The following is a 110,056-nucleotide window of genomic DNA, read 5'->3' as shown; positions in this document are numbered from 1 at the left end:
ATACACATTGAGCATATGTATGTATTTTGGTGGTGGTGGAGAGGGAGAGACAGGGACTAACAACTGTCCCCCCATCCTCACTAGGCAGTGCCTGTGAATGGCCAGCAGGGTTGCTGGCTTCAGAGCTATGATACCAGGGGCCAGTGACCGGCCAGCAGGGGCCAGAGGGCCAAACAGGAGAGGAAATCAAAAGCAAAGAGCCAGGCACCCACAAGAAAGCAGACAGCAGGAACCTGCCCCTGGCAGAAGCCAAGGTTTGTTGGCTCAGCCACTGTAGCTGAGATAAAAAGCCAGGGACCCCTATCCAAGAGTACCCCTTTCCACACAGGGTTCCTGCAGGGAGCCTATGGGGAGACACTTTGCAACTCACTCCAAGAAGTATGGAAATCTGGAGGCAACTGAGCGGAAGTGTGCACATCCTTATACAATTGGAACAGCGGTTGGAGGAACAAGAGCATTCTTGGTTCCTTAAGTAAAACTTGGCAAAGATCAAGCACTCCATAAGTATTGGCTTAGTGAAAACATCTGATGAACCAGTTAGTCCTTACAACTGCCCCTTCAGAGCCCACTAGCCTTCTCTGCCTCTCTACACCTCTCTTTGAGCATGCCACTCCAGTCTCTGAGTGGTGTTCCATCAGCTCTGTACCTCCTGCCCACCTCCCTTGCCACTGCCTTAGTCTAGGTTCTCACCACCTTTCACTCCATTGCAGACTAACTCTGCATTCAGTCTCTCACTGCAGATCCATCATCTGCACTGCTGCTTTGGGAGTTCTCATGTATTTGCTGAACCCGTTTACTAAGCACCTTCTAAGTGCCAGACACCGAGCTACATACTTGTCTCTAATGTTCAAATCTGATCATGTCACTTGCCTACTTAAAAATATAATGGCTCCTCAAATCCTACAGGGTAGACCTCACACATGTGGCACTCAAAAATCACCATATTCCTAGGCCCTGGCTGGTTGGCTCAGTGGTAGAGCGTCGGCCTGGCGTGCAGAAGTCCCGGGTTCGATTCCCGGCCAGGGTACACAGGAGAAGTGCCCATCTGCTTCTCCACCCCTCCCCCTCTCCTTCCTCTCTGTCTCTCTCTTCCCCTCCTGCAGCCAAGGCTCCATTGGAGCAAAGATGGCCCGGGCGCTGGGGATGGCTTTGTGGCCTCTGCCTCAGGCGCTAGAGTGGCTCTGGTCGCAACATAGCGACGCCCCGGATGGGCAGAGCATGGCCCCTGGTGGGTGGCCGGGTGGATCCTGGTCGGGTGCATGCGGGAGTCTGTCTGACTGTCTCTCCCCGTTTCCAGCTTCAGAAAAATACACACACACACACACACACACACACACACACACACACACACAAAATCACCATATTCCTAGATACTGCCCTTTCAAGATCTTCTCCATTACCCAACTCCTTCATGCCATTGCCGCTGCTGTCTATATCTGACCACCAACCTACCTTTTTTCATTAATGTGTGGTGGTTTCCCTACTTTTATGCCTTTGCTCTTGCCATTCCCTCTTCCTGAAATGCCCTCTCTCCTCCATTCTCCAGCTGCTGGATTCCTTTCGTCCTGGCAATCCAGCCTCAGTCACCTGATTAGTGAAGTCTTTTCTGATTCTCCCAGACTGTAGGGCCCTCCCAGACCACTTGGTTTATTCCCCTGCAGCAGGGGTCTCAAACTCACGGCCCGCCAAACAATTTTGTGCGGCCCGCAGACTAATCCACGAAGTTCAAAATAGTTCACAATGGAGAAAAGAAGTTCGTGGATTAGTCTGCGGGCCGCATAAAATTGTTTGGCGGGCCGCGAGTTTGAGACCCCTGCCAGTAAAACTTAGGATGTTTTAACTATTTGCTTACACGGCTATCTTTCCCGTAAGCTGCCAGTTCCCCCTAGATAGCAGGAGCTATATCTTACTCATCTTTGCAGCCCTGGTGCCTGATGTAATGGGTAGCATATAGTTGGCACTCCTTTTATTTTATTTATTTATTTTTTTTAGTGAGAGGAGGGGAGACAGTGAGATCGACTCCTTCATGCCCTTATGCACCCTAACTGGGATCCACCTGGCAACCCCCTCTGGGGCTGACACTGGAACCAATTGAGCCACTGGCTGTGGGAGGGGAAGAGGAAAAGAAGGGGGAGAGTGAGGGGGGAGAGAAGCAGATGGTCGCTTCTCTTGTGTGCCCTGGCCGGGAATCGAACTTGGGACATCCATACATCCAGTGGACACTCTATCCCCTGAGATATTCATTTAATGTTAATGAAGATATGAATTATAGTAGGTAACATTTACAGTGAATTTACTATTGCCAGAGCTGTTCTAAGTGCTTTACTCATTCAATTCTCCTAAAAACCCTATGAATAGCTACTGTTATTACCCTCATTTTACAGAGACTTGGGCACAAAGTGGTTAAGTAACTTGCCCAAAGTTACTTGGCTATTAAATGGAGGATCTAGGATTTATACTCAGGCTGACCATACACCTGTATGCTTCATATACCACATCTCTGCGAAAGACCTGCATCTGAGGATAGCAGAAGACTCCCCCTGTTCACCTCCTCCTCAACATTCTAATTTTACATATATTCTAGTAACAGAATACATATATTCTGTTACATATATGCTAGTAACAGAATCACTTCTAAAATCACTCTGCTGGCCTGACCTCTGGTGGCACAGTGGATAAAGCAACGACCTGGAATGCTGGGGTCACCAATTCAAAACCCTGGGCTTGCCTGGTCAGGGCACATATGGGAGTTGATGCTTTGTGCTCCTCCCCCTTCTCTCTCTTTATCTCTCTCTCTCCCCTCTCTAAAATGAATAAATAAAATCTTTTAAAAAAATTAAGATCACTCCTTAAAAAAATTAGCAATTCACTAAGACCTCTAGATCTTTTTCTATCATTCTGTTTTAAGTTCCTAAATCCCTTAGTCACTGCTATCTATTAATAATTAAACCAGCTGTTCTTTGTATTTGCTCATTTCTATAATTTCTGAAACCTTTGCATTTTCAGGGAAATCAGAAATAAACTCTATTCTTTAGCACTCTGTCTCAATTTCTCTGTCTCCATCCCCTCTTCCTCTCTCTCTCTGTAGGTGAGCACCAAATTCACAAAGGAAGAGACCAATTAAGATCTTCAAATCCCCTGCATCCAGTGAAAGATATTCTATTCGTCAATTAAAGAGAATATTCCCCTGCCTCTAAAAATTTATATTCAAAGGAGAATGTTTCTGCATTTAATACATAGACAAACAGCTTTCCCCTTACATCACTGAGTCTTCGTTCTCTGGTTTTAGTTTGCTTGTGTGGGTGTTCCTAGATTTATTTGTATTTTGAAACACTGGACCTGCCTCCAGTATCTGCAGGGATCCCTCTGCCCTGGAGTCCTCCTTCCCACATTGATCTTCATATATTTTCAAGAGCTCCATTTCACTGAAATATCCTGGAGTTCAATTCTTTGGAGCAAAGATGACTCCAAGATGTCTCTGGGCTCCCACATAGAAACACAGTCTTACCTGAAAAAGTTCAGCCTCGATGTGACCTTACTCCCATCCATAATGGGTAGGATGTAACCAGATTTTAGGGTCACACAGAGAACTCAATACTCTGACAAGTCATAAGAACTTGCTTTTCCTTAACTTCCTTTCTTTTTTTTTTTTAAAGATTTTATTTTATTGATTTTAGAGCACGGAGAGACAGAGAGAAAGGGAGGGGAGCGGGAAGCATATGTGCCTTGACCAGGCAAGCCTGAGGCCTCAAACCAGGGACCTCAGCATTCTAGGTCAATGCTTTATCCACTGCACCACCACAGGCTTTACTTCCTTTCTTGTGTCCCCTTTCTCATTGCTTCCCTTTCATGTCTCACCTTCCATCTTCCCTCCCCATACTGCTGCCTGTTTATGTTCAAAGCCTTACCTCCTAGGTCCTGATTGCATAGCTCATAAATATTCAACATTTCCTAGAAGCAAGAACCTCTGATATTCACCACTCAGTGTTGTTCCCGCACCTAATTAGAAATGGGGCTTCACTTTCCTCAGGGTCACTTGCCTCCACTCCCTGAGCCCTGAACTTATCAGTATGGGGCCTATTTTCCTTCCCATAGCCATAATCATAAAGGGATTGCCCACTGTGGCCTTGGTGCCCATTATGGATTCCAATCTTATAGGTCCTAAAACCCTGTCTCTAAATGTGAGAATTTCCAACTATTCCATGATGAGAAGGTTTACCTATTCTGTGGCAATAACCTGGCACCAGAAGAGAAGAAGAAAAGCTAGAAATGGATCTGGAGTTACAATCCACACAGAGAAATTATAAGCACTGTACCTGGCACATAGATGACACTTAATAAAAACTTTAGTTGCACTGAATGATTTTCTATTTGCATATAAAAACTGGAAAAAATAATCCGAGTATAATCAATGGTTGAATTAGATATGAGTGTATCTGTACAATTTTTCCATCTTTCCTCCATTTTAAAATATTTTGTTAATAATGAGAAATACAAAAGTCTTGCTTTTTAAAATGTTAATTAGAGAAAGCAGAGCAGGCAGATTATGGCTCAGGGGGGTCTCTTAAGTACACAGAGCCCCTGCCTCAGTGGGTACCAGAAGCAATTCAAGCTCAGCCAGGGCCCAGTCTCTCCTTTCCCCCTTTGGTTTGGAAGAAAGATCAGCAAAGCTCATTATATTGAGGGAAGGAAGGAACAGAGAGGTGGAAAAAGGAAGCAAGTGCAGAGAATTAGAGAATGGTAGGTCCCTTTGCAAATATCCTTCCCAAAGCTCTTTTCTATGATATGTTAAACATATCTTATCCAGGCTTGGCTTGACCCCTTCCAGAGAGCGGGAGCTCAAAACCTGATGGGGAAGCCTAATATAAGATGAGGCTCTTGTCTGTAGATACCTATCTCATCTTTTAGGCTAGTTCTAGTTCTGCCTTTAAGTAAAGAATTGGTTGGGAAGTGGGTAGGGATAGAAGTAGAATCAAGAAACAGAAATAGAGTCCAAGAATTAAAGAAAAGAAAATCTCTTGGTAAGATTTCAATATTAGCTGAGACGTTGGAGACTGGGGGCCAAGCAAATCTTTTAACACTGCCTTGAGCCAACCCACAAGCAGACTTAGATTGGCACAGGTTGGGGATGGGGTGGGCAGCAATGACTTGGGCCACTGTCCAAAAAAGCAGCTTCACACCCCCCACTTAAGTTCTATTTTGGCACAGCTTAGGTTGGAGGTGGTAGCGGGGAATATTCCGTGGGCTATTTCCAAAGGCCAGGGCTGCTGTCAGAGGAAGCTGCAAAACTGTGTGTGTGGGGTGGGGGGGGTCAGTGTGGGGATAGGACCCATGTGTTTTTGGCTCTATTAACTAACTCTTTCCCATCCATCACAGCCTCCCCCCTGGGCTACTGCAGCCCTGGCAGCTGGGTCCCCCCGGGGAGGCTGGGCTGGAGGCCCCCGAGGGGAGCCAGGCTTCAGGCAGAGCAGTAGAGACACATGTGTGCCTGGCTGGGTTGCGGCTGGCGCCTCATTGAGAAGGGGGCTCTCCAAGCTGGGCTTCATTAGGGCAGTGGCACTAATAGGGGAAAGGGTGCAGGGGGCTGGGCTGACAGCCAATTACTTGCTCGTCTGCATTATGGATTAACCCATCTGGGCCTGGGAGATTGGCTCTGAAAGGGGCACAAAAGGGGGGGCGTGACCACAATCACACACTGAATTATTGTGTCTGAGCGCAATTGTCCACCAACAAATGGGCCTCAGGATGGGTGACCCCCTTGGGTTCCGTCCTTCCCCCACCCCTCACCCATAGGAAGAGCCAGAGATAATCTGCTGCCTGGTTAAGAGGCCCAGTCTGAGACAAGGAGAACCAGGATGCCATCTCAGAGAGGCAGGGGACTTAGCGGAGGGACTGGGTTTAAGGCTAAGCCAGAGGAGCCAGGAGCCATGGAAAAATTCTTTCAATAGACTTTTATTACCTCAGTCCTCTACCTCATAGGCAAAGCAGTTACAGTCTATGGAACTGACCTATCTGCAGAAACTCAGAGAGCAGAGGCCTCAGCCCAGCCTGAAAGCCACAGCAGGACCCCCAGAGGTGAGGGTCTTGTATCTCACCCATCACCCCTTCTGGGACTGATTCCATTCTTGAATAAGGGGTCTTGGAGGACCCCTGCTTTGCTCTGGCATCTCTGATGCTCCCCTAGTAGGAGTGCCCATACCCTCCCCCACACCTCCTGTTTCAGGAATAAGCCCACTAAAGGGCGATGAAGGGGAGGGGGCACCAGTTGGGGGGGCTCCCTCCTCTGGCTAATCCCCTCATTACCATCTCATAATCAGACTCACGCTTTCAATGTAAATGGGGATGTTAAATATTGGTTTCTCTAGACACAAGCTCCTTTGGAGAAAATTAGTGATGTGCCCTGTTTTGCCAGTGCTGGCCTGCTCCACAGTCAGGGGGTGGGTGGTGTGAGTCACTGGTGAGGCCTGGGGTTAAGAGTTCAGTTGGTGGGGAAGGTGGTGGTGTCTGACAAGAGTGGGCAGACTCATTTGCTTTGAGTTGGCCTAGGCAGCCTCAATTTCCCTGATTCGGCAAGGGAGACTCAGACAGAAGAAACAGGCTCATTTCAAACTCAACAAAACTTTGTTGGAGCTGATTGGCTTCTGGTCTCAAATGACTCTGGCCTAGAGATCAATAAGCTGTTGCAGATCCCAAAGTCGGAGTACTGAGGTGGTAGAGATGTGTTCACTGGGGAGCTCAGGCACCTGCCCTCTTACCTATTGCTGGGAATCTCTGGCACACCCAGGGAAGTGACCTGGCCTGTCCTTCCTACCATTTCTAGATACAAAGCACAGCATAAAGTTACAATAGCTTTTCACATGCAAAGCTTTATGTTTGTCCTTCAACAGCATCCTGTGAAATAGGGATGGCGGGTTATTCTCAACCGCCAGATGAGGCTCAGAGTCATCAAGCAACTCACTCAGATGCACAAAGCTGGTCAATCACAGATTCCTATTGGAACATGATTCTGGGTCCAGACTCAGCCCTATCCCTTGGCACCATGCTCTGTCTTCTAAAATTGAGGCTATGACTCCTATCAGGACATGGGAGACCATTTGGTGTGTCCATGGTCTGACCACAGAGGTGTGTGCACTGAGGGTTGCGTAGAGGAGGTTAGACAGAGGTCGTTTTCTGCTTGGCTCCACCATTAATGTTAAGACACAAGCCACAGTCTGTCAGAGAGGCCACACTGCTTGTTCTTTCTGTGTTCAGGGGCTCAGTCCCTCACTGCCTTGTCTCTAACCTGGGTTCAAGACTCAGGGAAAAATAATAATATTGGCTTCTTCTCACATTTACTTAGCACTTCACAATTTACAAAATCCAAAGTCCTTTTTTTGTGGTTTATATTATTAGATCCTCAAAATCTCCTTGCAAACTAGCACATGGCTTAAGTACACAGATTCTGGGGTCACTTCCCACCTCCACTGCTTAGTAGTTCGGTCACCCCAAGGATATAGCTGGGTGATCTCAAACAGATTATCTCATGTTCCCTGCCTCAATGCCCTTATCTATGGAATAAAGATGATCATAATAAAGCCCACTTCCTAGACTTTTGGAGAACAACAAATGAGATTACACATGCCAAATTTGATGCAGCTTAGAGTAATGTTTGGTACACGCTAAGTTCTCAGTCAATGTTAGTCATTTTGTAGTGGAGTAAGGAGTATGATCCCATCTGACAAGTGCAGAAACTGAGGCTAGAAAGACTAAGTAATGTGTCTAAAGTTACCCAGTAATGACATAGCTGGTTCTTAATTCAGATGGGGAATGAAATCTGCAGGTGGTCTGGGACCCCTGTCCAACATTCCTCCAGGTGAAAAGAAGAGGGTGGTTTCCTGAGGTTCTTTGTCACGTCTTATTGGTGAGGGCATGCTCTTTCTCTGTTTTTCTGGGTTAGGCACTCGCAGAGGAAGAAAAGGTGAGCTCCCACTGTGGCCAATGTGAGGTGGTGCCCCTTCTCTGCTGGGCCAGCGCCACGCAGAGCCAGCACACACCATGTGGCTGCCCTCAGCCTCCCTGATAAGATTGGTCAGAGGAAAGAGAGGGCAGAGATGCCTTCGGAGGCCCCACCACCACCCCAGGGTCTGTGAGAGGTTCCCCTGCTCAGCTCCCTCCGTTTAGCTTTCTCCTCATTAACTCCCTGGCCTCATTAATCAACCCCATGAAACGCACCCAGGGGAACACTGCCTGCCAGCTCTGCAGCTTGGTGCTTTAATTATCCTCCCAGCAGGAGGAGGAGGGTGCCACACACACACACACACACACACACTCACACACACACACATACACACACACACACACCAATCCTGAGATGGCCCAGCCAAGACTGGGCTTGAGTCATGACTCAGCCAGCACAGCAGACACTGGACTCAGTTCCCAGGAAGCTACATCAGCCTCAAACACTCCTAACATCTACTTGGCACCTGTCAAGTAAGTTTACTATGGTGTTGTCATTTGCATCAAGTCCTCTCCCTAGAAGGGAAGGAGAACTTCCTTCTGTCTAAAAAATTTTACACACCTTCAGCTCTTTGGTCTAATTTCATTTACCAGCCAAATCTTCACTGACCACTTCCTGTGCGCTGTGATTCTATATGTTGGAGTTAGATACAGTGCCTATCATGTCTCAGGCAGCTCCCAAAAAAGGTTTTCCTAAAATAAAAGCTTCAAGTGGGACTTAAACTGTAAGTGGGAGTTAGCTGGTGAAGGAGTGGGTGCTAAAAGAAGCAAATAGCAAATACAGAGGACAAAATATAGACAGTACTGTGTGAAGAGCCCCCTAGATAATGCAGTCTGGATGGAGGACAGGGTCTTGACAAGGGGCAGCATGAGGTAAGGAGGCAAACGTGGTAGGCCCAGGGCATGGGGACCTTGAATAACAGGCAGAAGAGCTAACCTAAATGTAATGAGGAGTAGCTGGATTCTAAAGCCAGGGAATGACATGACTTGTTTTGGAAACCTCTTTTTGAGTGAGAAGGCTGAATTGGGGGGCACAGAAATTGAGGCAAAGAGGGTAATTAGGAGGTGAGGTGACTGACTGAATGTGGGAGGCAAGAGAGAGAGAGGAGTTTGAAATATTCCCAAGTCTTCTGTACAAAGGGTATTTTGAGAATTGGGAGGAAGGTTATCTCAAGGAGTTCCAAGGTCTCTACCTCAACCCAACTTGAAAGTAAGGCAGAATCCAGCTGGTTCTCTCCTCTGGGGAGGCAGCCAGGAGACATGTCTTGTCCCAGGTAGTTTAAGTTACTTGATCAGTTCTCTCATCTGTAAGATGAAATACAGATTAAGTCTGCTTTGTAAACTCACCACAGCAGGGTGGCAGGGAGGTAGAAAAGATCTGAGTAGACCAAGGCAAGAATAAATGCGCACTAAAGAGGGCGGTGCCCTTCACCACCGCCTGTTCCAGCTGTGCTGGAAGCGGTTCAGAGTTGCCGGGTCATCTGGAGGAGCAGCCAGAGATCGGCATTTTTAATATTATATCGCCTAGCTTGAAAATATCCATGCAATCAAAACACACTTCGTGTGAAACAGATCAAATATATTTCAATCTACAAGTTCATAATGATGTTTTTCTAAAAAATCATTGCTCACCTGCAGAGGGCGATAGGGTATCAACACATAATTTTGAGAAATAACAAGTAAACGAAAAGAATTAAGAATTTAGGCACCTTAGGTTAAACAGCTGCTGAACAGGTTTTCTTCAGAGAAGTATTCCAGCTAATATATGAAAGTGGAATCACAGAAATAGGATGTCATGATTTGACAATTTCTAATGAAGAAAATGATTGTGGACAATGATCGTTACTGAGTACTGTACTAATACAACAACAAAACAGACAGGCAGACGTTACTATTACTCCTGAGACAATACTGCCTATGAAGTATTCTTGCAAAAAAAGAAAAAAATCAAGTATTAATTGGTCAAGCCTATTACACCTAACGACCAATTTACAGGAAATATAGAGGCAGAAGAACATGTTAAATGACACCATGGGGATACATTTAACAAAATCCAGACTGTGGAAATTCTACAGAATAAATGACCCCGTTTCTTCAACAAATTGCAAGGAAAAAAGAGATTAAGGGAGGAACATCTGGCTATAAGAGGCATAGAGACATTCCACTCTATGGACACATTTGAATCCTAATTTGAACAACAATAACAATGAGGAAAGGTAATTGAGACAATTTGGGAAGTTTGAAAACTGATTATACCTTTTAGGTGCGATAATGGTATTATTATTATTATTATTTAATGACTTCCCACCTTCCAGAGCCCAAACAAAGGCGTGTACTGCCCAGGAAAAAAAGTAATAATTAAGGCGGGAATCTCCCCGAGCAGCTCGGATCAGTGAAGAGGGTCCTCAGTCTGAGCAGACAAGCGTTTGCGGCAGAAAGGGGAGAGACTGGAAGTCTCCTTATCCACAGTCACTCGGAGGCGATATAGGAGCAGCCACAGTGCTGTTTTTGCGCGGTCTCTCCTCGGCGCCCAGCGTAGCGTCAGCCCAGCCCAGCCTAGCCCCCCGCCCGACCTCCCTCCGCAGCCGGCGCCCCTTCCCTGGCACGTGTGTGCTGCGCGGGGGCCGCGGGCACAGGCGGAGCGCAGAGAGCGCGCGCCGGAGAGCGGCGGGGCCCGCATCGCCCCGCGGCCGCGCAGTGTTCCCAGCTCCTCCTGCCGGGCGGTGCGAGCCCAGGTCGGCGCTGGCCTTGGGGGGTCTTGGCCGCGGCCCCGCCTGCTGCCCTGGGTCCTCCCACCCCCACACTCGCTCTCTGCTGGCGCGGTCGGCTTCCCCGCTCCCGCCTCCTCCGTCACCCGCCCGGGGCAGGTCGGGGTAATGATCCGCCCTCGGCCAGACCCCGTGCCATTGTCTGCATGTGGGGGTGAAGCCAGGTCTCCGCGGTGCTCTGGAGGGTGACCGCGCGCGCGGCTGCGAATGCCGCTTCACACCTGCTCCTGCCCTTGCTCCCAGCCCGGGGCGGGCGCTGTGTCCTCTCCCTCCCCGCGGGAGGGGTCTCAGCTGGGGCTGCACTTGGTAAAGAGGCCGTGGAGAGGCCGGCGACGGCCTGAGGAGGAACTATAAATTTGGAGCAGATGCGGCTGACAGTCACCAGGCTTGGGCAAAATGGGGAGGCCCCCAGCCCATGCCCATTTTCTAGTCGGCAGCTGAGTTTAATGGACTCCAGGCCGAGGTGGCCCGGACTTCGGATATACGAAGCCAGTCTCCCCACTCGGGCTGCCGCTTTTTGTGTGGCCAGGTGTGGAGAGGAGGCATGGAGGGCAGCGACTGCGTGAAGCAGCTTAGTACTTCCCTGCTGAAAAGACGGGTTTTTTATTGTTATTTCAGAAGAGATTGACGAAATCTGCACTCCTGGCTCTGGGCTGGCACTTTTTGGCAGCAGCTAGAAAAAAACAACAACATGGAAGATAGCAGAAGTATGCTTCAGTTGTTTATTTCACATTATTTGTTAAGTTTCCATTTGGTGCTAGAAACGCCAGAGAGGGAGGCACAGACAGAAGTGATGTGGGTAGGGTGAGAAGAGGTGGCAGAAAAACACTAAGGAATAATGCCCGCCTTGTGGCATTATATGTACTGCATCACTGTGCCCAAAAGTAGGTTTTTCTTTAGTATGTAGTGCTCTTTCCATCAGCAGAGGAGGGAGCAGGATACAGAGTGCATCCAGGGATTTGATGGAGTTAGTGTTCATTCCAGGTATACCTGCCACTGCAGGGGGTTTTCCATTGCACACACTGCCAAGGAGGTGAGATGAGACTTCCATTGATCTGGAAGAAAGTGGAGAGAGTTGAAGCTGAGCATGGGTGCAGTGGGCATAGCCCTGGTGCATCTTACCTGCTCTGGACACTGTGATAGATATGTGTATTCCAAACTGCCCTCTTCTTGATGTTCTGCTTATCTGTCAGACCTCACCCGTACTGGACTATTGCCCCTGAGACAGAGGAATTCCAAAAAGCTGACAAGCCGCCCCAAGGAGGGGCTCCGGACATACCAGGACTTTTGATTCAACCCCCACATGCTCAAAGCCCCTCAAGGAGGAGCATTCTGGACATACCAGGACTTTTGCCTCAGTATCCCCTCAGGCTCTATATAACTCGTCCCTAGTCTGTAACCCGGTGCACTTCTCCTGGAGGAGTGCCCCAGCAGGTCTTTCTCCTCTTATAAAGCCTGCACATCTGGTGATCCAGTGCCGTCTCATTCTTACACACTGTAGGGCTCCCTCACTAGAGTAGTGTGAATTGAAGGCTGAATCTATGTCTTCAGTCTGAAGATCTCCGTACCATTGACCGAGAGTGAATTTGGGGGTTAGTGTCCAGACACCAGTGTGAACCTTAGTTGACCAAAGCCTCTGCAATGACTGTCGTTTTCCTTTGTAGCTGTTTGTGGGGCAGCTGTGTTAGGCTTGCTCACTGGTGTACCAGCTGCAAGTTTTGCTTGATTAATGCGTAAGCATCTGGCAGAGGCACGTATGCATAGCCTATATAAGGCTATGGGTGCTTGAGAGAGGGAGGGAGAGAGAGGGGGATTGAGGATGAGCAGATTGGCTGCCCACCACTGTGAGGGGCCATTTTGCCATTTGTTTGCCTGAGAGGCAGTTTCCCCTGACTGTGTGCCTGTTCGCCATTGTGAAACTTTATTCAACGGAATGGCCCAAACACTTTCTAGCTCCACATTTTCTCTACCATCTGCCCGAATCCAATGTGGACCTGCCTGGCCTGAGCCATCAGCATTACACTGTTCCTCAGCTTCCTCTTACACGCTGTGGGGCTAACTGGAATGGCTTATAGGGCCCACTTTCTTTACCTGCAACTCACTTCCACCAGTCTTGCTGGTCCGAACTCACATGGCTTCCTAGACTAGTGGTTCTCAAATTTTAGCATGCATCACAATCACCTGGGGGGCTTGTTAAAACACTCCCAGGATTTCTAATTCATTTGGTCTGGGGCTTGACCTGAGAATCTGCATCCTTAAAATATCCCAGGTGATGACATTACTGATGCTAAGGGGCACATTTTGAGAGCCTGGAAAGGAAAAGTTAGCGTTGGTGAAAGAGAAAGGAACCAAAGTTTTTGCAGTGCTAGACAAGGTTATTAGAAATCTATGCTCACCAGGATACTGGGGCATCTGCATTCTCTGTGAGGTATAACAGGCCAAATCCTCAGGAGCTGTGGGCAGAATTAGCCCAGCTTGTGTTTCCTTTCTGGAGACTTAGCACTCCCCTAATGGACTTCTGAATTCTCCTCAGCCTTTTGAAGGAAGCAAGAATTACCTGATTTATCTTCCCAAACTAACTTGGTTATCTACTTGTCACTAAAGGAGGAGGCAAATTAATTAGCATAGGTTTTGGTATTCAACAGTGACCCAGTGAGTGACTGTGTACAAATGAATGAATTCATGCTTTCTTTCTTCTGTAAGAGAACCCTTGCCTAGCAGTTCTTCTTCCTCACCTTTGTTTCTCCCAGATGTTCTAAAACATTTCAAAGGTGACTTAAGGCGACTGATTTCCAGATATTTGTTGAAAAATCCTCTCCAGGGGTTAATATCATTATTGCCATTTAGGAGCCTTTGTCTGGTGGCAAGCAAACAAGCCCCAAGTCAAAGCCTAAGGAAGGGTTTGAAAACAATGGAATAAAAAAAATAGAGAGAGAATAGATGAGAAAAAGCTAGTGACATTTTACTTCTTACCATTAGGTGGCAGAACTTGCTGTATTAATGAGAACTAACCGTACACTTAAAGCTTGACCTAAACTCTACTTTTTCAAATAAGAACTATGACCAGAGTCGTGTTTCTCTACTTAGGTGACTCAGGAGTGGAGGCAGGGAGAGCAATTCCTCGAAAACACCTTTGCAACTTCCGCCAATGTTCTTGAGCAATCCCATACCTTCCTCCTCAGTGACAAAGAGCTCCTGAAATATTCTAGTTTTTCATTCTGAAAAACAGGTATAACCTCTTGCAGAGGTAAATAAATAAATAAATAAATAAATAAATAAATAAATAAATAAATAAATGGGTTACCTAACTAGAAAAATGCAAAGAATGTAACTCCAAACGAAAGGTTTCTGACATCATATAAACAGGTGGCTGCCCCAAGTCACATACCCGCGTATGGCCTGGATTCTTTCTCTGGCTCCTGTCTTCAGGCACCCTTTAGTTTCCTATGATCCAAAAAGTTTTTGTTCTGTTGCTCATATGGAACTTCCTTCAAGGTAAAAACAAAGGTTTTGTTCTAACTCTAAAATCTGCTCAGGGGCTGTCTTACTAACTTACGGTTTACGACCTAATCATGGGCATGTGCATGGTCGTTATTATGCCCCAAATAATCATGACCCTCATTTGATATTTAACCTACCATACCCATAGCAAGAGTTACACACATACAGATGCATATATATTTCCTATAGATAATATATATTCTTTATATATATATATTTCTTATAGGATGGCTCAATGAATGTTTTGGGAGAAGAGCAGGTGAAGATGTCTTACCTTTCTTATCTCAGGTATTAGTACAACAGATACTAACAATATAGTAGTGCCCTGGCTGGTTGGCTCAGTGGTACAGCATCGCCTGGCATGTGGAAGTCCTGAGTTTGATTCCCCAATAAGGCACACAGGAGAGGCAACCATCTGCTTTTCCACCCCTCCCCACCCTTCTTCTTCTCCTGCAGCCATGGCTCAAATAAGAAAGTTGGCCCCAAGCACTGAGGATGGCTCCATGGCCTTGCCTCAGGCACTGAAATGGCTTATTTGCCAAGCAACAGAGCAGCGCCCCAGATGGGCAGAACTTTAGCCCCACAGGGGGATGCTGGTAGATCCCTATAGGTTGCATATGGGAATCTGTCTCTCTGCCTCCCTGCCTCTCACTTGATTAAAAAACAAACAAAGAACAGTATAGTAGTATCCACCACAATGCCATGGTTAGAGCAGATCTATACCTTACATAGAAAACAGGGAATTTTATGTACCAATACTAAGTTCTCTAACATAGGTGGGAAATTACCCTTTTAGCCTTCTCAGTCATTACATTTCTCAGCTGATCAGTGTGAAGCCTCCTCCCTCATTTGGGGGTGGTCGGATCCCAGATATACACAGTCCTAGACCAGGTAAAACTTCCCAGCCCAGAGTACTTCATTGGGCAATTCCCCTCTACTGCAGCAGCCCCCTTATTCAACTTAAGTGTTTATAGATATCTGCATTAAAGACACAGATTATGAAAAAAAAAGAAAGAAAAGCAAGTGAAATAGCACATTTTTTTTCCTATGTGAGTTGTTAGCAGAGTCAGTCGAAACATATTTATGGAATGCTTGTAGGGCACATAGCATGGTACTTCATACTTCATTGAAAATCCATTAAAACAATTACTAGGTCATGCTTGGGATCTTTTTTCACAAAGGAATTTGCTTTAGTTGCTAGATTAGCAGGAACTAATTTGATAAGCAAAACTAACAACTCCATTTGTACTAGGAAGCCCTTATATAAACTATCACACACTGTAAATAATATGTGTGAATTGATTTATATCTATGTTTGGGTATATGAACTTAAAAGTTACAAACCTAATGTACTAGTGTTCATATAAGGGAAGAAAAAATTTAAAAGTTAGTGAGTCATCTTCTACTAATGCTTCAGAGTTAAATGTTTACCTGGAAGGTTGTGCCCTCGTTATAGGCCATTAATGACCATAAATAAATAAAATTTTGTTCACATCTATAACACATCCTCCTGCCTCTCATACCAGGAAACTAGCTTTAAAAAAATCCACTTTTTATTGATCAAGGCTAGAATAATTCAAACCAACATTTGGTCTTTGAAATTCACTCATAAACATATGTTTTATAAGTTTATTTTTTTCACTACTAACTTTAACAACCTTTATTAGCGCATACACACACACACACACACACAGTTGGTCCTGTCTTCTTTCTTTTTTAAATTTATTTTTCTGACTTCTTTCAATTATTTGTTTAAAAAGGAATTTTGATTACCTACTTAGAGCACTGAAATAGAACATCCCCCCATATCTTAAAAATTTCAAGTTATCTAGCAGAGAGATGCAATTTGAGGGAGTTTTGTGGTCTTGTTCATGGTTCTCAGTTGCAGTAGGATCCCCCCATTTCTACTCCTGTCTCATGCTTCTAGACCCAAATCTTCTCTGCAATTACTGTCCAATCCAAAATTCTTTACTGTGTCCCCTACCTTATTAGGGCAGGAGGAGAAAGAGTGGAGCAGAGGATCTTACTCTTTAAAAAATGATATACTTTCTATTAAATAGTTGGGTTAGCAAGAAAGTATTTTCAGCCATTATACATAAAGAGCGTTGTAATTGTTTTGAAGGACTTCTGTCAGTGTTATGGTTTTCTCCTTTTGACATTTGATATCAGTCACATTTAGGTTACTTTAGAAGCAAATCGTGTGTAATTTTGTTTGTAGCTGTTAGTTTAGGGTCAATTTTAACATGGAATGCAGAAACAAACATTTTTGGCATATTTTACTTTTTTATTTCTGTAAAGGAAAGAAAGCTGCTGAGGCTCACAGATATGTGAAGCTTATGGTGTTGATTTCATAACAGAACACACATGTCAGAATTGGTTTTAAAAATTCTGTTCTGGGCCCTGGCCGGTTGGCTCAGCGGTAGAGCGTCGGCCTGGCATGCGGGGGACCTAGGTTCGATTCCCGGCCAGGGCAGATAGGAGAAGTGCCCATTTGCTTCTCCACCCCCACCCTCCACCCCCACCCCCTCCTTCCTCTCTGTCTCTCTCTTCCCCTCCCGCAGCCAAGGCTCCATTGGAGCAAAGATGGCCCGGGCGCTGGGGATGGCTCCTTGGCCTCTGCCGCAGGCGCTAGAGTGGCTCTGGTCGCAACAGAGCGACGCCCCGGAGGGGCAGAGCATCGCCCCCTGGTGGGCAGAGCATCGCCCCCTGGTGGGCGTGCCGGGTGGATCCCGGTCGGGCACATGCGGGAGTCTGTCTGACTGTCTCTCCCCATTTCCAGCTTCAGAAAAATACAAAAAAAAAAAAAATTCTGTTCTGGAGATTTTTCACTCAAAGATGACCAACGTTCTGGTCAACCTACTGATGTTGATGATGATCAAATCAAAGCCATAATTGAAGAGACTTGTCACATAACTGAGAGATTGCAGAGGTTAAATTATCGCACACAACAATTGAAAATCACTTAAAATGTCTTGAACTTGCTAAGAAGCTCGATATTTGGGTTCCACATGAATTGAAAGAGATTCACTTAATACAACGAATCAATATTTGTCATATGCATCTCAAGCACAATGAAACCAACATTTTTTTGAAAAGAATCATCACTGGTGATGAAAAATGGGTCATCAACAGTAACATCATTCGAAAACGATCATGGTCCAAGCATGATGAACCAGTACAAACCACATCTAAAGCTGAATTGCATCAAAAAAAGGCCATGCTGTCAATTTAGTGAGACTACAAAGGTGTTGTGTATTTTGAGCTGCTTCCAATAAACCAGATGATCAATTCAGATGTTTACTGTCAAAAACTAATGAAACTGGATGAAGCAATCAAAGAAAAACGGCCAGAATTGGCAAATCGCCAAGGAATTGTGTTCCACCATGATAATGCAAAGCCTCACACATCTTTAGTAACTCATGGGAAATTATTGGAGCTTGGTTGGGAAGTGATGTCACATCCTCCATACAGCCCTGACCTGGCACCATCTGATTACCATTTATTTCAAAGTTTGCAAAACTCTTTGAGTGGTAAAACTTTCACAAATGATGATGACCTTAAATCGTACTTGGTTCAGTTTTTTGCTGAAAAGCACCAACATTTCTATGAGCACGGAATCATGAAGCTGCAAGAAAGTTGGCAAAAGGTCATTGAACAAAATGGAAAATATATAATTGATTAAAGTTTATTTTTTGTATAAAAAATGAGTTTTATTTCACACTACAAAACCGAAATTACTTTCTTGCCAACCCATAGTAAAACTGTGGTGACTGATGTAAGGAAAGTGGTATTACGTTTAGATCATAAGCTGGGACCAGACAGTCTCAGAATCAAAGTTAAGATCCATCATTTACCAATGATATGATTTGGGGAAAGTAACTTAACTTCTCTGAGCTAAGGCTAACTAAGTGAAGCTTAAATAAGATAATGCATGTAAAGTGCTTAGTATAGTGTCTACTGGAAAGCATCCATGAACAGAAGTTCTTGGTATCCACCAGATCCATAGTTCTGTAAGCATAGAAGCCTACTTCACTTCTGATGCTTTGGCAGGCTTCTGGCAGAACTTTACTGTGATTAAGAAAATATTTTGCACTTGCATTATGGCATAAAACTTATTGAACTGTCAGTAAACCAAAGCACTGCATCATAGGAACTTTCCATTCTGGGGAAAAAAGAAGAAGAAGAAAAAGCTCTGGTTTAGGTATAAGTAGAAGTCAAAGATGAGCTAGACCCTTTTCCTTCTAATCATTGATTAGTTAAGTCCATTCACTTTCCATTCTGGGGAGCAGAAAAGCTCTGTTTGGGGCAGAAGCTTCTAATCATTGGTTGGTTAGGTTAGCTCCTTCCAGAGATAGACACCAAGACAAGGATTAGAGTGTAAGTTTAGTTTGGGGGAAAGGATCACCAGTAGGAAGAGGTGTGGGAGAAAGAGGAAGAAAGCTAATAAAAGGGCAAATTGTGCCCTGGCCGGTTGGCTCAGTGGTAGAGCGTCGGCCTGGCATGCAGGAGTCCTGGGTTCGATTCCCGGCCAGGGCACACGGGAGAAGCGCCCATCTGCTTCTCCACCCCTCCCCCTCTCCTTCCTCTCTGTGTCTCTCTTCCCCTCCCGCAGCCAAGGCTCCATTGGAGCAAAGTTGGCCCAGGCGCTGAGGATGGCTCTATGGCCTCTGCCTCAGGTGCTAGAATGACCCTGGTTGCAACAGAATGACGCCCCAGATGGGCGGAGCATTGCCCCCCTGGTGGGCATGCTGGGTGGATCCTGGTTGGGCGCATGCGGGGGTCTGTCTGACTGCCTCCCCGTTTCCAACTTCAGAAAAATACAAAAAAAAGGGGGGGGCAAGTTGTGAGTAACTGGGGTTTAATTCCATCAAGGAACCCTGGGAGCTGGTGTTGGCCATACCTCAGAATTATCCCATGTGACAAGCAAGGAAGTTGAGATATTTATCTATCAACTCTTACTCAATTGTTGGTTAAGATCCACTTCTCAGCACATTAACTTTTGCAGGCATGGCCATGCAGCAGAACCTTGAGGTGTACATTGCAGCTTTTTAAATAGAGCTTACAAGAGACTCCATGTGGTATACACATCTGCCACAAACATCACTAGCACCATGGAATTTACTGGTCATATGGCCACTTAAACTATAGCCAGAATCTGAAGCATAGTTTAGTCCTTCTTTGATCCTCCCCCCCAAAATTTATAGCTTTCAGAATCTTCCAATATATAGATTAGTGCAGTATTCCCAAATGTCATATATGCTTTCTCCAAAATCCGGAGTCCTCCAGTACTCTGCTTCTGAGTAATAAGAGGAACAAGGTAAAATAATCAAACTCAGAGTGGATGTTTTGGCTGGCATGCTCCAGATGACTGGCCCCTAAAAACTTAGGTGATATAACAGCCCCCTGAATCATTTTACAGTTTATTTTCTTTCCTCCAGTATTCAAGTGACCTGATTAACAATGCCATCAAAATAGGGGAACTTTGTGGTGTTCCATGTTATACGTATGTAGACAATCAAGTTCTTTGAGGCCGCTGTGGGGAAACACCCATGATATTCTCAGAAACCCTAGTTGAGAGAGTCCTTTAGGCATTATTTTAAATCATTAAAGGAGTCTTAGCAGGTCTTAGGTCTTAGCAGGCGTTCTTACAGCCATGCCCTTAATTTGACTTTTGACTTTGAGAAAATTTTACCACTGAAAAAAAGGAGGAAAAGAAACAGTTATATTTGCCAAACCAGCAAATTCTTGGGTTTCCATTTCTCCTCTAGAGTCTAGACCAGCGGTCCCCAAACTACGGCCTGGCCCACGGGCTGCATGCAGCCCCCTGAGGCCATTTATCCGGCCTCCACCGCACTTCTAGAAGGGGCACCTCTTTCATTGGTGGTCAGTGAGAGGAGCATAGTTCCCATTGAAATACTGGTTAGTTTGTTGATTTAAATTTACTCGTTCTTTATTTTTTTTTGTTCTTTATTTTAAATATTGTATTTGTTCCCATTTTGTTTTTTTACTTTAAAATAAGATATGTGCAGTGTGCATAGGGATTTGTTCATAGTTTTTTTTTATAGTCCGGCCCTCCAATGGTCTGAGGGACAGTGAACTGGCCTCCTGTATAAAAAGTTTGGGGATCCCTGGACTAGACGATGCCTATAAGTTGAACAGTTCCTTCTTCTGCTCATCTCTCTCTTCCTGCACATTCAGTTAGAGGAAACCCAACCATACTTTCAACATTCTGTCTGAAGATTTCTTTATCATATATTTTTTCAAGTTTATAAGGTGTATTTTTTTATTTTTAAAGTTTCCATAAAGAACATTTTGCCAATTATTCCATTACCAAATGACACAAATTGTTCTTTCTCCAGCCTTTAATAACCATTTTCTTTCTGCATTCCCAGCCTCCAGTAACTGTCTATTCACCATTTCCCCAGTCTTTGCTAACAGCCTCTGGTGTTTTTCCAGCCTCTAACCACCAGCTGTTCAAGGGGCAGAAAGAATTCCAAGCTACAAGCCTCTGGTGGTTACGCTCTGGAATAACACCATTTCTGCTACATTTCATTGCTCAAAACCCCCACAGGGCCAGTCCAGACAAGTAGAATAAAGAAATAGACTCAATTCCCCCCCCCCCAGCCCCCAGAGAGACAGGAAGAGGGACAGATATGGACAGACAGACAAGAAGGGAGAGAGATGAGAATCATCAATTCTTTGTTACGGCACCTTAGTTGTTCATTGATTGCTTTCTCACTCGTGCAATGACCAGGGGGCTACAGCAGAGCAAGTGACCCCTTGCTCAAGCCAGCAACCTTGGGCTAAGCCAGTGACCTTGGGCTTCAAGCCAGTGACCTCTGGGCTCAAGCCAACAATCTTTGGGCTCAAGCCAGCAACCATGGCGTCATGTCTATGATACCACGTTCAAGACAGCAGGCTGTGCTCAAACCGGGCGACCTCAGGGTTTTGAACCTTGATTTCTGAATCCCAGGCCGATGCTCTATCCACTGCACCACCACCTGGTCAGGCTAGACTCAACTCTTAATAGAAAGAGTTATAAAATATTGTAACAATGTTTTTCAATCTACAGGGAACATCTTTGCACTAACATGTGGGTACATCTTTAGAATAAATTCCCAAAAGTGAACTTTGAGTCAAATGCAAATATGTATTTGTGAAATATTGCTAAATCACCTTAACAGAGATTATACCAATTTTGAATCTCACTAGCAACATATAAAAGTACCAGATGATGTTTCCCCAGATCTCACACTCAGTGTGTTATCCAGTTCTTTTTCCTCTGACAATATGACAGGTAAAACTTAAATCTTTTAGTTTTAATTTGTGTTTTGCATATTATGAGTGAAATTGGGCATATTTTATTTATAGCAAATTGTATGTATTTCTTTCTTGAAACTGTATATTTATTTGTTTGCCATTTTCCATTTGGTTTATAACCTTGGCTCAACATCTTTCAATGCACTCAAGAACTTGTACATGTTAATAATGGGAGACTTGGATACCAATTCTAGGGAAGGTTCTTTTGAGTCTCTAAATTAAAAGTTTCCTTGATTACCCAATTTTGGTCTTGCTGAGGGTAGCACATCCTCTTATCCCGTGGGAAGGGTCATTATTATGAGGAGCTCTAAAGGAATACCTGGTCTCTAACAAGAGAGGACCTGAGTTTCTATTTTTTTTTTCTCCAAATCTCACTGCCCCAAAGACAGAAAAGCACAGGCGAATGTGGAGAATACTGAGTCCTAAGTCTGTAGTTGCTTCAGTTTCCTAAAATGGGCTAAAGGAGAGCTGATCATAAATATCCTCCTGCATATGTATTGTAGTTGACTTCTTCAGTTTGAGGGCCCTGGTGTAAAGAGCTCTGCATTGAAGTAGAGTACCTGTGTTTGAGTCTAGTGACTTTGGACAAGTATATTCCCCTTCACTTCAGTTTATCCACCTGTAACCAAAGGTAATATTACCTGTTTTGAAGCTCAAATGTGAAAACTTGCAAGGTAAGTTGTACAAATATTTGGTGCTATGATGTTCACCTAAATGGACTGAATATCATGCAAGATCTAATACAGTGTATAGAAACTCAGTGGTTCTAAACCATTATTGCCTGCAAGACACCATTATTTCTCTCAACCTGAGATACTAGATATTCTTGCTTAAGCTCTTGTAATGCTACCATGAGTAGTCAAACTTGAGGTTTAAGTGCACAGTCCTCCCGACTGCCATGTGTTTCCAAGTCTTCAGGCATCAGCTGCAATTCAGGGATCCTTTGGTCCACTCTCACTTCAGACTAGTTGGCTAAAAAATAGGGGACTCCCATGACCACCTTCAGTTCAATAATTTGTTAGAATGAGTCATGGAACTCAGGACTTTTGATTATAGTTTTATTATAATGTAAGGATACAAAAAGAATCGGCCAAAAGAAGAGACACATATGGCAGAATCTAGAACCGAGAGGGTTCCAATTGCAAACATTTGTGTTCTCAAGAATGTGGGTCCCTCTTAGCATCAGTGTGTGGTAATATGCAGGGTTTTGCCAACCCAATAAGCTCATCCGTATGCTGTGTATATTCCAGAAAGAGCAAAAAGGCCATCGTGGCTGGAGCTGGGGTCAGCAGCAGGAGATGAGGTCAGACAGGCAGCTGGGTGGAAACAGGAAGACCCCTTAAGCAGTCCTTGAAATAATCTAGGCAAGAGAAAATGGTGCCCTGGAACAGCAATAGAAGTGGTAAAAAGTCAGATTTTGAATACATTTTGAAGATAGACCCAACAGGATTGACTGATAGCTTGGACATAGAGTGAGAAAGAGTCAATGACAATACAGTGGTTTTTGGCCTGAGTAACTGGAATGATGATGAAGAGCGGAAGGAACAGGCTCAGAGGGAAGACCAGGAGCTGCTCTGTCGGTAGAGATTGAGAAGTATATTAAGAAACAATGTGCAGCCCTGGCCGGTTGGCTCAGTGGTAGAGTGTCGGCCTGGCGTGCAGAAGTCCCGGGTTTGATTCCCGGCCAGGGCACACAGGAGAAGGGCCCATCTGCTTCTCCACCCCTCCCCCTCTCCTTCCTCTCTGTCTCTCTCTTCCCCTCCCGCAGCGAGGCTCCATTGGAGCAAAGATGGCCTGGGCGCTGGGGATGGCTCCTTGGCCTCTGCCCCAGGCGCTAGAGTGGCTCTGGTCGCAACAGAGCGACGCCCCGGAGGGTCAGAGCATCGTCCCCTGGTGGGCAGAGCGTCGCCCCTGGTGGGGGTGCCGGGTGGATTCCGGTCGGGCGCATGCGGGAGTCTGTCTGTCTCTCCCCGTTTCCAGCTTCAGAAAAGAAAAAAAAAAAAGAAACAATGTGCAGATGTCACATAGGCAGTGTAATGTATGAGCGTGCAGTGTGGAAGAGACATCTAGTTTGGAGATACACATTTGAAATCCATCAGCATGTGGATGATTATTGAAACCCATGACAGTGGATGAGATCACCAAGGAAGTGAGTGGACTGGTTCTGAGCCACCAGCAAAGGAGACTGGGAAGGACAAATAAATGTGGTTGGAGGAATACTGGGGACCAGGAGAGAGTAGCGTCCTGAAAGCAAAGTCTTGAAAGCATTTGATGGAGGAAGGTGAGATCAGCTGTGTCAAATACTGCTGCCAGGGCAAATAAGAAGAAAATTAGATTTTTGACTCTAGAATTTAGCAACCTGGAAGGCATTGGTGACCTTGACAATGTAAGTTTCATTGGGTTTGTGGGGGAACAAAACCTGATTGGAGTTGGTTCCAGAAAGAATTTGGCGCAGGCTGGAAGGAAGGAGGACAGGAATTGAACATAAAATGCTGACGTTTTAAGAGGTTTTGCTGAAGAGGTAGAAGAAAGAATTATTTCTGGAACGGCAGTATGAGGAGATCTGCAGACTCTCTCCAGTAAAACAGCCCTAACTGATGAAAATTATTTTTAAAAAAACCACAACAACAGAACAACAACAAAAACAACGTTTAAGTTTCTGCCAATTGTCCTAAGGGCATACAGCAAATGAAGAATTATTTATTTAAGAAAAATCTATAAATCTCAGTTTGAACAGAAAGAATCTGTGGCACTTAAGCCACAGCCCACTCCCTTTCAGGCCCACTTCCCCAGCTCAACATGATAGAAGCTCTGCTCAGGTTCGCAATGGTCCTTCCCCCACCTCTCAGTTGAGGACTGTTATCTCCCTATGCAGGGCAGACCACCAGCATTTCTTGTACCTCAAACTCTGTGTCGCAGAGGCTAAATTCCAGGGAAGTGCTGCCCAGAGATTGGGCACTCTCTTTTTTTCACCAAGCCCTTATTTGTAGGTCAGGGGCTCCACCCAGGCATGACAGGTCTAGACTACTGAGCCTGTTTGCTCTCAGCCCAGCTCACTCATTCAGCACAGGTTCCACATGGGGAGAAGCAAGCCAAGAAGACGAGAGGCTTACCACCTCCACCCAGTACCTTCTGAGACACAAGTTACTCTGAGACACGTTGTTCACTGTTCCCGACACCAACTCTGACGCATTAGAGCAGAGATTTTGCAAAGGAGGACGGTAGGCCAGAAGCATAGAGAATGCTGAGGCTTTCCTCAAGGGAACTGCCTTTGTTTGTAACAGAGTGTAGGGAAGTTCAAGCCTATAGAGATGCTCTTGAAAATACTGGAGATTTTTGCGGTGAGCAATTAAAAGGAGGCTGGAAGCTCCACGAGGATAATAAGGGAAAGAGACAGCTAAAAACAGCCATCCTAGTGGAAGGATGAACTTCACAGACTGATCTCAAAAACTATCCTGCAAAGAGGACCAGGTTTAACTGTTTTTGACTGTGGAGTAATTTGTGCCCCTTGTCATTGTAGAAAACAACTAGTGGAACCTAATAGGTGAGTGTGAATATAGATGCAAAAATCCTCAAAATAAAACAACACTAACACACTGAATCCAATAACATATGGAAGGGATTATATCATAAGAAAGTGCAATTTATCTCAAAAATGCAAAATTGTTTAAATCCAAAAGTCAATATAATTCACTATATCAATAGGACAACAATCACATGATCATTTTAAAAGAAGCTGAAATATAAGGTGACCAGTCATCCTCCTCTAGGGAGGACAGTCTTTCTTTTGTAAGTTCCATCCTCCCTCAAAAAGTGTCCTCCTACATGTCCTCCTTTTTGATATTGGAAGACTAATCTGTAAATGTCCATATTCGATCGATGCAGAGTCGATCCATTGCATGTGATGTGACGTATTTGTATTTGACATGACGGTAAGTCAAGGATCAGTACAGTGCGGCAAGACGCAATTATGAGACGCATGCACTCCGCACGGGAGACCCTGAGTGAGCGTGCAATATACCAAGCGTGCAAATGGCTTTGTGTACTTCTTACTGAAACACAACACGGCACATACGACAGTGTAGACTCACGATTATTTCTTTCTCAGTGAATATTAAATCATAGACAGGTAAGCACAATTCGCGCTTTATTAATTCATTATCTATTTAATAATTTCCAAATACGTATAATTTTATTTACAAGTATTTTCCCAATTTTTGAGTTTTAAAATAGAAATCTAGCCTGACCTGTGGTGGCGCAGTGGATAAAGCGTCGACCTGGAAATTCTGAGGTTGCCGGTTCAAAACCCTGGGCTTGCCTGGTCAAGGCATATATGGGAGTTGATGCTTCCTGCTCCTCCCCACTTTCTCTCTCTCTCTCTCTCTCTCTCTTTCTCTGTCCCCTCTAAAATGAATAAATAAATTTCAAAAAAAAAGTCAGTGTTAAAAAAAAAAATAGAAATCTAACCTCAAATTATATCTTATTAATAATGCATTTTGATTAAATAGTTGCATAAAACAGATGTTTTTTAATTAGAAAATGATAAATACACCGAATATCACTCCAAATTAGTGGTTTTGTTTGATATTTAGTTTTACTAAATGAGTACTTTTTTCTTACAATTATTATTTAAAATTAATAGGCATGTAAGCATAATTACAATATAAAATATTACAAAATTTTTATTATGCATTTATCATATTATAGTGTATTATTGTTGCAATTAATAAAATGTTTCTTTTATTTATGATATTGTTTTCTTCAATTTATTTTTGTCCTCCTTTTCATTGTAAAAAAGTTGGTCACCTTATGAAATAGTATTTGACAAAATCCAAACAGTCCAATATCCCTTTAAGAAAAATTTCCTCAACAAACTTGAAATGGTAGAGAATTTCCTCAATCTAATAAAGGACATCTATGAAACACTCACAGCTAACATCATCCTTAATGTGCAAGACTGAATGCTTTACCCCTAAGATAAAGGGTAAAGGATCTGTGTTCTTACCACTTCTAATCAACATTGCATAGGAGGTTCTAGCCAGGGTACCTAGGGAAGGTAATGAAGTGAAAGTCATCCAGGTTGGAAAGGAAGAAGTAAGAATATCTCTACTTCTAGATGGCATGCTCTTGTATACCAAAAACCATAAAGAATTGACTAAAAATTTTTCAGAACTAATAAAAGTGTTCAATAAGTTTGCATGTTACAAGGTCAGTTACACAATCAGTAGTATTTCTAGACACTAGCAATGAATGATCTCAAAATGGAATTAAGAAAACAATTTCATTTAGAGTAGCATCAAAAAGAATAAAATACCTAGAAATATATTTAAGAAAAGAAATGTAAAACTTATACTCTAAAAACTACAAACATTGTTGAAAGTAATTAAAGAAGATTTCAATAAATGGCAAGATAGTCTATGTTTATTGTTTGGAAGATTTAATATTGTTAAAATGGCAACTGTCCCCAAATTGATCTACAGATCTAATGTAATCCCTGTGAAAATTCTAGATGGATTTTTTTTACACAAATTAACAAGCTTATGCTAAAAATCACGTGGAAATACAAGGGACCCAGAATAGCCAAAACAATCTTGTATAAGAATAAACTTGAAGTGAGTCTTCACAATTTCAAAGCTACTATAATGGCACAGTAATGAAGACAGTGTGATAATGGTATAGTGGCAGACATACAGATCAATGGAATAAAGTTGAGAGTCTAGAAATAAACCCTCATATTTACAGTCAATTGATATATGATAATTCAATTGGGAAAGAATAGTCTTTTCTACAAAGAGTGCAGGAGCAACCAGATATCCAGATGTAAAAAGAAAGGGGAAAATTGGACCCCTTTTTCACAATGTAATTTGAGAGGCATATTAAACAAAGGCATAAAATAGTCATTCAGGAGAGTAAAAGAATAAATAAGAGAAATTATTTGACTGCTGAACCATATCAAAGTCCCAGTTGAGGTCAGCGTTTACAATTTAATTGCAAGGCAGACCAGTTGGTCTGATTTTGTGTTCTTTCTCCAACCACCAACAATTGCATGGTGTGGATGTGCAGTAGGCAAGCAGTAGGATTTAAACAGGATTGTGAGAGAAAGGAAGTGAGTTGAGAGAAAATAGCCTTCATTAACAAGGGCTGAAGGGGGAACTTGGGGCAGTCAAGACTGAGTAAGAGCAAGGAAGTAGAGAATGGTCAGACAAGAGACTGAGGACATAGGGAGGTTTCCTGATCACCAATCACAAACACTGGAGGACACAGGAGTTTGGAAGGCTGGGTAATGGAATAAGAAACGAGAATTTACAGAGGTCCATGGGCATTAAATTTCAAGACCTTTAGGATATCCTGGGATCCTGAACTTCTTGTGGTGAAAGGCATAAGCAGGTAAAGGACATGATGAGATTCGTCCTAACAGTCTTAAGTCAGATAGCTGTGGCAGGGTTGCCAAGGTTGGGTCGGGTTAGGGTTTGACAGTGGGAGACCTTTCTGGGCAGCAAGCAGATAAGAGGAATTAGCAACAGCTATCTTTTATTTACACTGCTCACAATCATTAAGGAATATTTTATCACTTGATATTTATTTTGAAATATCCCCTAATTTTTGTGAGCAGTATACTGTCTAGTAGGTACCAGCCTCTATGCAAACTGTACTTTATCATTATCTTATTTATACTTCATACTCTCCTACAGGGTATGCTTTATGTCCGCATTTGGGAACAATTGACACAGTCTACCTTTAGTGTTACAGTGTTGTAGCAGAGGGAGAGAGGAAAGATTATTCATGATTTCTTTTAAAAAATAATGTTTTTTAATTGTTTTAAATATCACAAAACCATCATTTCTTTCTTTGTAAGAAAAGAAAGATAAACAATAAAAATTAAAAGCAGCCTGATCAGTGGTGGTGCAGTGGACTGAGTGTCGACATGGGACACTGAGGACCCAGGTTCGAAATGAAACCCTGAGGTCGCTGGCTTGAGCTCAGGCTCACCAGCTTGAGTGTGGGGCCACCAGCTTGAAGATGGGATCAGAAATATGATCCCATGGTCGCTGGCTTGAGCCCAAAGGTCGCTGGCTTGAAGCCCAAGGTCGCTGGCAAGGGGTCATTGACTCAGCAGGAGCCCTCCAGTCAATGCACATATGAGAAGCAATCAATGAACAACTAAAGTGACACAACGACGAATTGATGCTTCTCATCTCTCTCCCTTCTTGTCTGTCTTTGTTTCTCACTAAAAAAAAAAAAAAAAATTAAAACCAACATCAGATATGACCAGTATTAAAATCTGTTGCATATTATTTCAACCCTTTTAAAAATTAATAAATGTATGTCAGCCTATTTGGAAAAATTTATCAATAAACTTTTTTTCTTTTCTTTTTTTTTTCATGGAAACAGGGTGAGACAGTCAGACTCCCGCATGCGCCCGACTGGGATCCACCCGGCACGCCCACCATGGGGCGAGGCTCTGCCCACCAGGGGGCGATGCTCTGCCCATCCTGGGCGTCGCCATGTTGCGACCAGAGCCACTCTAGCGCCTGGGGCAGAGGCCACAGAGCCATCCCCAGCGCCCGGGCCATCTTTGCTCCAATGGAGACTTGGCTGCGGGAGGGGAAGAGAGAGACAGAGAGGAAAGCGCGGCAGAGGGGTGGAGAAGCAGATGGGTGCTTCTCCTGTGTGCCCTGGCCGGGAATCGAACCCGGGTCCTCCGCACGCTAGGCTGATGCTCTACCGCTGAGCCAACCGGCCAGGGCAACTTTTTTTCTTAAAACAGTTTTCGGTTTCTAGAAAAATTGAATGGAAAATACAGAGTAGTCCACCCTACCTCCCAACCCCCCCTGCCCCCCCCTCACCTAGTTTCTTTCCCTATTATTAACATTTTGCTTTCCTGTAGAACTTTTGCTAGAACTGATGAACTAATATTGATACATTGTTGTTAACTGAAATCCATAGTTTACATCTATGTTAGCTCTTCCTGTTGTAGAGTTGTGTAGGTTTTGACAAGTGGATATCATGTATACATGTGTGTGTCAGTATCATACAGAATAGTTTCACTGCCTAAAAATCTTCTGTGCTCCACCTATCCGTCCCTTCCTTCCTTCCTGCTGAACCTCCAGCAACCACTATTCTTTTTTACTGTCTTTGTAGTTTTGCCTTTTCCAAAACATCACATAGTTGGAATCATACGTTATTTAGCCTTTTCAGACTGGCCTCTTCCACATAGCAATATACATTCCCCTGTGTCTCTTTATGGCTTGATAGCTCATTTCCTTTCATTACTAAATAATATTCCATTGTACCACAGTTTGTTTTTCCATTCACCTATTAAAGAACTTCTTGATTATATCCTGGTTTTTATTGTTTTGTTTTTTTTGTGTGTGTTTTTTTTAAAAACAATTATAAATAAAGCTATTGAAAGCCTTCATGTGCTGGTTTTTGTAAAGACATAAGCATGATTCTGGGTAATATAGTAAGACTATGTTTAGGTTTGTAAGCGGCTATACCATTTTGCATTCCCACCAACAATAAGTGAGAGCTCCAGTTGCTCCACATCTTCATCAGCATTTGGCATTGTTCATGTTTTGGATTTTAGACAATCTAATAGATGTATGGTGGTATTCATTGTTTCAATTTGCAATTCCCCAATGATACATTACTTTGAGCATCTTTTCATATGTATATTTTCATCTGTATATTTTATTTAGCGTATATCTTCTTTCTCATCTGTATATTATCTGTTCAGATTTATGCCCTGTTAAAATATTTTATTTACTGATTTTAGAGAGAGAGAGAGAGAGATGGAGAGGAATAAGAAGTATCAACTCATAGTTTCTTCACTTTGGATGTTCATTGATTGCTTGTTGTATGTGCCTTGACCAGGCAAGCCCAGGGCTTGGAACTGGTGGCATCAGCATTCCAGTTTGCCTCTCTATCCACTGCACCACCACAGGCCAGGCTCTTTTGCCCATTTTAAAATTAGACTGCTTGTTTTTTATTGTTTTAAGTGTTCATTGTATATTTTAGATACAATTCCTTAATCAGATATGTGTTTTGCAAATATTTTCTCCCATCTGTGGACTGTCATTTCAATTCTCTTAACAAGCCCATTACTCTTGATTAATATTATAAACATATAAATTAATTCATTTACTGCATCACTTTTCCTGTCAGAATATTTCATGGAATAATATAGTTGTGTTCATTTAACCACATTCTTACAGCTGGATTTATAGGTCCATTCTAATTGTTGGTATTGTATGCAATGTAGAGGTGAACAATCTTGTAATTAAATCTTTGTGTACTATCTTGTTTTTTTTAAACATACATTTCTAGATGTGAAGTATCTGGATCAAAGGGTTTTTATGTTTTTGAAGCTCATGATATATATTTTTTAATTTAAAAAATTTATTGATTGATTTTTTAGAGAGAAGGAGATAGGGCAAGACAGAGGGTGAGAAGCATTCACTTGTAGTTGCTTCACTTTGATTGTCCATTGACTCTTTCTCACATGTGCCTTGACTGGGCAAGCCCAGGGCCTGGAACCCACCACCTCAGCGTTCCAGGTCAATGCTCTATCCACTGCGCCACCACAGGTCAGGCATTAAAATTTTTTTACAGGCCATGGCCATTTGGCTCAGTAGTAGAGTATCAGCCCTGTGTGTGGAAGTCCCACGTTTGATGCCCAGTCAGGGCACACAGGAGAGGCAACTATCTGTTTCTAACCCCCCCACACACACACACAAACACACACTCTCTCTTCCCCTCTGGCAGCCATGGCTCAAATACTGTAAGCAAGTTGGCCCCGGGCACTGAGGATGGTTCCATGGCCTTGCCTCAGGCATTGGAATGGTTCGGTTGCCAAGCAATGGAATAGCAGCCCCAGGTGGGCAGAACATCAGTCCCAGATGAAGGTTGACAGGTGGATCCTGGTTGGGGCACATGCAGGAGTCTGTCTCTCCACCTCCCTGCCTCTTACTTGATTTTTAAAAATAATTTTTTTTTACAGATTATTTCTTAGTTTACATTCTTATTTGCAGTGTAGAAGAGAGCACCTATCTCCCCAATCTCTTGTTAAGTACATATTATAAAATGCTTTAGAAATGGACATAGCTTTCTTTTTTCTGAATATAAATTAACTCATGCTTATGCTATCATTTAAAGCTACTTAGAAATTGAAAGGTTAAAAAGTTTTTCATTATTTCAGTATGTATTTTTTTCAATTGCTATGAAGTTAAACATTTTGTCAGGGAAAATATGTTACCTCTAGTGTCACTTAAGAGACATTAATCTAATGGATATGTAATAAATGTTTTGTGATAATATTTATAAAATAGCATTTGAATACTTATTCTGACATAGTACATTTCTGGGGATTACATAAACATAAATAGAAAATCAATCCATAACCACCACAAAATTAAGTGTTTGTTTAAATTGAATGCCTACTATTTGCCTGAAACTTTTTTTAAGTGAGAGGATGGGAGATAATGACACAGACTCCCCATGTGCCCTGATGGGGATTCACCCAGCAACCCATCTGGGGCTGATGCTCTGACCTACCAAGCTATCCTCAGCACAAAGAAGGGCGGATGCTTGAACCAATCAAGCCACTGGTTGTAAGACAGGAAGGGGGGAGGGGAAGACGGATGGGGAGAGAAGCAGATGGTTGCTTCTGATGTGTGCTCTGACCAGGAATCAAACCCAGGACGTCCATATACCAGGCCAATGCTCTATCCATTGAGCTAACCAGCCAGGGCTTGAAACTATTTTGATAATGCCCTTATGGAGTTATAATTAACATACAATGAACTGGACATATTTAAAATGTACAATTTGATAATCTGTATCAGATGTGTGCACCTGTGAAACCCTTGTCACATTCACCTTGTTTTCCATCTCTCAGGGTTTACTGTCTTTCATTGTTTGATGTCCTATATCTTGAAAATCATTGTTTTATATATTTTGTTTGGTTTTTTAGTTATTTAATATAAGAGTATATCCAGTCCCTGTTACTTCATCTTGGTCAATGGTGAAAGCCTGTTCATCTCTATTTTAAGTGCTGGATCTATTAGAAGTGGACAATGTGGACAAAATCCTTTGCTTCAAATAGCTTACATTCTAAAGGGGTATTGTACATAATAAACACATGAAAAAATGAACATATATAGATAAATTATTTCAGAAAACGTGTGTCAACAAAACAGCAGTATAATAGAGAGGCAGTAAAGAATTCTCTAAAGGGAGGTGACATTTGAGATGAATTATGAGAAGGGGGGCCACATGAAGAGCTAAGATAGCAGTGTTCTTAGATAAGGATCTACAACATGTCCACAGGCCCCAAACAGAAATAATTTGACTTGCTTGATAGGATAGATACAAAGCCAGTGTGACTAGAGTGTGTTTAAGGTGGGAGTCGAGGTTGGTGTGGTAGGGACAAAAGGATTGTAGATCATTGTTTCATCCCATGTTATATACCCATCACTGTATATAACAAAACACCTTAAAAGTTAGCATCATAGAACAACAATAATTAGTATCTGGGGATGCTCGGCATCAGTGAGGAGCTCTTGCTAAGGGTCTCTCATATGGTTGCAGTCAGATGGTGGCTGGGGCTGGAGTCATCTCAAAGCTTCTTCATTTTGGAGCATGGACTAGAGTGACAACTGGAGGCTAGAAAACATCTGGTTCCTTGGCTATCCTTCTCTCTCTCTGCGATCTCTCCACATGGACTTAGGGTAGCTCAATTTCTTACATGGTTTCTGCAAGTGTTCAGACCAAGTATCTCAAGAGAAACTTGCAGCAGCTTCAGGGTATTTCCAAACCTAGCCTTAAACACTATAGTGTCACTTCTACAACATTGCTTCATCAAGGTAGTCACAAAGATTTATTCAGATCCAAGGAGAGGGAACAGACTTCTTGCTGGTGTCATATCATGTTCAAGCCAACATCCCCAGTGGATGCCTGAAACCTCCTGTAGTACTAAATCCTGTACATACTACTTTTTTCTTATATATACATACGTATGATAAAGTTTAATTTAGAAGTTAGGCACAGTAAGATATTAACAATAACTAATAATAAAATAGAACAATTATAACAATACACTGTGATAAAAATCATGGGCATTTTTCTCTTCCTCTCTTAAAATGCATCATTGTAGACATCCCTTTACTTGTAGTAAACGCTTGGTGTCACTTGTTTCAGGGGATTTCTTGCTGAAGTCTTCTTATTGGCTCATGCTTTCTGGCACAACACATCGCCATCAATCAAAAGACATTCTCTGTTTATGTCTTCCACCCACAAATTTAATACTTTTCCATCTTAACTAAGCAGTTACCATGCATTGTGGCCATAACTTTGGCAGTTTGAGGTGCTACAGGCAAAGTAGCAGAAATTCGGTTTTCCTTCTTCACAATATCATGGGTAGAAGGTTCATTCGTACTGTGGATAATAGCAAACTGAATATACAATTTTTTCCCCTTAAGAATTTTCACTTTTTCTCTTAAAGGAAGTATTTTACGGCCTCTCTTTGGCATATCCAAATTTCCACCCTCACTACTATTAAACTTTGGGGCCATTACTAAGTAAAACAAGGGTGACAGTTGATCTGGTAACCCAGAGGGCTCCTAAGTGACTAACTGGTGGGGATCATCTATAGCATGGAAATGCTGGTTAAAGGGATGAGTCATGTCCCAGTCAGGAAACAGTGGGATGCCATGAAATTTCATCCCAGTACTCAGAACACTGAACAATTTAAAATTTATGCATTATTTATTTCTGAAGTTTTCCATTTAATATTTTCAGACTGCAGTTGACCACGGATAACTGAAACCATGGAGAGTGAAAATGCTGATGAGAGGGAACTACTGTACTAGCAAAAAAACAAATAGAAAGTAACTGTAAAAATGATATCATTTCCAAGTGTTAAAAATGTCAACTACAATACCTAGGAATAAATCCAACAAAAAAGTATGTAAGAACTTCATGCAGAAAACTATAAAACATTATTGAGAGAAACAAACAAAAAAGCTAAATATTATAAATGAAGGGCTATATCATTTTCAAGGGTTATAAAACTTTCCTTGCAAGACATCCAATTACTATAGACATTATATTTCTATAGACACCCAATTACTATAGATATTCAATTACTAAAACATCCAATTACTATAAAGATAACAGTTTTTCTTAAATTGCTCCATAAATTCAATAAATAACAGTCTAAACACCACAGCCTTTTCTGTAGAATCTGACAAGCTAATTCTAAAATGTATATAGCAAGCCACTCTTGAAAAAGGAAAGAAGAGGGAGAAAAGGAAGAGGAGAAAGAAGAGGGACTTTCTCTACTTGACATACGACATCATGAAGCCAGTGTGACACATTATTAGGTCAGTGTGATATTATCACAAGGAACACAAATAGAAAAGTGGATAGGCAAATAGATCAATGTAATATAAGAGCCCAGGAACAAACCCATTGATTTATGCCAAAAATGCACTGCCAAAGAAGGAGGGGAAAAAATGGTCTCTTTAGTAAACAGAGTTGGGATAACTGGGTATCCATGTGGAAAGAAGGAAGAAGAAAGGGGAGGGATGAAGGGAGGGAAAAAGGAAAGTCTGCAGAAATACTTGCACATATGCATTGGGAGACACGTACAAGAATGTTTGTAGCAACATTACTCACAATATCCTAAATTAGAGACAACCCAAAAAGTCAACAGAAAAATGAGATATATTCATAAGAGTATTTTACAGCAACAAAAATGAATAAACCACAGCCTCATACAGAATAAATCTTAAAAACATAATATTGAAAGAGGTAAGCCAGACATAGAATACATATAATTTCATTTACAAAACATTCAAAATCAGATAAAACTTTGAGTGATGCATGAAAAAGTAATAAATTATAAAGAGAGGCAAGTCAGGATAGTGATTATCTGTATCAGGTTAACACTGGGAAGGGGTTGGGGGTAGAGCTTCTAGAGTGCTGGCTTTATTCTATTTCTTGACCTGGATGGTAGTTATGAGGTATTTGTTTTATAATAATTTGTGTAGTAGCTGTTCATGTATGTTTTATGTATTTCTCTCTATGCATGTCATTTTTACAAAAAAGTTTAAAAAAACAAAGCTAAGTTCCAGTTTGGTTAGTGTGTAATTAGACAAGTGTGCAAACAGGAAGTCCACTTGTCCAGTAAAGATATGGTAGAAGCTTGGACTAGGGTTGAAAGCAGTCAGATTTAGGAGATATTTTATAGGTAAAGATAACAGAACTTGATGTGAAGTTAAAAAAAAAAAGGACAAAGCAACAAAACACAGTAAGAATGTATGCAATAGAATTAGCTAAGTTTTTAAAACAAAATATAAATGTGAAGTGCTAGGTTGTGTGAGTGGATATTAGATGGAGGGCTTCTATCCAACTGATTAGGAGAGGTTTTTAAGTTAAAGATCCAAGATAAACAATTAGATTTTTGGCTTTCAAGAATATTGAAAAACCTTACAGCTACATAATGGATTTGTGCCAATGTTCCTTAAATTGTAGCACTTTAAGGAACCTTCTGCAGCGATTAATACACTAATTACCAGAGGTCACTGAGCTGTCATAACTGAAGTCTTCTTTTTAATCTCCTTAAATCAGTGAGGAAAACAGTTCAACTTTTAAATCAGGGAGAATGGAGAATGGTATTGGGAAGTAACTTTTCTGCTGGGCTCCGGTGTTCGAACATATATGTAAGCTATAGATAAACTGTACAAACGCAGTAAGAGGTCTAATTCCTCGGCAAACGGTCCCACCCACCCACCTACACTGACTGGAAAATCTATCATAATTGCTTTCCTTTAAATAATGCACTTGGGTTTCATGAAAAGCTACAGGACTCCTGCTTTTTAAAACCTTCCCAAGAGATGCTCGACCTCCAGCTCTGTCACCTCCCTGGACACACGTCCCGAGCTCCCGGCCTCCACTCGGGTGTCGGCCCTGTGCCCCGGCCCGGCAGGGGGGAGGGACGGCCGAGCCGAGTCGGAGAGGAGCGCGACGGTCCATTCCCCCTTAACCGCGGCCCCGCGCGGCGCCCTCCCTCGCGGGGGCTGAGGCTGGAGAGGAAGTGGGGAGGCTCCGCTCCGTCCGCACAGCGCGCCCTCATGCCCCCTCCCTTCTCCTCCGCGCGGAGCTCCGGCGCGCCCTCTCCGCAGCCCTTGCCCCAGGAAGGGAGAAGCCGGCGCGGGCGGGCGCGCGGAGAGAGACCGCGGCGAGCCGACGGCTTGCACCGGGAAGCCGCGACGCCAAGCCGCGCAACCCTAGCCAAGTCAGGCCCTAGGGCGGCCCGGGAGACCGCGGCGGCCGGAAACGCGGGTGCGTCACTTCCGAGCGCTGCAGTGGCGGCCGCTAGGAAAATGGCTGCGCCCTGTGGTTCCGAGCGGCCCGCCAACTCGCCGCTTAAAATCCCGAAGATGGAGGTGCTCTCCCCTGCCTCTCCTGGTGGCCTGAGCGACGGGAATCCTTCGCTGTCCGACCCGTCTACGCCTCGGGGCGCCTCGCCCCTCGGGCCGGGCAGTGCGGCGGGCTCGGGGACAACGGCGTCCGGGGGTCTCGGGCTGGGGTTGGGGGGCCGCAGTGCCGCCTCGTCTTGGGGAGCCCCCGCTGCCGCGTGTCGCGGCATGTCGTGGACGCCGGCCGAGACCAACGCACTCATCGCAGTGTGGGGCAACGAGCGGCTGGTGGAGGCGCGGTACCAGCAGCTGGAGGGAGCCGGCACGGTATTCGGCAGCAAGGCGCCCGGGCCGGCCATGTACGAGCGCGTGTCCCGGGCCCTGGCCGAGCTGGGCTACGAGCGGACGCCGTCCCAGTGCCGAGAGCGCATCAAGGTAACCGGCCGTCCGGCCCGGGGCAGCGAACCCGAGGCAAAGAGGAGGCGGGGAGCGGACCTCGGGGGCGGGGCCGGTCCGAGCTCGGGGCTCCCACCGGAGCCCTGTGGGCGACTTGCATCTCTTCACCTTTTTCTTCTCTCCCTGGGAAGGGGTTTTTCTCCAGATGGCCGCCAGCCCGTAGGTTTCCCGAGTTTGAAGTTGGGCGTGCCTGCCGCCGCCCCTCTTTCTTGCCAATGGAAGACGTTCCTGTGCTCTGAAGTTGGTTGTTTCTGGTTGTGCGCGGTGGGCGTCCCTGGGCCCGGGCGCTCTCAACCCCACCGCCGGGGTCTCGCTTTGTTCCAGGCAGAGGGGGGCCGGTGGACCCCCAGCTTAGGAATTTTCAAATGAGTGCAGAGGCAGAGCCGTACAAACAGCGCCTTCGGATGACTGGCCTTTGTGTCAGTCGCCTTGCTTCTAACTTGAGCTATGAAGGACGAGGAAGACTGGAGATGCTTTGGAGAATTGGAAAGGCTTGATTGGAGCCAGATAGTGCATTGTTATTGTGAAGTTAGGCTGGCAGAGAGTTGGTCTGGAATTTGGAGTGTCGATGCCTCCAGAGTTATTTTGGCTTGAGGTATCTTACTAAATTCCTTCATGAAAACCAGTTTTTCCCTGATTTAGTTATTGTGCCGGATGTGGTGACAAGTAAAGCTCTCAGTGTGCATCTGGCCATCCTTGTATACGTGGATGTTTAAATACAGAGGCTTAATTTGGGCTAGAAATTATACCACCAGCCGGGTTATCGTTTTGATGTTTTTACTGACTTTTAATCTAGGCGTTCAGATTTGTAGCATAAGCTGATGTGGAGTTGTTTTTTAGGTGAGCTAGTTCCCTCATCACTGTCTGCTGAAAGATTCTGGTAGGATTCTTTCTCCCATTTTTCACTGACCTACTTCTCGTTCATAGTCATAGTGTCTGTGAACTTCTTTTCTGAAAGGGATGACGCTTTTTCCGGAACTCCTGGGTAGTGGGGTGGGGATAAAAACCCAGTGAAGACAGTGATTACCACACTGAAGGAGGAGAGTGCTCCAAGATTTTGGCTCAAGAAGTGTTCGTCTGGGAACACTGTTCCTTCAGAAATTTAGTTCAGAAACTAAGACGTTTCAGACTTATTAACTGTTGTTCAAGGAATTTGACGCCCATTTCTCAATTACAAAATTAAATTGGTTTACTTGATAACATGTCTTATGACTCATCCACCCCCCCCCCCTCTTTTTTTAAACAGCAAACCCGAGAGATGTCATTCATAGTTTACAGACAGGATTTTGAACTGTGTGGGTCCACTTAGTTTTTATTTTTTAACTAGTTTTAATCTTTATTAATTTGAGAGAGAGAGAAACATCCCTGTATGTGCCCTGACCTGGGATCCAACTTGCATCCTCTGAGGTTCAGGAGGAAGCATCAAGCCACGCGGCGAAGGGTACCCGTATTTTTTTTATACGGTGTTTAGCATTCGCGGATTCAACCAACCCTGATCGAAAACGGTATTTTCGCTTTCCCAACCGTGCTTGATTGAATCCTCAGGTGCGAAAGGCCGGCTGTAGTTGAGGTTTTGGGGAGTCAAACGTTATGTTCCGGTTTTCCACTGTGTGGAGGTGAGGGGTGGAGTTGGTGCTCCTAATCTCTGCGTTATTCAGAGGTCAACTGTAGTAGCTAATAGTAACCACTGTTCACTAGATCTCATTCTTTCTTCCATTCAAGGTCATTAAGGTTCATGGAGGGGGGCGGGTTGTTTTTGCAATGTGCTGATTAGCTTCTATCTGTGACTTTTCTTGAGTTTAGAAGTGCACCTTAGGCATTTGTGACTGTTTTAGCTTGATTTTTGTCCATAGTAATTCCCCAATCAAAGGAAAAAAGTGCTTTGCTATCAAAACCTCATTGAATATAAATGTATCTATAAAATTGTTTCTCACATGACCAGGGAATCTCTAGTTGGGTCTCATCTTTGTCCAGTTATGAGAAATATAACCTAAAGCAAGGAAAGGAGATTGAGCTTCTCTGAAGAATATTTTTAAAAGCATCAAGTTTACCTGTCTCCAAAGAGATAAGACCAAATTGACCTCAAGATCTTAGTATATTTTGAGAATATGTTGAAAATAATGATGAGTTCTCTGATCCCCAGTAGCAATTGATAAGGCGGGCACGTATCTTTTTAAGGGCTGTGCTCCTTTAGTGTGATTTAAACCAAGGAACAGATTTCTTTGGTTAATAATGTTGATCTTTCCTGTCAGAATTATAAACTCTGTAAAGACAAGTTCTGGTCTCTTGTTCACTACTGTAGGTCCAGTGCCTAGCACATAGTAGGCTCTGGATCCATATTTATTCACCAAATAAAGTCTAGAAAATAAATTTTGGAAAGTATAAAAAATCTAGAGCAATGTTACTTAAACTTTAACCCAAAGACATAGACTTTGAAACCCAGTTTGAAAAATACTGCATTGGAAAAAAAGAAGAATGCTGCATTGAAAACTAAGCTCTGCCCCTCTAGGAGACGTAGTATGAATGCCATTTTAAGCATACAAGCAAATATGGTGAGTAAAATCATAGCTTTACATTGTTATGAGGTGGATGTCCCAAGTAATCCAGATTATATTTATGAAAATAAAAGTCTTAAAAAAATTCTCAGAGAATCTCAAACCCCTGAAAACAAACCTTTAGATTCCCAGATCCCAAAATGCCAATTAGAACAAGTAATTTAGAAATCTCTTTTGCTGAATTATTTTGATGAGAACTGCAAAAAGAAATTCAATAACTTTTTTTGCTTTACATTTTACAAAATAGAAACAAAGTAGATCAGTAAGATGGGCCATGGGGAATTCTTGTACAGACTAATATAATGTGCTCACTTAAAAAATGTGAATTCATGTTAGAGGCTCATGGAGAAGATACACTGTCTATCAGTTACATTTCTGGTCTAATGTGTGTTAAATATCTGTCAAACTTCAATTATGAAAACTCTAAATAATTTCTTCTAAGTTTGAAAGGAGGGAAGAGATATATAGTAACTTAAAGTTTTTTTTTCCAGGAAACTTTTCTTAATCATAGTTTCAGCATACTGATCTAGGAGCTTTCATCTCATCATATGAAGGCATCAGAAAGCTGAGTCCTATCCCAGCCTCTTCTCTGACTACCTTCCTGAATAACCTTAAAGCACATCATTTCTCTTCTCTGGACTGTGCCTCAGTGCTCTTATCTATACAATGGAAGTATTGAAATTGTAAATATTGAAGTTGAATTAATAGCTTTTGGATTTTGCTACCAAAGTACAATTTTTAAATATTACCCAAGTGATTATATTTCTAAGCACACAGAATTTTAACTTAAAGTCAAATAAACATGTGTATTGCTACAAAGAGTTTCATTTTGAAGTCTGATATGCCTGTTATTAATACTTGTTCAGTCATTTGGATAAAATGAGTATGTTTGAGACTGTGTTGCTGCCTAGACTATTGTTTGGCTCTGATGTTTTGTTACTTTTTGTTTGTTTGCCAGAAGAAAATTTGTCTGCTAACAATTCCTGCCTAATTTTGGAGCCAGGTAAACAAATAGGTGATTTTCTGTCTAATCACTACATGATTTTTATCCTTTTGTATAGGGGTTTTCTTCATATCTCTATTTATCAACTACTCGAGTGCTTGCTATGTATAAGGTTGTCCACTAGATGTTAGGGTGAATAAAAGAACTGTAATACGCAGTCTGAGAGCTTATAGTGCAGTTGAAGTCTGTATACATATATCAGAGAGTTAAATGCTCTTCAAGACAACAGAAGGGATGGTATACATCATACTAAAACAGATAATAAGTGTGATGACTTCAAAAGAGGGAGAGAGCACATCATAGTTCATATTGTAGTAGTTGAAAAATCTTTCTAGAATTGGAATTCATGAAAACAGTCACCTCAAGCCACATGCTGTATTCACACTTCTGTCAGTTAATCTGATGTAAACGCATTCTTAAATTCCATATTTTTGGGTTTTCTCCAAAAATTTGCCTCTTCAGAGTTGGCTTTATGTCTTTGAAACAGATGTGTTCTTTCAGCTCTGCCTGAAGATGAAATGCAAGGTGACTGCATGACCTAAAACATTGGTCTTTGCTGGATCAGTGCTGATGCTATCAGATGTATTTCAAAGTGGTAGGCGGTCTTCCCACCAGCATTATTTTTAGGGATATTGCTTAGATTTATTCATCAATAATTGTCATAATCTTTGGAACAAATTTTGTACTTTAGCAGACAAATCACAATATAGTATATTTGGTATTTATTTATTTATTTAAATTAATTGAGAGGAGGGGAGGCAGAAACAGTCAGGGCACATACAGGGACAGATTGATGTTCCTGTCTCTCTTTCCCTTCCTCTCTCTCAAATAATTTTAAAAAGAAAAGAAAAGAAAACGCCTTACTTGTGGTGGCCCAGTGGATAGAGCATCAACCTGGGATGCTGAGGACCCAGTTTTGAAATCCCAAGATCGCTGGCTTGCGGGCAGGCTCATCAGCTTGAGTGCTTGATGAGCGGGCAGGCTCATCAGCTTGAGGGTCACTGGCTTGAATGTGGGATCATAGACATGATCCCATGATCACTGGCTTAAGCCCAAAGGTCATTGGCTTGAAGCCCACGGTTGCTGGCTTGAGCAGAGTCCCTGGCTCGGCTGGAGCCCCCTCCCCCCCCCATCAAGGCATATATAAGAAGCAATCAGTGAACAACTAAAGTGACGCAACTATGAGTTGATATTACTCATCCGTCTCCCTGTCTGTCTCTCACTCACCCCCCTAACCCCGAAAAAAAGGCCCACCATTCTAGGGGGACCTCAGTTGGCTGGGGCAAACAGTGGCATACTCTTAGTTGTCTAGAACAGTGCTGTCTAATGGAGCTTTCTGTGGTGATATGAATGTTCAATATCTGCACTGTCCAACACCTGCTGTGTAGTAACCACTAGCCAAAGGTGGCTGTTTAACATTTGAAATGTAGTTAGTATGACTGAAACTGAATTTTTAGTTAATTTAAATTTAAATATTTATATGCGGCTAGTAGTTATTATATTAGCCAGAACAACTCTTTTGCTTATATATTCCCAAGAGTTTTGAAATCCATGTACTCTCTCGAACATTTTAAAACTGATATAGGAAATATTAAATCTAGTGTGAGATGAGTAAGATGAGGATTGGCTGTAAAATTTATTGAATAATAATATACTCTGAATCTGAAAAAAATTCACGCAAAGTTTTTATCTGTAGGTTCTATCAAATGTATCTTGAAAATGATGATCAGACAATATTCCACTTACATTTAAATGAAACAATATTAATAACCTATATTGCTTTGGTTGTTCTAAATTAAGAAACCAACCTTCACACCTAAAATGTACTGGGAATGACAGGAATCCCTAAGGTTTTAAGGTTCCTTGATGAGTCAATCAATAAAGTAAGCATTTGACTACCCCAGTTGAAGACCACTACTTTAGAACTAGGAGCATTTTTTCAATATCTTTCTTGACTGATTTGATTAGTGGGCTCTTGAATTCCACTGCACTTAGGAAATGGGAAAGGTGTGGAGCTTAACTCTTGGCAAAAATCTAAGCTCCTGGGGGAGGATTTGGAGATCTTGCTCATTCCCTTTTATCACTCAGTTGACAGATTAATCTCTGGGTTTCTATAAATACTAAGGACTTTGATTTATTATTATTATTATTATTATTAAACAATAAACATTTGAGTGCCTCCTGCATTAGGTCCTAGAAATATAGCAGTGTACCATTTAACTGTCATGGTGTCCACCTTCCAGTGGTGGAGTCACAGTATTTGTGAGCAGGTATTGTGTTGACAAGCTCATGGTGCTACAGGTATACACAGGAAGGGCATGGCTTCGGTTTTTTAGGAGGTAGATCCTGAAGGTGAAGTGAGACTGAATTGGGCAGAAGGGAGTAGAGACAGATGAGCAGTTGGGGTAAAAGCCGGGGACCAGTTCAACTTAAAATGGTGCAAACTATAGACACAGTAAGATATATTTTGTTCGAGAATCCAAAACTGGAAGCATCTATAAATAATGTAGTTGTTCTAAGTAATTTATAAATAATCAGCTGTTTAAAAAGATACCTTTACTAGAGACAGACTCACACACATAGAGAGCAGGCTGAAGCTAGCAGGGAGGGGGGGGGGTGCTGAGTGAGGGAGGTGGAGGGATAAAGCAAAAAAGGACCAAAATAAAAGCGCAAAATAAAACAGACACGGACAACAGTGGGATGATCTGCCAGGAAAGGGGAGGCAGAGGAGGGTATAGGGGCATAAATGGTGATGGATGAAGACTTGATTTGGGAGGTAAACGCACAATATGGTATAGGGAGATGTGTTGTGGAACTGGGCACCTGAAACCTGTATAATTATGTTAACTAGTGTTGCCCTAATAAATCCAATTTCTAAAAAGTCATGCCTTTCAATTGAAGAAAAATTTGCCATAGTATGCCATTTGGTGAAGGTATAACTTAGAAGCTACAGATGAATGGCTGGTGGTGTCGTAAAGAAACATGCAAAAGATTAGGGAAGATAGTTTTAGCTTAACAGTATAGAATACATACCAATTCCAGATAATTTATGTTTTGATGAATAACTTTTATAGTGTTTAATTGAAGTTATAGCAAATATCCATGATATATCTTATTCCTTTATATGCTGAAAGAAGAAGTAAAGCACCTTTTTGAGCATAAAATAAGAATATATTTTACTCTTTGGCCTAGCACTCAATATAATATATATGAGTAGCTGAAACAAATATCACAAAATAATAATGAACATAGCTCACACTTGTATAGAATTTACTGTGTGCACTCTTCTAAGTGCTTTACAAATATTAGCTTATTTAATGACACTATACTTAACTATGTGTGACACATTTTTGTATGTTCTGTTCTATTTGAGCATAGTAATCTAGCTTCTGAACCACTAGGCTATAGGTCCCCTTATACAGCATGTAAAAGCACCCAACACAGCTTGCACCTGGTAGGCCCTCTTTCTCCACCCCCCCCCCCCACACCCCCACCTCCTCCCCAGTACTTCTCAGCTCTGCCTCCCCTTTCACCCCAGTCCCTCTGGTACCTCTCACCTCCCCCCTACCCCAGCCACAGTCCCAGCTGTCTCCCGACGTCCCTCACCTAAGACTGGTGCAAAGAAAACCTGGGAAGATGGGGGTGGTCGCTCCCACTGGTACTGAGCAGCCGGTTTACTCCTCGGGGACCGGCAGCTCAGGGTCACGTTGGTCCCCACACGGGGCACACCCAGGAGATGGCAAGATGGAGGAGCTGGAGGAACTGGGGGAGGGGAGACAGGTTAACAGCTTACACCCAAGAGACCAACAGACATACACACACACCAGCTTCTACACACATACCCTGTGTCACTCCATTGACCCCTCCTCCAATGTTTACACTCAGCCATTTGGGAGCGAGACCTGCCTGACCTTTCATGGTGATGGTGGAGGTATTGGAAAGTGTGTGCTTCTCACTTACCCAGCACATCGAGTTCTAAAGTTTTGCTGCTGTGGCCCATGTTTACACCATGACGATCTTGCACATTCACAGAACAGCGGTAGGACCCGGAGTCTTTCTCCTGGAGGCTCTGCAGCCGCAGGGACACATTCTGGGAGGGCATGGAGTAGACCAGGGATACTCCAGGTAGGCTGGATGTGGCCTCATTGATGTATGCCAACACCTGGTGTGGGCGTAACACCTCCCCATTATTACGTGCCTGCACTGTGCCCACAGGTTCAGCCAGTCTTCCTCCCCCAAGCTGTCAAACCTCAAATGCCCTCACCTGCACCATCTCCTCTAACCTGCACCAGCTCCCCATTCACCGTCTCCCTAGCCACCCTCTTCACCGGAATGCTTCTTGAGCCCCTATATATTGTCTCTTCACCTCCCAGGGTGTTTAGAAAGGTGGTCACAGCCCACTAAAATTGATTTCCTAACCCACTAATGCAGTAGTTCTCAAACTTTTTGAATTCAGGGTGCATTTAAAATCCTACAAATAATTGTAGGAGCACTATATACAAATTTCTGAGAAATATGTTATAATAATTAAGTCAAATATTAAAGCAAAAAAATATAAAGTCCAAGTGTGCTTTTATGGTAAACGAAATAAATACGACAAAACTAAATTTTTTCTGACATTAAAAAACGTTTTTATGTTACATTTTTTGAGTTATAATTTTTAGAATTTATAAAAAGGGGTTAAAAAAACGACAAAAAAGTTATCTTTTTATATAGTTACATTCTTAGTAAGATTTAGTAAATTCGGTGGGTCCCGGTTTTTTCATTCTTGTGTTTATGAGAAACATGAGCCTGATGTGTCCTAGTGATTTCTTCAATGTTTGGGCATGTATTTGAAAGGCAAACTCTCATTTCCTTGTCAATATATTGAAGAATTCCTCTTTTTTTACTCTTTTAATTGTGTTGAGGGTAGAAAATAATAATTCACATAAATAGGATGTTGAAAATTATAGTAAAATGTTCAAAGCTTTTTTAGATATTGCCACACATTTTTCTTTTATAGAAATCCAAAAGGCTTCAAGAGACAATTTCTTATATTTAATCATCAATCCAAAACCCCCACAATACATATCATCTTAACTTTACACCAAACAAAGGATAGAAGAAACTTGCCTCCAGTCTTTCCGGGGAACATGAGGGGTAGTGTAAACAATTCAGCACCACAGCTTAACAGCCTTTTGCAACCTAAGGTGGGGGGTTGGGCAGACTGTCAGCTTACAGCCAATTCCCCAAACCTCTGTCCCCCAAAAATCTAAACTCCAAAAACCCTGTTGGTTTTTTTGGTCCCCAACAGGCACATATTTCTCTGGAATACCATAGGGCACCCTGGCACACACTTTGAGAACCACTGCACTAATGGGTCATAAGCATCAAATAAAAGAGGATTAGAAGATAATGAAATGAGATGAAATCTTAGTGACTCTGGGCCTTTTAGACTTAAGATATCAAAATCCTAGAAACATCATTAATTTGGAACCGGTCATGTCCCAAATATTCTGGTGAAATGAAATGTGTTATATTATAATATGTACTTCTAAACAGCTGGAGTCAGGGTTTGAGGGAGGAGGGTGCAAGGAGGTGCGAAGTTGTAAGAAATGAGATGGGACATAAACAGGAGGTCAGGTGATGTGCCGAGAAGTTTGGACTTTATCCTAATCATCAAAGAATTTTAAGCTGGAGAGTGAAGTGGTTAGTCATAGATTCTAGAACTGGCTATAATGTGGAAAATGAATTGGAAAAGGTAAGACTGGAAGCACAAAGACATGTAGGCTTCTTGCAATAAGTTAGACAAGCAGTCAAATAGAACAAACAGTGGCAATGTAAAGGAGAACTGATTTCAAATATATCATCACTGGATCTGAATATTCTAATTTATAGGATTTATTAGATCTTAACCTGTCACAAAACTCACTCTTTACTGCTGTACCAACTTACACAGGATTCTTTGTGGTATCATCAAAGGTTATCACAGTACTTCATAGCTTAAGTTTTTACAGTTGATCCTAGAACCCAACGAGATCCAACTAAAACCCCATTTTAGGTTAGGACAGTCCTATTACTTCGGGCATTTACTCTATACACAGTCTTTTGGATTCCAATTTATTACTCAGTCTTCAGAAGTGATCCTTTTGCCTTTTTTTTTTCTTTTTCTTTTTTAACATAACTGAGGATAAGCACTAACATTCAGATCTAAAATTTCAAAAGTTAATTGTCATAGGGCACTATGAAATATATGCTCATGTCTAGCTTAAGATAGAAGTCATCTCCCCCCTTCCTCTGCTCCTTTGGAAGGTTAAAATGTGTAATTGTTTAAAAGTGTTTTTAAAAATGAGAGGAAAAAACTTGAGTTTCAAACACAAAGACACTGGAAGAACATGCTGTATAAGACCATACAGAGCTTTGATTTTAAACAATTGATTGTTAGGTACTCTAAATTTATTTCTGTTGTGTAGTTCGTGCAATGTGTTCTGCTTGCTGTTTGCCAAAAACTTCATTCATTGTTCAAAATGAAGTCTTAGTGGATCTGGGCCTCTATGCACACGTTAAAATTATCTGGAGTTTGGAATCAGTGTGGGGTCTTTCCCCTACGGTTCTAAATAATCAAAGAATGTCTTCATATTGGGAAAAGGCACTTATTTAAGTCTTTATAATACTTACCTATTTGTAGTTGAGAGAGTCCTTGAGAGCCAGTGAAATTCTTTTTTCTTGGCACTAATCAAGTGAGTGTTATCTTGTCACTTAGTAGGATGTGTTGTCGTTCCTTAGGAAAATACAAACTGGTGTTTATTCTCAGACATTTTAGGAATAACAGCCATCATTTTATTTTTATAATGCATTTGTTTTTGCCTATAGTCATAAATTACATATTTTGAACTACCAAATAATACTTTATTCAGTATAAATTGATATAATACAATAGAAGTTTATTTATTTAGATGTTTTCTAGTTGCATTTTCTCAGCCTATGTAAGACTACTTTGTTATAATAGCTAGAATTTTTGAAGCTCACAATATTGTTTCTCTACTATTTTCACCTTCATTTATCCAAATAACTCAATTATGTTTGTAATTGATATTAATAAAACCAGAATAAAGTTTGTCTATCTCAAACTGCTTTTATTATTATTATTATCATCATCATAAAGTTGCAAATAGTTTTCTCTAAGTGGAAAGAGCTGGTTTATGATTTAGAGAGAAGAGTATGATAGTTCAAAAAGTACCTACCTCAATCTTATGTTTGATCTCTCAACTGCCACATACAATCGTAAAGAATTTATATTCATTTCATTTATTCATTTATTCATTTATCAAAATCTAGTGGGTCACTTCTGCATGCCAGGCATTGATTTAGGTGCAGGGAATACATCAGTGAACAAAACTGATGGGGGGCGGTGGGGACCCTGCCTTCAAAGAACTTGCATTCTGATAGAAAACAATATGATATTTAAAATACAGTATACAATTCCCAACAATTAACAGACTGAGAAAAACCCTTCAAATATTATATTCCTTGATATCAGCCTTATTGATTTTAGAAAGTTTGCGATTTCTACCTCTCATTATGCACAAGAAAGAAATACATTTGCCTCTGCTTATTAAGAGTATTTTACATGATTTTATTTATATTTTTATAGAGAGAGACGAAGGAGAAAGATGAAAATTATCAATTCATAGTTGGTTCGCTTTAGTTGTTCATTGATTGCTTTTCATACATACATGCCTTGGTGGCGTGGAGGAGGAGGATCAAGCCAAGCCAGTGACCCCTTGCTCAAGCCAGGAACCTCTGGGATTTGAACTGAGGCCCTCAGTGTCCTAGGCTGACACTCAATCCACTGCACTGCCACTGGTCAGGCCACATGTTTTATATTTTGCCTTTCTATTATGATATGTCCACTTGTCCCTGAAGTTTGCCCCACCAAGCAGCCAAGTACAGCATTGTTAGTATCCATTCACTTGTTAGGTAATGAGCCACCCTGTGCTGGGTTCCTAGGTTCAGTCTTCAGCAAAACCGGGTAATATTCCTTCTCTCTCCTGCAATTTAGGAAACATGGTTAATAGTTGGACTTTGATAGGTCAGAGTTGTGCCAATTTTAGAACATTTAGTATAAAGTAATATTTTTCTTATATAAGTAATATAAATCACATTTAAAAATTAAGAGGAGCCTGACCAGGCGGTGGCGCAGTGGATGGAGCGTCGGACTGGGACGTGGAGGACCCAGGTTCGAGGCCCCAAGGTTGCCAGCTTGAGCGCAGGTTTGTCGGGTTTGGGCAAGGCTCACCAACTTGAGCCCAGTGTTGCTGGCTCAAGCAAGGGGTCACTCAGTCTGCTGTAGCCCCCTAGTCAGGGCACATGTGGGGAATCAATCAATGAACAACTAAGGAACCACAACGAGGAGCTGATGTTTCTTGTCTCTCTCCCTTCCTGTCTGTCTGTCCCTATCTGTCCCACTCTCGGACTCTCTCTGCCTCTGCCACTGAAAAAAAGAAAAAAAATTAAGAGGAAAAATCAATGGAAAAATTTAACTTCTGCATAGCCACATATTCATGAAATATTTTTTAAAAAGTGATGGTAAATCTGATTTTAATTCCGGTAAATTTCCATTCACCCAAAAATGAATGAGAGGTCTACATGCTTTTTGTTCTGTTGAACTCCAAGAAAATACATGGGTCATTCGAACTTTTTATTTGATTTGTGCTGAGTGTTGCCTGCCCCCCAGCTTCCAGTGAGCGTGTTGCCTAGCAAGGAAGGCTGAATCCTCACTCCGGATTCCTTTTTTCTCCCTTGTTTTTTTTTTTGTTGTTTGTTTTTGTTTTTTTTAACTTATTCATTGATTTGGGAGAGAAACATTGATTTATTGTTCCACTTATCTTTGCATTAATTGGTTGATTCTTGTATGTGCCCTAAGAATTGAACCTGCAACCCAAGTGTATCAGTATGCTATTCTAACCAAGTGAGCTACCTGGCCAAGGCTCGTTTTGTTTTAAGTCAGTGTTTTAGTCACCATGTTTCTGCCAACACTGTAAACCTTTAGAAATGGTTAAATGATTGTTTTTATCTATAAAAAAAGAAATAAGACCAAAAAGTTGAAGAAGCTATGATGATATAGCCAGGTGTTTCTGAAACTTGAATAATAATGGATGGGCAAAAATGTATATGTAACAATGTTATGTAATAGGTAACAAACCTAAATCTATGTATAAAACCCTTTTATACATACATCACACATGTTATCAAACAAAAAGAACATTATAAAATACCTTTAAATACTAATAAAATAAAAATAAAGTCAAGCTAGTATTTCTTTAATATTGGAGGACATGGATTAGCTGAAACTTACCTGCTTTTCCAAACAAGATTTTGATAGTGCTACAGTTAGGTTGTCTGAGTTTGTTAATCCTGCCATTAGCTTTATAATAAAATTTTGTTGCTAATTTTTTTCTACTTGAACTAACCTTTATTCATAAGGCACTTTGGTCTCCATATTGTGTGACTCTGTAATTTTTGTAATGATAATAATAATGGCTAGCATTTATTGAATGTGAGCTATTGGGCAGACACTGTTTTAAATGCATTACTTATATTTTTTATTTAACACCCACAAGTCTATGAATGAAATGTTGTTATTAGCCTCACCTCACAGATAGAGAAGGTGAGGCACAGAGATATTAATTTGTCTAATGTCACAAAGCTAGTAGGTGGGGAAGCTAAACTAAGCCATCTGACTTCATGCTCTTAACCACTTGGTTACATTGCTCCCTTATTAATCATCAGTCCACCTTTATTAAATTTTGACAATTGAAGTAATATTTTGACAACAGTGTGATCATAAGCAGTCATAATGCAACACCAAAATCACATAGCAACACCCAAGTGGGTATTATGCTCATACGTGTTCCATATCATAGACCTAAAAACACAAAATGTAAAGATTCTTGTAGAGAATTTATGGTGTCATAAATAATAAATACAATGAGAAACATTGATTTGGAAGAATTTAAGAGAGGTGTTGAAACAGAACTTACTGTGTAAGACATTCACATGTCTTAATATAAATGATGATATTTATTGGACTACCAACTCTTCTTAAAGGAAGTAAGTTTGAATTATAGAAGGAAAAACATTTACAAAGTAGAATTACCTTTTGACAATAAAAACAGTTATGGATGTGGCTGACAAAGAAGGCCATAGAGTATCTGACATTGTACATCTAATGTGTAAATGGTTTCGGTACTCTTCTCCTGAGAGATGACATGGGGATGAGATAGATGGACTGCTTTGTAATATATAATATTAACGTACCAATGAAAAGGATATGCAGGTGAAGAAAGCTAAATATAGACAAATTAAAAAATCAGTGGAGGGAGTATAGTTGTAATCCAGGTAAATAAGGTTGTTTCAACTAAATATTAAAATGAGCTATAAACTTCCCAGCAGCTATAGCAGAAAAGTAAGTGTGGTGACTTTTTATACTTTTCAATGTCTGATGAAAAGAAGCATACCAATTCTAGTTTTGAAATCAAAGGTTAATTTACATTAAATGTATTCTGATAGTGACCTTAAATAAGTTGCTGCTTTTCTCTTAGTTTTCTTTTCTGTTAAGTAAGGCTCATCACATATCTTCAGTACATATGTGATAACAGTGCCAGACCCTTCCACCAGTAATGAGACACCAGTCAGTCCCCTTAGGTGCCTGGAGTGCTGATTGATGATGGCTTCTGGTTGGATTCCTCCTGGAAATTTATCTTTGCCCAAGGAAGCTGTCTCCTCCAAGGAGTGGTGGGATTCAAATAATTTTACAACCCATTCTCTTCCCTAATGACTGTTTTAAATATAAAAAGAAATACCGAAAGATAGTTTATTATTTCATGCATTTAATACTTAAATAAGAACAATAAAAGATGTATACAAAACTAGATTATGTTATAAGAGTTTTAAAATATTAATGAAACAATATTAAATAATACCTGACAAAAAACAATAAAACTGTTATGATAATTCCATATTGCTTTTTTGAAATTTATTCATTTAGAGAGAAGGGGGGAGAGGAGCAGGAAGCATCAACTCCCATATGTGCCTTGACCGGGCAAGCCCAGGGTTTTGAATGTTCCGGGTCAACACTATCCACTGTGCCTCCACAGGTCAGGCTCCATATTGCTTCCTGATTGGCATCCTCACTTGCACTTTTTTTCACCTATGAATGGAATGAAATTTACTATAGGCACTTAGAATATGCTGTTGTGCAGATGAACGTTAAATAAGAGTAAGAAATGTAAATTTGTGATTTCCACATTGGGCAGCTGCCCAGGTGCCCACCTTAGAGTGAACTCTGATTAGAAGTGCCGTTTTAACAACCAGTTCACTGAACTCAACAAAAAATTAGGTATTGGTTCTGCCGAACTGGTGTGAACTGGCTGAATCCCACCATTGCCTCCAAGGTTAGGCTCCCTGTCCTATGGCAGCCTGAGTCCACTCACTGGTCAGTGCCTAAATAAAAAAGTAAAGCCTCCTTGCTTCAATTCAGGACAACTCTGAAGAGCCATCCAAGTTCCATACCTCTCACTGGGATTAGCCCAGGCCTCTGTTCCAGCTGTCTTCAGTTCCTTTGCGCAGCCCTGCACCTTTTAGTCTCTCACAAGTAACTTCCTCCAAGTCTGTTATCTAGGACCCTCTCTTTTAGCTTTATTATAAAAACTAGGAATATCGGTTCTGGGCAGTTGGCTCAGTGGTAGAGAGTCAGCCCGGCATGTGGAAGTCCCAGGTTCAATTCTTGATCAAAGCACACAGGATAAGCACCCATCTGCTTCTCTACCCCTCCTCCCTCTCACCTCTCTCTCCTCTTCCTGCAGCCATGGCTCTTTTGGAGCGAGTTGCCCCAGATGCTGAGGATGACTACATAGCCTTGCTTCAGGTGCTAAGACGAGCTGGGTTGCTGAGCAATAGAGCAATGCCCCAGATGGGCAGAGCATCACCCCCTAGTGGGCTTGCCAGGTGGATCCTGGTTGGGGTGCATGAGGGATTCTATCTCTGCCTCCCTTCCTCTCACTGAATTAAAAAAAAAGTAAAAATAATAATTAGGAATAATAAATGTAAACTGCCTAGCCCAAATCTCAGCACACTGTGAGCACTAGGAAAATAGTACTTATGGTTTACCTTCATTACATGGGACATTGAGACACATAGGGAAAAGTTTGATTTTTGTAGAAGGTACAGACATTTTCATATGGCTGTTGCTGTTACCCATCCATGTTATAAAGGTAAGAATAAAGTATAAAAATCCTACCAAATCATTATAAAAAATATAATGATTGCCTAAATTTCTTTCTAACAACTTTCTAAATAAGTTCAGGATAGATGCATAACTTAAAACATGCTTATTTTCAGATTTTTCATAGGAAGGGTGTCAGATGTGTTCTTTTCATGCACTTATGACCTATAGTTTACACCATGTAAATGCAAACAAAAAATTGACTGAATCTTGACTTAATGCTTATACCCAGATATCTTTTTTTTTTTTTTTTTAAATGAGAGGCCAGGAGACAGACTCCCTCATGTGCCCTGACCAGGATCCACCCAGTGACCCTGGTCTGGGGCCAATGCTGCAATCAATATGAATCAGCCGAGCTACCCTCAGTGCCTGAGGCTGACCCTATGACTAACTGAGCTACTGGCTGCCAGAGGGGAATAAAGAGAAGGGAGAGGGGGAGGGGAAGAGAAGCAGATAGTTGCTTCTCATGTGTGCCTTGACTGGGAAATGGAACCGGGACATCTGCACACAGAGCCTACACTCTATCCACTGAGCCAACTGGCGAGGGCCATACCCAGACATCTTGATAGAGGATTTCTTTTTTTTTTTTTTTTTTTTTTTTTTAAGATTTTACTGTTTATTGATTTTAGATGGGAGAGAGAGACAAAGGCAGGGGAGGAGCGGGAAGTATCAACTTGTCGTTGCTTCTTATATGTGTCTTGACCAGACAAGCCCAGGGCTTTGAACTGGTGACCTCAGCATGCCAGGTTGATGCTTTATCCACTGTGCCTCCACAGGTCAAGTGGTAGAGGATTTCCAATAACCTTAATTTTTAGATGATTTTACCTGAGTGTCAAGATTATTTCTTTTTCCCGCAATCAAATACATAAAATTTACTAATGGGAAACTATTATAGATTATCTTTGCATTATAGATGGTAGTTTTTAGTGTCAACTGAAGGTCAGGTGTTGGTGTCATTTCAACACCAACAGGAATTCCCAGTTTGTGGTGCAGTGAAGAAGTAAACGTTTTAGTGCAAAGAGCTCAATTGTGACACACCAGGCTATGAAAACAGTATTGCTGTTAGGAGGCCCCAGGGCAAGGTCCCTCTCCAGCTAGGCAGCTCTGCTCTGTTCCTTGCTGGTCTGCCCTGGTCTGTGCCAGTCTGCTCTAACATGTGCTGGTTTTCTCTGGAGAGAGAGAGCTTTGGGGTTTCAGCTCTAGCTAGGGAAAGGCAGTCTTCACTGGAAAGGGAAAATGTACTTTCAGAGTCAGGGCTGAGTTTGACTTATACAGACAGAAGCCCTCACCCCTGGTCCCTGACTGGTCTGTCCTCATGCAAAGGAAGACGCCAAATCCTCACAGTTTGATTGGTCCATAGAACACTGTCCTGATTGGTCATAATGGAGCCTGCTCTGATTTGTCATTGAAGCAGCTGATGGGGATGTGGCTGCTTATCTCCAATTAGATGTGGAAAGTCTCAGTCTTCTTGGTAGAAACAGGATTCAAGAAACGCATTTATAAGGGCTGGCTTAGATGACAGGAACACAGTGCAAGCAGACAGCTTAGTGCAGGCTTCTCCCTGAAGTGCAGTTTGCAAGAGAGGCCCCTGTATAGACATGGTTGCTAGGCTGTTTTTTAAAATTTGAGCCCTGTTAGCCACCTGGAGCCCTTTTAGTAGGTATCTTCTTTCTCAAGATCCACTTTAATAAGAAAATAACTACAAAACTGAGAATAATGTTGTGAGCATATGAAAGGAATATAGCCTGGAGGGAGGGGAGGACCTGCTCTGCACAGCTTCCTATTTATTTATTTATTTATTGGCGAGAGGAGGGGAGATAGGCAGACTTTTGCCTGTGCCCTGACCAAGATCCCTGTCAACTTCTGTCTGTGGCCAATGCTCAAGTACTGAGCTATTTTTAGCACCTGAGGATGACTCTTGGACCAACTGAGCTATTCACAAGCTATCCTCAACACTGGGGCCATGCTCAAACAAATTGAGCCACTGGCTGAGGGAGGAGAAGTGATAAAGAAGGAGGAGAGGGAGGAGGAAAGAAGCAGATGGTCACTTCTCCTGTGTGCCCTGACCGGAAATAACACCTGGGACATTCGTACACCGTGCCGATGCTCTATCCACTGAGCCACCAGCCAGGGCCTGTTTAAAAGTTTCCCTTTTGCCTGACCTGTGGTGGCACAGTGGGTAAAGCGTCGACCTGGAAATGCTGAGGTCGCCAGTTCAAAACCCTGGGCTTGCCTGGTCAAGGCACATATGGGAGTTGATGCTTCCTGCTCCTCCCCCCCTTCTCTCTCTGTCTCTCTCCTCCCTCTCTCTCTCTCTCTCTCTCTCTCTCTCCCCCTCTCTCTCCTTTCTAAAAATGAATAAATAAATAAATAAAAAATTAAAAAAAAAAGTTTCCCTTTTAAACATTGGTCTCATGAATAGAGGAATGTACCATTGTATTTAGGGAGCAATACAATACAAATATAGCTGTGTGAGGTATTTTTGTAAGTTGTATGTGTACATATGTGCATGTGTAAATCTTAATTTTTAGACATGGTTGATTATGGAACAATTAGTATGTAATGCAGGATGTTTGTATGGGAGGACTTTAAAGATGATTCTCTTGAATCATCATATACTAGTTATCACACAGAAGTAAAAGATAACATTTTAAATATTATCTAAGAACCACTTTGAGATTGTGCCCCAGGGTGTAAGGTCAATCTTTTCCTGAGGAAAAGATTTGACAGATATTCTAATGTAGCAAGTTCAGAGGTGATAGAGGACGTCAGAGGAAAACAACCTCTAATGCAAGTCACTTCTTTACTAAACAGCTGATTTTTTTCCCTTTTATGGGGAAGAAGTTTTAGACAAATAGTGTTATGACTATCTTTGATGACTGTAACTACCTGTTGCCACATCTGTATGAAATAGTTAAGTAGTTCCGTATACTCTAAATTTTTTACCTGTTTTGTTTTAAGTAGAAAAGTGCTTGATTCCATGTTTTGAAGAATTCTTGTATCCCAAAGAAGTCCTTAAACGTGACCACACATATTAGGTATGGCTTTTATAGTGTTGCTGCCAGTATGAGCAATTGTATGAGTACTGTATAATATACCCACAGTAAAAGCTTTATGACCACGTGAATATAATTCCTTGAGCAGTGGAAGATGTTTATTTTTCACAATTAGTATGTCCTCCTTGCGCAAAACCCTCAGCTGCTAGCATGGAAGAACCCAGAAAACTTAAGGCTTGATACTACTCACTGAAAATCAAAATTTCCTAAATTATTTGTTCTATGCAAGAATCTCTCCCTCGTGAAGACAGTACTGACCAGTTATAGACATAAAAATGAGTCGTTGATAGCCAGTTTCGGGAGGAAGGACAAGCTGGTAGAATTCTGTCCTGAACAGTTCCCCACAGAGCGGGGCTCCATAGAGGTAAGATCTCGGTCGGTTTCTGGTGGTCGTTCTTTTGTTTGACTCTATTACAATCCAGGAAACAATTCCAGTCTTTTTTTCCCGCTTTGCTATCTTTAAAGGAACTACTCCATATTTTTAAAAAATATTTAATTTTTAAGGCTTAAGAAATAATAAAGTTTGAACAAGGCTGCAGAGCTTCATTTGGCAGATGGCCCCTCCCTTCCCCAAACAAGAATTTACGTTAATTCATTTACTATATTTCCCCCCCCCCTCCAAGTTAGAAGCAGGGAGGCAGTCAGACAGACTCCCACATGCACCCGACAGGGATCCACCCGGCACGCCCACCAGGGGGCGTTGCTCTGTTGCGGCCAGAGCCACTCTAGTGTCTGAGGTGGAGGCCACAGAGCCATCCTCAGCGCCCGGGCCAACTTTGCTTCAGAGGAGCCTCAGCTGCGGGAGGGGAAGAGAGAGATAGAAAGGAAGGCAAGAGGGAAGGGTGGAGAAGCAGATGGGCACTTCTCCTGTGTTCCCTGACCGGGAATCGAACCTGGGATTTCCACATGCTGGGTGGACGTTGTACCACTGAGCCAACTGGCCAGGGCCTACCTACTTAATGAATATGTTTAATGGTCCTTATGTGATGGGCCCTTTTCTGGGCTCAGAGAAACAGTGAACAGGGCAGACATAATCCCTACCTTATTGAGCTCACAATCTAGCAGCATAGTTTTCTTAAGAAACATTAACATTTTGTGGGCGGCATTTGGTAATTTTTATATGCCAGAACCCTTTTGAGGGAATACTCGTTTATCTTAGGGCCTTGGCTCCTCATTTGTTAAATGAGGAACTTGGACTAGATGATCTCTAAAGTTCTTTTCCATTCATAACTTCCATAATATTTTGCAAGTTGGAACCTGGTTTGTCATTAGAGCCTTAGGCAACTCCGCCCACATCCCTGTCAATCAATATATTACAGAAAGTTTTATAGGAGATATTGGCAAGGATAATGACATAGATAGGTAATAAATAATATCAAATGCTGCAGGAAACTCAAATGACTTAAGGACAGTTTGAGGACCATTTCTCTTTGTAATTAAGAAGACATTGCTGACCATAATATGAACAGTTTCATTGGAATAATAGATTAGACTTTGATCCCTTTGGGTTAAGAACTGAATAAATATAAGTACTGCCTATTCCTTTGAGACCTTTTAGTGTTAAAATGGGAAAATGTTAAAACTTAGCATTATGACTACTAAGGAAAATAGTCAAAACTTACTTTCCTATACATACTTGTTTCTAGATATGTGAATTTCCCTGTTTTAAGTTGTTACCTTGGGAAATTTATCTAGCATTTATATTGATATTAATCAGATAATGAATGGTCAAGTACTATGTGATAGAGTTGGAAGATAATCAGCATAACTGCTGAATCATTTAATATTGCTTATTTGCCACTTCAGAAAAATATTTCTTTCCCAGGAAATAGAAGAAAGTGCTATATTTTTGTAAAGAGTAAGTTGATATCCTTGTATGATTCTTTCAAGAAATGGGAATTTTGCTAATTTACCTTTTAAAGGAAATATTAATAGTGCTCTACCTAAATGAGCAGAATAGTGAGTAATATGGATAAATTGTACCTACACTGGATGTCCCGATCCTTAGAATCTCTTGTAAAACCTAAGACTTGAATGAAGTTTCCCTTATTCTGGGTTTCTGACCACTACCTGTTATATTCTTTTATGGAAGAAACAACTACATGGTACAGAGCAGAGGTTTTAACCTGAGGTTATTGTCTGGGCTCTTCAGAGAGTCTATGTTCCCCATGAAATTGTTTTGTATGTACATTTTTCTGGGGAGGAAATCTATGACCCAAATAAGTTAAGGATCTCTGCTCTGGAGAGGAAAAGGAAAAGGGAAATTTAAGAATATTCTTTCACTTGCCAAACTTTCCTGTGTAGCATTAAGAACTATGGGAGTGTGAAACAAGTGCTGTATTTTTATGTTTTGTTTTGGCGGGGGAGGAGGGTGTTTGGTTGATTTTAAAGGACTTAGGTGACTGGCAAGTCAGTTTGCCAGATTTAATGTATAGAAAACCTAAGAAAATAGGTAAAAGTTCTGCTGACCCCAGAGTCTTTCTTAAAGATAATGAATGAATGTGGTGTGTTACGTTGCCTCAATTAACTAAGAGCAGCTAGTAACCGTCAAAGTAAAGTAGTAATTAAGTTTAAAGGAAGAAGATAAATTTATTTCACAGAGTTTTTTGTTTTTTTGCTTCAAACTATATATCTGCTTAGGCTGAGGTATTGTTTTCAACCCTTCTATAATCAGTCACTGGAGATTTGCTCCCAGTGTAATTTCCCCTCTCTCTTGTGGAATATAATATGTGATTTTTAAGATTTTGTTTGCAAACAGGTGTATTCTTTAATCATTTGGGTTGAAAGAATGTCAAATTTGTCATAGTTAGTTGACAGAATGTTAAGAAACTATGTAATCCATTTCTAGTATGGCCAGTTTGGCAACTACATTTGAGAATCTGTTTCACGGCTTGTTTTTTCTTACAACGTTGTTTCCTGCTATTATAACCAAGCTGTCCTCCCTGCAGTTGGACTTTATTTTTTCATCTGACATCTTAAACTGATTGTGCCAGTCACTGTTTTCTACACAATATGTTTATATAACTATTACGCCTTATTTCTGTTTCTCCTTGTTGTATACCCTGTCCCACCTGTAGTCAGTTCTGTTAGAACAGTGGTTTTGTCATGGTGCTCATTTTATGATTGAATGAAATGGGGTAAATTTTGAGAAAATGATTGAGCCAGTAGCAGAATTAGTTGGCATATGCCCATATGATTTGCTTAGCTTGCTTTCTATCTTGGCATACCATGGAAGAATTCAGTTCTTCCTATTTCCTGACGGCCAAAGGAGGAATTGGAGGACACTGAAGCAAAAGAAACATTATTTTTACTTCAAAGGTAGTTTAATTAATGTCAGAAAGGGCTTTGATGAAACCACTGGCCCTACTTACAGATCTTATTTTCCAAGCCTTTCATTATATTATTTGCCCTTTTCTGAACTCTACAATTTCCCTCTTTTGTAGCTGGTTCGATGCCCAGAACTGAATGCTGTGCTCCAGCTGTGGCCTCACCGGTGCTGAATAGAGAGGAAGAGCCACCTTCATAGCTTACATGTGATTCCTCTGCTTATACAACCCAATACTGGATTTACTTACTTTGGCAAGATAGCTGCATTGTGCACTGTATTTAATGTTACGTGTACTGTAATCCTGGGTCTTTCTCTGCATTGCTGCCCTTAAACCCCCAGTCCTGCCCATCTAAAATTCCTGCTTTGTTTACCTCTCCCTCACTCCCCACCCCTGTAGATTCACCTTACATTCATCCACAATGAATGTCATCTTTATTCTCCCATTTCTTTTGCTCTGGTCTTGAACTTTGGCAAAACTTTCCTTCTATCTATAAATTGTCAGTTGTCAGCCATCTTATTTTTCTCCCTGCTTTGGTAATGGGACATCTTTCGAATCTTTTCTCTGGTTCTTTTCCTGGTGTAGTCATTAAACATTTGGCACAGTGGATTTAGTAAGCATTTCCTGGCATTTTTTCCAAATCAAATACCTATGAACACCTCTGATTTGGCCCCCTAATAGGTAGTTAGCCTACACTTTAGTTCCTCTGTCCAGGTTTCCTTGACTCCTCCTGACCTCTGTCCCTATGGCCTCATTCAAGATGCAGTGTGTCTCACAGCCCTTCCCACAGGGAGGAGACAGTAACCTCATTTTACCCTGGAAATTTCTAGCAATAAGGAAAGTGTTCTTTTAATTGTAAATAAAATAGTCTTTAATAACGTTGAGCAAATTTCTTCTCTTGTGAGATCTTAGTTTTTAAAAAGAGTGTTAGAGGTTCAATTACTAAATTTCTAAGATGAGTGAAGAAAAGGAAGAAGGAAGGGAAGCAAGGTTTTTGTACTGAGGAGGAAATAGGAAATGGTTCTCGGAGAAAAGCTCAACTGAGGATCCTGTTGGGTTTGGTTCAGCAGTCTGAAATGGGAGGTGAGACTTCGTTTTTCATAGATTCTGGAGCATTATCTTAGTTTTTGATTCAGAGCAGGCTTTTAAGTTGGTTTATTTAGACACACGCGATCATTTAAGTGTATGCTTCAGTTAGTCATTTAGTGTGTGGAAGCTGTAGCCTGTCTGATTTTTTATGAGTGATAAGAATTTGAAGGTCTCTGTATGTCCCTTTTATCCATTTCTAAAATCCCTCTAGTTTAACTAAATCCTAGTGTTTTTTATAGTAGCAGTCAAGGTGATGTTTGAGTTCTTACTTTTTTTTCTTTTTTAGTTAATGTGTTCTATCAAAACAGCCTCTCCTTGGAGCTGTAGTCTTGACTGAACCCAGAATGTGTCTCCTGTGTATTTAGGCTTTCAGAGAGTTCAATCAATTTGGAAATCTTTTCAACATTATTTCATTATATCAAATTTTATCATAATGATTTAGGATTACCAAACATTTTTTCCTTCACCCCTATTAGACATTTTACCTATCAGCATATTAACTATTAAAGTGTATCACACAAGTATACTACCAAGGAATATAAAATATATCACCTTACTGTTCTTCCATATCTAAAATCATTAGCTATTGCTAGTTTTCTTATTCACAATTATATAAACCAAGTCAAAATTTTAGCTCAATTTGTTGGTTTCAAAGAAAGTACATCTTTCCTGTGGTTTCCCACTATATTGTCAGAGATTGGTGGCTTTGATTATGCCTATGTCATGTCCTGATAAGGAACATTAGTTGTATTTCCTGACTTCTGAAGTAACCCTCAGTGACAGAGTTGACCAGTCTCTTCTGTGTGCTGAATGCTTTTCTCCAGGAAGCCAGGCAGTGGTAGTGTGGTTTACATCTCCATTTATGGCTCTGGAAGGGTGAAGGGGACATGACTGGGACTCTCCCTGTATGGTCCTTGGAGGAGTCAGAAAGAATGGTTGGGGTGTTCTTGGAGGCAGCAACCAGACATTGTGAGATAAAAATAAATTAGCAAGAGATGTTTGCAATTCCAATTCCAGTCTCTGCTAGGAGGGCAGAGGACACTGGGAAAGGGGAGTGTATATAGAAAGTCTGCTGAGATCTGCCGCAGGCATCTGTCTCCTTTTCTTGGAAGGGCTGCCCCTGACACATTTCCCAAGTTCATTTGTTCTAGAAAGTGTTGCTATGTACTTGTTACTATCCTTGACAAAGAGAAGGAAGGAACACTTTTAAAGAGTATATTAGCAGAAACCTTAGTTCTTTAAGTCATCATTTGAGGCACCAGAAGAGATCTGAGAGGGAGAATGAGGAAGGTGCTACCCAGAGATTAGGCCGGCTGGTATTAGGACAGGGTGATGCTAATCACCGCTCCATTTATGTCTGAGAAATATCATTATATGTGTCATGCTTTTATTATTCCTTTTGCCCATCTGGACTTCTGGCATCAAGGGACAGATTTACAACATATTTGACAGAGTGTTTTCTTTTGATTTGTGAGCTGTGATTTGAAAGTACTGAACTTTCATGGAGGCTCTATAAAGATTTTTGAGTTGTTTTAGTTTGGTAAGAACAGGTAATGTATTGGGGTGTGGAAAGTAATCTCATATTTAGGAGAAATTTACAGTCTGGCTAATGCATATACATTAAGTCTGAGGTGAACTGGGTTTGCACAGGTGTGTTAGGAAGTATTTGGGAGCCACCAGAGCCAAAGGGTCTTGTCTCAAGAAAACTCTCGGCGTGAAATCCAGTAAAGTGGAAGGAACAATGGGAGGCAGAGGTGGGGTAGAGAGTGAATGCAACTAAATTAAATTTGGAAGCTGGACCTAAGTCCTTGATTTATATTTTGCAATATCATATAAGATAGCATAAGTTGTGCCATTAAACTAAGGAAACTGGCTAATAATAAGAAGTATACCTTAGAAGACCATGAAGAAAATTGAAGGGTTGGACAAGATAATAAAAGTATTCAGGTTTTGTATGTGGACTTGCATAATGATATTTATTTGCTGTGAGCTACAAGGCAGGAAAAGAAGTGAAATAACACCTCTCTACCCCACTTCCTCCCCCAAAAAGATATTATTGACCTCATTTGTTGGTTTTGTTTGGCTGGCATTTTGAGTTGATAGAATAGACTGGTTTTATTGGCTGAGGTATTAGTGTATTGTTTCTTGAGACTGGACTCTGTAGCATATTGATTTGACCTCTTTTAAATTTTAGCAACATCCCCAAAAATAGATAGAGTGAGTTAGTAAGGAATATGGACTGTGTAAGGGATATGTTTAGGCAATTGTTTTGACCTTGTATTTCTTCTTAATCCAAAATAAGGAAAGTTATATTCTTTGCTTTGGGAAATTCTTCTTTCTGTCCTCCTTCCCTCACTTTTTCCAAATTCTGGCACAATAGCAGCTCTGTCTCTTCTGTGGCAGGTGTGCATCCTATTGGCTGGCTGGTATTTCTTGTTTTCTTTTTCTTTTTTTTTAATTCTTTTTAAGTGGGGGAGGGTATAAAATATGTGTATGGGATACATGCAATAATGTTGTAATGGTTTCTTGTTTAATGGATAATTAATTGCAAAATTATTGTTTGAATTATAACATGTTTGAGTAAATGCTAAATTAGTATTTTTTTCTAATATAATAATGAATTTGAAATCTAGCATTCCTGTAACAATGTGTCTGTGTTTGTCTGTTTATGTCTGTCTAATAGTAATTAATATCTGTGGTCCATAACTGGAAGAGGAAGTACAGCTTTAAAGGAATAACAAAAGACTTTGTGTCTTAGACCCTTCGCAGGTGTTACAGTCGGGTGAAAGAACATGGTGTTGGGAAAAGAAAGAGCAGTTACACATTTGAACAGTTGGAACAGGTGTTTGGTCAGGGAGGATGGGATGCTCAGCCCTGCCAGCCTGTACTTATTAACAGTAGTGGCTTGTACCAGGAGCTGGAGTCAGATGGCAGCACTATGGAGGAGTATTCACAGGAGGACTGGGGAAACCACAGTCAGGATCTCCATGGCTACCCAACAGATCAGGAATTGGGTAAGAAAGCCAATATATATGCTACTCGTGTGTGTCTATATATATATCTCTATGTGCACCGGGACTGGTACTGTTCCCACTGTCAGCACAAGGTATATAGCCAGTGTATTGGGGGCACTTTGGGTGCCCTTGGTTTAGCCTTAAACTGCCAGCAAGTGCTTGGTTTTGGGTCATTTGGTGACTTGAGTACCAGCTAACTTCCTAAACACACAAAAGAATTCTTCTTTCTGAGCTAAAAGGAAGCTTGGTGACAGAACCGCTGCAATTTTAAATAGCCCGCACCTTGTTCTGTGAGGCTGCCACGAGCATTGGCTCTGGCTCGGCGGCTGTAGATGGAACTTTTTCTGCCTTTCTCCCAAGTCCTTTTGTTTTTCTGTATGTAATTTGGGAAAGTGCCCCTCCGAGACTTCAGTCAGAACAAAATATGAAGGGAAGCCTCAGTTTATCTTAAAAAGGGCTCATATTTGAGTTTTATCAGCAGTCATATTCCTTCAGACTTCATTAAGGATCCCATCCCAACAATAGCTGTAATGATTTAGCCACAGTCTTAACATTAAAAATGGAAATAAAACTCCTGGTCATTGACCATAGCTCAGTTGGTGTTAGAGCATCGTCCCAAAGCACAGAGACTGCCAGTTCGATCTCCAGTCAGGGAACATTAGGAAAAGCTCAATGTTCCTATCTCTCTCTCTCTCTCTCTCTCTCTTTCTCTCTGTCTCTCTCTCTTTCTTCCCCTTACTTTTTTGCTAAAGTCAATTAAAGTTTAAAAAAACAACAACAACCTCCTGGCCATCAAATCTGAACTTGTGTGGCCTAATTATGAGTAAGTTGCTTTTTGTAGTTAATGCTCCAGAATTGATTTTCATGATTTGGAAGTACTGATCAAGTTTCTGTTGCAGCTATTGTACCTTAATAGCAAGCTGTATAAAGAGAACTCACTTTTAAGTAAATGCTGTTACTCCTGTGAGGTTCTCAGGCAACCCCCAGGAAAAGGTAGTAGGAACCACACTATCAGTGTAGTTCCTCAGCTCAAGATAGAAGTCCAAGGGACACTGTTTTACAGAATTCCTGATGACAGAGAAATGCTAATTTAAAAGAAACAGGGTTAAATGCTAGTATTTCTTATGAATGATGTTTTTTGTTTAATTTCTCAAATATTAGAAGAGAGAGGGAGAGAAAAAATTGTTTAAGGCTAACACAATTTGAGAGAGATGTAAAGAATAAAAAGGGCAGATGCTAAGTGATTACTACCTCTTAATTTCAAAACAGTAACAAGGCTAAATTACTTTGGCATCCCATAACTCTGGTTTTGCCATAGAAAGTAAAGTCACCAAATTCTTTGGGAAATAATAACATGCAGAATATGTTAATCCTTATATTGGAAAAATAATTGCCCTGTAAAATCTACATAGAAAATCTAAACATTGCAGAATTATTTTCATTTTTTGAATTAATTTTAATGGGGTGACATTGATCAATCAGGGTACATAGGTTTAAAGAAAACATCTCCAGGTTATTTTGACATTTGATTATGTTGCATACCCCCACCCAAAGTCAAATTGTCTTTGGTCACCTTCTATCTGGTTTTCTTTGTGCCCCGCCCCTCCCCCAACCCCCCCCCCCCCATAACCACCACACTCTTGTCCATGTCCCTGAGTCTCATTTTTATGTCCCGCCTATGTATGATTTTCATTCCTGTTCCTTTAAAAATCATGTTTGCAGCAAAATTAAGCTTTAAGCTCCTACTTACAAACCTACTGGTGACCTTGAAAAATTTTATACTTGTAGAGCTGGTTTCTGATCCTGCATATAAATGTATGCATCTCATTATATAAGAGTTATATTTTTAAATCTGGCATTGGGCAGTGTTTGAAAGTAGAGTTAGGTCTGTGAATTGGGAAGTGTGGAATAAGCAGTAAACATATATCTACTTATCTACATAAATGTATGACACCACTTAGGAAAATATAATTTGTTTCAAAAACTTTGCTTTTCAGATGAAATGCCTGTCACAAAGAGAACATTAAAAATAAAACAAGAGTCTTCTGAAGAAGCACAGTAAGTAGATACTTCCATTTCTACAAAGTGTATTTAAGTTTAATGGGAAGATGCTCCCTCAGCCATTTCACTGGGAGCATGTCTAGTCATTCTTCCTTATTTTCTTAGCTTAAGGTTTCCAGTGGTTAATCTAAAATGTTGAGACTTTTGTGTATAACAAGAAGAAATGAATGTTACATGAAAATAAGCACGTTATTGCGTTAACCTGTGTATGGATGTGGATACCTGGATGTTTAAATTAGGTAGAAAGGTGAGTCACTGGACCCTGAGTTTATCTGGTTTTCGGTGAAATAACAGGAGGCCTAGAGAGACATTTAAATTTCTTATCATATTACATATTGGGAATCAAGAGCCAGTTCTTAGATGACCTTGTTATGCATTTGGAAAAGAAAGCAGTGACAGGTTGAAAGACTAAAGATGTCCAAGGGCCAGGGTCCTTCACTGGCGGGCATCATCTGATCTTTCCCCTGAGAGTTTAGCATTATCTCTTCTTTAAGGACCTCACCGTACTCTGAGTTTCCAGTGATACTATGTTTGCAGTTCTTTTAAATAATTTTAAGTAAGTCTCTGGTGAAATTTAATTATTGAGGGGACTGGATTTAAAGGCTAAGGAGGAAAGTGAGGAACATCACTGTTTGCACCTGGCAGCTTTGGAGCTGCCCCCACCCATTTGTTCTGATGCGCTTTCCTCACACACCTGGTCCTGAGGTTTGAGAGATGGTGGAGAAAAAGTAAAAAAGGAAGACGTAAAGTGGAGAGGACTATGATAGGTAACAAGTAACACAACAAAGAAATACTGTTAGTTATTTTTATTCAGTGAACCACCACCACCACCTCTTTAAAATGTTTGTTCCTTTTTCAGAATATCTCTTTGGAACCAAAGAATTCCCAGTGTCAGCTGATTCCGTGTCTGGGGCAAGGGTGAAAGTTTAGGGATCAAGAATTAATTGTTCCCCAAAATTGTAACCATTTCCTACTCATTAAAGTGTATGACTTAAATCAGTGTGTTTAAGGCCATCTCTTGTTGAAAGGTAGGTCTCTTTTAAAATTATGACATCAAAGTGTCCCAAAGGAAGGGTAACTTTGCTGAGTATTTTAAAAAATGAATCTTTTAAAAATCCATTCCTTCAGATCCCTATTCTCCAAAGAGGCCATCATTTCTTTCACTAAATTGTCCCATGTCCCTTTAACCACGTGGAGTCTGCAGAGGAGACTCAGTTGCCATAACTAGGGGTGAACCCAAACTTCACAGAATTGGTGCCACCAACCCTAAACTACCCAGACTTTTCCCATGGTTAGGATTTCAGAATTCAGGAAATGTGACCATTGTCAGGGACAGTTTCAACTCTAGTTCTCCTTGTGCCCCACCACTTTGAGTCTCAAGCCCATGGAGCTGCAGGCTGATCAAGGGGATAGGAAACTGAACAGGCTCCGCAGAAATATTTAGCCTGTGCTGCCTCTTCTCCAGGTGTAAGCTCACATTTTATTCTCCAGGGCAGGTTTCCTCAGTGCTATTCCTTACTGATGATTTAGGGCTCTGATAGTGCTGAGTAAAATAATTCATTTGGGCATTGGATTTATTTCTCTGTAGGTGTGGTGTAAGTGGGATCACCCTTAACTACCTGATGTAACCTATAGTAAAATACCATCCTTCATCCATGAAGAAGAGTCACGTATTCTTCTTTATTCAACATTTATATATCAAGTACTGACTGTATGTAAGGCATTGGGATACATCAGTGAGCAAAAATCTCTGCCTTCCATCTCAATTCCTTAGCCTCGTCCTCCTTGAGATCAGTAAAATATTTCAAAAGAGACAAGGAAGGATGGTGGCTATAAAAGACAGTTGTTTTTCTTAAAACATTGACCCATGCAGAAACATAGTCCTATATCTTAACCTCACAAGCAGCACAGTATAAATATTACAAACTGATTAAGTGCTGCTCTAGCTGGTTGGCTCAGTGGTAGAACATCAGCCCAGTGCGTGGATGTTCCAGGTTCAATTCCCAGTCAGGGCACACAGGAGAAGCGACCATCTGCTTCTCCACCCCTTCCCCTCTCACTTCTCTCTTTCTCTCTCTTCCCCTCCTGCAGCCATGGCTTGATTGGAGTGAGTTGGCCCTGGGTGCTGAGGATGGCTCCATGGCCTTGCCTCAGGCACTAAGAAGAGCTCAGTTGCTGAGCAACAGAGAAATAATAATTAAGATGTTCATTATTTTAAGTGATACTAGATGCCTTTCTGAGTACACATTCTTCACTTGCTTTTGGTAGTTAGGTTTGAAGGCCATCATGTGTGTCATAATAGCTACTTAAAACAATTATGGTCCTTGAATTTCTGAAGTTGTAGGGTCTTATATATATATCAATAGTTGCTAAGATTAATACAGCCAGCCTGTATAAATCATGGAAAGCAGTTTATCATTAATTTGTAGGAACTTCCTAGGGGAGAGTGTTTTTCAGATTTTAATACTGTGGTTATCTAGACCTGCCCTAATACGGAAGCTACTAATCACGTGTGTTTATTTAATTGTGATTTCAAATTATAATTAGAACTTTAATACCTTACACTAGCCACATTTTAAGTGCTAATGGTTACTATATTGGACAGCACAGATTAGAATATTTTCATCATTGGGAAAGTTCTGTTGGACAGTGCTGATCCAGATACCTGAGGAATTTGATTTTTATTTCTCATTCTAGGAAGAGAGACATCATGCAAAATATTGTGCAGATTTTGGAATCAGTACAGTTGAAATGGGAACTGTTTCAGAGCTGGACAGACTTTTCAAGGCTTCATCTTTCTAATAAACTGGCCATTTTTGGGATTGGTTATAACACCCGTTGGAAAGAGGATATCCGCTACCATTATGCTGAGATCAGCTCCCAGGTGCCCCTTGGCAAACGACTCCGGGAGTACTTCAACTCCGAGAAGCCTGAGGGACGGATCATTATGACCCGCGTGCAGAAAATGAACTGGAAAAATGTTTACTACAAGTTTTTAGAGATCACTATTAGTGAAGCTAGGTGCCTAGAGCTGCACATGGAAATTGACTGGATACCCATTGCCCACTCCAAACCAACTGGTGGGAACGTTGTTCAGTATTTATTGCCAGGAGGCATTCCGAAAAGCCCAGGCCTTTATGCCATTGGCTATGAAGAATGTATTGAGAGGCCCTCTTCGCCCCACATGGAGCAGAGTTCCCTGGACCCAGGAAAGGAAGGCAGAGTTGACTTGGAAACCCTTTCAGCACAAGCCTCATTACAGGTGGAAATAGAACCCACCCGAATTATCTATTGCTACCTCGGGATTGCTGAGGTGAGGACTCTGCAGCAGTGCTTATTTTTACATTTCCAAGCAAATACCAAAACCTTCAGCAAAGATTGGGTTGGTATTAATGGATTTTTGTCTCAGAACTGCATTGTGGATCCTGGAGTCTCCCCCAAATCCATCTACATCAAGTTTGTGGAAGTAGAGAGGGATTTTCTCTCCGCTGGCTCTTTAGTTGAGTGCCTGGAAAAAGCCATCGGATACCCCTTAAAGTTTAACAACTGAATGTCATCCTTCATAAGGATTGGGTTTTTACCCCCCTCTTCTCACTTCCCATCACCCAGACTGTCCCTCATCCAGATGCTGCCATCAGACTCTTCATGGAAATGTTTTCCACGATTGGGCCAGTACAACTTCTAAAGAATCACAGTAGACTTTGAGAAACAAAATAGACCTCACCTGACAATGCTCATTTTGAGCAAACAAGATTTACAGCGAAGCTGCATGGTGGGTCAGCTGTTTTTTAAAAACAAAAAATTTTTAAATGGATATTAGAGCCCTAATATAAACAAATGTAGGTACATTCCATATTGGACAAAACTTATACTTTGAGTTTCATATGAAATTGAAAAATTGTATTTTTTCACAATGTTTCATTTTTACACATCTCTATGTCTCTATATAAGTATTATTTACAACCCTGAATAAATAAGCAATAGATAATGACAAGTTAAATCTTGAGTCACAGTAAATAAGACTGTTTTTCAATATCACTTTTAGCTACTATTGTATATAATTTAGTTTCATTTTTTTCACCAACCAAGTGTTTTGCTACTCCCAATCAGTGTTGCCTGCAAAGACCTTTGTTTCTGTGATGTACCAACTTTATGGTTGTATTGACGTTTAAACTTTAAAAAAAAAATTAAAGTAATTCTTGGCCTCTTGGTGTACTGGTTGAGCTTTTTATAGCAGAGTGTGGCCATGTGGGCAGTGAGCACTGTGCTCTGACTTACTGCTAAGAATGAAAAGAAGACACACAGCAGGATATCTTCACTTTCTCTCACCCTCTGCACCCTCTGATCAATGTCATTATTTCTTGGCCATTTTGTATTTCCTTTTTAAAAATGACTGGGATATTCCTTCTGACCCTAAATACATTAATGCATAAAAAACCTTTCATTCCTCAGCTTTATACTCAGTAACCAAGGGCAGCTCTCTCAAGGCGTCAAGTGGAGAATTGATGTCATTGTATTGCCAATAAAAAAGGAGAGAAGATCCAAAAGAAACATCCAAAAAGGTTTTTAAGTGATCCATAGGATAGGAAACTGTGAGGTATCAGTCCATAAAGAAGGGAAGTGTCACGTTTAGACCTTTCAGAGATTTCCATGGGTCAACTAGCATTCTACTTAGAAGTTAGAGCTAAGAGCCAGCTTACTAGTAGGGTAGTCAGGGACTTGTTAGGTTTGTTATTTATCTTTAATGATTCCCTAACATCTCTTAGGTGCTCTACTTAAATGGACTGCAAATCCAGGAAAGAGCTATAATTCTCCCTGGCTTTCTATACTATTGAAGATAAAATTGCATATTGATGAAAAGTATTCTTTTCTTTCCCAACACCAGTGATTTTCTCATCTTGATACCTCTGGTTGACTGGTGCTTATTTATCTTTTTTTTTTTTCTTTTCTTTTAGCAAGAGCAAGAGAGGGGGACAGACAGACAGGAAAGGAGAAAGATAAGCATCAGCTTAGTTGGGGCACCTTAGTTGTTCATTGATTATTTTCTCATACCTTCCTTGACTGGGGTAGGGGGCTCCAGCCGAGCCAGTGACCCCTTGCTCAAGCCAGCAACCACGGGGTCATGTCTATGATCCCACGCTCAAGCTGGGTGAGCCTGTGCTCAAGCTGGCGACCTTGGGGTTTTGAGCCTGGTTCCTCAGTGTTCCAGGCCAATGCTCTATCCACTGCACCACCTCCTGGTCAGGCTTATTTTTCTAATGGCTAGAGAACTTGTAATCAAAAGGATGATTTTTATTAATGTCATTTGAATGTACGTTTATGGAGTTGGCTAATGTCTAATGTGAGCTGATAAAAATGAGTGCTAGTTCAGATTATAAATAGTCTAGAATGTTTGATTTTAGCACCTCTTCTCCCTGGGCACAGTCTGCAGGTACAAGCCTTAGGAAACTCTCATGAGTTTATTTTTCTTTGGAACTTGAAATTACAGTCAAGCCTGAGGCTCCATTGACCATCTCATAACAATAATCTCACAGTATTCAGTGATAAGTGCTACCAAAAAAAAAAAAAAAGCAAAGCATTATTACCAGTACTGCAAGGCAACCCCAAAACTTTGCCACAGACCAACCCCAAAACTCAAGTTATGCTTCATGCACTTTTTTTCAATCCCACTTTCCATTGGTATTAAGTACATAGCTCGAGCAGAGCATTTTGTGAACATTGCTTGAGGTGTTTTAGATCTACTTCACACCTCACATTACTGAGAATGGGGCACTGTCAGGCCACTGTGAGCAGCATGGGGACGATGGCAAGACTGGTTCAGTCGATGATTTCAGCACTGGCCTTCAGATGGGTGAGCAATAGGGGCAAGAGGACAGAGCTAAGCATTGAGAAATAAAGACTTGGGAATAAAGTAGCTGGTTAATACTGAATATCCGGTCACTTTGGCCAGAACATTCTAGAAAAGAGGACAACTGAATGTCAGATAACTACATAAGCATTGCTAAAAACAAAAAGTGGGCTATTTAGACCTTAATGAAGTTTTATAATTGATTGAAATGGGATGGAAACACCATATTCAAACATAAGAATCGGCACTAGAAAATACTTTAGCGATATGAGATATGACTAGGAGAAACGCTAGTGACCTGTAAGTCTCTTAACATGGAACTAAGTTCTTGCACACACCATGGTTATACTGGCAGTTCCCAGGTCCCTCATAGGTCATCTGTCCCAATGTTCTCATTTTACACAAAGGAGCAGTGTTCACCCTAAAATACTTCTTGGCAAAATGTTAAGTAATGGAGCTGCTCTGCTAACTTCTACCATTTGACTGCCTCAGGGTCAGAAGGGTTTGGAATAGGAGATAGTGTGGAAATTCTTTTTTTTCCCTTTTTTAAAAGATTTTACTTACTGATTTTAGAGAGAGAAAGGGGATAGGTGGGAAGCATCAACTTGTATTTGCTTCTCTTATGTGTCTTGCCTGGAGCCTTGAACCAGTGTCTGCAGATTGCCAGGTCAGCACCTCATCCACTACGCCACCACAGGTCTTTGGAATAAGGGCAGTGAAAGAGTCCTGAAGTGATGGCGCTGTGTCACATGGAAACATTAATTGCCTACAGATCTTTAGTTGCAGCTTTACTTGCAGCATTGCAAATTATTTGGGATCCAAATTCTGAAGAAAAAGCTACAGAGAATAAGTGTTGAGACTATACCTTAGGGAGCACTTAACAGGGATGAGTGTAGTCTACGTAATTAGGTGCTGTGGTATTCCTGGGATAGACAACCAAGAGACTGCTGCATTTCTGTAGTTACTTTTTGGGGGTGACAGCCTTGGCATGGAAACAAAGGAGAAATGTTTTTTGTTTTATTTTTAAAGAGACAAGAGAGAATCAGAGAGAGGGATAGACAGGAATGGAGATGAGAAGCATCAATCATTAGTTTTTCGTTGTACATTGCGACACCTTAGTTGTTCATTGATTGCTTTCTCATATGTGCCTTGACTGCAGGCCTTCAGCAGACCGAGTAACCCCTTGCTTGAGCCAGCGACTTTAGGCCCAAGCTGGTGAGCTTTTTCCTCAAACCAGATTAGCCTGCGCTCAAGCTGGTGACCTCGGGGTCTCAAACCTGGGTGTTCGGCATCCCAGTCCGATGCTCTATCCACTGCGCCACTGCCTGGTCAGGCTAAAGGAGAGATGTTTACAAGAGGTGGTTCACAATGTTGACTAAAGTCAAGAAAAATCTGAGTGTGATCAAATAGAAAAACCAAACCACCCCCACCCATACACACAATCTACTTGACAATTTTAAGGCTGTAGGTCACTGCATATAGGTATTAGACTGGCACCTATTTCTTTTGCCTTTGCTGCCATTGAGCTGCCAAGTTTAGATTTCAGAGTTTGCACTGGCAGTGGAGTGTTTGCGTAGGTATTTCTCAAAGCCACCGCCTGGCAGTTATTTAAAGAGCAGCCAGGCAAGCTTGTCAAACTAGGAAGAAGCAGCTGGGAGGGTCTGTGTGCAGTGCAGGCACAAGGTACACACTCAATGTTAGAGCAGAACTGTTTGGAGTAAGTGGAATCCAGGAGGCCTGGCTACTTTTCTTCCCATTCAACTGTCACCCAGAGCATGCAGCGCCAGAAATTCGTAGTTATGCTTTGTGTCCTCAGTGGCCTTTGCGCAGAGGTTGGGCTGTGCTAGGGTATTTGAAGCATCTTTGTTTTGGCTGTTGGAGAAGCAGGAACAGGTGCGTGCACTTCCTTGAGGGGCCGAGGCCGCCAGGGGGCGCAGGTGGCAGGGGTGGTGCGGTTAAATTTAATTTACCAGAACAAGATCTAGTCCAGGGAATTACAGCATTAGAGTGGGCCTGAGGAGGGGTACAAGGCCGTGAAGACACAGGGAATAAAACGATGAAGGGATCCTGTCCAGTCTCCCCGCAGCCTCCTCCTCCCCAGCCAGCATAAGGGCCAGGGGCGGATGTTTGCAGAGGTGAGTAGCTGGGACCCCGGCTCGTGCTGGCCTTAGTTCCCCACTCAACTCCTGGGGCATCCTCCCACCACTGATCTTCCTTGGCTCGTGGGACCAGCACAAGACCTGGTGACTCTCGGGCCAGGGTGTAGGGCATCGCCGAGAACACGGTGCGAGCCCTCCCCTCGCCGCCCACAGGCGAAGACGGCCCCTGCGCCCCCACGCTGGCGTGCCCCTTCCCGGCTGGGCCCCCTGCCCGGCGGCCTCGGACTTAACGGTTGGTGCAGAGGTGGCCGTAACCCATCTCCTGACCTGCTCCTCCCGAAGTCCAGCCCTTCTTGCCACCCCGAGCCCCCATCCCCCACCCAAGGAAAGCGATTATTCCGGCCACCGAGTGGCCCCGAGCCGGGCCCTCTGGCGCCTTCTTTGCTGATCCCGACACCGAGGAGCCCAAATGGCCCGGGAAAATGCTGTTCCCCTCTTCCTACTTCAGCAAGGCCGCCCAGGTTAGGCTCTGAGCTGGTTAGTCGGGCCAGAGCCCAGCCGTTTACAGTGTGGGGGTGCAGGTGGCCCCTGTACACCGGAGAATTCCCAAACTTCCCTCCCTTCCATTCTCCTCCCACCCAGCCCGCGGAGGGAGAAGCTGTGTGTGCACTGTGACTGGCAGGACCCTTCTCTTTTCCTGCCCCAGGAGGCTGTGAGCGCACCCGGCTCACCCGACCCCACCCTACGTGCTGACCAGGTCAAGGCCACAGGATCCGCGAGCTCGAGGAGGGTCACCCGTGCGCCACGCCCGGGAGGACAGCGACCTCTCCGCCCCTTCGAATGCCCCGCCCCCTGTCCCTGACGGTCCCCACCCCATCACCGGCGCGTACACACACTCGGGCTAGAGCTGCCCTCGGTGTCAGTGGACTGGCTCCTGGGCCCTCTTGGCTCTCGTGCGGCCTCGGTACCTGACTGTCACTGTGTCCCAGAGCCAGCGCCCCTGACCATCGGGGCCAGGGACGGCCATGGTGTCCCTCCCAGGGTCTCCTGCGACCAACCTGCTGCAGGTTTTGTTCCTGGGGCTGAGTATCTTTGGTGAGTTAAACCTGGAACCAGGAGGGGAATTGAGATGGGAGATGGGGTGACTTCTCAGCCTGGTGAGGAACTTGGTGGGACCGGACTCCGGCCTCTGACTCTTATTCTGCCCACCCAGGGCATCACTGTTGGTGCTGACTATCCCCACTGTTTGGGGACAGCTCCCACTTCAGGTTCAGGGTGTGTGTGGTGGGGAAGAGGGTTAGGGCATCTTCAGGATAGACCTCTGGATTGACTTCGTGGAACCGTTCCTCACCCCCACTCCCTCCCACCACCCAGCAGAGCCGGATGAGCTGAGCTGCTAGATGAGACACTGGCTAAAGAGCTTAAGGTCTTAACTCCAGCTCCTCTCCTGCCCCCACCCCACACACAAGCTGACGCACGAGAGCCCCCCCCCCCCCCCCCGGGAATTCCCTTGTCCCAGGCTAGACCCTGGCACTTCATTTCAATTCCCTAGATCAGATACTCCCTCTGGCCCCCTCCTCCTGCTTCCTGCCCTGGGAATCAAGGGAGGTGCCCGAAAGCATGACCGTGGGGTCATTTGGGATACAGGAAATGGGGGAGGGGCTTAAATGCCTAAAGGAACAAAATTGTGCCCCCCCTCATAAGTCCACCACCCTCCTTGGTTCCCAGAGGAAAAGACATAGAAAATAGAGAGGAGAGCCTCAGAGTCAAGAGTCCTTGGTTCGAGTGCTTGAGGAGTGTTGGATGCTTCCAGGAGTGCCCAGAAGCTCAGGGTTGGCCTCACTGGGGAGAGAAGAACCCAGTAGAAATGAAGCCTGTTCCACTGCTGCCTCCCAGACTTTCTTGCCATTCCTCTTCAGGGATCCCCAGTGGGGGTGAAGGGTGGGTTAACGGAAGTCAGTCTGAACTCGATTTCTCTCAGCTGCCAGTGCAAGTAAGGCTAGGAAAGATGCAGAGTGAGATTCAGCAGTGATGGGGACTGAGGTGGGGACCACCAAACTCTCACCTTTGTCCTTTTTAGCTTGGTCTGTGCTGTAAGAATTTCAGGGCATGAAGTATTAAGGGCTCGCAGACAAAGTGGGGCTCAAGAGCAGCTCACCAGACACCAAAGCCTGGACAGCTTCCTGCCCGTTTAGGCTTGGTGGCCTGTTCCAGGGTATCTCAACTTCTCAGCCACTCCCCAACTTCAACCTCAGCACCCCTTTTTCTTCTGCATTCTGCCTCCAAATCCCTCTACCCCTTTCCTGCTGGGAGTCTCCGAAGCAAGGTATAAAAATGCAACTTGGCTGCCTGGGCATCTCTGCAACTCTCCTGCAACTCCCCCCACACACCCCTTTTAAAATTCTGGGCCTCAGTTTTCTTTTCTTTTTCTTTTAATTTAAGTGAGAGAAGGGGAGATAGACTCCCACAGGTGCCCCGATTAGGATCCACCCTGCAACCCTCCTCTAGGGCTGATGCTCAGAATCCCAACCTAGATATTTTTAATGCCTGAGGCAGTGGCTCCACAAAGCCAACCTTAGTGCCCAGGGCCAATGCGCTGGAATCAACCAAGCCATGGTTCCTGGAGGGTAAGAGAGAGAGAAAGAAGGAGGAGAGGTGGAGAAGTAGATGGTCACTTCTCCTGTATGTCCTGACCAGGAATCAAACCTGGGACTTTCTCACACGGGCCGATGCTCTACCACTGACCCAACCTACCAGGGCTGAGCCTGTTTTCATAATGACAGTCCAGGTTCAACGTCTAGCTGGTGGCTAGTGGCTGGGTGATTGCCGAGCTCCTGGTTATGCAAGGGTTAAATGGCGCTGAGGCCCAAGGCTCTGGGGCTGACACTGGCTCTGCCCACTAGGGCTCTCTACAAGGCTCTTGTATTCTTGGAGGCTCTTGTATTCTTCATTTCTCAGTGGCCCAGCTCTGCTGCCCCTGGGGCGTGAGAAGCCCGCAGGGGGAATTTCTCAGAGAAAGAGGGAGACTAAAAATAGTAGCCCTGTGGAGCAGGCCCATTTTCACTCTCCTCTGGTCCTTGCTCCCTTGCTCTGGGGTAGGTCAGAGGGTCCCTTTCTTGGGCTGCTCTTGTCTCCTCCCCCCAAACCCAACCACCCCTTCTCTTCTGATGGCGTTGTGGACCCTGAGAGTAAAAAGGGACCAAGAGCTGGGGACTTCTGCTCCAGAAGACACCAAGGACTTAAGGGGAAAGCCTCATGTCTCTTCAGCTCCTGGTTTCTGGTGTGGGGGGGTGGGGGGGGGGTAAGACAGGGAGCATTTTCCCAGAAGTGTGACCATTACTGTTCTCTTAACCCCCCTCTACCTTTACCTCTTTCAAAGTGAAATTACCCATGGGGACCTGGGGGATGCCACTGAGGGTTCTACTGAGGGTTTCCCATGCCCAGCCTCCGGGAGCCTTGCAGAAAGGCCGGGGAAGAGGCCCCGCCGGAGATGGGGAGAGGTGAAAGGATGTTGTTCCTAGGGGTTTCGGGCTCCTTGAGGCAGTGGTTGTTTCCGCTTAAAGAGCCTCGGGTTTAACGCCCCACCCACCACATTCCCTGTCATTGTCTTCTAGCTTATCGCTAGGCACAAGTTTCCTGCCTGGCCCGCCGGAACCCGCCAGGAAATGGGAAGGGGGTGCTGAGAAGGCTAAGGAATAGGTGTGGGGTTCAGTAAAGACGCACAGCAGGAAGCAGTGGGGGTGGCGCGCGTCCTGGCCTGTGGGCTTCTGGCCTGAGAGGCCTTCAACTCGATGCCCGAAGAGCACAGAACCGGCCAGTCTACAGCCTCTGGGCTTCTGTCTGCGCCTTGGCTTCCTGGTCACCACGCGGAGGTGGCAGTGCAGAATGTGGAAGCCTAAGGCGGCCAGCATCCTCAGGCCGGGCGGGGTAGGAGCCCGAGGATATCTCCCTCAATGGCTTAGGACTTGGCTAACTCATTGCCTTTCCGAAGGGCAGAAAGTTAGTGTCTTGGACGCCAAGGTACAACATCGATTAGATAGTCCCCTCCTTGAAATCACCACCCCATTCCACCTCCTGGATGCCGGACACATGCAGCCGCAACTTTGTACTTGAGTTTTGGGGACCTTCTTTCGTGCTCCAGCTCTACCGTGTTTACACAAGATCTCAGAGGACCCGCCCAGATCTCCTGGACCCCAAAACGACCCATGGGAGTCTTCTGGGTCCTAACTCTCCTCTTTCCTAGGGAGAGCACAGCAGTCACTGGGCCACTCCAGTCTCTGCTCTGGGGTGTTCAGCAGGAGCCTCGGGTTACTCCGTAACCGGAGGCCCTCCCAACCCTGCCACCCCTCTGGTCAAGAACGCTGGGGCGAGGAACGCTCTGATCCTGACCAGCCTCATCACCTCGCTCCCGCCTGGGGTAGTTAGGGGAACAAGTGGGCTAAGCAGAATGTAGATAAAAGTATTAAACCCGCCCTTGCTCTTGGATGTCTTCCCCTCGTCACTGGAAATCTGTACCTCTGGATGCAAATAAATGGCACATAATTGTGTCCCCTCTCTGCGCTACAAACCCAAAGGCTGAGTTTTCAGAGAATAAGCGCGGATGACGTTGAAGACAGGCACTAGGTTAGGGTCTCATGGTGGTCTTCCAGCCTCCATGGGCGGACCTGTGAGGTCGTCCTTCCTGTTGGCGGAACTTCCTGGCCCTCTCCTCTACCGAGATGGTCTGCACTCACGCCTCCTCTTTTCTCTTTCTCAGCGCCGGGTACGTGCGCCCAGCTCCAACTGCACGTGCCTGCCGGCCTCACTAGGCTGCAAGCGGTGGAGGGAGCGGAAGTGATTCTCCCGGCGTGGTACACCTTTCACGGGGAGGTGGCTTCGGCCCCACCACAGGAGGTGCTCACCTTGATGTGGTTCTTGGAACAGAAAGGGAAGGATTTGAAACAGGTGAGGGAGGGGAGCTTCTCAGCTTTGCCCAGTCGGGGGCAGGGGAGGGGGGCAGAGGAGGAGGAAAGAGATGGTCCCTAGGAAGGAGGTGTGGAGGTGATGGGCCAGAGAATGGGGGGACAGGAAAAAGTTCCTGGAATAAAAGGTTCTCCTCCCGAGTTTAATTTTGTTCCAGTCTTGGAGGCATCCGAAAAGAATTCTTTTTTTCCCAATTTCCACCAGAAACCTAGCACTCAAAACCCTGATAAGTGAAGAGGCACTTATCTTACGTTGCTATGGGGGTGGGGAAGGGGAAGCAAGGATTGGTGGGGTTGATGGCAAGAGTTAGGGCAAATATTATGTAAGTGTTTTGGGGTTTTCTTGGTGTGTGTGTATGTGTTTTTTTGGGTTGTTTTTTTTTTTTAAGTGAGAAGAAGGGAGATAGTGAGACAGACTCCCGCATTCATCCCGACCAGGATCCACCTGGCAACCCCCATCTGGGGCCAATGCTCAATTATCCAAGCCATTTTTAGCACTTGAGGCTGATCCGGTGGGACCAACAGAGTTATCCTCAGCGCCTGGGTCTACGGCTGGAACCAGTTGAGCCACTGGCTGCAAGAGGGGAAGAGAGAGAATAGAGGGAGAGGGACAGGGAGAGAAGCATATGGTCACTTCTCATGTGTGCCCTGACTGGGAATCGAACCCAGGACGTCCATACACCTGGCAGACACTCTATCCACTGAGCCAACCAGCCAGGGCTGCAAATTTTTAAAATTGAGTATCAACCTGTTTTCACATTCTCTGTGCTTTGGACAGTCACAGGCCACTGCCTGTTATACCCACCTTGAGAAGAAGGGGGCAGTCTCACAATCTCCCTTCTAGCCTCTTTCCCGACATCACACCTAAAGTCAGCAGAGGCAGATTCACTCAAAGGCCAAGGACACTCAATTTTCAAAGGCCCTTATTTGCATGGGTCCTTCCAAAGCCCTAGAAAGCGCCTTCAAGAGGTCATTTGATAAATAAGAGTATGGAGGAAACTTAGATTGCAGGGGTAGATCTAGATTTCATAGGGCCTTAACTTATACATTTGGTGTGGGCAGGGGTCATCTCAAGACAAAATATCTCTTTAAATCTTGAATTTACCGCAGTCTATGTTTCTTTCATACATAACCCATATTAACATGATCTCTCTCCCATTTGGCCACCTTTCCAAATACCCCAAATGGAAAGTGAAGAGACAATATATAGGGGTTCAAGAAGCATTCTGGTGAAGAGGACCTGGGGTGGTGAGAGGGTGGCTAGGGAGACGGTGAATGGGGAGCTGGTGCAGGTTAGAGGAGATGGTGCAGGTGAGGGCATTTGAGGTTTGACAGCTTGGGGGAGGAAGACTGGCTGAACCTGTGGGCACAGTGCAGGCACGTAATAATGGGGAGGTGTTACGCCCACACCAGGTGTTGGCATACATCAATGAGGCCACATCCAGCCTACCTGGAGTATCCCTGGTCTACTCCATGCCCTCCCGGAATGTGTCCCTGCGGCTGCAGAGCCTCCAGGAGAAAGACTCCGGGTCCTACCGCTGTTCTGTGAATGTGCAAGATCGTCATGGTGTAAACATGGGCCACAGCAGCAAAACTTTAGAACTCGATGTGCTGGGTAAGTGAGAAGCACACACTTTCCAATACCTCCACCATCACCATGAAAGGTCAGGCAGGTCTCGCTCCCAAATGGCTGAGTGTAAACATTGGAGGAGGGGTCAATGGAGTGACACAGGGTATGTGTGTAGAAGCTGGTGTGTGTGTATGTCTGTTGGTCTCTTGGGTGTAAGCTGTTAACCTGTCTCCCCTCCCCCAGTTCCTCCAGCTCCTCCATCTTGCCATCTTCTGGGTGTGCCCCGTGTGGGGACCAACGTGACCCTGAGCTGCCGGTCCCCGAGGAGTAAACCGGCTGCTCAGTACCAGTGGGAGCGACCACCCCCATCTTCCCAGGTTTTCTTTGCACCAGTCTTAGGTGAGGGACGTCGGGAGACAGCTGGGACTGTGGCTGGGGTAGGGGGGAGGTGAGAGGTACCAGAGGGACTGGGGTGAAAGGGGAGGCAGAGCTGAGAAGTACTGGGGAGGAGGTGGGGGTGTGGGGGGGGGGTGGAGAAAGAGGGCCTACCAGGTGCAAGCTGTGTTGGGTGCTTTCATGTGTTTTTAACCATGATACTAAAGAGACTCTAGAGCTAGACATCTGCCTACATTGAAATTCTAGCTCTGCTGCTCACTAGCTGTGTGACTTGGTGCTTCCATTTCCTCATTTTTAAAAAGTGTATTAGTAGCTCTGATTCGAACACACCAGCCTGAAAGTAATTTTGGGGCAATTAGGATTTTTTTCATTTTTAGTATGATATAATTGATGAAACATTTTACAGAATTATTAATTATCAGGTATGGCAATGGTATTGTGGTTATGTGGGAGTATCCTTAATTTTTGGAGATTTATGCGGAAATATTTATTTTAAAATGTCTTAGGAAATAAGTATAGCAAAATGTTAGCAGTTGTTGAATCTAGGTGGTAGGACTTTCCTTGGGATCTTGTTGATAAGCTCATGCTCAAGCCAGATCAGCCAGGGCTCAAGCCGGTGACCTTGGGGTTTTGAACCTGGGACCTCAGTGTTCCAGGTCAATGCTCTATCCACTGCACCACCACCAGTTTTTGACCATTTCATAATAAATTTACTATTTTTTTACATAGTTTTTACCTCATAAGTTTTTTTTTAAACTTTTATGAGTTAGTATATGTAAAGAGCTTAGTCTTTGGTATACAAGAAGCCGGTAAACTATAACTGTTATAATTATTATGTCGTATAATTTTTTCAACACTATCCAGAAGGTGGTATTACCTCATTTTACAGATGAAGAAATTAGGACACAAGGATATCAAGTAACTTGCTTAAAGTTACATGGTCTATTCTGGCACCTAAGTTTTCTCATTTCTAGCCTAATGTTCTTTCTCTCACACTACTCTGCCATTTAGGAATAAAAGTGAAAACCATGTTTTGGTTTTGGGGCATCATTTCTCCTTTAGCCTTCTTTCAGAATCAGTTGGGGGCCCTGGTTGTGGAAGTGGAGAGGAATATTGCGCTAGCAGTTCTGCAACGGGGAGCAGAACCCAGTGCTCCCCATCACACCTCTCCCCTCCGTCAGGAAACAGAAAGCCAAGCTTCCCAGTGTCAGAGAGGACATTCCACAGAAGGGGCAGGCTTTTCTGTTTTTAATGGGAAATAGAATCCCTGGCCTGATGGCTAAATTGTGTCCACAGATGCCATCCGTGGGTCTTTAAGCCTCAAAAACCTTTCGACGTCTATGTCTGGAGTCTATATCTGCAAGGCCCACAATGAGGTGGGCAGTGCCCACTGCAATGTGACCCTGGAAGTGAGCACAGGTCAGTGAGGGGTAAGTGGGGTTAAGGAGATGATTGGTCAGTGGTTGGGGTGGGGTTGCAAGAGAGGGGAGGAGGCCTGTCTACAGAGGCATTTCATTGTAACAAGCCAAGGAATTTGTCCTGGTCAAATGTTTGAACAAGTGTTGGTCAGTGACCATTTTCTGCTTGACAGCCACCTCTTAAAAGAGAAATGTGCATGGTGGCAGTGGGGTACCTGGGTCGAAGAGGGGTGGGGAACAGCTGGATGTCACCCTCTGACACCAAGGTTTTCCAGGGCCTGTGGCTGCAGTGGTCGCTGGAGCTGTTGTGGGTACCCTGGTTGGATTGGGACTGATAGCTGGACTGGTCCTCTTGTACCGACGCCAGGGCAAGGCCCCAGAGGAGCTGGCCAATGATATCAAGTAAGTGCCCTCTGGTCCCTGGCCAGATGGGGCTCTCCTAGCTCTCCTTAGAAAGGCTGGAATTCAGACAGTTCTCATCTGATGGGTAGACAGTCTCTGAAATATTATTCCTATGGGTAGATTTTACGGGAGAGGAGAGTTGAAGTGAGGGAAGGGGAGAGTAAAACAAAGCATGTAGGAACTTTCATCCTTTCAGTTTTTGACCTTATTACTTCTTTGGTAAATAGGGAAGATGCCATCGCTCCTCGGACCCAGATGCCCTGGCCCAAGGGCTCAGACACAATCTCCAAGAATGGGACCCTTTCCTCTGTCACCTTGGCACCAGCCTTTGGTTCCCCCCAAAGCCATCCCAGGCCTGGTGCACTGACTCCCACACCCAGCCCTGGGGGCGTCTCTTCCTCTGCTCTGAACCGCAAGGGTGCTGTCCCCGTGATGGTGCCCGCCCAGAGTCAGGCTGGGTCTCTGGTGTGACGGTCCAGCCATTTGTTGGCAGAGCCATCTGGTTTCTCTCTTTCCTATAGTAATCACTATGGGGTCACCCTGACACAGAGGCCTGAGTCTGGGAGAGTGGCTACCTTCTAGATCTCCAGTCCTCTGCCCCCACCTTTCTTTACTATGGAAAAACTGGGTCTTAGTTAAAGACTCAAGCTTCCAGGAGGTAGGAGGAGAAAAGGAAATGGACCTAAGATTAGTAAGAGCCTCCTCCCCCTCCTGAGGCCTCCCTGAAACTGCAAGAGAAATACTGTTGAGATTGTCTACCCACCCCACCCCCCAAGACCTTGGTGTGGACTGCCAGTCAATGAGTTCTTCTGGCCCCCTTGATCTCTCTATCCATCCCACTCATACCTAACACCGTCCTTCACTTCCATTCCAGCTCCCTGTGTTAATGTCACCCATCCTGCTGGCTTGGTTGGGTTTTGTTGGGGCAGGGAATAGAGAAGATATTTGTTAAACTAACTTGAAATGTGTGTTTTGAAATGTGTTTTTGTTTTTATTTTACAAATTTCAATAAAGATACGTTCTGTTTGTATGGAAAGTGAGTCAAATTACCTTTTCAAACTTAGAATTCCCAGAAGTTGAGGATGATGCAGAGGACCCCTACCCCGGCTGTGTACCCAGGATGGCTTCTCCAGACAGCGGCTGCCCTACTGGCTCAGGATAGCTCTTCTAGAATCTTTAATAGGGTCATTTGCTGCCAGGTGGCATGGGAGAGGACAAAGAGCTCGAAGATGAGAGGACCCTAACCCGCTCTGAGCAGCAAGAGAATGAAATTGGTGCACTTTCTGCCAGAGCCTGAGTGCTCAGAGCTTGGGTGTATGTGCACTTAATTTCTTGCTTTTTCTTCAAGGACAGGGAAGAGGAATGTGACTGGGTCGCCCCTCATCCAGACCACCAAACCCTTAACAAACACTTTCTCCAAGTCTCAGCCTCTCTGTTCATAAAAAGGAGTGGCTCTGGGAGAAGGGAGGCAGCTGTAGTTTCCATGGAGACTCCTATCTTAGCCAGTGGTGATAAAAGTGTCAGAGAAGGGATCTCAGGGAGAAGATGAGGGGCTTGGAAGGAACAAGTCTCTGAAGAGGTCAGAAAGGGTCTTTGGTGTTGAGCACCAAAGCGGTGATGTCATTTGTCAGCTCACAGGTTGTCAGACCACCTACCTCTGCCTCCAGGACACTCTTTCCTACAGAGTTGCAGTTCTGACCCCTTCCCTTCAAGTGCCCACCCCCATTCTGGTCCTTTCCCCAGAGCCTGACAGCTTCAGACATTGGGGGGAGCAGGACAGAAGAATAGAGTAAAGCTAAAAAGCCTCCAAAACTGGGCATGGAGGAGAGGCGTTTCCTTACTTGAGGGTGCTGGCCTCTCCCTTTATTTGCTCTGAGATAGTCAGTCTCGTCCCTACCCAGCACCGGGAGACTGCCCTATAGGCACCGCCTTCCTTTCCTGGACCTGGACGGGGACACAAGACCAAAGCCAGCAGGACATGGCCATGGCCCGGCTCCTGGGTTCTTTGTTCTGCAGGTCGCTGCTGGGCTTGGTCTACTGGACTGGTGAGGAGGGGACTGGGGCAGCGATGGGGGCTGCATGAGGCCAGGGAGGGGGTGTCCAGGGCTGGTAGGGCTAGGACTAGGCGAGCAAACCGGCCAGTGAGTTAGGCCTTCCCTGAAGGGTTGAAACACCACAGAACCATTGTTTTCCTCTTCCTGACAAACACACCCTCATACCTGGCCAGTCTCCTCCTTTTACCCACAAAACAGGGCTGTGATGTGTGCCCCTCCCTCCTGGAACTTCAGGTTTTGAGAAAGGAGGAGTTGGGGGGGTAGGGAACGCCCAGCCTCCTAGTGGAAGACAGGTGGGCCCGGCTCCAGACCACCAAGATTTGGAGCCCGGCCCCTGACCCCACCCCCTCTCAGCCCCTGGCTGTTGGTCTGAGCGCTCCTCCCTGTGCGACCCCAGCCCCTGGACCGGCAGTGGAGGTGCATGTGCCTGCGGAACCCCTGAGCACGCCGGTGGGGAAGACTGCCGAGCTAGCCTGCAGCTACAGCACGTCGGTGACAGACAACTTCGTCCTGGAATGGAGCTTTGTGCAGCCTGGGAAGCCCATCTCTGCGTCCCTGCCTGTGAGCCGAGGAGGTGGGGGTGTGGGGGAGGGAAGGGTCTTTGTGCTGTAGCCAGCTGGGTAGGCCCGGAGAGGCAGAGGCGGGAACAAGGGGTCCCACCCGGTGAGGGAAAGGAGGTGCCTTGGGAGATCAGCATGGTTGGATGAAAAAAATTAGTGGACCTTTTCTAGATCCTAGGACAGTAATCTGCATAGTCACAGATCACAGAGATGGTTTTGAATACCCACCTTCCTATCCCATAGCTCCTATATGCCACTCCCCTGTGTTAGTGCAGTCCCAGCTTCAGTTAACAAACGCTATTAATTGACACTCAGATGTTGTGATTGAAAGTAGGATAAAATGCTGTCCCTTCCAGGAATATTTGTACCCCCCCCCCCCAAATTGAGAGCCATACTTAGCTGAAAGCAATGAATACAGTACATTTAGCACCTGGGAAGGACTGGTAACTGGGGAGATAGGGTTCTGCCTGCAGAGTGACAGCTTCATTGGCTGATATAAGGGAGGGACCTTTCGAGAAAAAACTGTAGAGAGTTGATGCCAAGCAAGAAAAGGAGCATAAATATGTGTTCTGCTTCTCCCCAGATCCTGTACTTCGCTAATGGACATTTGTATCCAACTGGTTCTAAGGCAAAGCGGGCCAGTCTGCTTCAGGACCCTCCCACAGGAGGAGTGGCCACCCTGAAACTAACTGATGTCCACCCCTCAGATACTGGAACTTACATCTGTCATGTTAATAACCCGCCAGATTTCTACACCAACGGGTTGGGGCTAATCAACCTTACAGTGTTGGGTAAGACAGACTGGGGACCCACAAACCCTGAAAGATTACGCTGGCCCTGCTAAATGTTCCCCCCACCATATCCTGATTTACAGCCAAGCACACAACTCACTGAGGACCCCAAAGGAAGGTACCTCCTTCCTAAAGCCTTCTAATCCAGCCTATCATATTCCTGCCCCACCCTCCACAAAGAGTACTCCTCCCTCAGTCCCTAGTAACAAAGGTCCCACATACAGGGTCTGAGTCATGCCCCCAACAGCTCCATTCTTTTATAACCTCCCATTCATAGCTCAGATTCGGTCCCTCCCCAGGTCAGTGGCAGAGAAGGGGGATGATCATTGAAGGCACAAGGGCCCCTATCACCAAGAACCAACTTTGTGTTCAGAGCTTCTGCTTGGAGATGAGCAAACAGAAGAAATTACTAAAGGGGCTGGGGATGTTTAGATGGAAAAGAGAAGACTTAGGAGGTAGTGAATGGCAGCTGCTTTTAGAAATCTGAAGAGCTATCCTGTGGAGGAGAGATTTTTCATTTCTCTTTGTGGGCCCAGAGGGCAGGAATTGGTACTGATGGGTGGATATTAACACCAATTTGGGCTCAACATGAGATTTTTCTAACAATCAGAATTTCCAATAGTACAAATCATTTCCTGGGGATGCAGTGGTATGTGAACAAAAGTGGACCACTGTTTGGTTGGAGTACTGAAGCAGGGAATCTAGCACTTAATGAGAGTAGGGTTAGATCACTAAGGTTCTTTCTGTGATTTTTGCAGTACCTCCCAGTAGTCCCTTGTGCAGTCAGACTGGTCAAATCTCTCTGGGAGGCTCTGCTACACTGAGGTGCAGCTCTTCCAGCGGAGCCCCTAGGCCAGTATACAACTGGGTTCACCTTGGATCTTCTCCTACACCTTCTCCTGGTAGTATGGTGCAAGGTAAGGACCAAGACATCAAGAAAGAGGGGACTTGGGAAAATCTGGTGTCTAAACTACACACACACACAATACCAGCTCCATGCCTTTGGGTATGAGACAAATGCTATACCTTTTCCCTGCATCTTTCTTGGTTCATGAATTTATCCCTACTGTCTGTCTTCCTGAACAGTCTGTGACTGCATGATCCCAGAAGCATTTCTCAAGCTAAATATACTCCTAATATCCTGGAAAGAGTGGGGAGCAGGGACATTCTGTGATTCCCTCATCTGTTTTGGAGGGATTTCTTAAAGGTCATGGCTCATTTTCAGACTTCATAGAAGAGAAACTGAGGCAGAGTAGCATGACTGTCTTGAATCATTTAGGTAGTTTCTCTGGAGGAACCATATAGCTGGCTAGGAGCCTTGGCTTCTTGGCCTCTTCATGCTAGCTCCAGGACCCTGTCTCTCCTCCCAGAGCCTCCATATCACCTCCTGGTGTGTGCTTTGCCTTCTCAAGAAAAGGCAAGTAATTTAGAAAAGCCCTTGGTCAGCTTAAAGCCATTCCAGAGAATATAGTTTTTAGTGATGAAGTCTTTTTTCCCCCCTCCTGGAACCTGATATTTAATAAGCACCCCAACCCAATTCCATCGCCAGTTTTTGAACCCTTCATGTACATGCAGTCTCCCTCCTCCCCGGAAAGATCAGCTGTCTAGGGTGGAAAGAGCACAGAAGTTGCAGTGGCTTTGGCACTTCCTCTCTGGGTCACTTCAGACAATTATTTACCTTCTTTGAGCAAGTTTCCCACTAGTAAAATGAGATTAATCCCTTTCTGACAGGATGATTATAAGGATAAAAAGAAAAATGCTTTTGTCATAGTGGGTGCTCACTGTGAGTCAAATGAGTGATGGAACATTTCCTCTTTACCCTCTAGATGACGTGTCTGGTCAGCTCATTCTCAACAATCTCTCCTTGGCCTCCTCCGGCACCTACCGCTGTGTGGCCACCAACCAGATGGGCAGTGCATCCTGTGAGCTGACCTTCTCTGTGACTGGTAGGGACACTGGGCAGAGGTCAGGCTGCTCAGCCCTGAAATTTGGTGGTGGGGGTGGCAGTATAGCTCATGTATTTGAGTGTATGAGCAAGGTGTATAGGTGAAGGGGTTGGCCCATAAGATACCCTCACCCTCCTCATAATTAAAAGAATTTTCAGGTTTTAAGGCCTTTTCATATACATCAACAGGATGTGGCTGCCAGGAATTAGATGTGCCCTGAGCACTCAGCTGGGTGTGGGGCTGTGTGAAATTGTCTGAGGAGGGGTTAAGGAGGGTCTGCAGCTCTGAGGATCCTGTGTATCCTTAGACCCTTCCAAAGGCCGAGTGGCCGGGGCTGTGATCGGGGTGCTCCTGGGTGTGCTGTTCCTGTCCACTGCTGTGTTCTGCTTAATAAGATTCCAGAAAGAGAGAAGGAAGAGGCCTAAGGAGACATACAAGGGTAGTGACCTTAGGTAAGCGGAAGGGTTGGGGGAAGTGCAGAGAGGGAGGAAAGGGCTTGGATTAAAGGTAGATGATGTCAAACCTCAAATTGTGGCATCTTTGGGGTGTTTGGGGGTAAGAAGTGCTGCTCAGCCCTGGGATTTGGTGGTGGGAGTGGCAGTATAGCTCATGTATATGAGTGTATGAGCAAGGTGTATAGGTGAAGGGGTTGGCCCATAAGCTACCCTCACCCTCCTCATAATTAAAAGAATTTTCAGGTTTTAAGGCCTTTTCATATACATCAACAGGATGTGGCTGCCAGGAATTAGATGTGCCCTGAGCACACAGCTGGGTGTGGGGCAGCATGGAGAGGAGAGATAAAAGCTACCTGTCATCTGCTGTCAATTGTGCAGTCCAAAATATGGACCAAAGCAGTATTTCTCCAAGTTTGTTCCTTCCATTTACCTGAACGGAAATTACAGGAAGCTTGTTAACATTCAGATTCAGGCCACTTCCTACCCCTTTGAAGTAGAGAGAAGGGGGGGGGGGGGGGAGTGTGTGTGTGTGTGTGTGTGTGTGTGTGTGTGTGTGTGTGTGTGTGTGTTGGGGAGTGGTGGGGCCTGGAATCTTCCTTTCAACCGAAGTTCCACAGATTATTCCCTGGGTTGGGGGTGGGAGAGAAGGGGTGTCCTCTGAGGAGTGAGTACAGCTTTCACTAAAAATGAGTTTATATTTATCAGAGAAGATGCCATCGCTCCTGGGATTTCTGAACAAACTTCTCTGAGGGCTGATTCTAGCAATGGGCTCCTGGAGAAGTCCCCCTCTGCCAGCACTGTGAAGACCAACAATTCGAAGCTACCTATGGTTGTCTGATTTCTCTCCCCATTGCTGAGGGGGTATATCAACAATTAAAGCTTCCGGGTACAATGTTGTCTTCCTCTTCTTTCTGCTGACATAGTAAATTCCCCTCGGCGGCTCAAGAAGTATTATTACCAGTTAGGGAAGGAATGGGCTTAAAGTCCCAGAGGTGATGCTGTGGGCGGGAAGTTTGGTTGGTTCCAAAGGGTAAGTTTTAACCGAGGTCCCTCGCCCCTTTCCCCCTCCCACCTCCTTTTTGGTTTGGTCAAAGGAGACTTGTTCAAGTTTTGAGCAGTGGCTTTGTGCACCCAAGCACTCTCCCCTCTGGCACCCTCAGAACTCGGACATTCCTGTTTATTGTTCACATTCCAACCCAGCACAGTCACATGCATACACGGAGATAGAAAACCTTCCGGCCACAGCCCCAGGAGCCCGTCGGGGGTGGAGCCAGCAGGGCAGGGGCTGGGCCACAACAGACTCCTCCCACCGAGCCCGCCAATCCCCCTGGCTCCCACCCGGCTTGGCGTCAGCAAAAACAAGAAGAGAGCTGGTGGAGAGGTTGCTCTCCGGGTGGGGTGCGCAAGGATGAGGAGAGGACCAAATCAGGCAGGCTTGGAGTGAGGTGTGAAATAGGGACTTCCCATCAGAGCAAGGTGTATCCGACACCATAAAAACTCTCTTCCCCTCTCTCCTGGCCCCAGATCCAAAGTTCTGGTGCTAGGCAAGGGCTAGAACAGCACAGAAACGAAAGGTGCCCCCTTTAGCTGCGCACCGAACGAAAGGGCTTTTTGAGTGTCCCGGGGCAACACAGAGGGTATGGCGCCCTCTGCGGTACACCCAGGGGAGCACACGGAGACTGCGGAGGCGAAACTGCATGCTTGTGCGGGGGAGACACCGGCAAGAAGCAAAGAATGACGATTGGGGAGTGCGAGGTTTGGGGCTAGGGTGGGGAAGAAGGGCGAATGGGGTCATACTAGAATGGAGAACCAAATGAAAGGGCACGGACTTAGCTACTTCTCGACGGAGCCCGGCTGAGACAGGGTCTCTGGGGACGTGGGGAGGCTTCTGAAGCTGGCAGGTTGGTGGGAAGGAGAGGGTCACAAACACTGCAGGGAAGTCTTGTCACTGCGAAGGGGACGCGGCATTCATCTCTCCTTGGGAACTGAGGACAGAAAAAGTCTGAGCACCTGCCCTCTCTGGTACTTCCTCTCCCTATTGCTAGACCCGGACACCAGGGCGGGAGCGCCACGGGCCCCAAGGCACCCTAAACTCCACCCCACCACTACCCCCACACCAAACCACTAAGCTGAACCGAGTCGCTGTCGGTACGTGTGCCTGCCACAGTGCTCTCAGAGCCCCCGGCCGTTGGTCATGTTACCAAATGGGGTGACTACATATCTGTGTTGGTCCAGGTATTACCGTCGTAACCTCGGGCGTCTTGATGTATCAGAAACCCGGCAGTCGCAGTGTTATTTTCCCTCGCAGGAGGGGTGAGGGCGGGCAGAGGGAGGGGGTGGGGACTGGGTTCTTTCCTCCCTCCCACTTAGGATTCCCACCCCACCGCTTCGAAGTCGTACTGTTACCTTCGAAAATGTTCAGTTCTTCGGTCCGGGAGGAGAGGTGGGGAGGCAAAAGGGAGGATGTAGAGAGAACGAGGTGAGCTCTCAGCCCCGCAGCGCCCTACTCTCCCCCACCACCTCCTATCTCGGATATCCAGTCCCCCGCCCTCAGCTTCCCAAATCCCTCTCTGACCTCAGCTTCCTAAATCCCTCTCTGCCCTCAGTTTCCCAAATCCCTCTCCTCCCTCAGTCCGCCTTCGGCCTTACTTGCTCATTCTATGGAGGAGCGTACGCTCTCGGCGGGCCCCAAGGCTGGGAAAGGACCCGCTCACCTGGCCTAGTCTCCGCTGGGGCCACTGCCGGAGCCTCCCCGGGCGCCCCCAGCTCCACCAGGCCCTCCAGGACCCGGGCCCTTTCGGCCGCTCTCTCTGCTCTTGATCTTCTTCCGTGCCATGTGGCCCCGGAAACTCGCCTGGATTTTGGCAGCAGCAGCGTTGGCACCAGGATCGTCCAGCGGGATGTCTAGAATGTCCTCCTCGGGCTTGGAGCAGGCGCTCTCCTGGGGGCGGGGCAGGGGTACTTGTGCGGTGACTGGGCCAAGATTCAGAGAGGGTTGGGTAGGAGTGGAGCCTTGGGGGTTGACAAGGGCGACACAGCAGTGGGAGTGCAGCGAAGGCTAAAGAAGGACTAAGGTAGGTTGGTGCACTGGTGTGCGCGCGCGCGTGTGACCCTCCTCGGAAGCGGCAGTGTAAAAAGGAGGTTCAGATTCAGGAGGACAGAGCTGTGTTCCCTCTTCAGGAAAGAGAAGTGTAGCCAACTATCCCTGGTGACCCAAGGGCCCATGGCCATCAATCGAGTTGGGAGCTGCAGAGCTGCCTGGGGGGAGCGGGGCTGGAGGAACAAAGTGAACAACAGCAGGCACTCCTGGATGCCGCAGCCCCCCACCCCACCCTTCCTCAGAGGTGCCTCCAGCTCGAACCGGGCCCCTTCTAAAGTCAAGATAATAATATCTACCTTTGTGGGTTGTGGGGAAGAATAAATAACACGATATGCATAAAGTTTCTGGCACAATCTAGTTCAATAAATGGCAGATATTACTACAATTCTTTTAAATACGGTTGTCCCTCACCATATCGCAGTTCACTTTTTGCAGTCTCACTGTATCGCGGATTTTAAAATTGTATGTATCTAATTTTGTATCGCAGATTTTTTGCTATATTGCGGGATTTTGCAGTAATAGGTATTTTTATATATTTATTATTTTAATTATTTTTGCAGTAAAATAAGCATAGGAAGTGTTTATAAGTGCGGGAAAGGTTAATAACAGTGTGGGAAAGGTTTATGAGTGTTGGGAGGGTTTATAAAGCCTTAAAAAATATAAATAATAAATATAAGGTCGCTATTTTGCAGATTTTCACCTATTGTGGGGGGGGGGTGGTTCTGAAACCTAACTCCTGCAACAGACAAGGGACCACTGTAATAAGTTAATGTGAAATAGTTGCTTTTGTAGGCCAAAGGTGGTCATATCACAACAATTTTATGTGGTTCAACCTAATAATAAGCAGACCTACCCCAACACCCCAGGTTTCTGTTCTCCCACAGCTTGCCTGAGCTGAGAGTAGAAAAGGGCAGGGCACTCACTGATAGATGGTATTGACTTCACAGGCAAGGCTTTGTTTGGCATAGAAAGGGCCACAGCCCCTGAGCCCTTGTGTGCTCACAGTGTTAATGTAGGTTGAGATGCTGATGTAGTCAGAAAGGTGTTTCTCCTTTAATTTAAGCCTCTGACATCTAGGAATTTGTCCTTATTTTTTGGTTTGAGGTCTTCCACTACTTTTACCGTGTTTTGCTTCCTGGGCATGAGATGACCAAGGTCTCACATAGTCATTCAGTTCTATTCATTTCCTCATCCAATTTCCAAAAGTGGAATGGGTATCAGTGGGGCTTCAGTGATCACCACCTCTACTAGGTTCTGCCCCAGGAGCACAGATTTAAACCTCAGATGTTTACAAACGCCTTCTCTCATGCTTACAAAGGCTGTCTACACTTCCTAGATTTCAAATTTCTTCAATGTGTGCTCATAATTGAGTTAAGTGCAGTTCAAAGGAGTTACTGAGAGGCCAGCCTGGTTGTGGAGGGCCCGGAACACTTTTTGTCTTTCTCTGGTCTCTGTGGACATCTTATTCTTCACCTATGAACCAAAGTAATGTTTTTTGTTTCTTTGGTTCTCAGAGCTCAAGACTTTCTTGGGATATTGTCAGAAAACTAGGAAACTTCTCCTCAAAAAGACAATGACCAAAAAACCAGTCCTAACCCACCTCTCCTCAGCTGGCAGCTGTGAAGGTTGAGCCAAGGAAGGGGTTTCTTTCCCCAACAACACAAGACTGACCTGCTGTCACCACCCATCCCAGCTAGAACAACTAGGGTAATTATGTATTTGCCTCTCCTGTACTGTTTGGTGGGCAACTTCTCCTTTTATTTTTAGAGGACACTCATTCCAAATATGCCTACAAATCACTCAGTTTGGCTTTCTGGGCACTGAACAATTTGGTCAGGGCAGACCAGGGCCTACAGGCAAGGAACCAACATTCTACCCTAATTACTCCTGCAAGCACTGTCTGAGACAAATGACATTCCTTTGCCAGCCTCTTGGATTCTTTGCTCTCTCTTCCCTTTCCACTCACTATGTTGCATACTTTCCTTTCCCCATCATTCTTACCATCTCAGCAATACTGCCTCCCCCAGTACCCACTCATATATAGAAACCTCCATCCATTTATTCTCTCTACTTTATAAAATACTGCTAGTAAGGAACTGTGCTTCATTGGAGCCCAAGAACCTCCACTAAGAGCCCATACCTCCTTCCACAACCAAAAATTGATTTCTGGAGAATAACAAACAGAAGACTGGAATAAGATATGTATCAGGGCTTTTCCAGGGGGTGGGATTGTAGATGATTGACATGTCTCTTTTTTAAGCTAATCTTTAGTTTTTACATTTCCTATGATGAACATATTACCTGACTGATGAGTAAAAATAGTAAATATTTAGAGGGGCAGTAAAGTATTTGAATCAGAAAAGGCTATGTTTGAATCCTGCCTCCTTGAACAAACCACTAAATCTTTCTAAACCTCAGTTTATACATCTGTAAAATGAAGAAAATAATATCTACCTCATAGGGCCATTGTGATGATTAAATATAAAGTGTAAAGTACATGTTAAGTATTCACAAGTTGACAACTATTATTGATATTAATATGAGTTAAAATTACGATAACCACATGCCTTGGTCCTAAGTTCTTCCTGCCCCTTGGTATTCAGTTACAAGGAAGTCTCATCTCTTATAATCTGGACTACCCTTTCCTTCCAAACCTCACTCTTTTTTTATTAAAGGGTGGAGGGTGAGGAACAAACAAATTCATAAGCTCTTGTATCCTAGCTAGATTTACCGAATGGCTGAGAATGCAAGGACTTTGCAGTAGTCTTTCTCCATAGGTAGGGGCTAAAAATCAATAATAAAAAAAATAGCCCTGGCGTGTTAGCTCAGTCAGTTAGACTCTAACATGACTTGGAGCATTACTCCAAAACACCAAGGTTGCTAGTTCGATCCAGGGTTGGGGCACATACGGGAAGCAACCAATGAATGTACAACTAATTGGAACAACAAACGAATGCTTTTCTCTCTCTCTTTTTCCCTTACTCACTGTCTCTCCGAAGGAAGGAAGGAAGGAGGGAAGGAAGGAAGGAAGGAAGGAAGGAAGGAAGGAAGGAAGGAAGGAAGGAAGGAAGGAGAAAAGCCCTGGCCCAGTTGTATAGAGTGCCGTCCCCATACGCCAAGGAACAAGGTTGCCTGCGGGCTGGATCCCTGGTCAGGGCACAATACAAGAATCAGCCAATGAATGCCTAAATAAGTGGAGCAAACAAACCGATGTTCTCTCTCTTTCTCTCCTTTCCTCTCTCACTAAAATCAATCAATCAACAATTTTAAAAATAAATAAATTTTACATATGTTGATCACTGTACTCTCTAGTGAGCCAGGCACTTTCACACCAGAGTCCTTTTAGCAGCAACCTACTTTGACGTTAGGCACTTGCTCATCCAGGTCTCCGTGGGCGCTGACAAATTGCAGACGCTTCCTTCTCTCGCCAGCAGGGCTCTCTCGCGGTCACCTAGTCCCTTCTGGGGCTAGAGGGCATTGGGGGCGGGGCCAACCCCTACCCAGAACTACAGTGATTAGGCTCTTTGCGGTCCATCATCACTACTAAGCTAACTGATATGAAATTGCTATCCTACCCTGAGCCAAACAAGGCTCCAGTGTCCGGAGGATCATACCATACTACCATACGCCTACTGACGGCGACGGTAGTGGGATGGGGAATAGGGTGGGGGCCAAAGAGCCAGGTTGAAGGGAGTCGCTGCAGCCTCACTAAACGACGGTTTCCAGCGTCTCTCTAGGGGGAAGTTTCCCTTTTCTAACGTGCAGCTTCCGTGCTGCAGAGCCCTGCCGAGCTTCCAGTCCAACCCAGACCGCCTGGAGGATGGGCGACCAGACGCCCCCGCGAATGGGGATCATTTTTCCAGGGCTTCCAAGTCCGGCAGGTGCATTCCACCACCCACCACTACGTCTCGAGGGGAAAACATCTATTGCTCCTAGATCTTTGCACCCACTTCCCTCTCTCTCTCAGCCTCCAGGGGGTTCTCAGGAGCCGTTATCATAGACCAAGCAAGGTGCCTGTCCCCCAGGCCCTCTAACTTACGGTGCAGCAGTCCATACTGATGTTGGGGGTCCCCGGCTAGGCGGAGCTGGCGCAGGGAGGGGGTGGGTCTGTGTGATGCCAGGTGGAGATTCCGGGCCGAGCAGAGAGCGCGGACCCGCGCGGAATCCTCAGCTGCGCTCTCAGGTCCGCTCTCCCGCGCTCTGCTCTGCTCCCGAATGTAACCTGAACCCTGCTATCTAGAAGCCAATCAAGAGCCGTCTAGGACAGGGTGGGCGGGGAAACTGGAGGGATGACCACGCCTCTCCACTCCCACTCCAATTCCTCCTCCCCCACATTTCCAGCCACTCCTACACACCCATCCTTCCAAACCCAACCCCGCCGCTGAGGCGGCAGGCTGCCAGGTAAATAGAGGCTACCAACATCCCTGGCGCAAATACACTCACATCTGGGCACTACACCCTCCCACCAACATACAGAAAAACGGTGCACTCCTCCCCACTCTTCCACAACCTAGCCAGAGTTCCGAATAGGGTTTCCTCTAGTTTCCCTACCCGTCAGTTCTCAAAGTAAAGCCCCAAAGACATGCGGTTAAAAAGTCCCAGGCTGACCAGGTGGTGGGGCAGTGGATAGAGCCTCCACCTAGGACGCTGAAGACCCAGGTTCCAGCCCAGAGATCGCTGGCTTGAGCGATCATAGATCTGAGCACAAAGGTACCTGGCTTGAGCCCAAGGTAACTGGTTTGAGCAAGGTACCGCTGGCTTACATATGAGATCACTGGCTCAGCTGGAGCCCCCTGGTCAAGGCACCTATGAGAAAGCAATCAATGAACAACTAAAGTGCCCCAAAAACCAATTGATGCTTTTCATCATCCCTCTCTCTTCTTGTCTGTCTGTCCTTGTCTATCTGTCTGTTTCTCTCTCTCTCTCTCTCTCTCTTTCTCCTATCTAAATAAATAAATAAATAAATAAGAGTTCCAACACTTTTGTGGAATGGAGAACGCTACGGTGTCAGTACATAACCGGGTAATGGGCACTCAAACACAAATGCTCACAAGCCCACGTGTCCATATATGATTCTCCCAGTTTCACTAAATGTGCACAACATGAAGACACTACACATACAACCTGAGAAAATAACGATGCATACCATGCACACAGTGTGCAGATAAATGCTGGTGCACACGTGAGCACACATGGGCAATGGCCCTAAGGGAGAGGTTTGTATTACATATCTATTATCTATTTTTCTATCTGTATGTCCTCCAAACAAAGTTTAATGTGCACATTACTAATTTTGTATGTATTTATATATGGATACTGACTTGGGAAAAACATTTTCCTCCCACTTTCCATACCAGAGGTTCCCTATCTCTTTATCCAATACTTCAGAATAAAAGGAAAACTGGGCCACTCTTTCTCTTGACCCTAGGAAGACAAATATCCTAAATCCCAATACAGGGAAACATCCCAAGTCATGGCTCTTTGGGTCCATGACAGAGGAAGGATGTGGAGTTGATGAGAGGCTGGAAAGGGGATAGATGGCAGAAGCATCTAGGAGGAGCAGCCACCACTTTTGTGGTCACCAGCCTTCCCCAACCTGTCAAAGTTCTAAAGCTGGCAGTGTCGCATGTTCTGTGGATGGGGGTGGGGGGGGGTTATGTCTGAGAAAAGTAGTAAGTCTTTCTCAGCTAAGGTCCCACAGGAGGGAAGGAAGAAAAAATTATTTCCACTCAGGCCTGTTGACTGAAGCAGAGCAAAGAGGGTAACATGCTCTGGCGCTCTAGAGGGAGAGGGGATTTGAAAACAGCACTGCAGTGAACCCACAACCACTGGCCGGTCATAGCACTGCTGTCTCTGCTTCTTTCTTACCTAAACGTTTGTGTCATTGACTTCGCTTAACAAAAGGAAAACGAGTGAGAGAGAAATTCCAGTGGCTACTCATTATGGAAACAGGGTTAGCCAGCTTGGGCCCCCAAGCTGAGCTGGATACTGGCTGGGATTCCAAGGCTCAGGGTATAAGGGTGTCTCTCCCAGCATGTTTGGGACCACCCACCTTGTAACTGAAAATCTGTTCCCCAATCTGTCTCTGGCACATCCTCCATCTTCCACCTCCACCAAATGGCAGAATGTCCCGGGAACTCAGGCTCTTGACTAACTGATGTGCACATCAGGGCCCTTAAATTGTGCCAGTTCCAGTTGGACTTCAACTCCAGAATACAAGGGAGAGAAAAAAAGGAGGAAATTGGAGGCACAGTAGATATCAGGCCTGGACTCTGTGCTTTTCTCTTCCCAAATTAGAATTCGGGATTTAGTGAGTTTGCTGTAAAGTCTCCCAAGTTGCTAGGCAACATCCCTCGGAAGCCTGTGCTACCTCTGGGCCCCCTTCCTGCTGGCCAGAGTTGAAGGGGAGGGGTATCTTTACAACGCGCCATCCCCCAAACTCCCGCACAGGCAGTGCAGCCCTTTTCTCTTATAAAAGACACCTTTGTGTGGGGCGAAGGTGTCTTTCAGCATAGGCATGCCTATATGGGAGACCAGGTAGACAACTGTCAATTTCATCCGCAAAACAGCCATTTCAGCAACAGCCCACTTGAGGCTCCTACGCAGAACTAGCCGCGGAGCTTGCCTTGGGGGATGGGCAGGCTAGGAGGTGAGGGAAAAAGGTAGATGGAGAGGAGGACAGAGACTATAAAGAGAAAGCTGACACTTGCAAATTCAAATATCCAGAGGCAGGAGCAGCAACATGTATGGGCTTATTTAAATGACACACATAGATCCAGGTGCACGGACACACACATTCACAGAGACATGTACTGTGGGCACGTTGCCACACACAGATATCCTAAGACATTCACAGAAGTGGACCCCTCCTCCACCACGAATCAAGGGCACTTCTGGACCAGATGGCCAGGGTTTGTCAGCAAGATGGGCTGGGTGGCACCCTGAGCCCCTGACTCCCAAATGGATGAGCTAGGAAAAGGTATCCAGAGCAGCGCGAAAGGCCTGGGTCTGGCTGCATGGAGAAGCCGGCTGCCTCATTCTATGAGCTCTGGGCCTTGGCAGAGCAGTGCCAAATGCCACTCCGCAAGGAGAACTGCTTGGCCTAGGCCCTTGGTGTCAAGTTCAACTTTTGAAACATTAATTATTAATTAGCTGGGCCTGGGCCTGCCATTGTCCTCCTTGACTCTTCACATTTCAAAAACTCTTGGTTTCCACTGCTTCTGAGGAAAAGGACTAGAGGCCTGGAAGACAGATGGGCTCTGGAAGGGCCGGATCAGAGAGGGCATTGGGCATGCGGGTGGGTGGCTGGATCCAGCAGAGAGCATGGAGGGAGGGGCACTGACTAGAAGCCCAGACTAGTAGAGGAGTTGGTTAGACAAACAAGATTAAAGATGGGTTAATGAAAAGTTTCTGGGGTCCAATACAGATCCTTCTTAGGACATACAGACAGGAATTTGGAAAGAGTTGGCCCTTGTAAGCAGGAAGAAAAGCCAAGGCACACAGCAAGCTATTTGCCAATACTGTGGCTTCCCCTCGTTGGAGGAGACACGCTCTGAACATAACATCACAGTTCAACCCCCCAGAGGAGCAACATGATCAGAAGAGGCCTGTGCCTTTGGTGGAGCTGATCTGGGGGCTACTTAGGTCAGGATTTTACCCATTTCAGTGGAAAAGGTGGAGGTAGCAGGAAATTCAGTGTTTTGTGCAAATATTTCAGCTTTGCTATAGTTGTATTTTTAGCAACTTGGTTGGCAGAGGAGGAGCCCAGGCACATTTTTAAAGGGGCCTCTGCCAGACTGGAGGCCTCCTCCCACCCTCACCCACATATTATAAAGGAGAGGGAGAGAAACACAAGCTCAATGTGTATATTTAAATGTAAAATCAGGTTTGTTTGACATTAGGTGACTAATTACTCATTGTTAACAATAATTCTTATCAGTCCTCATCAACATCATTAACAGCATTACCCAGAAGAGTAAATATTTCTGAACTTCTTCTGTGTGCAAGGTGCTGCTAGGGACACAGTATGAAGGCTCAATATAATGCTCTTGGTAAGACTGGAAGGAACCAACAATTCCGAGTGAATACTAGGTGTCGTGTGCTGTGCTAGTCACAATGTATATATGATTTCATTTAACTCTTACATCAACCCTGTGAACTAGTATTATGTCTCCTGTGTTATAGATGAGGAAGCAGAGGCTTCTAGGGGTTGATATCTTGTCCAAGGCTACACAGTCAATAAATGGAAGAGTCCAGATTAAAACTCAGAGCAGAATAATAGCATTATCCTTAATCTGAATAATGCTTTACAAAGTGCTTCCATGTCCAAGATTTAATTTTGGTTCTTGAGAACTATATAAGCGGTTATTTTTTTTAATTTATTCATTTTACATAGGAGAGAGAGAGAGAGAGAGAAGGCGGGGGAGGATCAGGAAGCATCAACTCCCATATGTGCCTTGACCAGGTAAACCTGGAATTTTGAACCAGTAATCTCAGCATTACAGGTCTACGCTTTATCCACTGTGCCACCACAGGTCAGGCAGTAGTATTTTGAATCCCTTTCTTAAGAAGGAACGCAGGCCTAGAAACCTCTGTTAAGTGACTCGTGACTTGTTTAATATTAAGACCTCTATTGAATTGCAGAACTAGGGTTAAAACACAGGAATTCTGACTTTAAATTCTGTGTGTTTTCACCTCTAAACTGATGTGTACTACACTCAACACTTGCATTGGGCTAGATGGAATGGATTATAGTGGTTACAGATCAGACATAGTCTTTCCCCCCTTGAAACTTATACTCTGATGATAAAAATACATATGTATATGTGTGTATATATATCTGTATAAATATATATCTATGTACATATGTATGAGATATATTTATATCTTCTAAAGTAATGAGAGATCCAAATGAATGATGCAGACAGTAAATGTTATGGGAGTTGAAGTATGGGAGAAATAATTGAGAATTTGGGTGATCAAGGAAGGCTTCCTGGATTAGGATGGTTTGGAGGAAGAATAGAACGTAGAAAAGTGGAGAGGCTGGGAATGGGCAGGAGGACACTTCAGGCAGGGGCAATGCTGTGAGCCAGGAACTACATTTAGTGTGACTGCTAGTTTATGCTACCCCAGTCCAGAAGGCCTTGAGGACAACAATTCTAATCTCCTATCCCTCACCCAGGTTTTCTATCTAAAACTCAATGCCCTGACTTTATCTATGGGGACATGTTGGAGCCTGCCACGACCTCCGGGTACACACCAAAAGTGTGCTCATGCTGGCTCCACAGCCCAGCTCTTCTCTGGAGCTCTAACACACACCTACCCCTTTCTCCTACGGTGTTCCAGGCTTCCTTCACTTCCACCCCCTTTTTCTCTGTTTCTCAGTGTAGTTCAAAGTCCTGGCTAGCATGCAACTTGTTCCTCTATTGCCCCAAACATCTACCTGTTCTACACTATTCCACTCCCCTTGGCTCAGTTGGCTTCCCTACCTTTCTCTCTTAATAAAAGCTAGTGATGGTCAAGCAGCCTGGGCCTGTGAACATTGGACCAACATAATCATTTTTTATAACAAGGCAACAACATTTTCTTAATATTTTAATAACAAATTCTGGCACAAATGTAATAAACACCTCAATTTTGATCCAGACAAATGCTTATTTTAATTAGATTGTGTGTGTGTGTGTGTGTGTGTGTGTGTGTGTGACAGAGACAGAGAGAAGGACAGACAGGGACAGACAGACAGGAAGGGAGAGAGATGAGAAGCATCAGTTCTTCATTGTGGCACCTTAGTTATTCATTGATAGCTTTATCATATTTGCCTTCACCGGGGGGCTACAGTAGAGTGAGTGACCCCTTGCTCAAACCAGCAATCTTGGGCTGGATATATTTTATCTGATTCAAGCCAGCGACTTCAGGATTTCGAACCTGGGTCTTCCATGTCCCAGTCCAACATGCTATCCTCTGTGCCACTGCCTGGTCAGGCTTAATTAGTTTTTATAAAAAGGTTTACATGAAGTATTATTCTATCTTATTCCTTAGTCCATTTAAAGATCCTCTCACCTGGCCAGGTGGTGGCTCAGTGGATGGAACATCGGACTGGGGTGCGGAGGACCCAGGTTTGAAACTCCAAGGTCTCCCGCTTGAGCGCGGGATCATCTGACTTGAGCGGGGGTTTACCAGCTTGAGCACAGGGTCGCTGGCTTGACTGTGGGATCATAGACATGACCCCATGGTCGCTGGCTTGAGCCCAAGGTTGCTGGCTTGAGCAAGGGATCTGTAGCCCCCCCCCCCCTTCAAGGTACATATGAGAAAGCAATCAATGAACAACTAAGGAGACTAAGAAGCCACAGCAAAGAATTGCTGCTTCTTGTCTCTCTCCCTTCCTGCCTGTCTGTCCTTCTCTTTGTCTCTCTCTGTCTCTGTCACACACACACACAAAAATAAAATAAAGAAAAATAAATAAAGACCCCCCTCTTCTTTTGTAGTTCGGCCAAACAGTCAGATAAAATATATTCCTGATTCTGTCAGCAAAGTGTGTCAACTGGGGTTCACGCCATTCTCCCATCATTGTCTATCTTAGGGAAGAAGGGGAAACTCTTATCCAGGAGATGGAGACCCTTTTGAAGTCATCCAGTAGCACTGTCGATAAAGCATCAGCCTGTGATGCAGAGGCCCCAGGTTAGAAACCCCAATGTCGTCAGCTTGAGTGTAGGCTCATTTGGCTGGAGCACTGGCTCACCAGCCTGAGCACAGAATCACTGACTTGAGCATGAATTCATAGATATGACCTCATGGTCGCTGGTTTGACTGTATGGCTGCTGGGCAAGGGGCCACTGGTTCATCTGGAGAGTCCCTCTTCTTTGGTCAAGGCACATATGTGGCAGCAATAAGTGAACAACTAGGGTACCATGACTATGAGTTGATGCTTCTCATCTCTTTCCCTTTCTGTCTGTCTGTCCCTGTCTATCTTTCTCTAAGAAAAAGAGAAAGGAAAAAATAATGTCATCCAGAACAAGCATCTCTTGGAGCACATGTGATCAGAATCCCAGCCCCACAGTCCTTCAGGCTAATACTCTAATCTGAAAGCATGGAATGGTGGTTTTGATGTGGATCCATTGGCCATGGCTGACATTCATTGACATCTAGCAATTATTGACATATTAATACTTTTAACTATTGAAACTCCAAGGTCTCCCGCTTGAGCGCTTTTTTTTTTGTCACACTTTTCTCAAATGTGTTTAAATTTGAGAAAAATTTAAACACATGCAAAAGTAAATAAAATACTATATAATGAACTCCACTGTACCCATCACTTGCATTCAACAATTCTCAGCTCACCAAGAAACTTATTTATTATATTCCTAATGATTCCCTCATTATCATTTCATTCATAAATATTTAAGTATGTGTCTTTGAAATATAAGAACTCTTTAATATCTAATTTTAAAACATATGTTCATTAGACTGGAAGCTCCATAAGAAAGGAAATTAGAGCTATTATTTACTTATTTATTTATCTATCTATTTATTTATTACCACTGTAGCCTTAGTGCATTGTCTGAGACATAGTGGAATCTTAATAAGGATTTTTGGAATGGTGGAATGAATGAGGGGCTGAATAAATAATATTGTTAAAAGGGAGCAAGAGGTAAAAAAGTGTATATCTCTATGGTCAGGCATGATCTAATTTGCACTGGGCCATGATCTGTTAGAGGCCCAGGTATGTCTTCGGCAAGAACTCAATAGGTAGCCCTTAAATAGGGAGACAACTTCTAATCTCTCTGGGATTCAGTCTCAGGGCTTCCTTTCTGAGGAGCGCTGAGACACATAGATACATGAGGTAGCCCGGCTTCAACAGAGCAGTGTGAGAGATAGAGCAAGCATCACAGGGTCTGAGAGCATGGGACAGAGCCACATCTACAAACCAATTTATCTAGTATAATGTTTCTATTTGTTTTATTATTTCCTTCCTTTACCTTGGTTAAGCATTTCAACTTTGTCTTCAATATACAAAAGGGGACATTTATAACAAATGTTTTAACTTTATTTTATTTTATGTTTTATACATGGACAGAGATAGAATCAGAAGGATAGATAGGGACAGAGAGGAACGGAGAGAGATGAGAAGCATCAATCATCAGTTTTTCCTTGTGACACCTTAGTTGTTCATTGATTGCTTTCTCATATGTGCCTTGACCGTGGGGCTACAGCAGACTGAGTAACCCCTTGCTCAAGCCAGATGAGCCTGTGCTCAAGCTGGTGACCTCGGGGTCTCGAACCTGGGTCCTCCACATCCCAGTCCGATGCTCTATCCACTGCACCATCACCTGGTCAGGCTACAAGGGGACGTTGAAAAAAGAGTTTTATACTCAGCCTTAGACCAGAGAGCTCAAGGTGGAACAACCAATTTAGTGACAACTGTAATTAGTGAAGCATCTCAAGAGGAATCAGAGTCAGGGATGTGGTCTTGGTGCTCTCTCTCCCATTTGGAGTCTCTCTTTCCTTTAACAATCTTAGAGGGTTTTCTTATTATTTAAAAAAATGGAAAGTTCCTTTCATTGGGGTAGTCTGACATAGTTGATCTCAATTCCCTTGAATAAGTTCACATATTAATGACTTCTGCCTACCAGCTCAAACCAGTACCCAGTTGGGTAGATGAAGACCAACCAGCCACTGTCATTTATAAGTAACGAAGAGCCTAATACCTATTACTTTCTTTAAACCAATACAGATCATCCATCTGGCTGGAATGGTGTTACTAACCATAGTCTTCTACTGAAGCTTCATATAAGCATCAGAGCAACAGTAAATGTTGGTATGAAAAGGTCTTCTACTTTTGGACTTCTAAAGGAAGGAGACATTGGCAGGATTGTCTTAGCAGTCTACTATTCAGTATGGCCAAGATATAGGTGAACAGATGTTAGAACTTAGCCATTATAGGGCCTGGAGGCAGGTCACCTGTAGGAGAAAGCTACTTCAAGGGCACCATTCAATATGAAAAACAAGTCACACACCCTTGGGGCTAGAATATGACATCGGAATTTGGTCATTTGGTTAAATGTCTTTGAGTAGTTCTACCCAGATTAATCCTGGCTCTAACTTTAGGAAGTGATATTTGTTTTGTTTGACTTTTTTTTCTTTTGATTGGACTGAAGCACTAGAAAGTCAAGGGTTTATAACCACTAACTTTTGTTTTTCTGTCTTTTGGATGGAATGGTTTAAGTTTAAGGAGGTAAGTAATGATAGTTATTTAGGTTGATATACTTTTGTTATTTTTGCTTTGCCTGCCGTGGGATTGTGTGTTGGAGTGGGTTGAGGGTGGGGAGTGCTGGAACATGAGCTGTTTTTGGATTGGATTGTTAGAAATGTTCCTGCTGCTTAGAGAGAAAGCATGCTGGGTAAAATCAATTTGGCCTTTGACCCTGAAGACTTAAGTTATTTAAATAGTCTTTTTACAGGTGATCAGAGTTCACACATACCTAGGAAACTGAGGCAAAAATCTATACAGTACACATAGTCCTATGTAGTAAATATTCTTCAAAGTAAAAGAATATAAAGCTTGGTCTTTAAAAAAGAGAGAGCACTTTCTGTTCTTCTGGGAACAGGATGGTTGAGCTATGCTGCTTTATGATTTGCTCAACATATGTCAGTTTATAACAACAGGAAGGTTCCATATTTGGGATACCATGTGAAAATGTGTAGATCTTAAAACTATCAAGGCAGACATTGTTGGTTGCCTAGCCAATATTCATGTATTCCCCCCTTGTTGCTTGCTAACGGAACTGTAATGTTGTTGGGGCAGTCATGAGTCTGTACCTGACAATGCTTCATAATCAGTCTAAGTTCATTTTCACTTTCTCAGCTTTTACAACAGCACAGGCTGGTCACAAGACCCAGATGTAGCCAATGAGATATATGCATATTTCTGCTGAAAACTCTCTGGAAAAGCTTTTGCTTTCAAGATAAATGGAGACAGACATGGCTGGCACCACCAGTCCTGCTTCTTTCTGCCTTGAATCCAGACCTGAAGTCTAGAGCTGCATCAGTTATCCTTTCATGTGAAGCAACAAGTCAAATGTTAAAACCATGAGGAAAAGAAAAATTTAAGCCATTATCATTCAGGCTTTCTAAAAGAATTACACAAATGTATTCCTAATACATCATAATAATATAAGAGATGTTCAAGTGCATCAGATCAATGTACCAATCATTTTGACAAGATGGGAACTGCTAGTTATTTTCCTGGATTATTTGGTGGACAGACCCTGAGAATTATACATTGGAATAGTTGATAATTCAGACTAGTTTGTGGAATCCCATACAGCTTGCCTTCCTAATTGGTTGTCCTAGATTGGCTGTGCTTAATTGAAGGAACCATTGTAGGATTCTAAGTGACCATTTATAGTTCCCGCAGTCATGCTCAAAGCCTTTGTCCCCTGGTCTCTCTCAGCATTTCTATCACACCAGCCTCTCCCAGTTGTCCCATATCTGGTGTGTGGACTTCTTATAATTAGACTTACTGATAATGAAAGGAAATTTCTTTAAGACAGAGATGAGAACTCAGAGATAGATGAGGACTGGGTGGGTTTGGGCATTTTATCTCCAGGAAGATGGTTGATCTGCATTGGTTTTTAAAAAGTGATAGGTGGCAGACCCTCAGTTCCTTATAAATGGCAGTGACAGGTTGGTCTTCATCCGTCATTGATTTAGCTCTTTAGGCAGAGTCATCAACACATAAATTTATTCAAGGCAACTGGGATTAATGATATTAGACTACCCAATGAAGAAACTTCCCACCTTTTAAAATAAAAATAAAACCCTCAAAAGAGACAAATTCAATGCAGAGCAGATTTTCATCCAGAATCTCTTGTTTGTCTAGCTTTTAGCATTCTCTTAGTACATGGCTCCTCTCTTCCCCCCTCCTCAGACAGTGTGTATAGTCCATGGGCAGTTGCCCATCTAGTTGTGCTGATATCATAAAGGGTTAATTAGATTATTCTCAGGACAAAATTTTCTGCCAGTTTTTTGGTTGAAGTAGGCTTGTCTCATTTAAAATGACCATTTCTTCACCTGACCAGGCGGTGGCGCAGTGGATAGAGCATCAACTGGGATGCAGAAGACCCAGGTTCGAAACCCTGAGGTAGCCAGCTTGAGTGTGGGTTCATCTGGTTTGAGCAAGGCTCAGCATCTTGAGCCCAAGGTTGCTGACTTGAGCAAGGGGTCACTCGGTCTGCTGTAGCCCCCTGGTCAAAGCACATATGAGAAAGTAGTCAATGAACAACTAAGGCAGGAGTCCCCAAACTTTTTACACAGGGGGTCAATTCACTGTCTCTCAGACCGTTGAAGGGCTGGACTATAAAGAAATCTATGAACAAATCCCTATGCACACTGCACATATCTTATTTTAAAGTAAAAAAAAACAAAACAAGAACAAATACAATATTTAAAATAAAGAACAAGTAAATTTAAATCAACAAACTGACTAGTATTTCAATGGGAACTATGGGCCTGCTTTTGGCTAATGAGATGGTCAATGTCCAGTTCCATATTTGTCACTGCTGGCAGTAACAAGTGATATGACGTGCTTCTGAAGCCATGACATGTGCATCCCGCATCACCGGAAGTAGTACTGTACGTGAGCGATGCCGCGCTTTGCGGCGCCACCACATACTGTGCTCCTCTCACTGACCACCAATGAAAGAGGTGCCCCTTCCGGAAGTGCGGCGGGGACTGGAAAAAGGCCTCAGGGGGCTGCATGCGGCCCGTGGGCCGTAGTTTGGGGACCCCTGAACTAAGGTGTTGCAATGAAGAATTGATGCTTCTCATCTCTCTCCCTTCCTGTCTGTCTGTTCCTATCTGTCCCTCTCTCTGTCTCTCTCTGTTACAAAAAAATAAAAATAAATAAAATTACCATTATTTCTAACTACTACTTGGGAATGGCTTGTACATATAAGCAGAAACCCTATAAGCAGGGACAGTGGGAGGACAGTTATTATTAAACATTATCATTATTGTAAACCAGTACATATATGCAAGGACTTTTGAATTTACCTTAAATTAGACATTTCATAAGTCTATAAGGCCTTAAACTATTTTCCTGGGAGCACTTTCTATGCCAAATATTTATTATTAGCATTATTTTGTGCTATTTACTTTATACTATATGCTGTATTGATAAGACTCTCTTGATTGCAAGGAATAGAAACCAAACATGCATGAATGTAAGCATAATTCACTACAGGGGCAGACATGAAGCTTCAGGAACAACCAGAGCCAGTAGTATAAAATCTTACCAAGACTCTTCTCCTCTTTTTATCTTTTGTCATTGCTTCCTTCTGCATAATATGGCCATCCCCATAATACAAGAACTGTGGCCTCAGGCAACCCTGAACTTAAATCGTTATAGCTTTGAGACCAAAGAGGAAATATCCTTCAATCCCAACTTTATTAATAATAATTTCAAAATTCTCGGGTGAGGTCTCTGATAAACCAGACTTGGGCAGCATGCCCATCCCTGCAGCAATCCCTGTGACTATGAGAATGAGGAGGTATTGTAACTGACCCAACCTGTGACACACTGTGTGGCCAGCTGGATTATATGATTGGTAGTGCCCTCCAGAACCATTTGGTTAGAGTGGCAGAAGAGCGGTTCCACAAAAGAAAGGGAGTTGTTTCAGACCAGGTTGACTGAGTAATGTATGTCCATCTCAGTACTATATGTCATGTAATGCTCGTGCTAGTCCAATGAAGCAAATACTGTTACCTACGTTTTACAAGCAAAAAACATGTGGGGAAACAGACAGGTTCAGGAATTTGAACGAGGTCACACAGCCGATAAGCAACAAAGCTGGGATTCCATTTGAATCTGTTTAACTTCATAGCTACTCCATTATCTGGCTGCTTTTCCTGCCTAGAAGAAGTCTCCTCACTTTATGTGTATTAGAGTCATGAAACCATTAGGCAACCACCTTCTATCCCCCTTCTCCCCTTCAGGAAAGTCCATCTTGGTATTGAGAACTCTTTTTAGGCTTCTGTTTTCTTCTGGAGTTACTAACATAAACAACAAAAAAGGCTGGCTCTAGGGGTTTAGAATGGGGCTGTCAGGTCTCTGTTTCCTTCTCATCTTTCAGCAGTGCTTCCCCCAGTGTCTCTTTGTGTTAGGTTGACCATGGGACAGGTGAAAAGCTTGCAGACAGGCAAAACTACTGAAGAAAAAGAGGCTATCTTTATGTATCCCTTTATCAAATGTCATGAAGAAGAGGTTTGCAATGCACTTCCTGGCTACATGTCCACTTAACTGATGAGCACTCCAGGACAATGGGCTGGGCCAACCCTCAGATGAGACGCTAGCAGTCATATACATGTCCACATCAATGTCTAATAAGTGGAATTATGACTGTAAAGAGTTGCAGTCAGTCCCTTTCTTATCCATATCCCCTGGCACATTGTATGCACTTTCTTAGCGATTACCACACCGTCTAATAATTGTTTACATCTCATCTTTCTCACTAGGCTATGAACACCTGTAGAACTGGAATCTGGTTTTTTATTTTGACATTTCAGCATCTAGCATAGTACCTGACATATGGTAGGAATGCAATAAATATTTATCAAGTGAATGAATAGAATAGAATGCTGTGGTTTGCAATGCTACGGTTGAGAAAACCAGCATTGTCCAGAGGTCTGACATGTATCACAATAATAAAAGTTATCACTTAGATGCCACTGTGTGATTTACAAAGTAAATGATAACAACTTTGTTGAAAAATTTTTGTATATGCATCTCATTTATTTTTATTTTTACTTTTTATTAATTTTTTTTTGTGTGTGTGTGGCAGAGACAGAGAGAGTCAGAGAGAAGGACAGATAGGGACAGACAGACAGGAAGGGAGAGAGATGAGAGATGAGAAACATCAATTTTTTGTTGCGGCTCCTTAGTTGTTCATTGATTGCTTTCTCATATGTGCCTTGACCTTGGGGCTACAGCAGACCCAGTGACCCCTTGCTTGAGCCAGTGGCCTTGGGCTCAAGCCGGTGAGCCTTGCTCAAACCAGATGAGCCCGCGCTCAAGCTGGTGACCTTGGGATCTTGAACCTGGATCCTCCACATCCCAGTCCAATGCTCTATCCACTGCACCATTGCCTGGTCAGGCTATTTTTATTTTTACTTTTTAAAACTTTATTTATTGATTTTAGAGAGAGGATAGAGAGCAAAGTGGAGGGAGGAGTAGGAAGCATCAACTCATGGTAGTTGCTTCTCATATCTGCCTGGACCATGCAAGACCAGGGTTTTGAACCGGTGACCTGAGCATTCCAGGTTGATGCTTTATTCACTGTGTCACCACAGGTCATGCTATATATGCATCTCATTTAAACCTAAACATGAGAAAATGTACGCAGCACTTCTTATAAGCCTTGCACTTAGTTAGGTATAGAGGAAGGTAAGGGAAGACACAGAAATAGAGGACGTGACATGGAAGGAGAGTTTCGTCTTGTGGTGAGGCAAGATAACTAAGACAACTAGGAAACCTCTTCACGACAGTATGTGGTAAGTTCTTCCATTTAAATTGATGCTCAGGAGCTCCCTGAAGAAGGTCCATGTCTGTTCAGCTTCCAAGGAGGAACCT

The 110,056-nt window shown here is 43.8% G+C and overlaps 5 protein-coding genes across 19 annotated transcripts; 3 read left to right on the top strand and 2 right to left on the bottom strand.

The window, feature by feature from the left end:
• The first annotated feature begins 36,478 nt into the window (after positions 1 to 36,478).
• Positions 36,479 to 70,029, top strand: MSANTD2 (Myb/SANT DNA binding domain containing 2). 13 transcript variants are annotated; one of them, XM_066365118.1, is made up of 5 exons: positions 40,978 to 41,020; positions 59,785 to 59,874; positions 63,671 to 63,770; positions 65,768 to 65,828; positions 68,529 to 70,029. In XM_066365118.1, exons 3-5 carry the CDS (start codon positions 63,695 to 63,697, stop codon positions 69,379 to 69,381), a joined length of 990 nt encoding a protein of 329 aa, XP_066221215.1. In that variant the 5' UTR covers positions 40,978 to 41,020; positions 59,785 to 59,874; positions 63,671 to 63,694; the 3' UTR covers positions 69,382 to 70,029. The 13 variants fall into 13 exon arrangements, 11 of the variants coding, with proteins under 11 accessions (XP_066221209.1, XP_066221213.1, XP_066221210.1 ...); XR_010748970.1 differs by lacking the exons at positions 65,768 to 65,828; positions 68,529 to 70,029 and adding an exon at positions 36,479 to 37,441 and having other exon boundaries at positions 40,976 to 41,020; positions 63,671 to 63,713; XM_066365109.1 differs by lacking the exons at positions 40,978 to 41,020; positions 59,785 to 59,874 and adding an exon at positions 36,488 to 37,441 and having other exon boundaries at positions 63,515 to 63,770.
• On the bottom strand, positions 43,812 to 45,206 carry LOC136393815 (endothelial cell-selective adhesion molecule-like). Its single transcript, XM_066366468.1, has 3 exons — positions 44,981 to 45,206; positions 44,627 to 44,782; positions 43,812 to 44,147 (listed from the first exon to the last, which is right to left on the bottom strand). Exons 1-3 carry the CDS (start codon positions 45,120 to 45,122, stop codon positions 44,098 to 44,100), a joined length of 348 nt encoding a protein of 115 aa, XP_066222565.1. The 5' UTR covers positions 45,123 to 45,206; the 3' UTR covers positions 43,812 to 44,097.
• A 3,330-nt stretch (positions 70,030 to 73,359) lies between the features above and the next one.
• Positions 73,360 to 83,485, top strand: LOC136392683 (endothelial cell-selective adhesion molecule-like). The gene is made up of 8 exons (XM_066365105.1): positions 73,360 to 73,572; positions 74,421 to 74,873; positions 78,535 to 78,722; positions 80,153 to 80,354; positions 80,553 to 80,708; positions 82,002 to 82,124; positions 82,399 to 82,525; positions 82,753 to 83,485. Exons 2-8 carry the CDS (start codon positions 74,804 to 74,806, stop codon positions 82,994 to 82,996), a joined length of 1,110 nt encoding a protein of 369 aa, XP_066221202.1. The 5' UTR covers positions 73,360 to 73,572; positions 74,421 to 74,803; the 3' UTR covers positions 82,997 to 83,485.
• A 164-nt stretch (positions 83,486 to 83,649) lies between these two features.
• On the top strand, positions 83,650 to 89,222 carry VSIG2 (V-set and immunoglobulin domain containing 2). 3 transcript variants are annotated; one of them, XM_066365106.1, is made up of 7 exons: positions 83,650 to 84,570; positions 84,977 to 85,140; positions 85,723 to 85,930; positions 86,689 to 86,847; positions 87,757 to 87,876; positions 88,184 to 88,328; positions 89,037 to 89,222. In XM_066365106.1, the coding sequence occupies exons 1-7, from the start codon at positions 84,504 to 84,506 to the stop codon at positions 89,167 to 89,169; spliced, it is 996 nt and encodes a 331-aa protein (XP_066221203.1). In that variant the 5' UTR covers positions 83,650 to 84,503; the 3' UTR covers positions 89,170 to 89,222. The 3 variants fall into 3 exon arrangements, with proteins under 3 accessions (XP_066221203.1, XP_066221204.1, XP_066221205.1); XM_066365107.1 differs by having other exon boundaries at positions 89,042 to 89,197; XM_066365108.1 differs by lacking the exon at positions 88,184 to 88,328 and having other exon boundaries at positions 89,042 to 89,222.
• Positions 89,223 to 89,492: 270 nt separating this feature from the next.
• NRGN (neurogranin) lies at positions 89,493 to 95,650 on the bottom strand. Its single transcript, XM_066366467.1, has 4 exons — positions 95,471 to 95,650; positions 91,046 to 91,272; positions 90,738 to 90,755; positions 89,493 to 90,316 (listed from the first exon to the last, which is right to left on the bottom strand). Exons 1-2 carry the CDS (start codon positions 95,483 to 95,485, stop codon positions 91,051 to 91,053), a joined length of 237 nt encoding a protein of 78 aa, XP_066222564.1. The 5' UTR covers positions 95,486 to 95,650; the 3' UTR covers positions 89,493 to 90,316; positions 90,738 to 90,755; positions 91,046 to 91,050.
• Positions 95,651 to 110,056: the final 14,406 nt, after the last annotated feature.

The sequence above is a fragment of the Saccopteryx leptura genome, chromosome 2, assembly GCF_036850995.1.
Source record: "Saccopteryx leptura isolate mSacLep1 chromosome 2, mSacLep1_pri_phased_curated, whole genome shotgun sequence".
Taxonomy (NCBI): domain Eukaryota; kingdom Metazoa; phylum Chordata; class Mammalia; order Chiroptera; family Emballonuridae; genus Saccopteryx; species Saccopteryx leptura.
This window is presented reverse-complemented; position numbering and strand designations above follow the sequence as displayed.

Bases quoted from the DNA above. Each gene is read 5' to 3' on its own strand.
- MSANTD2 (XM_066365109.1), top strand. From the start codon at position 36,719: ATGCCCCCTCCCTTCTCCTCCGCGCGGAGCTCCGGCGCGCCCTCTCCG. The intron at 37,442-63,514 runs GTAACCGGCCGT...TTTGTGTCTTAG, and splicing joins AGTGCCGAGAGCGCATCAAG to ACCCTTCGCAGGTGTTACAG. The intron at 65,829-68,528 runs GTAAGTAGATAC...TTCTCATTCTAG, and splicing joins GAGTCTTCTGAAGAAGCACA to GAAGAGAGACATCATGCAAA.
- LOC136393815 (XM_066366468.1), bottom strand. From the start codon at position 45,122: ATGCCCTCCCAGAATGTGTCCCTGCGGCTGCAGAGCCTCCAGGAGAAA. The intron at 44,783-44,980 runs GTAAGTGAGAAG...CCCCTCCCCCAG, and splicing joins TTTAGAACTCGATGTGCTGG to TTCCTCCAGCTCCTCCATCT. The intron at 44,148-44,626 runs GTGAGGGACGTC...TTCTTCTTTCAG, and splicing joins TTTCTTTGCACCAGTCTTAG to CATATAAAGGAATAAGATAT.
- LOC136392683 (XM_066365105.1), top strand. From the start codon at position 74,804: ATGGTGTCCCTCCCAGGGTCTCCTGCGACCAACCTGCTGCAGGTTTTG. The intron at 80,709-82,001 runs GTGAGGGACGTC...TTGTGTCCACAG, and splicing joins TTTCTTTGCACCAGTCTTAG to ATGCCATCCGTGGGTCTTTA. The intron at 82,526-82,752 runs GTAAGTGCCCTC...TTTGGTAAATAG, and splicing joins GAGCTGGCCAATGATATCAA to GGAAGATGCCATCGCTCCTC.
- VSIG2 (XM_066365106.1), top strand. From the start codon at position 84,504: ATGGCCATGGCCCGGCTCCTGGGTTCTTTGTTCTGCAGGTCGCTGCTG. The intron at 84,571-84,976 runs GTGAGGAGGGGA...GTGCGACCCCAG, and splicing joins GGGCTTGGTCTACTGGACTG to CCCCTGGACCGGCAGTGGAG. The intron at 85,141-85,722 runs GTGAGCCGAGGA...GCTTCTCCCCAG, and splicing joins CCATCTCTGCGTCCCTGCCT to ATCCTGTACTTCGCTAATGG.